The sequence below is a fragment of the Dipodomys merriami genome, unplaced genomic scaffold (assembly GCF_024711535.1).
Source record: "Dipodomys merriami isolate MVZ:Mamm:240054 unplaced genomic scaffold, mDipMer1.0.p SCAF_188, whole genome shotgun sequence".
Lineage (NCBI taxonomy): Eukaryota > Metazoa > Chordata > Mammalia > Rodentia > Heteromyidae > Dipodomys > Dipodomys merriami.
In genome coordinates this window covers 1,826-146,004 of record NW_027203248.1, presented here as the reverse complement: position 1 = coordinate 146,004, position 144,179 = coordinate 1,826, and the positions used below count along the sequence as shown (strand labels likewise).

At 37.0% G+C, this 144,179-nt stretch overlaps 1 long non-coding RNA gene across 3 annotated transcripts; it reads left to right on the top strand.

The window, feature by feature from the left end:
* Positions 1 to 54,341: 54,341 nt before the first annotated feature.
* LOC138830294 (uncharacterized) lies at positions 54,342 to 122,944 on the top strand. Of its 3 annotated transcripts, none has more exons than XR_011372979.1 (5): positions 54,342 to 54,680; positions 55,593 to 55,791; positions 85,221 to 85,340; positions 87,868 to 88,089; positions 122,714 to 122,944. It is a non-coding gene; the product is annotated as an uncharacterized lncRNA (long non-coding RNA). The 3 variants fall into 3 exon arrangements; XR_011372978.1 differs by lacking the exons at positions 85,221 to 85,340; positions 87,868 to 88,089; positions 122,714 to 122,944 and adding exons at positions 56,234 to 56,460; positions 57,450 to 57,570; positions 58,263 to 59,921; XR_011372980.1 differs by lacking the exons at positions 85,221 to 85,340; positions 87,868 to 88,089; positions 122,714 to 122,944 and adding exons at positions 57,450 to 57,570; positions 58,263 to 59,921.
* The last annotated feature ends 21,235 nt before the right edge of the window (positions 122,945 to 144,179 follow it).

Genomic DNA, 144,179 nt, shown 5'->3' with positions numbered 1-144,179 from the left:
TATGGGTATGCTTTCCCCTACAGGACTCATTTTTTCAAAGCTGTGACTACAAATTCAGTGTCTGTGGTACACAAATGCCTGTCTCAGCCTTTGTGGAATGTCTTGTTCAGTTTCTACAGAATGCTGATTTCCCGATTTTCCCAAGGGCCCACACCATGACAGATGTCAGATACAGGTGTGCTATACAGACTTAATTACTTCACACAATGTTCCAGATGTTACATTTCTTCTCAGGACAGAGCACAGAGTCAAGGCCATCCCAAGGCTCCATAAGGAAGAGAGTGGCTTTCATTGTTACTGGAGTGTCTTCCTGAGCTTTTCTCTGTTCAGGCTGGATTTCATCATGTTTCTTTTTATTCCTCCTTCTCCCCTCACCCCCAAATTAAAGATAGATATCATTTTGAAAAGACCCATTAAGATTGATTTCACTTTTGCGCAATTTACATGTTATTGTGATTCTTTCTGAGCATTGGGGTGGGATGGGGGGGTAAAATAGGGGATCAGCTGCATTGCTAGATGTTTCCAATGCGGGTAAGTTACCTTTTATGACATCTCAGTGTACAGCTCTTAGTAAGACTGGCTTTTCCATCATTCTTTCCTTCTTCCTTCAGAGGAGAACATTGTCAAAACTCAGGACTACTTGTAGGATTATGATAACAATGAACAGTGTGCTCTGTGTTTTTTGAAACGAAGAACTTAGTATATATGTGGTAAACATCCATGTGGTTTGTTACCTAGCTTCAAGAAATAGGTCAGTAACACTCTTTTTTTCTCTTTCCTTTTTACTCACTAGGGTACCCCCGCAGAATTACTTAGAAGAGAATCCTATACATCATATTGAGATAAAACAAATAATATTAGAATAGATTTTTCAAGCCAGGCTATGGGATTTTCCCCCTCTTGTATTCTGTATCTGCTATTAGATGAACTCACATGGCTGCTGAGATTTGAGCTGCTTCCACAGTTTAAGGAGCCAAGAGAATTATTATAGATAGGCAGGAATGGATTGGTTTATTTCTGATTTAGTTTTTCTATGAAAGGGCAAGTTATTAAATTAATGTTTTAACTATCAGGAAGCAGTTAACTAGAATGTACTACTTAAAAAAAAAACCCTAAACCAATTCCATACTCTGACACTACAAATGTCATTTGATTCTCTTACTTTTCTCCTCAGAGTTTCTAGGGATGGGTGCAGGAGGAGGGATAGAAAAGAGCCAACAGGACACAAGCCCAGTGTTAGCTAAAGTCTCCTGAAGCACGCATGTGCTAGGGATTCCTGTGAAAAGCCTAATGTGGGCATGATAGAAGACAACTTGTATTCCCACACCCTTCTCTTCCTCTGGTATAGAACATAATTCTATCTAAAAGTGCAAAGTGCTTCCAATGACACGTATAGTGTCATATGTGTCTCAGTGTTCTATTTTCTGAGAGCTTGAACTATTATGTTGATGTTAATAGCTCCCATACAGCCCTCTTTGCAGCTCAGATGTATTATGCAAATTGTAAGCTTTTATCCATGGGTTGGAAGCAGCTACCACAGTCCCAGCATGCAATAGTGACTCAGATACTGATCTTGGTAGATTACTTCCAAATTGATATCATATTAGAAGTGAGGATTCATTTGAGCATCAGAGGCATTATTTTTTTTCTTGGCTTCGTAGGTTGCTAGTAGTAATACTCCATTATGCTATTTGATTGAGTACTTGCTACCTAGGGATCCATCTCTGTCCTTCATTCAATACAGTCAGTTACCTACTGAAGCCTCTGTTTAGTTTTATTGCTTTTACTCCTTCTTAGGCAAGGGTAGGAGCTCTCTGTCTGGTCTCTGCACCAATTTTTCCTTGTACATACATTCCTGAAATGACCTCTCAAAAATCCAAAAATGATCATTATCTCCCTTTCACACTCTGACAAAGAGTGCCCTATGACTTCCCACAGCCTACAGAAGGAAGTCCAAGAGCTTTTGTTTGGCATTGAGTGTCTCCACTCAATGTACCATCTATCTACCAGGCTGTTTATTCCAATGAATCACTTTGGTATTACTTTATTGCTAGCAATAACCACTGGGCATAAGCCTCAGGAAACAGAGACATCTTTCTCAATGTCAACTGATGTGATCTCTCCACAGTTCCTAACACCATGTTTGAGATAGAGAAAGCATTGGATAAAAACTGATTGAATGTACATTATGTTTCTCTCTGTAACTTTATATTTGATCCATTACAATTATTTATGATTTTCTCAATTACAAAAATGATAGTTTTTACTTCTTCATTTTGAGTTCTACTCTTTTTCCTTCCTGGAATAGTCCCACTTTTGCTTGGCTTCTAACCCACCTGAAAAATCCACAGTCTATGTTCTTCCTTTCTTCATTCCCCCCTGCACATCTCAGGGCTTCACTTGGATTTTCTACATGCATTTATTCTTTCTGCTTTGTATCAATAGGTATTATCTTTCTATAGAAATTGTAAGTTCCTGAGATATGGGAAACATGTTTCCTATATGTTAGAAGCAAAATTCCTACATTTTCATATCTTTCCAAAATAAAGATGTGTGAATCATTCCACACTTGGTTTTCACTGGTAAATGCGAAGTTGAGATCTATAAATATTTTACCTTTTTCCTCTACACTTACTCTCTAAGTCCCAGGTATGTTCTTTATAATGTCAATCATTGGCTGGCCAGATAGTCTTCATCTATTTTCTGTACATGATATATTTATGATGGGGTGAAACTCATCACTGGCATTGGGATTCACTGACCCAACACAAGGTGTTTTTGACTCAAACTCCTATAATTGACTCTTGGGTTTCTGTTCACTCATTATTAATCGAGGTAGATACACTGAGCTGGGATACAGCTCGAGCACTGAGAAAAAGCACTGTATGGAACAGCTTCTGAATTTCATGTGCTTTTAATTTAAAATAGGATTAGTTTCTCTAACGTGTAAAACATGGGAATTAAGGGGCCAGTTCTGCTATGTGCTGGCATGGTAACCTTAGCCAAATTGCTTAAACTCTCTCTTACTCAGCTTCTCACCCATTAAGTGGGAGTAATAACAGGTTTGTTTGTGGATTAAATGTTTAATAAATCAATTGGGACCATGCCAGGCATACTAGAATCAAGAAGACAATAACTGTTCACTGCTATTATTGAGGGATAGACATTGGAAAGAAGGTTAGGGATTCATTCAGACCTGTATAATGACTATATTTCAGACTTCATTGTATCAGGCACCACCATAATCTCTGTGGTTGGAGTCTTTCTCACTTAAGTGTCCTTGAGGAGAGGGTTCATTTTTACCTTGGTCAATAAGACTCTTTTTGGTTTAGAATTTGTTTTATTCTTGGTTAGCATCTTCAATTTCTTCTTGAAATGCTATAGGTTTTCTCATGTTGAGGGTTTAATGTAAGGTATTCCCTCCTTGTACATTTCTCTACTTTATAATATGTTTCTCCAGGAACATCTTCTCAGATAATTACTCTCCTGTGTCTAACATTAGAAGTACTCCCTCTGATTGTTATAATAAACGATGGTATTAAAAGTATGTCCAGCATGTTCTTCTCAGGATGGCCTAAGTTTCCTTGAAAGTGGAGTTTGCACCAAGGACTTGGGGAAGCTAATTTCTGTGGGAACTGATCTCAGGAGAAAGAAGTGATGAAATAGGGAGAAAAGAGGAGGAAGAAGAAAATCCTATACAGAGCTTCTAGAATTCTACCTCACCTTAGAAATGATCAGAATTTCTCCTTAAAATATTTCTTTCTCAAGGAAAGAGATCGAAACGTTTATCCCTAAACTCCCAGGACCCTAAGATGAAAGTTTCTACTAGGCCTCCCATTGTGGTGCATGCCTGTAATTCTACCACTTGGAAGACTGAGGCAGGTGGACCTCAAGCTTGCGACTAAGCTGTACTACATACTAAGCAAACAATGAACCAACCAACCAACCACAAAAGCTTTTGCTGAAAGCATAACCCTTCCTGAATTTCTGGAGTGTGTGTGTGTGTGTGTGTGTATGTGTGTGTGTGTGTGTGTGTGTGTATGTGTGTGTGTGTGTGTGTGTGTGTGTGTGTGTGTGTGTGTGTGTACATGTGCGCAGAGGAGAATTAGAAGAATAAGAAAAGGTCCTGAGCAGAAAGCAGATAATAGATAGAAAGGCACAAATGATGATATTAAAAGTATGTCCAGCATGTTCTTCTCAAGATGGCCTTAGATTAAGTTTCCTTTTTTTGATCTTTTTTTTTATTGTGAAAATATTGTACAGAAGGGTTACAATTACATGAGCAAGGTAATGAGTACATTTCTTATCAAGCATTGTAGTCTCCTCCTTTGTTTCCCCTTCTCAGCCTCCCCCACCCCCACCTCATCTCCCCTCCCCCTAACCAAAGTTGTAAAGTTCATTTTTTGACATAACGACTTGTACATCTCATTGTTGAAATGGGTCCTTGAAAGTGGAGTTTGCACCAAGGACTTGGGCCACATCAGTGCACATGAGTTTGCATTTGCATACAACTGTCCAGTGAAGCTGCAGCTGAAAGCCATGATAGAAATTTGTCATGGTCGCCGGGCGCTGGTGGCTCACGCCTGTAATCCTAGCTACTCAGGAGGCTGAGATCTGAGGATCGCGGTTCAAAGCCAGCCCGGGCAGGAGAGACCGTGAGACTCCTATCTCCAATAAACCACCAGAAAACTGGAAGTGGCGCTGTAGCTCAAGTGGTAGAGCGCTCGCCTTGAGTGAAGAGCTGAGGGACAGCGCCCAGGCCCGGAGTTCAAGCCCCATGACCGACAAAAAAAAAAAAAAAAGAAATTTGTCATGGATAGGAGAAGTATCTCTTATATGACATTTAGGCAATAAGAACCCCACCTTATATACATAATATTTAAAAAATTACTAAGTTCCATGCTTTTCATATTCTTTTCTATCTCTTTCTCAATAACTTCTCTTCTACATACTCAAAAATTGTTGAGCACTTAATACACCCGAGACTTTGTCTGATGCTGCAACAATGCTGAGACCTGTTTCTACCCTTTATAGAGCTTTAGAACAATCAGGCCAGGACCCACACTGTATGAATGGTTTCAAAGCATTGGATATTACATTTCAAGCTTGAAATTTAGTTTAGTAGAACAAGTGACAGAGACCAAGAGTTTTTATTTGAACTCTTAGATCCTGATCTTTCTTACGTATTTTTTACTAATTAATTAATTAATTAATTATTATTTTTGTAAAGGTGATATACAGAGGGGTTATGGTTACATAAGTCAGGTATTTAAGTACATTTCTTTTTGAACAGTGTTGCCCCTTCTTTCACTTTTTCCCAGTTCTTTCTCTTCCAACCCTCATTTCCCCCAAGTTGTTTAGTTCATTTCTAACATAGTGTCTAGTTAATATCACTGCTGAATGAGTTCTAACTTTCTTACTTAATCTATACCTAGGCTTACTGTATCACATCCTGAATAGAAACCCTGTCACCTACATCTTTTGATTTTTGCCTTATGCTTGGAGTGAAAAGTCAGGCCATGCTGCTATGAACAGCATATTAAATAAGCTCAAGGTAGGACTGCCAACACATGCAAATGTGAATATGCAGATTAACAAGATGAACACAACTAAAATGTATTGTATGTAGTACCTGAAGTCACCTCTTCTTAGAACTAATTTTGAGACTTTGTAGGTAACATTTATAAAGTGCTTCTGAATCTCAAATGAAGAAACAAGGAAATCTAGCTCAGGATTCTTGTGAGGTAGACCAAGCTCCTAGCTCAGGGGGATTTGTCAGAAGAGAAGAGAGAGGGAGGAATGTTCATTGGAGCATCTTCTTGCATACTAACTCATGTTAAGCACTTCACATGAGTGATGGTGAGGAAGCACTCTATGGGAATGCATATTGTGTTCCCACAAAAAAAAAGATTAGGGCCTTTTTTCCTCTGTTCTTTCTCAGTCCTCAGGGCTCTCTTGCTCACTGAATGCCAGACTTCTCACCTCCTCACTTTTCTTTCCCACATCTTTGGCATTCCTTGTCTTAGTACCTAGGCTCACATATCAAAAAAAATCTATTATGAATTAATACAGATGCTGACATTATGAGGATACTTTATCTTAATTCAAGTATTAATTCTAAGACTGAGATTCTCAGGGAAGATCTCATTAAGTAGGAGAGAAGTAGGGGGAATAAGTGGATTTATTTGCCACTTCTCAAATGATAGCATTTGTGATAACTTTCTATAGCACAAGTCCGCTTATATGGTAATGTCAAGCAACCTGTGGCTCTCAGTGTCAGACTGCCATAGGATAATGACCTTTTCAGGTATTAAAATGGGACATTAGCAAAAGTAAGAAGAGTACCAGAGAGAAAAGGTCAGTCTAACCAACAACATTTTACTTATGATTTCCTTGGATAAGTGAAGGTAGTCTGAATAATAGTGACATTTTGTTCTTTTTCCTTTCTTCAACTCTACTGTTGTCTCTGTTTCAGCACATTAAGGCCTTTTCTGGTAAAAGGACAATAAATGACCTCAACTATTGGAGAGTTTTCTGAATCTTAATTTATTTATGTAGTTTATAATAATTTTTCTCTTTTTGAAATAGTTCTAAAGCTGAGTGACCCACTTCATCTATTGTGAAGCACATTAAAATGATAATTATTACTATTATTCATTATTTATGTATACATATAGTCTAAGTTTCCATTTTTCTTCATGTCCATTGTGAAGAGGTAGAGGAAACTATAAATTTATACTTCTTTTTTTTCCTATAGTAGAGCTTGATCTCAGGGCCTCTCATTCTCTCTTGGCTTTTTTTTTTTTTTTGGCTCAAAATTGGTTCTCTACTACTTGACCACATCTTCACTCCCAATCATTTGCTGGTTAAATAGAAGTAAGAGTCTCATGGACTTTTCTGCTTTGGCTGCTACTGCCTCATGATTCCGGGTCTCCTGAAGAGCTAGGATTTTATGTTTGAGCCTCCTATACCCATTTACTTCCTAATTTTTTAAAGTTCTAGAAAAATATGTTGCCATAAGGTTTTGCTTTTTACAACTGAAACTATATTCAAGAAGTTTGCCTTGGGTTTAAACATTAGTGCTATAGTACAAGTCAAGAATTTATTTCTTTTTGTTTTCTAGAACTCTTCCAATGGCTCTAAACCTTAATTTCCAAAATTAATTTTTTCCCAGGACCAGGACACATTTTTAAAACTATGCTTTCTGATTTTATAATTTAACATTTCTGATGAAGAACACAACCTTAGGCAAAAAACACCTTAGGCAAAGCATTAACAGCTCTTAAGAAACTTTTTGACTTTTATTTTACTGAACAGGTTTGGGAGAAGAAAGATACTATATAATCTCACATTACTAGGTAGGTAACCAGCAGCCATGGCTGACTGATTGATTGACGGATGTAAAAATGAGTAGAAAAAATTATATTCAGATCAGTTGAAATTTTCATGACTTCTCTGAGTTTGTCAGGATCTACGATGGGAAAACCTATCATGAAAATTTATTTAATTAAATCCTAGTATAAGCGTAATACACTTCCCTCCAGCTTTTACTTTGAACTTTGCAGGTATTTGTTTTTTTTATTTTTTAATTTTTTAAGTTTTATTTTATTTTATTTGTGAACATACTGTACAGAGGGGTTACAATTGCATGGGCAGGATAATGCATACATTTCTTACCAAGCACTGTAGCCTCCTCCTTTGTTTACCCTTCACATCACTTCCCAGCCTCCCCCCTCCCCCCCCAATCCCCATCCTTCTCCTTCCCCCCCCCCCCACCAACTTTGTAAAGCTCATTTTGGGCATGGCAACTTGTACTTCTCATTGTTGCAACAGGTCCTTATCCTTAAACAACTGTATCCTTAAACAACTGGTTTTTCCCCATCTCCTCCACAAGTTATACTGACATCAAATATAGTGAAAGCTGGGGTTATGGGGTTATACTGTGGGGGAGGGACATACAAAGCAACAAAGAGATAATCTTATAAATGCATTAGAAACACATTCATGAAAGAAAAAAACATTAAAATACACATCTAAGGGTTCATTTTCCTAACATCACATTATCTGACCTTTTCCGCTTGACTCATACATATACTAGATATTACAAATAAGGGAAACCATGGGACCTATGTTTCTTTGGGCCTGGCTTACTTCACTTAATATAATTTTTTCCAAGTTTTTCCATTTCCTAACAAATGGGGCAATGTCATTCTTTCTGATGGAGGCATAGAATTCCATTGTGTATATATACCACATTTTCTTGATCCATTCATCTCCTGAGGGGCATCTGGGTTGGTTCCATATCTTAGCTATGGTAAATAATGCTGCAATAAACATAGTTGTGCTGGTAGCTTTAGTGTGGTCTTGTTTGTAAACATTTGGGTAAATGCCCAAAAGTGGGATTGCTGGGTCATAAGGGAGTTCTATGTGAAGTCTTTTGAGGAACCTCCATACTACTTTCCAAAGTGGTTGAACAAGTTTACATTCCCACCAACAATGAAGTAAGGTTCCTTTCTGTCCACATCCCCTCCAGCATCTGTTGTTGTTAGAGTTCTTGATTTTTGTTGTTCTAACTGGAGTGAGGTGATATCTCAATGTTGTTTTGATTTGCATTTCTTTTATGGCTAGGGATGTTGAACATTTCTTCATGTGTCTATTGGCCATCCTTCTTTCTTCTTCAGAGAAGTTTCTCTTTAAGTCTTTCGCCCACTTATTTATTGGGCAGTTGTTTCTTTGAGGATTTGTTGTTGGGGGGTTTAATTTTTTGAGTTCCAAGTATATTTTAGATATGAGACCCTTGTCCATTGTTTGGCTAGTAAAGATCTTCTCCCAATCCGTGGGCTTTCTATTGATCTTGCTAGCTATGTCATTTGCCCCTTTGCAGGTATTTGTAAGGATAACCACCAGGAAGCCATCCTAGCCTCTTACTTGCTAAGCCCTACCACTAATTCCAAGTGTTTTCTCTTTTGACCTATGTTTACCATCTTAAAAGAAGCAGGGTTCAACCTTATTCTTTGATAAGTAATTCAGATGATTTTTCCTCTAATGGCAACTAAACTTGGAAAGGCAGTAAAACAGGTTTTGAAATTAAAGCAGCATTTTCTGATATGTTTTCTTAAACACTATATTCATTCTACTATTTGTAAATCAGCAAGTTTTGGCAGTGCTACTCTAAGTGTGCTGGTGAACTGATGCCAGTCCATGCTTGTTTTCTCTGGTGCAGTTACAGGAATTTTAGACCCCATGCTCAAACTCTAGTGATCCATATGTCAGGTCTGGTCACTATCCTCAGTGCCACCTAAAGAGGGAGATTCTGCAGGTTTTTTTAAATTGAATTGAAATCTTAGGATTTACTCAAATTACTAAGTGTTGCTTATCAATTTAATCAGTTATTTTTTCCTGGTATTAAGGTTTGAACCCAGGGCCTTATGCCCACTCACTAGGATGGCATATTCCCATTGGAGCTATACCTCCAGTTCTGCCCTTTTGCTAGTTATTTTGGGGGTGGAGTCTAGAGAACTTTTCTGCTTTGGTTGTCTTCAAACTGTGATCCTTCAGATCTTAGTCTCTTGCTTAGCTATGATTACAGGTATGAGCCACCTGAGCTGGGAAGTTTGATCAAATATTTGAAGTAATAAGATCAAGTTTAAAGGAAATCGTCCAATAAGGGCTGAATAATCCTGGAAAGAATAATCCTGGAAAGTTTTGGATTCTTTTCTAGCCAGTGTCTTGGTCCTTTTGGGTTTGTGAATTTATCTTCTATGAAGTTGGCTAAATTAGATGGGAAGCTGTGACTTGAACCTGTGGTAAGATTAACTTATTAATGATAGTTCTTACCCATGTAGGTCAATGGTCTAGCCAAACATTGCTGAGTAGCTACAACTAAATTTATATTTCATATGGATAAAGTGGAATAAGATGTTCTTTGACTGCTTTTGTCTTACTGTTAAAAAATTAACATCAACAATGAGCTAAAATTTAGCAACAAAACTTAGGTGATTTATTTGTGCATAGCTCTTGGTAGAACCAATTATTGGGGATGAGTATTTTTATTCTTTATTATCTTCATTTAACACAGCAGCTAGATTTTTTTGCATCGTTTATTTTCTCTGAATTTTAAGATTAGAATATATAAAAATAAACTTTTAATTAGCAACCTAGTGAAGAAAACAGACTCATTTTTAGATATTGTATTATGCATTTTTCTTTCATTCTAAAGCCTTTAAAAATAATTGCCATCATTTTGACTTACCAATGAACTTCCAGGATCATTCTCAAAATTAAGTTATAGTTTTCATTAAGTGCAGTCTAGACTATCTGTGCCTTTCCCCAATTTCAAAGCACAGTGATTGGATTTCCTGCATATCCAAAACTTCCTGCTAAAGACAAAAAAATGCAGGTTATGTACAATTGCTTTCAGGCTTTAGATGAGGTAAGTACAGTGTTCAATAACTTCATCAAATAAGGTCTAAGTTTTATGGTGCAAATACCAGGCTTCACAGGTCACTGAGCTTTTTCAAATGGTACACAAGCTGCCTATATCAAATTTGTACAAAGGAATTGATTTTGGTGGTTGGAATAAGGCCATTTTAGCCTTGCTGCAAGCTTTCCAGAAATAATAGTGCAATATTAGGAGATAAATTATATATAGATTACTGTTTTTAAGTATTATTCAGAATGTTAACAACTAATATAATGGGATTTCTATTGCAATCCTAAATAGCAAGTGTCAACCTGCTTTTTAAAGTTCTGTAGTGCCTCTCAGCAGTCATGTGGATTTGAGGGAAAACTGTGCTGTCTGGCCCACAGAAACATCATGTTTTATTCTTGTTCTTTGTTTTTTTTTTCTTTTTAGGTCTGCTGCACTTCTGTTATTGGCAGGGCCTTTGATACCTGGCAAGTTGTACCACTGTGAGGTAAAGGCATGTGTGTTTGTGAAATGGAGCCTTGGTGTGTATGATTAGTAGGTACATAATGCATTACACTTAACCTACTATAATGGGTCCTGTATCCCATGATCTTTTGCCTGTGAACCATTTATCACAGGGAAGCTGTTCCTAATTTTTAAGCCTAACCCTCTGAAGAGGTCGCAAGGGCTTTGTGTGACATACTTAGCCAACAAGTCTTTTAAGAGTCCCTTCCACATCTGTATAGCCACAGTGGTTAGGAATTGAACATATGAAATGTTCTGCATCCTTATAGGTTTATAACAGCTTTTCTACTCTCTTTAAGAAGACTAAATCCTATTTGCTTTGGGTCTCTTGTAGCCTCTTCTGTACTACTCTATTTTCTCTTATATTATCTTCTCTAAAAGACAGAAATCTCTACCATCTTTGTTTTTGTCCCAATGTCTAGTACAGTATCTGGCACCTTGTAGGTGGTTTTATGTATTTATATTTTTCAGTCGTGGGCCCTGAACTCTGGGCCTGGGCGCTGTACCTCAGCTCTTCAGCTCAAGGCTAGCGCGCTACCACTTGAGCCACAGCGCCACTTCCGGCTTTTTCTGCTTACGTGGTGCTGAGGAATGGAACCCAGGGCCTCATGCATGCAAGGCAAGCACGTACCACTGAGCCAACTTCCCAGCCCGTTAATCTGTTAAAATCTGACAAGATCTTAAATACAGAATATTTTCTAATGTGGGGCTGGGATGTAGCTCAGTGGCAAAGCGCTTGCCTAGCAAGTGCAATGTCCTGGGTTCGATCCCCAGTACAAAAAAGAAAAGACAAAAAAACAAGAATATTTTCTAATGTGGATTGGAAAATATTCCATTGATAGAGCACTTACCTGGCATGCACAAAGCCCGCCCTCAGCCACTCTTCTTCTTCAGGTCTCCCAGCAAAAAGGATTATTTGCTAAGGTGAATGTGCCTCTGAAAAAGACGGTGTGAGTACTTTAAAAATGATGTTTATTTTCTTAGAACAGTAAAGCAAAACATAGCTGGGAACTATAAGAGGAAAGAGACACCTGTTTTCACATTGCAAACAACCTCCACTGCTGACCTCTCATCTGGAAGGATGGCGGGTGCATGGATAGCCATGATTCTTGAAAGCAAAAAAGTTTTGACATCTTTTTGACCTTTTCTGCTTGTCCCAGACATATACTAGTTATGGCAAATAAGGGAAACCATAGGACCTATGTTTCTTTGGGCCTGGCTTACTTCATTTAATATAATTTTTTTCCAAAAGCTATGTAAACATGATGAGATAAGATAATATTAAGTGAAATTAACCCCAAGATAGGGACACAAGTGGTTTTTTCTTGCTTGCTATTGTTCCTAACGTATTATGATGTACCAGGTGATTTTTTTGTTTCTTTGTATGTTCCTCCCCCACGGTATAACCCCTGTTTTCACTGTATTTGATGTCAGTGCCTTGCATCTTGTATATATACTTCTGTAGCTTGGGGAGAGAAGGGAAAAAACAAAATGCTTAAATAGGGATACAGGTTGACTTTACAATTTAGGCAGGGAGGGGAGTGTAGTTGTGGAGGTGGGAGGGAAGGGAAGGTAGGGGAAAAACAAAGGAGGAGGTAACAATGCTTGATAGGAAATGTACTCATTACCTTGCTCATGTAACTATAGCCCCTCTGTACAGTATTTTTCAATATAAAATATTTAAAACATTTTGACATCTTTTACATGAAGAATGAATCATTTTTAAGTTTGCTTTCTTCTTTGTACTTTAAAGTTTTTATGTTCTCATTGCTTTCTCAGAATGCACAAAAGTTCAGATTTAACATAGAAGATCTCTCCTCGCCAGGGAACTTACAACAAACCAGGATGCTGCAAAAATAAGCACAAACAAACAACAAAATTAAACCCAAAACAAAACTCAGACTTCCAAATCTCCTTTTGTGGATTTTAGTGCCTGAATGATATTTGCAATAATCCATCAAATTATATATTTCATATACTTTAATATCTGATGACTTACTTTAAGTTGTAAATGAAGAAAGATAATTAATACAATCATCTCAAATGACCTTTCCTCCTACTGTAGAAATGACCTCTTTAGGTTTATTATTGCCCGTTTCATTGCTGAATAAAAACTCTGTCTTTCTTTTCTGAGCCCAACATGTATCCTAGGGAGTTGTCTTATGGAAGGCTAATCTGTTTAATAGTGCACTGTCAAGGGCAGTCTAACCAGTTGTGTTGGTTTCAATTTTGACCTACAGTCTAGTCTCAGTGGTTATTTTATCACTTAGAATAATAACAGTTCTCAGATATTTAATCTATTTCCCTGAGCCGAGGTGTTCAGGGTCACTTCAGACACAGCAGTCCCTTATGAAAAAAAGTGGGGCTCTGATTCTTTCTCCATACCAGTCCCACATAAAGGACCTCCTTTCCATTGCTTATGCTCTTAGGTTTGACTTCCTGGTCCTCTTCCCTGGGGTAGCAAGTGTTCCTCTTCATGTTCTTTCTCATGGAAACTCAGAGTGGAAAGTCACCTCATAGGTCATCAGAACATTTCCTAGATGAGAAGCTAAAGGGCTGAAGAGGTCATGTGACCTGCTTGAGGCCACACAGTTAATTAGGAGAGGGCTCCAGGTCTTTTGACCTTTGCTCCAGAAACTTTTCTGTCGCTATTGGAAAGAGGCACTGGCGCTATAGGCATCACAGATTGCATGTGGCATTGCAAAATAGTAAGACTTTCTTTCAATTTTTTTTCTTGTCTTACAAGGATTTTTTTCTCTCTAAATTTCCCAGTTCTCCCATTTACTTCTATGGAAGACTAATCTGACATCTTGTGCTGAGAATTGACTGTTTTTACACACAACAAAAACCAGAGTAGAAAGCAAGCAGCACAAGTATTTAGGGATATCAAAGGTCCTTACTCTCCAAGCTTCTGATAGCTCAATAAACATCCCTGCTCTGATTGTCTAGGGAGAAGAAGAGAACAGAAGAAGCTGCCTTTGGAGCACTGGGGACTACAGGAGGAGCAGTCTTGCGATGAGCAAGTGAGTGAGTAGCATTCTTGGCATTGCAATTATGCCATTTTCCCAGGAAGTACAAAAAAGCAGAATCACTATCCCTGAAGCTCAAAGAGCCTGGCAGCCAACAAGACTCATTTCTAAAGCTTCAAGTAAAATGCCCAGAGGCACTAAGTGTCACATCAAAGATCCCAGAAGACAAGCCATGCATCTCTTTATGTTCCACACAGGTCTACAGGGAATGCAACTTCAGTCTCATGGAAGGATGCTCTAGCTCTGCACAGTAATACCAATGAGTATGTGCCTGCGTGCATGAAAGGGGGCTGGTGACAGATTCTCGGGGAATAATAGCTAAGCTTCTAAATGCCTAGATGCTAGGGGACTGGTACAAGAACTTTAAAAAGACCAGAACAGACCTTTAGAAGGTCCCTAATTTGTCTTGCCTTTGACCTTGCCCACTACCGCTACCACTCTCTTTTGTTTATGTTACCTTCCTTGTTCACAAGCCCAAACAAACCTGCAAACTCGGAAGCTGACAAAAGTGTCCTTTGAGGGCACTGTTGTGATGGTTTGGGGGAATGGAATGGTACCAATGGCTGAACAATATTACAATTCAGAGTTTCAGAGCTGTTAAAAATGAAAGCTGCAACCTGAGTGGGACCACAAGGACATCTACCCCTCTCATCTTTTTACTCTATAAATCTCTTTAGCCCTGCTTCCCTTCCACTCAGAGAATTCTCTGGTCTACAGATGCTTTCTGGTGTGCACTGGCCAAAAGAAAGCCATTAATCTTTATCAGAGTCATTTAAACAATTTTTCTTTTTGGTCACAAGGAGTAGTGATCATAAATAAGAGGTTTTTATCTTTGACTTCTAGCATGAGTCTGGAAATGACACATCTCAGGACACTAAGTGGAGTGTTTTATGATGAGACTGGGCTGGGAAGTGAGGTGGATAAGAGACTTGATTCAGTGTCATTAGAAGAAGCACAAGGAAGTAGAATTGAACTGCTTTTAGAAATTCAGTTGTCCAGCTTCAAGGTAGGAGCAAGGCTCTCCTACTCATTAGGGGGCCCAAAACTTCTAACACCAGTTCAGACCTCATTCCAGAACAATTAGCTACAAATCTCCCCATTTTACTGGTTTGCTAGGGCAATTTAGACAACTCACAAATATGCTATATTTACCGTTGTGGTTTTGTTAGTATGAAAAGACACAAACAAGATCTAGGTAAAAGAGGAGAATCTGGGACTGGGCGGGTTCCAAACTTGATGATGTTTGAATGTGTTGGAACATGTTTGTGACGTGGCTTGTTATGTGCAACTATACACAGAGAGTATTGCCAACTCAGAAAGCTTATCTTACTTTCAGAGTACCAAGCTTTCATTCATTAAATCTTCACTTCATAGCTATGATTGATTGAATTGCTACTCTAAACTGAATCTTCAGTCCTTCTGGGTCAGATAGACTTCATGTGTCCCAAATCTTCAATTCTCTAATCACATGGTTGGTGCTGCTGGCATGGTCAGTACCCACTCTAAGCCTACCCATGTGGCCAGCCCCACACTTCATCGTCTCTTTAGCATAAACTATTGCTGTGGGAACATAGGACTGGACTGAATAATAGACGCTGTGATCTTTGGGAAATTCCAAAAGTTTAGAGTCCCTGAAAAAGTATGCAAAGGACATACCTCTGTTTTGAGGCAAAAATTAGTTCTCTACTAAGCAATCTGACAATATCAATTCCTATACGTATAAAGTAAGAGGCACAGAAAGAGGAACAGGGAGGATATTGCTGTTGATATCAACAGGCCATCGAAAGACATGCTTTTTACCATGGTCTAGCACTCTATGTCCTTTGGCTAGAGTCCTGGTTAAAGATGTCACTGGGAATTCAAGTGGGTTACTTGAAGTTACTTCTATCCACACACTACTGAAATGTATAGTAGTACTAAGAACAATAAATGTTACTGAAACCAATCCTTAAAATTCACAATCTTGTTCCAGTGTATTTTTTGTCTTTTAACCATCTAGTGTGTTTACTTGTAGATTTATAGGCACATTCTAGTTATCACAAATGAGGGAAACCATGCAACCCATGTTTCTCTGGGTCTGGCTTACTTTGCTTAATATGATTTTTTTCCCAAGTCTTTTCCATTTACATGTGAATGGTATAGTATCATTCTTTCTGATGGTGGAGTAAAATTCCATTGTGTGTGTGTATATATATATATATATATATATATATATATATATATATATATATATATATATATATACCATATTTTCTTGATCTATTCATCCACTGAGGTGTATCTGAGTTGATTCCATATCTTGGCTATGGTAAACAATGCTGCAGTGAACATGGTTGTTCATTAGTGTGGCCTTGTTTGTGGTCTATAGGATAAATGCCCAGGAGTGGAGTTGCTGGGTCATAGGGAAGCTCTATGTTTAGTCTTTTTAGGAACTTCCTTACAGCTTTCCAGAGTGATTGAACATTCCCACCAACACATGATAAATTATACAGGATTCTAGACATTCACACAGTGAGCCCAAAGGAGGATATTCTTAGGAGAGGATCACAAAGGCTCAATAGCTATTGAGCCTATATGTGATCATATAAAATAATATTTATCAAAATAAACTCCAGGAAATGGAAAAGAGAGTTTTTTTGGTTGCTGTTTTTGTTTTTCTTAACTTTTGTCATGTTTGTAAGTTTATCTGTCTTTGGGAGAGTAAGGAGACACCGAAATGGTGGGACAAAGAGTGAGCAAATGTTCTTTTTCAACATAGTGTCTTGTACATCTCATTGTTATAATAGGTCAACCTGTATCTTTATTTCAGCATTTTGTTATTTCCCTTCCCCTCTTGGGGGGGGGAGGAATTGGGGAAGTGGGGAGGGAAGTGATGGTAGGGGAAAAACAAAGGAGGGAGTAAAACAATAACAATGCTCAATAGGAAATGCATTCATTACCTTACATGTAACTGTAACCACTCTGTACAGTATTTTTAAAATAAAAAATATATAAAAAAGAATGAGCAACTGTAGCAGTAACTAGATACTATGTTGAATATGAACTATAGAACTTGTGGATGGGGACAAGACTGAGAGAGCTAGGGAAGGAGTGACACTGTTCAAAAAGAAATGTACTCATTACCTGACTTATGTAACTGTAACTCCTCTGTACATCACTTTTAAATAATAACTATATATATTTTAATAGGTTACCCAATCTTGTATAGAAATATAGAAAAAGTGTGTGTGTGTGTGTGTGTGTGTGTGTGTGTGTGAGTGAGAGAGAGAGTGAGAAAGAGAGAAAGAGAGATTGCAAAATCATTGGCAGTTTATCTCCAAATAATTAACATTATATTTAATGGTCTCTGAAGTTTGAATTTGCTAAGACAGCCTGAATTAGAAACCAGCTCATAATCTTGTTCTGAACTTCATAAAAAGCTGGAACAGCCTGTTTGTCTTTGAGGCTAATGCACAGCAAGAAACTAAGCTGATTTGTGCTTTCTCATATTCTCCAGGTGATGGGACTGGGTAGCTTATTGAACTTCAAAGGGCATCTCTTCATGAGGAGTAAGTGCAGGATGTTAAGATGTTACCCAGAATAAGAATAGAACAGGCAATGTTTTTCCCAGATCACCTGAAGCCAAGACAGGAAGCTGATGAGCAGCACTGAAGATAATGGGGTAAAAGTAGGAAAAAGATAAATTCTGGGCATTTTGTACTCCTCTGTTATTTCTTAAGAATGCATTATATGATAGATTATTAGTCTTTTGTGCTATAGGAAACCTATTTTCATTGGCATGGATTAGTGTAAACATTTTTGTGCATAGATTCAGAAGAGAGATACTTGCATGAGATTTCCTTACTTACTCACTGTGTTGTCCCCAGTCAGTCTTACTACCTCTGTTTTTATATCTGTAAAATGGGAATAAAAATATTGATCTTAAAGAATTAGTGAAATAATGCATATAAAAGCGTATGATACCTTGCTTTTAACATTCTGTTCAGTAAGCATGTTCTTTCCTTGCCTTTAGTGCTTCTTTTTCTGGTAGCACTATGTGATCTAAATCTTCTTGGTACTCAAAGACTTTGGCGTAGCCCTTTGACACAGAATTCTGTATTGTCTCTAAAAGACTCATTTACCCTGCAAACTGAAATTCTGCTTAATTGCTTCCTGCGTACCATTCCTCTTGGTAAGCTCTGGGTAACTCAGTTTGAAGTTTAACCCTATTTGCCCCTTGTCAAGGGGACTGTGCTTGGCGGGGGGAGGGGGGAAGCTCTTTCTGAAGAATTGTGCAATTTAAGAAAATTAAGTTTCAGGCCAGCCATGTGGCTCTGACAGCTTAGACTGCACAGTACTTAGCAATAATGGAGAAAATGCCAGTAAAAATGACAAAATGGCAGAGCCCTGACCCACCAGGTAATTGTATATTGAATATGTCTTAGCTCAAACCAGGGATGATTTTGCTTAAATGAACTAAGGGCAGAACTGCTTGTTGTAAGTCATATAAAACAAGACCAGTGCCCTGGGTAATTAAAGATGCAAACCAGCAGTACAGTTTAAAAGTGAAAAAGGACTTTTTCTAGCTTTTGAGAGATGGAGAAAGGAGAGAATGTCAAACCATTTGTGCTTAATGAATTGAGCTTAGGCATGTATATAGACACTGAAAAAAGAAAAAAAAAATAAAGGACAGATTGTCATTCAAACTCAGCTCTATTTTTTTCATATATTAGAAGAAAAGATTAAAGATATTGGTTGTCCAGAGCCCACTCTTATCTTCCTGCAGATGCATGGAGAGGGGCAAGGAAAGTAAAGAGTTTGAAGGAGATAAGTACAAAACCAGAGTGAATTTGTGCAGGAATGAGGATTAAAGCCGTTAAGTGCTTTAGTCACTTGATCCTGCTAATCTTTGTTCTCTAATGTGAAAAATTCATGGGCTTTAAGAAGAGACTATTGTAGGTGCTTATATGAAGCCAGGACTGACTGTCATTGTGTAATCCCCACATATTTGCACCCTATCTCTTCAGTAATCACAAATAGGCAGCTGGGGAAGGCAGGCAGAGAGATTAGCTCTCCATTTCCCAGCACATTGTGTTTTTGTGTTGTAGCATCTTTAATTACTGAAAAGTAATTCACTGAACGGCACCCTGGTGACTTTAAAGAGTTAATGCAGTTTCCAGAAGTGTCTAACCTTCTCCCAGGGAGTAGCTTAAGTACAGAGAAAATCTGGCTCAATAAATACTAAACAACAAGAATCAACTGATAAGGGTCAAACTCCACACAACAGAATTGCGCCAATGGTCCATTTAATCCAGTGCCTTTCTCAATAAATCCCTTTTCACCATACAACACCATTTACCTGGTAATTTCTATGAACGGATGGGCATTCTTCCTCAGTCCTTTGAGGTCAGGTCAATATCCACTTATATCCTACTCTTTTTCCCCACCATTCATCCATCCATTCATCCATCCATCTGTCTCATTGAGCTCCAACTGTGCAAGTTCTGTGATAAATGAGAAGCAGTCTTTTTCTTTGAAGAACTCACTGGAAGAGGAAAGTGGGATGAGAAGAAAAGACATAACTATCTTTTGGAGAGGCCTATAGAGAGAGTCTGTTCTACAATTCCACATAAGTCACACTGGTAAGTGCTCCCTTTATGAATTTTCACTTACCCCTGAATTTCTCTTGAAAGATTAAAAATTGACCATTACCATTACTAACTTGCTAACTGCTGATTCTGCTTCTGTAAACTTGCTTACGCTGACACTGACCCTTCCCTTCCCAAAAATGAGTTAAGAAGTTTCAGGGACCAGATGCTGGCCCCAGGACAAGGTCAGTGGTAGTAGATAAAGAACAGACAGTACGTGTTCCTCAGTTCCCATTTAGAAATTCCCCAGACAGGACCTTGAGATAACGACCACCTGACAAGACCACAAGCTAAGCCAAATGTCAACCAATCATAGGCCTGTAACCATGTAAACCCCCCCTTAAACCAACCATGGGCCAGTCATTTTACAAAGAGTGTTACAAAATTTCCTGCTTGGCAAAGTGATTGTTGGTGTATATGGTGACCTTTAAATGGACCAGTCATGGGATGCTTTGTGTTATGCGTTAATCTTGTGGGTTTTGCCTTTAAAAAGGGCTTGAAACCGCTGCTCGGGGCTCCCTGTCTGCTCAGGACAGAGAGTCCGTTTGCGCAAACGTCAAATAAACTCCTCTTGCTTATTGCATCTCCCGGCCTGGAGTCTGAGCTTTCTGGGGTGCCCTCCTGTTGACGAAAGTATCCTAGGGGGCTAGGGGGCTAGGGTCTTTCACTCTGATCATATTGATTTGGTAATTTCTTTAATTGTCACTCTTTCTGTGCTGTGGGCTCCCTGAGAGTAAGTTCTCTGAGTCACATTTTCTTTTCTTTTTTTCTTTTTTTTTTTTTTTTGCCCATCTTGGGGCTTGAACTCAGAGCCTGGGCACTGTCCCTGAGCTTTTTGCTCAAGACTAGGGCTCTACCACTTTGAGCCACAACACCACTTCTACTTTTCTAGAGGATTTTTGGAGAGAAGAGTCTCACAGACTTTCTTTTTTGAGGCTGCCTTAGAAGCTCTCAGCCACTTGATTAACTAGGTTATAGGCATGAGCCATGGGTTCCTGGTTTGTTTTCTTTTTGTTGTTATCTTTAGATAGTTGTACAAAGGAATCGGCATTTAACAAGGCAGTTTATGAATACAATATATCTTGATCAATGTCATCCCTTTCAATATTCTTACTCGTCTGTATGTTTATTGCAGTACTATTTACTGTAGCAAAGGTACAGAATCAGCCCAGATGCCCCTCAATGGAAGAATGGATTAAGAACCTTACTTATATAACTGTAAACTCCCCTGTTCATTACCTTTACAATAAATAATAATAATAACAGACAATATGGTATATGTACACAATGGAATTTTACTCATTCATGTTTTTATTCTTAGTTTCTAGACCTGCCACTGGCACTTAGGAAGTAATGATAAATGTTCATTGGTGAATGGGTGGAGATACATTACTTTGGCTGTAAACTTTGGTATATAATGCATAGTTTTGATCTATACTTATAATTACATATTGCTAGGGTATTTTTTTTTAAATCAGGGATAATCATGGACTTTCAAGGTGTCCTATTTATGACTCAGAAAAAGTTGAAATTTGTATGAATGGTACCTAGCTTTTTCTATAAATGTGTATGTATGTATATATTTACATGAAAATTTATAACTATACACACATATATGGAAATTTACATTTGTAATTCTTTCAGAGCATGTACATATAAATGTTAACATAATTACATACATTTATATTATGTGCACATACATACATCTATCTATCTATCTATCTACATCCTAACCCCCTTACTTTTTATGTTTTTTATTGTAAAAATAGTGTACAAAGGGGTTACAGTTACACGAGTAAGGTAATGAGTACATTTCCTATTGAGCATTGTTACCTTCTCCTTTGTTTTTCCCCTACCATTCCTTCCTTCCCCATCTCCCCAACTCCCTTCCCCACCCGATTTGTAAAGTTAGTTTTCTACATAGTGTCTTGTACATCTCATTGTTACAAGGGGTCAACCTGTATCCTTGTTTCAGCATTTTGCTATTTCCCTTCCCCTCCCTAAATTAGAAAAATGTATATACAAGATGCAGGGCACCAACATCAAATACAGTGAAAACAGGGCTAACGCCCTTTCTTTACCTTCCATACTGTGTACATTCATCTGTATGTTCTGCTTATTTTACCACTATCATCTTACAAATATGTGCACTTTTCCTCAACTTCAGTGTTACTGAATAAAGTCATTCCTCACTTAGTTACAGAAAGTGGACTAGTGGACTAGTCTTGCTAGGTTCCAGTATTATTCATTCTTTTCCCAAATAAATTCTTGATATTCAAGTCTAAACATATGTCTCAGAATACATCTGATGATATCTCTCCATGTTTCCCTCCTATCCTTAGAATAAAATCTTAACTCACTAGCATGCGGTATAAATCTGTCATAGTCAATTCTTCCATATCATTTCCTAATGATTCTCCATTAACCTTCCTGCCTCCGAACCCACCGTGCTCTCTTTTTCCTCTTAGGCTTTGTGGCTCCCATTCTTTGGTTGGGAACACTTTGTTCCAGCCAAGTCCAAGCTGCATTCTCTTTCTGTATTTATACTTACCTAAGTAACATCACTGAAACATGTCCTCATTCAAGCTTCTTTCTTAAAATGCTTCTCTGTTCTTCCCCCTCCTCATACACATATGGGCTATAAGTAATTTCTTTGTTCTTTGTAATAGCCTCGGTCTTTTTCATACTAAAATATGGATGCTACTTTATTTATCTTACTAGTTGTTTGATGTAAATTCTAAGTCTTAGAGCAAAGCATGGTAGTAATTACATACTTGTAGTCCCAGCCATTTAGGAAGTAGACGTAGTAACACTGTAGTTTCTGGCCAGCCTGGGAAAAGTTTGTGGGAGACCTTACCTGCAACACTAAAAACAAGAGCTAGTGTCATGGCCCAAACGATAAACTGGTTTGCCTAGAAAGTGCAAAGACCTGAGCTCATTCTTCATATTATCAAAATAAGATGACACATATAAAAGCAGAAAGCTATGAAAAATTATAGCTGTGTATTATTGGTTATTTAGCATAATGCACTTAAATAAATGATTGAAAGCTTCAACAATGGGTGAATTCAATTTTCATACTTCAGTACTTAGGTTCTGTACTTAATACTTACTGGCCTCATTTTATGTCCTTGGCCAGTTTTTATTGCTGTGAAATTAGACTGGGTGAATTAAGTTCTTGCTTCTGAGGATAACATACTAAAAATTTAACAATGAGGATGACCAACTGTCTTAGTTTGGTTGGGTCTGTTCTGGTTTCTCAATTCTACTCCACAGAAAAACTGGGTTTTATCCCTGAAGGTCTCACATGTTGGGTCTTCTGCCATGGAGGTTGTCTGCTTGAGACTTCTATACTGCTTAGTGACAAAACCTTAGCATCTCCAGGAAAGCGCGAGCTGAGGTTCTTGAGAGATGAGTAGCTAGAGGAATTCCTATTGCCCTTGTCATCACATTCTGAGAAAGTTCATAGAGCTGAGAGTCAAGTCCATAATGACAAGTCTACCTGTACTCTTGAAAGTTCTGAGCATGGCAGGAATCTGGATTGGGAATTGAAAACCTTTGGAAATATAGCTAGAGATTGTCCACAGCTAGTTATTGATCCTCTTGGACCCTCAGTATCTTCATCTGTAAGTGAAGTAGTGCTTTCTTACATGCACTACAGGATCACTGAAATTTCAGAAGACACTTGAGAGCTACAAGTGCTCTGCAAATGCCAGGGCTCACATTATCCAGTAGCAATGTTGTATGAACATGGCTGAGTATTTTTTCCCCCACAGAAAGCTATAGTCAGTATGATTCTTGAAGTGTCTGCTCTCAGGCATATAAAATGGCCCATGTAGAAGAAGCATGAAGCATATCTGTAAGCACAGAAATAGTTAGATCAATATAAACAGTGGAGGCTTTTGGTTGTGATATAGAACAAGCTAGCCAGGTAAAACAGTGTCTTGGTAAGGTATCCAGAGTACATGACAGCGATCTGATAATGTGAGCATTATTTTTAGTGATACTTGCCACATTGATGTTGTACCCCAATATCTAGGTTGAGTTGAATTTTGAAATCTGTATTAAAATTTATCTTCCACAACTCGATTAATTCTTATTTCTTTTTTTCCCAAAGCACAATGTTGCATTTTACTTCCTTTTTGCAGGGTAATAGGAAACCTATGCCTTTCTCCTCTTGTAGTATTTTTTTTCAAATATAAGAACATAACATATTTTCTTGCTAAGACATAATACAGTAGCTCTTGCAGAAAATCTATGTCATCGCTCCCCTCCACCCCCATCGACTCACTCCCACAATGTATACTCAGTTACACGGTAATGGGTTTGCGCCAAAGAAAATTACTGACCTCATGATCTGAACAGCAAAATGTTCTCAAAATATATTGCCTCATCTGTTAGGTTTGATTAAACCATTTATCAGTGAAAAATAAAAATTGCTTTCCTTTGCTTAGTATGTCTGGAGATTTGGGCATATTTTCTGGAGCTATTGTTATATCAGCATTTGGGTTGAACTGTGTATTATTCCTGGTTTATAAGAGTATGGACATGAGTTGAAATTGGGACGAGGATTGTCTTATTTCTCCAACGAACACTTGTCACATTGAGGATGGATTCTGATTCCATTTAATGGCCAGATTAGACTATCTAGAAGTATTTATTTGTAGTGTGTGTGTGTGGTGAGTGTGTGTGTTGTGTGTGTGAGTGCGTGTGTATACTTTCACTTTGTAGTCATATCATCACTCCTCTATCCATGATATATATGCATTGAATTTTTTCCACTCAGGGAGATGGACTTATGCTGTATGATTTCTCATGTTAGTACCATATCTGGCTGAAATTAGTAATGTGGTCAGACATTGAACAGTGGAGTTTTTCTTGTGTGATGCTCATTGGTACCTGAGGCCATTGAAATTTTATCTTTGTCCATACTTCCACTTCCTACTCAGTGGAGTCAGTGACTCCAATGCATATGAATTAGACAGTTGCATAGTTTGCTCCTTTATGACTCAGAAGGGCTAGGTGATGTCATAGACATGGTCAATTTTGATATGTGTCTAGATGAAGCTAGATTTGGTATGGGATGATTTGAGTCAATTGTTATTCAGCTCTCATTATGTGACCAAATAAAAAAATATGAGACTAGTACCATATTTATGTAGCCATAAAACTGAGCAGGAGTTGACTCTTTTTGAAGTTCCTGGAGTTTTATAAAAGACATTGATAATGTTTATTCCTTCTTCTAATATAGATTGAGAAGCTATGATGCCCTGAGCACTGTGTATATCTTAGAGAGGAAATCAACAGCCTAGTCTGTTTTAAAGGAATTTAACATAAGAAAGGCTGCCAGATTTTCAGAAAGCACTTACAAATGATAATACCGATGAGTATTTCTAGGTAGAATATGGAGTTTTACAGTTTGCCTGTAGGATAGAAGGGAAGTTTCCTTGATGGGAAGAGAATTTGAACTGAGACTTCCATAAATAAATTAAAAAAAGAGGTATCACAAGGAAAAAGAGCACTTCAGAAGGGGAAAAATAGTCCCAAGGTCTGGAGGTGAAAGACAGCCCAATTTTTCAGGACTGCTGGGGTTGAAGTATCTCTGTATGTGAGGTCAGTCAAGGGTACTGTGAGTTGGATGGGTCAGGCAGACAGGGTTGGCTAGATTATGGAAGGCCTTGGATGACAGGCAAAGGGGCTTAGCTTTTTATGTTCTACAGGAAACTTTTTTTTTTTTTAAAAAAAATCAAGGTAGCGGTTGTAACAAATGGCAGTTGGAAAGTAGCAATTACACATCTCCAACAGCCTGGCAGTACCTCCCCTGAGCAAGTATAAAAGCTCCATGTGCCCTTGAAAACACAGCAAATGTAAGTGGAAAAGAGCTAAGATTACTGCCTAGGTAATGTGAACTGTTGAACACATCTGAAGAGGAAATACTGGATCAGATTTACATGCTCATTTTACTAATGAGGGTAAAGGCCCAGAAAGGTTAAGTGATTTCCCCTCCCAGGTTAAATATCTAGTGATGCTTGAGGTTGACTAAATGTATGAGAGTGCTTTTCATCTCACTGGGAGTCTTGTGGAGGAGACTAAAAGGGTCAAGACAGGTAAGGAGTGATGACATAGATTGAGTAGCGACACACTGATTGCTGGGTGTTTGTACAGGGACCCAGTTGGGCAGATCCTGAGGGAGAAACGTCAACTCTCAGAGTATTTGAGAAGACATCAGGAAGCTGATAGGAATGCTAAGATTTCTGGTTAAAGGGGTAATCTGAGGAGAAGTTTTTGGAGAGTTGTCATAGAGTTCAAAGGAAATGGTAGTTGGATACTGATGCTAAACATCAGTGACTTTGATAACTCTGTTTTCCATCATCTATTGTTATAATTTTGATCCCAATAATCTATTTGAACAACTGATTTAATTCCCATAGTATATCACCTATGTATTGTGAAGCAGCAATACCTACCCCTGGAATAAGGGATAACTGATAGATATTGCTGCTGGATAGCTGAGAGATATAGCCATCAGGAGGAGGCATTTCACAGACCCATTTGGGCTCCTTCATCTGCTCTTATTCAGAAGTCCAGTGGTTTGATAGTATGGACCTGTTTTGATAATGCTCAAGTCTCAACATGACTTACTTTATATCCTGGCCTTACACTTCAGTCTTACATGTTCTGGAAACTTCTTCCTTTTTGTTCCTTGATACTCTGGAAGCCTCCATTAACCAAGAACTTGTGCATTGGAGATACAGTATATCATTTTCTATGACAAATATAAGGGAACACTTTCTTCCAAAGTTTCTGAGTCTTCTTCAGTGTTTTCCATATCAAAAGTATGGTTCTTAAAGTGGGGCTTTGTTTTGATATTTGCATGAATACTTTCCTTGAACATGGTACCCGATTTAGACATTATGAGAACAGTCTGATATGATAGGAGATTACACATATGTGGCCCAGTACAACTGATGTAGAAGCACCTGGTTCAGTGCCTGTGAAAAAGGAGTAACTAATGTACCAGGCCAGTTTCTTCATCATGAAATGAAACAGAATATCCCATTACCCCATAACTTCCCTGGCCCATTCATCCTTGTTCACATCTTAATTTTTGAATGTTGGAAATAACACTTGGTTACATTTTTCATTCTAAAAAGAATTCTCTCTCTCTCTGTTTACTTTCTGAAAACAATCTGGCACTTGAGTTCTGATTACAGGCAAGACACTCTTCAATATGCAGGAATGATATATTAGAAAAAAAGATAATGCTTGAATCCACACCTTTAACATTCAATTTCAGTGCTGTCCAGAGCAACCATAAAGCTGGGGAAAGGTGAGTAATAGATCTGACAGCTATGCTCTAGAATGGACCTTATTAGTGAAATATAAATTATAACCAGACACTTCCCATCAGCACCCGTGCAGTTAATGATAAGCAGTCAATGAGATTTATATACACTTAGCATTTTTATAATGAGTCTGTTGCTTTGATGACAGTTTACTGTCAAACATTATGCTTAGAAATTTATAGCATTTGATTCAAATGAATAGACAGTTTAGCTTCATTGCAATCTGTTCTGATTTTCTCTTTTCATGAGGCTCACATTTTCACTCCTTCTATCTCTTTCCTTTTTTTCCCTAAAATTTCCTAGACTAAATACTTCAAATCCTGTACCAGAAATGAAGTTTCAAAGTGGGTGCACACTGACCAACAGAAATCATGTGACAACTGGAAGGGAAAGAATGAATTCCAAGATCCACTATGAGAAGTGTAAAGCAGAGGTGTGTTCCACTAAAGTGTTAAACATGTACAGCTGCCAAGAAGGTAAGAAAATTGAGAGGAGGGGATGGATTGGGAGGGATGGGGGAGAATGATGAAAGGGATGGCACAGATCAAGATGCCTTGTACCATAAGCACTGGTTTGTTGAATGGAAACTGCTTTGTACAGCTACTTTAAGAAAATGAACATTAATTTTAAAAGTGTACACATGCATGGGATGGAGGTTGTAGGAAGTAATGAGGTATAATTGCAGAGATAGGGTAGGGAGAGATGCCGTTAGCGGTGTGAGGACATCCTTACACAATGCGTATTGGAGATAACATCTCATTCTTTCCTGGAAAGAGTCCCTTATGGGTTCCCACAACTCATTGGCCTTGAGGATAAGCTTCTCAACAGACAAGTACCCAATAAATATTGATGACAGATTGACTGTGGCTGGAGAGGATACACTGAGGGGTTCTAAGGGACACTTGACAGGCCCTGCTGCCCCCACAGGGTTGTTTTGTCACACAGGATAAACAGTGTGCGTATGCAGGTGCTGGATCTGATGGCTGTTTGTGTCAGGCACAAGTGTGATTTCTTTGTTAAATTTTTTTTTGTAAAGGTGATATGCAGAGGGGTTACGGTTTCATACTTCAGGTTATGAGTACATTTTTTTGAACAGTATCACCCCTTCCCTCATTTTCTCTCTCCAGTTTTTTCTCTCCTGATCCTCCTTCCTCCCCAAGTTGTATAGTTCATTTCCAACATAGTATGTAGTGATATCGCTGCTGAGTTAGTTCACCTTTGTTCCACTGTTTCCATGTTTCCCCTTCCCCTCCCCAAATCAGATAAACTTACATACAAGATAAAGGGTACAGAAATCAAAACCAGTGACAAAATGGGGAAAAACAGAAAAAAGGACCACAATCAGTACAATTTAAAAAAACCCTCTTTTATCCATTTCTTGGAGTTTATGTTGGTAAGCATCATTTTATCTGATCATATGCACACAGCCCCTGTGATCCTTTCCTAAGAATATCCTCCTTTGATTTCACTGTGTAAATACAGTCCTGTTAAATTTATCATGTCCAAGTATAATTGTTTTTTGTCTTTTACTATCCATTGGGTTTACTTGTAGATTTATAGGTACATTCTACATACAAATGAGGGAAAACATGCAACCTATGTTTCTTTGGGTGTGGCTTACTTAATATGATTTTTTCCCAAGTTTTTCCATTTCTTTATGACTGGGGCAATGTCATTCTTTTCGATGGAAGCATAGAATTCTGTTGTGTATATACCACATTTGATTTCTGATAGCAGGTGCTTAATTTTGAAAGCAGGTCTTTTCTAAAGTGGGAGTAGTATTAGACTGGTATTTATGCAACCATTTGAAAAATATTTTAAATGAACTGAAAGCATTTGAATCTCTCATATCTGCTCTTCTATGTCTAGTTTCTGACACTTTACACCTGCCCTGAATGCTCCAGCAATTGTCCACTGACTTAGATGGGAGAGCTGGAAATGAATACTTATATTTCAGGTCTAGGATGGCTTCCTCCTGCTCCCCACCTGTTATTATTCTGACTTTTTACTTCTAGCCCACTCTGACATCTGGGATGTTTGGATTCAATATGGACTATTTTGTATGTTTTTTTCTCCCTTTTTTGTCAGTCATGTAGCTGGGAACTCAGGGCCTGGGAGCTATCCTTGAGATTTTTCTTTCAAGGCTAGGGCTGTACCACTTTGTGCCACAGTGCCACTTCCAGTTTTCTGGTAGTTAATTGAACATAAGAGCCTCATGGATTTTTCTGCCCAGGCTTGCTTTGAACTGTGAGCCTCAGATCTCAGCCTCCTGAACAGGTAGGGTTACAGGAGTGAGCCACCAATGCCTGGTTCTTCATATGTTCTGAGTTTTGGAGTTTCCTGAAGAACACAGAGTTGCCCTTTTGCCCATGCTGCTTGTAACCAGAATCCCTCTTAGATTAGGACTTCAAAGCTTATCTATGACTGTTACACTGGTAGGAGCTACAGTGTCCCAGCAGGAAACTTAATGGATATTTGGACACATGTGTTTTTAACGAATATTTCAATTATGATGATAACATCACTATCACCTTAGGCCCAACTAGGTGTCAGGCTTTGTGTAGATATCTTATAGATAACTTTCTAGTGCTTACTAATGCTTTGTGAGGTAATATTACTATCTATATTTTATTTGTTCATGTGTGTCACAGTATGGATTTAATCCAATGCTCACGATGCTTTCAGGAACTAGTTGAATCATAAGTGAGAGGTAAAGTAATTCTGCAAAAGAAGGAACTCTGATTTTTCCTGCCTCCATCCATCTCACTGTCTTGTTTGGAGGTCTCGGCTGGCAAATTTATCTTTCTTTTTCATGAGGATACTATTTCATGTAATCATTCTTGCCTCCAAGCTGATTGATGACAAGTGTTAAATTTAAATTAGGCCACATTTAGGATAGAGGTGGGAAGAAAAAATGCTTTGGAAATCTCTAAAGCTTAGTCAGGCATGGCAGCAGATTAGGCACTAGACCTGAGAAGATTGTCCTTAAGGAATTTTGGTGTAGTCATAGGAAAATAGTCCAGTGTTGCTTCCAGTAGGGGAAAAAAGGATAAAAAAAACCCCAACACACTGACAGTGGAAGTCTCCTGAATGCATTTGAATTATAGACGATGGTGAAAGCAGGCATCGAGGGGAAGTGGTTGTCAGGGAGAATTATGAAAGCAAGTGAGTGCCATGGTGACAACTCTGGTAGACATTAAACGGTTGTAAGAGGGTCATGGACAGGAGGCAACATTTCTTCAGTGTGTCCAGAGGTCATCTAGCTGAAGGCATGCAACCTCGGTATCTGTGCAGGATGCCAAGCAAAAGGGCTCAGAGACAGCAACTGAGAGATACATGCTGGGCCAGGAGCTTAGATGCAGGAGTGATGTGTGATCAAGTGGTTATTGCTCAGACTGGGCTAGAAAATCCTTTCTAGCCAACGACCAATATTCCTTTAAGATAGCACAATGTGTGCTTGAGACTTCCTGTCAGTCTTTGGGGCTTTTGAAACACAATATTACCAAAGTCACCGACATTCTATTCATGGAAGATGAAAAAAAATAATGCATTGGTTATCAAATGCTTTTTTATAAACATCATATTCCTGTATTTCATATAGCTTCCTTCTAAACTTTGAGAAAAGCAATTCGTCCTTAGAAACCATAGGAAGACACGTGGAATGGTTCTAAATGAAGATATTAATATTCACATTATAGCTAAACCTTGCTAATTTGCACTAATGACTGGGAAACCTATTGCAAATTATCAAATTAGCAAGTAAGCTAGCAACCAGGATTTCAAAAAACCCAAAGACTGCACCAGAAAATGAACCTTTTCCTATAATTTCATCAATGCAATTGAATTTTAACTACTGAGAGTAATTTGTAGTCTATATTTTTGTCTATTTTGCAAATTTATGTGCATTTTATAGACTCACAGTGAGACTATTAAAATAAAATTCATATTTTTGTACATGGCTGCGATTAAGAAGAGTATGTAAAACAAAAGAAAACCTTGGAAAAAGATGCTGAAGATTTGTCCAAAGGACTTTTATTTTTATTATATTTTTATTGTTATGTCAGACATAACTCTGCTCATTTCCTCTTCTAGTTATCAGCCAGCCTATGCAAAGGCTTAATGAAATATTGCACAAAAGAGGCATAAGCATCAGTGAAATCTCTCAACTAACCAGGCTCCTTATTAGTGAGAGAGGTAATTTTCTGAAGCACAATTACATGAAAATGGAAATTGACAGTGTGGGAGTAAGGGCAGGAATCACAGTTCTGCTAGCAGTGGCAGCCAGGATCTATATGCAGTGACACAGGAAAAGGCCTGGTGTGTAGTATTTAGGACTTGGCATCACCTGCCACTGAGGAATTTTGTTTTCTCATTCTTAACAAACTATCATTTTATACCTCAATGTGTACCTGCAGATTTATGTTCTTTTCCTTAATTGTATAATATATTTCTGCCCTTACAGAACCTGACTTTTTTCTGATTGTTGGGATCGGATAGTTGAGTAAGAGAATGGACTGGGGGTAGACTCTAAAAAAATGGTGGCTATTTAGAGGAAGAATGCTCTTCAAATGGAACAGGAATGAGCTCAGGGCTCAGGGAAATCTAAAGTTGCAGAGATCCATCCTCTTTCTTTATACTTCTTTCCCAGGTAGTGTTCTCTCCCTATATCCTGGAGGAGGTATCACAGAAGATTAGGATTTAAAGTGTCTAGATGGATGATACAGTGGCCAGGTAAAGCATTATTATTATAACTATTCTGGAATAAATACTTCAAAACCTTGGGGTTTTCAAATCACGTGGGGTTTTGAAAATTACCCCTTACCTTCTTCCTCTGCTCTTGGACCTCTGCTAATGATGGGGGATTAAAAATAATCTTACAAGGAAAGATAAATTATGAAGTACAAACTGAGTACAATTGGGCAATTGACTAGATCTAAAATTGTTTCACCTTGGCCAACTCTCTTGAGCTCTGATGGTAACACTTCAGTTGCAGGAAAAGACAAGCATTGGAGAAGGTTCACACTACTATACACCTCATTCATCTTGACTACCATAGTATGGATTTAAGGAGCTCCCATTTTCCTCCCTGAACAGACTATAATGTTGGTGACACTCTCTCTCAGACTGAGTTATATTGAACACTAAAAAGTCTAGAAAAAAATCTACCAGTCAAAACTACCCTTTAAGTCTTTGATAGCTGATCACTTACAATGAGACCTTATGGATTTTAAAGACAATCCAGGTGAGAAGCAAACATGTAAATTTCAGCTGTAGATACTCCATCATAGTCAACATATTTTATGAAATATCATGCTTAGGTATGATTTACCTACCTCATACTTCCGGAAGTTAAGTTAGAAAGAAGGAAAGACACATGTAATAATAATAATAATAATAATAATAATAATAATAATAATAATAGTAATTATTACTTCTTAAAACTTATAATGAATTGAGGAAGGAATTAGCTGTGTCCATGACTAATTTTAACTTTTCCTAAACTTTAAACTGGATGGCACTTGACAATCTTGTTCTCTGAAGAAGCAAGGCATATGAATAATATTTTTTCAAGGGAAATGCGCTGCTCTTGGTGTTAAAACTTTGAAGCAACTATAAACAACAAAAAACCCACAAGACACAAAGCTCCCCCCATCATGACTGTTTAAGTGGAATGATATGAGTTATTTATTGTGTTAAAGCTTCAAGTGTTCAGGAGTGTTGAGCTTGTTGGCAGTACCTTATGTTTTTCTCCTCTTCTTTCACAGCTTTGATAACTTCCTTGAGTTGTTTCCCAGGAGACGTGATAGTAATGGTCATAACAGGTACACTTAGTCTCCATCATTCTCTTACAAGGAAGCAGTTGATGTGACTGGGTAAAAATTCCTCGTAATGAAATCCCATTCCAATTACTACACTGTAGAACTTAAAGTATCAGCAGAATACACTGGGAACACTTCAGCATCTTTTCGTTTTCTTCTATTTTTTTTCTCTCTGCTCAGATATTATTACTTCTTAAACTTTTGTCTGCAGGAATCCATCAATGTCCCTTTTTCAACTCACTAAAACATCCTCCTCCAGAGAGGATTCACAGATAAACAATTTTCTCTTATCTGAGTTTTGGTGGGATTTTAGTTCAAATTTTATTGTATTTTTAAGAGCTCTCTAGATGCCCATAAAAGATAGTCAAGTTGAGTTAAAAATACACATGATACAATGCATTCATAATCATAAAAATATTCTTTAAGAAGAACAATCAGAGTAATCGCTGCTTTATTGAGAAAGAGTCTGCCCAAGCTCTTTTGAACACTATCAAAAGGTTTGAAAAACCAATTCTCTTAGCTGGTTATAGAGGGAGTCTCAGAAGATATGGAAAGTGTTTATCATATGCACTAACAAATAGTTACCCCTGATGGAATTGAGGCTAGAAGGTCAGTTTTGCAAGTCCTCTGGATGGTAACAGTTTGATTCCATTAATGCCCTAATTCTGTTAAGATGGTATGAGGAAGGTTTTCTTTCTTATTGTTGGATTGACATCCTGCTATGAAGCAACACTGGCAAAATAAAATATCCAAAGAAAGAAGTGGCTAATAAGTATTCCCTGAAACATTTGTTGAGATTAACCAGTAGACTTAGTTGTTTCACTTTATTTCAGATTTAGGAAAGTCTGATGTGTCTTCTTCATCTTTTTATACCCATTCATAGATGATTTTTCTATATGAGGGCCATAGTTATTTCCCTGTGGATATCTTTCACTGAAAGACTCCTTGGGTTTAGTATCTGTCCTCAGCTTCTCTTCCTTAAGCATTCCTAAGAATAGTCAGAGGAAAATGAAATCATAGATAACATTTTGTATCTTAGGAATCAAATTTCAAAACACAGAATACTGACCCTAATGTAGATCAGTTTTATCAAAGCCAATGAAGACTTCCATATTTTGTCATTCTCACTACTGACTCAGTAAGATGATTTCTAAGGGCCAGGCATAGTGAGTCATGCTTTTGATACTAGCTCTTCAGAAGATGTAGATAGGACCATTGAGATTTGGGGCTGGCCTAGAGCAAGAGTATGATCTTATTTGAAAAACAAAGCAAAAAGCTCTTCTGGCATGTCCCAAGTGATAGACTGCCTGCTCAGTTCAGAGAAACAGAGGGGGGGATTCTATTATTCAGTGATATTATGACTGATGTGAAATTGTGGCATATATGTTAGAGTAAGGAGAAATTCACTTAGTTGCTTACATGAATACCATCTGCTTATAGGCTAATTTGCCCACATAAAGTCTGGAGAAACATTTAAAGCCACTTAAATTCAATCTATTCACAAATCAAAATGTATGGCTGGATTACCTACTATAAAGAATATATGTTGCTATTACTTTTAAAGACACAAATGAATTTTATATAGTGCCCTGTTTTCAAGAAATTTATAGCTGACGTAATTACTAAAGACTCATAGTCACATGAGGTAGGAAGAGATGTCATGACCGACAGAACAGCCTTCCAGAGGATCAAGAGCTCACTGTGGGCTGCTGCAGTCAGAGAAAGCTTCCTGGGTTTTGTTGGGTACGTCAGATATGAATAAGCTATGGTCACTGTGACCTAGAAGTTTGTATAGGTTCTTCAGAGGTAATAATAGAGAGATAGGAGAGGGTGTTGCAAGTAGAACTGGCACAATTAAAACTTCACCAACAGTACACTGTGAAATGTTGGATTTGGGTGAGATGGGCAATTAATAGATCAGTCAGTCTGGAGTAGGAGGAAATAACTGGAGAGAGGAGACAGCATTAATGTGCTCAACGAAGTGATTTAAACATTATTCACACTAGAATTTTGAGCTGTGATTTCAACAACTCAGAAATAAATAAATTCCTGTGAAGTGGGAATTAACTTTGTTCACTTAATAATTGATTCAAATTTTAGTATCAAAGACTGGATGATTAAACAGTACTGGCTAATGTCTTTTATTTTGTTCACTGTGCTTGAGGTAAGGGCAATAAACATGTATTTGTTGTTGTTCAAAGTGTATTTATTTAGAGTGTAAGATCAGCCATTGCTAATGGTTCTTAGTGGGATCTCTTTGGTGTGGTGTGGTATGTGTGTGTATGCGTATGTGTGTGTGTGTGTATACATAAAGACATATCTGAGCCCATAGATATACATGTATGTACACACATCTGTTTGCATACACATACATATGTATTTTTGAAAGGAGAGTTTATACAGGTATTGCTAAACAGCCTGATAGTATTCACCATACCAGGGGAATGTTAAAAAAATACAGACACACACACACACACACACACACACACACACACACACACACACACACACACACATATATATGTATATATATCTACATTTCTTTCTGTTAATTTAACAGATATTTTTGATGATGAAAATGCATAAGACAACCATTCCACAGACTGTTCAGTTTTCACAGATACTTGTGGTCTATAATTAAACAATATTCAGAGGTTGCTTGGGATAACCGACAAGACTTTTCTTTTTGTTTTTGTTTTTGTGGATAAATTTTGTGGATGTGTGTCAGGAAATATACTCTCATTTCTCTAAGGCAAGTCAGCATCACATATTCAAATAGCACTGGAGTCATTGTTGCCAAAGGATTCTTAATTTGTAGGTAGAGCAACTACATCCATTCTTGCCTTTTACAGTGTATTACTGCACACAATTATTTAAAGTCATTTGTCTGGTGATTTACTGAACATTTCATAACAAATCATCTTTTCTAAGGAATAACTCACTGTGAGACATATTGATGACAGGTTTGGATTTTAGAAAACGGTAATTTATAGTATCATCTCAGTTGTCCGAATGACCTTCACTACACTGTACTAGTATTTTACGTATTCTTTCCTTTTCTTTGCCTTCCAACATACCCGAGAATAATTCATATCCTTGCTAACCTTTGCAAATGATTTCCCCAATGGTTTTCCTTCATCAATATCAGTGAAAACTAACCCATTGTCATCATCTTTTAAAAAGTAATTAGCTGTGAGTAATTGCTCCACCCTGCCATCTTCCTAACTGAATTGATTTTCTTTTTCTTTCATTTGAAGGTAGATCTATTAATTGTAGCCATGTTAGAAGGCAACCACCCTCTTATTTCCTCATTTTTTACTCTCTGCTTTTTGTGAAGGCTCTGGATAACACTAGACTGGTAATGTTTAATGCCACGTGAACATTTCCCTAGTTTTATTATACATTCTATTCCAAAGTACAAGAATGGATTTTTACATCAGCTTTATTAGATTCGATTTTGGAATATTTCACTTAATGGGTTATTTTCATGGCACTCCCTACACCGCATTTATATGGGAAATATAATACTTGATTAATAACATCCCCATGAGACATTTTCTTCTTTAGAATTTTTCTTGACATTACAATTTTCCGGATAAAAGTAAAAAAATGTAAAACTTAAAATTATTTTTTAACTGGGTGTGAAATGTTTACCCTATAATGTACTTGACACACTTGGAATAAAATGATTGGAGCAAGACCATGAAAGAGGACAAAAGAAATAAACAGACCTTGCCTTTATCGCTTCTATTTCCAATGCCCAGATGGGATTTTGTTTGGGTGCTCTATTGAGGAGCTACCCTGGATGTTATTCAAAAGCTTTGGCAGCTACAGGCTCCAAGAGGTTGGTTATGCCTCTGCTTGCTAGTCTCTATTAGTCTCTGATTTGCTTCTGCACACAATTTGAGGGATTAGCTTTTATCTACAAATCCCTGTGAGGTTGGGTCCTGGTTATCTTGGCAGTAGCGTTTCTACACACTCTAAAAGGCAACTAAGATTCACAAGAGAAACTCCTTGATAGAATTATATATGATGAGAAGCCAATGCTCTGTGTTTAAATAGGTAACCTTAATGTTGTGTGACTAGAATTTGGCAGTAAACAGGTATTTTATGTTCTGCCAAGATTTTACTATCAGATACACTCTCCTGTTAGCTATTTAATGAGACAGGTCTTTTTTTCCCTCCCTTTTGCTATATTGCAGCATTGCTTAGATTTATGTCTGATTCAAAAGCAGCTGTTCCCAGTTGCTTCCTGGTACTTAAAGTCTGAACTATGTCTAGTGTTAGCAATTTGAAAAGCCTTTATAGCTTAGATACAGATGCCATTGGCTTGGTAGACTCACATAAGTAAACAGAAATGATAATAGTACAGTGTTCATTAGAAGACTGTTGAAGGTCTAGAATACTATGAATTTGAAACTAACTCACCCATAAAACCACACCACTTTTTTCTTTTGGAAAAGGTAATCTCTCTGCTTCCACTTTCTAATTTAGAATCTGAGGATTATACAGTTTCCTAACCTTTGGCTTTTAGGGAGATTGATAAAGACTTAACATTGGAAGTAAGATTACAAATGGAAATTGCTGCAGAGATGAAGGAAAATAATACTAATTAAAACTATCTTTATTATCTCTCTCATCTACTTGCATACATAGATATATGTATATATAATATAGAAGAAGTTCTAACCTTTAGTATGTGGAAAAAATTCTCAATAAGTATAATGCAGCTCAAATTTCTTCTTTTGGTCACCTGGTTAACTGTGGTGATCTTTTGTCATGCTGGTAAATTTTGATAAATTACAACCATATATGGATAGAACAAAATGCCAACACAGGAATAAAGACAATTAAGCAAGCTAGTTTGCACATTGTTGAGCCACTTGTAAGCCAATAACTCTGAACTCAATACCTTGTTGGAAAAATTTCAGGGATATAATGAAGGAAGAAATTAGAACTAATAAATATGGCATATTACATCTGTAACTAAAATATTATTTTCCATCAAACCTGGTCCTTGGAGCACTCACCACCACCTAGGCTTTGGTACTGCCTGAAATTGGAAATAAACTACTGCGTTTATTGTGATACTATGCTAGATTAATAAGGCAGATGAAGCTCTTGTTCTTCTGGATGTTGAATTCCTCAGAGAAAACAAAAGATCATACATGCAAAATGGATAATTAAGACAAGCTCTGAGGCCTGGGAAAGGGGCAAGAGAGGTGCTCAGGTGGGTAGTAGTGAGTATACTAACTAACTAAATGGTGAAGGCACATTGGGGACTGATAAGGTCTGATTTACTGAGCAAATTTTTCTGCATTGTCCTGAGGGCTCTGGTTCTGATAGAGCTCTTAAATGTACTCATTTTTTCCCCCTCACTGCCACTTCTGGGCCCTTGCCACTGTCCCTCTCACCTCCCTGATTTTGATGGCATAGTGAATGCTGTTTTCATACCTATCCTTTTTTGTTGTAATCCATTCTCCTCCACACAGATGTAATAATTTTGGCACAATGCAAGAACTTGGCTGTGGCTTCCAATCTCTGCATTATGACCAGAGTACTTGTCATAAACAACACAAAGGAAGAAGTATTTAATATGTTCATAGACTTTGGGGATCTAGTTCATTGTAGCTGGGGACAGAACAGAGTACTTCAGACAGTGGTGGGCAGGAAACAGAGAAAGAGAATGTAAGAAGGGGTCACAGCAAGATCCCCCCCAAAGACTCACCTCCAGTGATCTATTTTCTCCAGCTAAGTTTCACCTCTGACTTCTAATTACCTCCAAATAATGCCATCCTGTTCTGAATCTCTCAAGGCATTAAAGCAGTCATTAGATCAGAGCCCTCATGATCTAATCTTCTCTGCAGACACCCTCATAGACACACCCAGAGGTGTGCTTTACTAAACTTCTAGGCTCCTCTTAATTTAATCACACTGACACTCATGATCAACCATCACAGCCTTCTTTGTTGCCTGAAGCCAGCATTGGCTTGACCTCTGTCTGCCTCCCAGCCTCAAGTAAGCTGGGTGTTCCCACATCTCCTCATGGAAAGGTTATTTCCTGGTGTTCCTTGTCTCAATGTCTCTGCACATTCTTTTTTCCTTCACCCTAATCAGCCATCTCCATAGTTCTCCCCTGATCTTTCCAGATCTCTTTCCTTTGTGGTTCTCAAGTTTAATGTGTGCCAGAGTCAGTTTTTTTTCATTTCAAAAATGATATAATAATACATATCTAGAGTATGAGGTGGGTTAACTCCTGACTAGGAATAAAAAAAATGTTTCTTGAAGTCTATTTTCTGCCTTCTGGCCCTATCAAGAAGTCTAGAATCTGTATTTTGTGGGAAGACAGTGGTAGAATTCAACATATGATCATGGACAACTCAGTGGAGAGCAGAGAAATAACCATGCTCTGAGGAGTTGGTCCTTAAGACTAATGATGTCTCTTACTAGTGCCATTTCTGCATGCTTCTGAGACCTGGGTTATTCAACATGCCTACATTTACAAGGCTGTCATCTGAAAAATCTTCACACAGTGCCTAACACTTAGGAAACTTCAACTATTTTTTTTTAAATTATTGTATTTTTCTACTCCTGATAGGCTACTCATTTAAAATGATGAAATGGCAGGCTTAATATTAACTTAATCAGTGGGTATAGAACATGGAAAGATTGAAGATTCTCTATGACAACAATAAAAAACAAACAAACAAACAACAACAATAATAAAAATACACTGGTGGATTAGCTGATTGAGATCAGGTTGAAGTATCTGGCCTGTGTGTCATTTATCTAGCTCACAATCCCAGGCCAGATTCAGGGACTTGGGCTCTAGCTGGTTCTTCCTGGCTTTGGGAGGCCCTCTTATCATGGGAGTGGTTAAATATTGCTTCATATACTCTTTGTTTTAGTGACTATGCACATGCTGTCACTTGGGCATGGAATAGCTTGTCACATTCCTGCTTTGATATTTCCTATTTTTTTCATGAAGGCTCAGTTGTAATCAATTCTAGAGGTCCCATCACAGTCTGGGTGACTGATGACCCTGTATTTCCCATTGAAACTTGAGCTTCCTTCTACTAAAAGACTGGTTGTTACAGATTGTACCTGTAGGGTATAGGTGTTGTTTATATTCCTGTTGCATTTATTACGATTGTTGAATGTGCAACTTTATTAGAGTAGCTAGTTGGCTATGTTGACCTAAGGAATTAGAGCATCAGAAAGCCTTAATTATTTTCCTGGTGTGAAGGTAATCCTTACAATTAGAAACTGAAAGCAAGAGATGTTAGGGGAGGAAGACATCATTAAAGATAAAACAGAAACCTACTTTAAAATTATGCTTAAATTTGGGATGGTTAGAACAATTTTATTTATTAGTTAACCCAAGAATGCATTCCCATGATAAAAATGGTGGACTTAAATGGTACTCTGAGTTCTTAACAGAAATGATTATGTAGTCTTAGCTTAGAAGTTCATTTATGAAATGCTAGTCAGAAAATCAACTTATAGGGCCCCTAGACAATTCTGCCCAAACTGTCTGTCTGTCTGTCTGTCTGTCTGTCTGTTTGTCTGCCTGCCTGCCTGCCTGCCTATCATCTATCTAGTCAACATATACTAGCTATATATAGAAAATATAGCATATATTACTTATATAAATATATACGTATAGACAGCTATACCAACTATAAATAATATTAATATATTAACAAATATTAATATATGTTGTGTGTATATTTGAGATGACACCATTAGAGAAAAACGCCACACCTGGCAATGCTAACTGAAGCTTTGACTTCAAGTTATCTTCCCAGTATAGTAGAATAGTTTCAGCCTAGGAATGGAGAAAGAAGCCTGTCCTACAAAATAGGTGACCTGTCCTCTTACTGGCCAGTACATTGAAGCAAGTACTTAGACTGCTTACCATTCATACTCTATTAGAAGAAGCACACATGGCTCACTCTGAATTTAGGAAATACAATGCAGATGCTGTATAGAATAAAGGCGTAACTTTTCTCCTGGCCCATCAAGGTATAAGTTAACAGGTCTTAGAGGCAGAGTTAGCTCCAAACCACTTACTCTTACAGTCATAGGAAGCCATTCTCTCTCTGGCCAGACCAGACTAATTGGCACTTCCACATATCCACACGTTGCTTGCTGAATGGTTTTATTTTTTGTTTTTGTTTTCTTGTCAGTCTTGGGGCTTGAACTCAGGGCCTGGGCACTGTCACTCAGCTCTTTTCCTCAAGGCTAGCGCTCTAACACTTTGAATCACAGCTCCATTCCTGGTTTTTGAGTAGTTAATTGGAGATAAGAGTCTCATTGGGACTCTTCTGGCCAGGCTGGCTTTGAACTGTGATCATCAGATTTCAGCCTCCTGAGTAGCTAGGATTATAGGTGTGAGCCACTGGCACCAGGCAATGCAGAATGTTTTGCATATTAATCTGGTACTAGAAAATGTACTAAAATTGTACTAGAAAATGAATCTTGTTTAAACTATTTCTAAATGGTCAACCTCACATTTATATTTGGGACTTATGGTAGGAACTTTTATTTTTTTGAGGAATTAGGGATTGAACACATGATCTTATACATGCTAGGCAAGTGTGCTATCATTTGAACTTTGCCCCTCTTTTCAATGCCCAAGTTGGCATTGAACTCAGTTCTCTTGCTTTTACCATTTGGGATTACAGGCAGACAATGTTATGCCTGGCTGAGGAATAGGCTTTGTCCAACATGACTAGCTTTTGCCAAAGCTTGTGAGCAGTGAGCAAAAGTAATGATTTTTGTAATTCTTTCTGCTTTGGATGCATGTATTGATACGTTCACATGGATTTCTGGTTGAGTATATTGGGGAAGGGCTTCACTGCTACCTTACATTGGGTGTTAACCATGGAATAATCAATGTTGCGTTAAGCCACTGAGATTTGGTGACACAGTCCATTCTGACATGTATACTAGAAAAGAGCAAGTCATGCAGTCTATTAACACATATGTAATTCTGCATAGATTAATATTTTATCTTCATCTCTTGTACTATCAAGTAGGTGCTCACTTTTTGTAATAAAATATGAGAAAAATAAAGAGAGGGGAAAGGGAAGAGGCAAGAGAACAGAAGGTGAGGAGAAGAGAACAAAAAGAGAGAAGAAGGGAACAGAAGACAGATAAAAAAGAGAGCTTTTTTTGAAATTTTAGTTTTTAGTTTTGGTAAATTATTACTTCATTAAATATTTTATAAAACTGTTAAGTACTAATTATTTGTTAGAATAAAGTCTTCAAATTATAATTAGGACAATAACTATGACTATCTCACTAATAAGTAATGGGGTAGCATTTCTCCTGGCTCAACTGGTAAACTTTGTGAACAAGTGACAAAGGATATTTAAAATGAAAACTAAGGCTACTGCACCAGAGTGTGATTTGTTATCTTGTTTTGACAAGCACAGTTTAGCTTTAATTATATGCGATAACAATCTGTAAGGGGAGTGGAAATGTACTGGGATTCATTTTGCAAAGGTGATCCAAAACACCTCAAAGACTGCACACTGTTCTTAAGTCTGCTGAGAAATGAGGTGTGACATTGCCAAGTTTCCATGTGAAAATGATTATGTTTGTAGATTGAGAGAGAATGAACCTAAATTATTCCATTGTATATTCTGGTTGACTGACACATATATTTGCCTAATCAAGGATGTGTGCTGCCAATAATTGACTGTCTTCTATTTTTCAATTTTTAGAAAATGACTTGATAATTCAAGGGTTTTTTCCCCCAGCAAGAATCATTCACATGCCCTGAGTTCATTTATATTCTTCTGTTATAGTTTGGTTGTAATCCAGGGTTTTCTGACTGATTAGCTATGCGCGGCTTGTTTCAAACCAGTGCAAACTCTAGCATTCTCTTGGTCTTGTTTCTTTCTCATTTGCAATATTATGAGGCTTTCTGACTTCTACTAGAAATGTGGTTATTATAGCATAAAAAAGTTTAGTTGAGTCTTAAAAAATGAAATTATTACCCCAAGTCTACCTTTGGATGCCAAAAAAATTATCTGTTTTTTTCATCCAGTTCAGAAAGAAAAAAAAAACTTTAAAAGTGAAAATTTAATTCTTCATTAACTATTTGATATCAAAACCATCTTAAATGTGTCTGGTGGTGTTACTTAATCTCAGATTAATTAATTTATTTTTATTTCTTCAAATCCAATCTCATTTAAAAACATATTATGAATATATACTATACATATATGTCATATATATTCCAATTAAAGTGAGATTAATTTCATAATACCAAAATTTGCATATAAATTATATATTAGAAAGGCTATCCCCGGAAAACAATGGTACAGAGTTTTCTACTTTCCACTCTATTCTTTACTTGAAATTCAGGTGATACAATCTCTCTTTAAAGTTCTCCAGGATGACTTTGTATTACTCCTTATTTGTTTGTTGGAAAGCTTCTGCAGATGAAAGGTTATTTACTATAGCCCTTGCACTTGCAAAAACTTAATGGGAAAAATACTTGTAAGCAATGCAGTGGTATCTGTCAGGAAGGCAATAATTTGGTTTCAAAAAGCTGTCTGATCCTTTTATTCCCTTAGAATCTGCCACCTGAAAGGAAATTGCATATTGGTTACTTAAATAGACTAAAAAGTGAGTCCCTATAAGAGCCTCTAACTGAGAAGATTTTTCCCATCTGTTTTCCTTGGGAATACCTCTAAAGGTAGGGAGCCATATACCACTAGTGGGTTTCTGGGGCAGATTGAATTTTTAGAAATTCTAGAAAGGATTCCAGAACAGCTCCTTAGGGCCTTTAAACACAAACATCTCAATGTATGAAGAAGCTGTGGCTTTGTCTCTCTTAGACAATCATGGTGCTCATTTAGGCAGAGGAAACATTCAATGGTGAATGTCAGAGAGAATTAGACAGGTTCTTTTTAACTATAAGTATTTTTGGAGGAGTTTAAAAGTTACTGAGTTTAAGTAGCTTATATTTGGCAGCCATCTTTATTGTCAAAAATATGAACTAAGATTCTAGATCACACTAAGATGATCAGGAAGAGACTCTTTGGCTCTATTGAGCTTATTTATTTACTTATTTATTTAATTTTTTATACAGTAGTCACAGTGAATTAGCCACAGTCAAAGCCCTCAGGTTGTCTACAATTTCAATATTTGTAGTAAGCCTAGAGTTTCTTTTTTGTGCTGATATGAGGATTATTAAAAATTTTTTTCTTGTCAAGGTGATGTACAGAGGAGTTACAGTTACATAAGTAGTGAGTGCATTTCTTGTCAAATTTGTTACCCCTCCCTCATTTTTCTACCACTTTCCCTCCACCAAAACCCAAGTTTGCACAGATCATTTCCAACATATTATTTTGTGTATATCATTGTTGAATTGGTTCCCCCTTTGTCCTTTGTCTCACCATTTTGTTGTTCCTCTTCCCTTTCCTAAGTCAGATAAATGGTACAAAGGAACCAAAATCAAATACAGTGGCAACAGGGGATAAACCACAGAGGAAAAAACACAAAAGAAATCAAATAGTACATCAAAGACAACAATATCAAAGAAAAACCTCTTCTGTCTATGTCTTGGAGTTCCTTTTGTTTAGCATTATCTTATATGGTCATGTATCTGCTCATTTTCTAGGATTATCCTAGACATATACTAATTTTCAAACGAAGGAAAACTATGTTTCTTTGGATCTTGCTTTCTTCACTTAATATGATTTTTTCTATTGATTTTTTAAAGGTAGCCCCCATCTACCTGTCCTGAAGAGCTGAATTAATAGAAAACGGGTACTCACAAGGCACTTGGAAGAGTTCTAACAAGGCTTGAGTAGTTTTCAATGGCTTATAGAAACTTTCTATATTTGGTTTCTGTAACTTTTGAATTGCTAACTTGTATCTTTTAGTTTCTAGGCTTCATAAGGTGGTAAAAAAGTTTGCTCATGAGATTTCTCTAGGTTTTCTTAATTTTTGAATTTTTTGTGACTTCTTGTCTACTATCTGTTCCCTCCACTGTGTCCATAGCATCCATGATATTCAATATTACAGATCCTCAATGTACAGCTAAGACCTTATCAGCCTGATGTCTCATAGCTTCCTGACAAGCAAACTACTTAATGTTCACCAAGGGTTTACTGAGGTTTGCTCCTTTTCTTTTTTTTTTTTTTTTTTTTGTCGGTCGTGGGGCTTGAACTCTGGGCCTGGGCGCTGTCCCTCAGCTCTTCAGCTCAAGGCGAGCGCTCTACCACTTGAGCTACAGCGCCACTTCCAGTTTTCTGGTGGTTTATTGGAGATAGGAGTCTCATGGTCTTTCTTGCCCGGGCTGGCTTTGAACCGTGATCCTCAGATCTCAGCCTCCTGAGTAGCTAGGATTACAGGCGTGAGCCACCAGCGCCTGGCTTGCTCCTTTTCTTATATCCAGCCTTTGTTATATTCCTCTTTTGTTTGGAATGTACTTCTAGCTTCCACATTTCAACATAGTGTCTTGTACATCTCATTGTTACAATGAGTCAACCTTTATCCTTGTTTAAACATTTTGTTATTTCCCTTCTCCTCCCCAAATTAGAAAAAAAATATATATAGAAGATGCAGGGATTTTATGTTTATCATTTCACTTGTGTAGAATCTACCTAGCTCCAAATCTCTGTTTTCTAAAATTAAAGAATAAGGTCCAATGTCATCTCTAAAAAGAATATTTCATCTGTCCTCATGTATAAAACTTTGAAACTGTTGGTTGTGGGGCTTAAACTTGGGGCTTAGAGCTATCCTTGAGCTTTTTTGCTCAAGGCTAGCAGTCTACCACTTTGAGCCATAGCACCACTTCTGTTTTCTAGGGGTTAACTGCAGATAAGAGTTTCATGGACTTTCCTGCCCAAGCTGTCTTTGAACCATATTCCTTAGATTTCAAGCCTCCTGAGTAGCTAGAATTATAGGTATGAGCTACATCTCCAGGGCAGAAATTCTTTTTTCTTCTTTATTTTTTGTTTTATTCTAAAAATGATCTTTAGTTATACAAAGGAGTTGTCACTTAGTAAATCAGTTTATGAATACAATGCAACTTGTTCAATGCCATTCTCAACTCAATGTTATTCTCACCTATCCCTCCCAACGCACCCCTTCCCTCACTTTTCTTAATTTTATAGGATATACATTGAATTTTTTGACTTCACTCTCCTTCTCGTGTTTGTTCCATTCATCTATCCCTCTCCCTTTAATTCTACCTATCCATTTCAAGTACCTGTTTTCTGATATTTATTTTGTTGAACTTTGCCTTTACCTTTATACACAACTATGCTATTTGAACTCTTCCTTAAATTTACCACATTTCAGCGAATACATTTGTATATACTTGTATAATAACCAATGTATTTATTCCTACTTACTCATCATTTATTAATTGTCTTGCCTCTTCTTAGCTCAAATCAGCTGGTAAGTGATAATTGACTGAGAGGGATCCAAAATATTCTTTCATGAGTTCTCATAGCTTTAATTCCTCTTATGGTACTGATATTTTGTTTATGTCATTTCTTCCCTCGATGAAGCTTTTCAAGGGTATTTTCTATGTACAACATCTTATCACCCAGAACTGTGTGAAGAAAATACTGAGGAAATACTTGCTGGATTAATTTATATCCTTTCTGTTAAAACAATTAACACATTTAAATCGTGTTCTGGTATTGGAGAGAGTTAGAGACAATTAGCATCATCCTCCACCCATGATGATGCAGTAGTCACATGCAGGTATTAATGCTCAGATGTACTTTAATTCAGGACTTCTTTATAAAACTGACTCTATAGAAAACTCTACAGAAGTTGATTGATTCAAAAGGAAATGAAGTAGAACTGGTAAAAAGATGAGCACAAGAAAAATGTCATGTTTGCAAAGGCTCACTTAGTGTTTACTATGTGTCATGAATTTCTAGAAATGGTTTGGAGGTAAGAGGCATAATGAAAGAAGACTGAGGTGGAGAATTCAACCTTCCAGTCAGAGTAAGGAGGAATTACAGGGGACTTTATGAATCTCTGTCTTGGTATTGGTTACAGTGCTCTCTAAGGCAGATAAAGAAAAGACACTCTCACCCCCCTGTAATGTGTAAATTGCTTTTAGTCACTCTCTCCAGGAAGCTAGCTGGTGTCATCTTGGAAGCTGTTAGGCTGCCAATCCCACTGTCAGACAACCAGGACATTTGAATTCAGATGTGCTGAAATTCCATTTGTGGGTTTTCCGCTACAGATCCCAAACATATAGAGAGACCTCCGGCTAGAAAACCAGTGAGCTTCACACATCAAATCTCTTTTCAAATTATATATTTTAAACAGTTCTGCTGAAAGAATCCAGGAAATAAGTTACAAATTGAGGTGTTCAACAGTCTGAGCATAGGTGGTGAGGTAGAACAGGTAGTTATTTCAGGAAGAGCAACAGCTATCCAGTTCATGATGGACTTGTTCTTTCATTTTATCCATCTGACAAAAAAACATTGATTACAAGGCAGAGTATCACCTTGCTACAGAATTTCTGCTTGGAGCCAAGGGCTTGGTTCAAATTCTGGTTCAGACACGTAAGACGGGTTAGTATTATATGTTATTGTGTTTAAGCACATTATTCAGTTTAATGGTGTAGGAATTGTGAAGGCCTTTGGTAGATATGGTTAAAATGATGGCCAGTTGATTTTAGCCAAAGGAGATTATTCTCAGTAATTTGGATAGGCTTCATCGAATCATTTGGAAAAGTGAAAAGGGCAAACTCAGGTATCTCTGAGGAAGAAAACTAAGATTCCTCTTGGGGACTGAAGCTGCTGGTCTCCCCTACACATTTCAAGCCACCTAGCCAAGATAATCATATCACCAATCCAACCCCTCTCCCAATTTCTGTTTTTGTCCCCTCACCCTCATTCAGTTTTACTTCACAGACAGAACTAGTGACTGAGCTGATCTTATCTGTTCTATTAACTAAGTTTCTTCACCTATAAAATAAGAATATGAATAGTACCCAACAATATCATCTCATGAGCTGAGCTGAGGATTGAGTCAATAGATGTGTGGAAGGCTCTTAGAATGGGGACTGGCTCATAGCAATTATTCTTCTTACTTATTAAGTACCTACTGTTTACTTCTTGTATATACTGAGGTGGGGTGGAGAAATAAGAATGAACATGAGGTGTTTGACATTATGAAGCTAGCCATTGTTCAGAGGGCTGTAAGGAAGAACAACAGTGAGTAAACTTTGAAATTGACCCTACTTCATGATCATAATTTGGGAAGCATTAATTTATAAATCTAATAAAGGGATAATATTTCTGTACTATGTGCTAAGCAAAGTGTAGATATTCTCTGTTTGATTTCCTTTTGCAATTATCCTGTATTTATGTGATACTTAACAAATACTTGTTGGGTAGCTATTACATTTTAATCCCAATTGTATTTAATCCCAATTGTATATGCTGAGTATATAATAGAATTTTAGCAAGAGGAGTTCTCTGTCATCTGGTAAAATGTATTTTAGTTGGGCCTACGAACTGCATAGATAAAAAAAACCCAGTGTAGCAGTTCATGTTCTATGTTCTATGTTCTATGAAGAAAGTGAAAGAACTCAAAGATAGACAATGACACTAAAGCCAAGCCCAAATCGTGAAAAGCATAGTTTTGCAAATACTTTGGGGAGATTTCAGGTAGCTAGAACAGCAAGAGTCAGAGCCCTAGATTAAGTGTGATGTATTGGAAATGGGAAAAAAGGCCACTAAGGGCTGCAGCACAGTGAACTTGGGGAACAGAAATCAGAAAAGAAGTTGAAAGAGAATGGAAGCAGAGGATGGGCCTTAGAGGACCCTTTAGGAATGATGAGAATGCAGCCATCCTTTGGTGCTTGTAGCTGATTCGTTTCTGTGTTTCCCTTCCAGACACCAGTCTGAGCACTTTCACACAGCTTTTGCATAGAACAGATTTGCCTCCTTCCAAATACTTTAAAACATCTCTTCAGTACTTTTAGTTCCTACTACAATGTAAATAGTTGTTATTTTATATTGTTTAGGAAATAAGATTGACAAAAATATGTACATATCTAGGATAGACACAGTTTATTTCAGAAGGTTTTCTATCTACAGTTGGTTGAGTCTGTGGATGCGGAACTTTGGAGGGCTGACTGGAGACTGATGCATTCTGAGTAGGAAATGCAGATGTTTATTGTAGAGTCTAAACGATACTCTGTGGATGGGGAATGGAGAGGAGAGAGAGAGCAGGCAAACTGAACAGGAAGCTGTTGGGGTAGAATAGGTGAGGAAGGTGCTAGCTGGAATTCAGGTGGTAGGGCGAACAGGTGGGAAGGAAGAGAAGTAGATGAAGTATAGAGTGAGATAGGACTTTAGAACTTTGGAGGAAGGCCTAAAATTAAGCTAGGACTGGTAGCTCAGATCTCATAGGCTAAGATTTGAAGATCAAGGTTCAACTCCAGTCTAGGCAGAAAAGTCTAAGAAATTCTACTGTCCACAATTAACTAGCAAAAATCTGGCAGAGTACCAGGCAAGGGATGAGTTCATACCTCAGTACCAACATACATACAGAAAGATGGAGGGAGAGAAGAGAGGGAGAGAGAGAGATAGAGAGAGAGAGAGAGAGAGAGAGAGAGAGAGAGAGAGAGAGAGAGAGACAGAGAGAGAGAGACAGAGACAGAGAGAGAGAGACAGAGACAGAGACAGAGACAGAGACAGAGAGACAGAGACAGAGAGAGAGAGAGAGAGAGAGAGAGAGAGAGAGAGAGAGAGAGAGAGAGAGAGAGAGAGAGAGAGAGAGAGAGAGAGAGAATATCTTGATCTCTTTGATCAGGGCTCCATGGCCTAACTATGAGCTCCTCTGCTATTGCCAGATATCCCTCTTACCACCAGTAATGGCTCCACATTTGGCCTATCCTTGTATGATTTGGATCATCTACACTCTACCATGTGCTTAAGCCAACTGGTTCCATTTCCTTTCTAGCCTGTGACATTATTCAACTAAGTCAGATCTATCCTTCCACTGGAACCAAGCATGATTGTACCCTCTTGTTAGACCTGGTCTCTGACAGCCTTTGTTTGAAACTTGTTTCCTCAGTTCCAGAGTGTAGCTCCATGTAGGACTGCCTGGCACACATAGTTCTTCTACCCTGGGCTGTAAAAACATGTAACTAATAAACTTCTGTCAGCTTCCAGTGCTTGAGTGGTGTGTTTGCTATAGTGTGCTTTTTTGAGGCAAGAGATCCCTCCTTCACCAGTGGAGGGTGTGATGGGAGGTGACCAGGACAATTGATGTCCCAAATGATATGGCCCAACCACAAGCAAAGGCATCCAGTCTATTTTAGTTTACTCTTCTTCCACTAACTACTTTCTGATAGGGCCAGAAGGTCTATACTATGACTGATTGGATAGAAACAGAAACTGAAAGCTGAGACTTTATGCAGTCAGAACCCAAATATGCAGAAAGAATTTGTGAAAAGAGGAAAGACTAAAACAAAAACCAACGACTCCTCTACCTCACAAATAAAACCAAACCAATAAGGGAAAGGAAAAGAAAGGAAAGACTGTAGCCAATGAGTGTTTCCCCTCATCAGCCTCTGGGCTGGGAGCCCATTGCTCTTCTTCTGTTAACACTTGGCTGACTACCGTTCAATCACAACAAAGAGACCCAGAGTTAGAAAAAGCTCCAAACAACAGAACACCCATAGCACATTGTTGGCACAGCAAAGGATTAATTCAACCTGACTTAAACCCTGGGCCCTTAAACCATATAAACCACATAACTTACTGCAATGGAGAGTGTTAGGTCTGAATTCACCAGAGCCGAGTGGTAAGCAAGAGAGAAAAGGTTGATTCGCTTTCCAAGAGAGGAAAGGAGCAAGACCAGAAGCAACATCAGCCATGATTGGTTTTAGGGCTCGAGTTTCTAAGCATTTCAGATATAAAAAGAATAGATGACGTACAGCTGATGGTTTGCTTTGTAGTTTTAATTTGAATAAGGTGTTCCAGGAAGCCACTGGAGCAGTCAGTTCCTCTGTGTTTTGCCAAGGTGGTGGTTTGTTTGCTTGTACAATGCTGTCCAAAAATATGTTGTTACAGGGAGGGTTCTACTTGAATTCAGAGGAACAATGCTTTCACAAAATACAGTAAAGCAGCCTTCTTGCCAGTCATTGTGGAGTCTTTTACAAAAGGGAGTAGGTTAAGCTACTTTGTGTTGAGGGATCTTTCCCTATTGGCAATGCTGATTTGAGACAAAGGGTTGAGAATGTTATTTATCCCCTAGAAAACAGACTTAATGCTAGTGTCATTCATTGAAAATGGGGAAAGTCAAGCAGGAAGAGAGAATTTATAGAGGTAAAAGACTACAGTGATATAGATTTCTTCCTTTCCCACTTTTTAACAATATTCTTATTGTAAAGGTGATGCACAGAGGGGTTACAGTTACCTAAGTCAGGTAATGAGTACATTTCTTTTTGAACAGATTACCCCTTCCCTCTCTTTCTCCCAGTTTTTCCTTCCCAATCCCCACCACAAATTATAGTTCATTTTCAACACAGTGTCGAGTATCACTACTGCATTTGTTCACTCTTAGCCCCACAATTTCCTGCTCCCTTTTCACCTTCCCCAAAACAGATAAACTTACATACAAGACAAAAGGTACAGAAAATAAAAATAGCGATAAAGGAGAAAAACAACAACGACAAAAACAAAATAACAAAAAACCTCTTGCTTCCATGTCTTGCAGTTCCTTTTGATGAACATCATTTTATAAGAATATGCACATAGCTATTGAGCCTTTGTGATCTTCTCCTAAGAATATCCTCCTTTGGTCTCACTGTGTGAATGTCTAGAGTCCTTTGTAATTTATCATGCTCAAGTTTGAATTTTTGTCTTTTATCATCCAGTGTGTTTACTGGTAGAGTTATAGGCACATTCTAGTTACAACAAATGAGAGAAACCATGCAACCTATGTTTCTTTGGGTTTAGCTTACTTTGTTTAATATAATTTTTTTCCAAGTCTTTCCATTTCTTTAGAATGATGCAATATCATTCTGATGGAAGCACAGCATTCCATTGTGTATATATACACCACATTTTCTTGATCCCTTTGTTCGTTGAAGGGCATCTGGGTTAATTCCATATCTTCACTGTACAATACTGCAATGAACATAGTTGTGCTGGTAGCTTTAGTGTGGCCTTGCTTGTGGATGAATGCCCAGGAGAGGGATTGTGGGGTCATAGGGAAGCTCTATGTTTAATCTTTTGAGGAATCTCTATCCTGCTTTTGAGTGGTTGAACAAGTTTCCATTCCCACAAAAAGTGTAATAACATTCCCCTTTGACCACATTCCCACCTGCATCTGTTATTGTTAGCTTTCTTGATAATGATCATTCTAACTGGGGTCAAGTGGAATTCATCATTGTTTTGATTTGTGGTTTTTATGGCCAGAAATGTCCAACATTTCAAGTGTCTTTTGGACATTCTTACTTCTTCTTCTGAGAAGTCTCTCTTTAAGTCACTAGCCAATTTATTAATTGGGTAGTTGTTTATTTAAGCATTTATTTTTGGGGGGTTCATTTTTTGAGCACTGTGAATTTTAGATGTGAGGCCTTTGTCTGATGCATAGCTGGTAAGACTCTTCGTCCATTCTGTGGGATTTCTATTTATCTTGTTAGCAATATTCTTTGCCACACAGAAACTCTTCAGTTTGATGCAATCCCATTTATCCAAAGACTACATTGTTGAATAAAAGTGAAATGGATTAGGCCATCTTGAGAAATGGCAAGGGAGAAATAGCTTCTAATTGGTAGACTAAAGGCTTGTATGAAGAGTCATGTGAACTAAGCCACAAAAGGCTAAAGAGGCTTTCTTAGCTAGTAGTGTTGGAATTATGTAAGCTAACTGAAGAAAATTGTAAAACAAAGCAGAGGTAGGTAGAGAAACATAGAATGACAAGTGATCTGGTATGACTGATTAGGAATAGGAAGTAAGGCTGTAAACATTTCCCTCATGAAAGACCATGTTGCAAGTTTAGACTTTACCAGGAAGGCATTAGAATGTGTTGCAGTCTACAAGAAGCAATTAGTGTTGTGTATTCCAAAGACTCGTCTCCCAAGCTATGCGACCTTGGAAAAGAATCTGATGGAAGTTGTGAGAATAGTTAGCATTTGTTACAACTGTTTGAGATCAGAAATGATGAGGGTCTTCTTTGGATGAAACATAGGCATGGATGCAAGAGCCATTGCAGAAGAGAATAAAAAATAAAAGCTACTTGAATGAGTCTTGATGAGAAAAGGAGGTAGAGAAGTTGCCAGTGATCCAAGGTGCTTTTCTCTTTCTTAAATTAGCAGCCAATACAAAGATCCCATATATGAGGATGATGTTGTCTTCAGCATGTTGGGTTTGAGATGCTATTGGGACTTTTATAATAAGGGGGCATGAAAACAGAGACTACTTGTTCATGAGAGATGAGGGTTTCAAGTATGTGCTTACAGAGGATCTTCAGGAGTGGTTGAGGTGACCCTGGAAGAGCAGGTTGAGTGCCCTCCTGGCATCACCTCTCTTCACGAATACTACTTCACACTCCCTTGCTCCCTGCCATTCCAGGAAGTCATCTCGTGCTTGTTCTTCCTACTACCTAACTCTTCCTTCTCCCAGACTCTGCATCACTCCTTCCCCCTCTTCCTTATTATAGATATTATTCAGTTCTTTCACTCAAGAAGTTTCCTCTGATCTCATCTTTGGATCAAATAGCACTCCTGCCTTCTTATTCTTATGTTCTAATACTACTTTACTCTTCTTTAGAGCACCTATGGATAGTGTCTGTCACCTCCTCCACTAGGAGGTAAGCCCTATGAAAGTGAGGTGTGACTTACTGTTCCATCCATAAGTCTGGCAAAGAATGTATTTTTGTTATAGTGCAGCAGAGGGTGATACATTGTTCTTGTACTGTAGTGTGGATGCTTAGCTCTTTGCTCCTTTTTTGCTGGCTGCACCGTGAGTTTCATGAGGGTAACTATCAGCACTTGGTTTAGGTGGCCATGAGTCTACTTCCGTCAGTGCATGGTGCATGATTCAGATATGGTTATCTAAAACATTGAGTTCAGGAAGTTTGGTGCAGGGAGACACAGCTGATCCATTTTCTCCACAGACATCAGGATTCCTGAATGCCACCACTACCACCAACTAGATGAGTGAGTGACTTCAGCAAGTTGTCTCATTCTTCTATGTTTCAATATAATACAGGATAGTTGTGAAGATTGAATGAACTAATATAGTCAATGCTCTTGGAGCATTCCTGTCACTGAGTAAGAACTATTGTCAGTTATCAGCTGGTTTGGAAAAGAAAAATGCTCTCCACAGTTGAATTTGTAGTCATGGAGCTGCTTGGGGCCACAATGCTATGTGTGCAACTTGAGGAGAGCTGGCCTGAAAGATGAGAAAGCACTGATTCTTTATGACACTTGATTTGCTTAGTGAATTTTTGTGGATTTCTCAGTCAACTGTAATGAAAGATTCATAATCAGTACAACTTGTAAAAGTATTCTCTTCTAATTTGATGTGTGCCTTGCTTTCTTATTCTAGGTGGTTCTATGACTTTAATTTTCTCTTTGTCAGTATCTAACAATTTTTGAAAGCAACAACCAATCAACTTGGCTCCTTTGCTTTTAATTGAGCAATTGTTTTCCTTGTTCCCTAGACTCCTATTTGCTCGCTACTGGAGTTCTTGGCAGAGGAGATGTAAGGCTTCAGCTTGCACTCATTTTCAGAGCCCAAAGCAAGGTCATCCTTGTGCCTTTGCCTTTGGCCCATTCTTGCCTTTTCTGCTTTGTTACTTTTCATGCAAAACACACATCTCTTTTCATTTTATTTTCAAAATTCACGGTCCACTGCCAAATGCTGCTTTAAACAGAGAAAGAATAAAGGTGGCAAAAGAAGAAACAGGTAAGTGCCAAACAAATCCCTGTCAGAGTCTTTGTCTTTAGAGCCAGGCTCACAATCTCTTCACCCACCCTTTCCTCCCAAAGGCCTTCCTCAACTAAGTTCGCTAACACTCCCAGGGTAAGAGTGGAGAGCTATCTTAGCTACAGTTATATCCATTACTTTATAGCAAACAGCTAGGTATTTATCACTAACTTCTCTTTTAGTGAAAAGCTAAAAGACTGCATCCAAGCCATGAGTTCAAGCCCTGGTACTGGTACAAAACAAAAAAAACCCAAATAGGATATGATTTTCTTATACATAACTTTATTTCTGAAAAAAGAAGCTGCATTACCAAGAAAATTACTTCTACTTTTGGCTTCACATTAGGAGCAGATGTGCAGCAACCTCTCCTGGGTCTGAATATACCTGGTTACCTAGAAGCAGCTGCTTCTACAACCCACTAACTATCTCCTGAGCTACCTGTTCTCAGCACTTCCTATTCTAACAGACTCTCCAGTTCTCTCTGTCACATCTGTAATAGTGCCTGGGAGCAAGGCAGGGCCAAACTGAAAGTCTATGTAAGTGGGAGAGACAGGGAGGAGAGGCCCTTCACTATGAAAAGTTGCACTGCACAGAAAACTATTTGTTTGTGCACAATAGCTTTCTTTCTCTTTTAGACACTTGGGGGTTTACTTTCATATCTATCTTGACCAAAAACTTACGAATGAATCAGAAGGAAAACAGAAGCGAGTGAGTAAAGATTTCTGAGTCTGACAGGTAGAAGCCATGTTAATGCAGTGACGCTGATCCTTGTTTACCTTTACTCCCAGTTGACACTGGAGGTACTCAAGTTATGAAATGTTTGGGCTAGTTCAAACTGAAGACTTTAAATACCTTTATACAAGTTTTTTTTGTTTTGATCTTGTCTTTCAGAAATAGGCTAAGGGAAATTTCTTCTTGGTGGCTGTGTGTATGACATCTAACTGATTTCATTCACTGATGTTTATGCACAAGACAGAAAGCACTGGAGAACTTTTGATGTTCTTTCTACAAGATAGAGAAGATTGCCTCACACGTCTGAAACTATCTGAACTCATGGCAAGTTATCCCTGGGTTGAAGGCCAAGAATATGGTAAGAACTGGACACAATCACTTGATGCTTTAAGACTAAGCAAGAATTAGGGGCAGGCAATTGGAAAGAGGTAAAGCAAGTGAATATAGTCATAAATTCAAATGCATATATGTGAAAGTGGAGCCTGGTAACTTGGAGGATAGGTGGGGTTGGGAGAGATGGAGGGAATGATGGAAGGGGTGACACTGATCTTGATTCATTGAACTTATAAATTGTAACACTAACTTAAAACCCCCTTGTACAATTACTTAAGGATACTACTACTACTACTACTAATAATAGAGTATGCAAGAATCACTCTATCTTCATCTTGTGTAATCAATTCTGCTTTTCAATGAAGCTTAGCTAGCTTTTTGATATGAGAAGTTATGAATCCAGAAGAATGAATCCCAAGAGATAAAAAGGGAGGGTGAGACTCTATATGTCTATGGATATTTTTCAGTACCTACCACATGTAGAGCATGACCGGTGGCCCCAGGAAGAAGGCAAAAACCTGCAAAATGTATTTCCCATGGTCTCGGATAGCTTCAGTCAGCACAGCACTGTGTGACTAGAATTCGAGGCAGGCTGCTGCCTTTACTGGCCTCTTCACAGTAAATCTCAGCCTACAGAAACCCAAACTCAGCAGAGAATTCTCAGTGGAAACCAGTTTTTAAAAAAACCCATCTGGTAAGCTTCTGTCTTTTATTGTCCAAAGGAAAGAAGGTTAACTGTTTTCATTCACTTAATCCCAAATGTTTCTTTATGACACTCAGGTTATCACAAAAAGAACTGTCTATAAGACTTTTTCCTCTAGGTAGTTTTACTAATCAAGCTATTTTAGAGTTAGGTGCCAGTGGCTCGTATCTATAATCCTAGTTACTCAGAGGCTGAGATGTGGAGGATTGTGGTTCAAGGCCAATTAGCAAAGAAACGTTAGAATTCCTGGCTGTTTTAATTGTTTTCTGTTACCCTAAGCTAATGATTAGAAATATCCCAAATAATTGGGCTAGTTTCTAGCACTTCTTCTCATTGGCCTATGTAGACTCTGCCTCTCAAACTCGTACAATAATAATTCCTCAATAGTCATTAGAGCTCAAGTTGTAAAATATCTGCCTAGGTAACACAAAGCTATGACTTCAAATCACTGTACCACAAAAGAAAAAAATCCATACCTATCAAAATGTTTCCAGAGTGTACATATTGAACAATGGTGAACATTAACAAAAATATCTCAGAGGTTTGGCCCCATTCCTTCTGAGGGACGGTGCGGGACACAGCATGTGTGCCCGCGGAGCATGTCTGATTTAGTAAGGCAGAATCATCACACCTGGGAATCAACCAGGAAAGGAAGGAGGCAAAACACTGATATTAGAGAAGTAATGAAGAGACAAACACTTAGGAAGTGTTTGCCTCAGTGCAAGGTCACTGTTCATTAATAATTGTACAGATAGCTTATTAACCACTCAAGAAAAAAAACTCACTTTGAATTTTCAAGCTACATAATGCTCAAAATCACTGCCAGAATATAGATTAGGAGCTGCAGCCTGGCTGCCCAGAGAGCTCAAACAATGTCAAAACTATAAACTTCATTGGTTTTGAAAGTGGAGATTATCCACATTCGACTTGTCCCACTCTACCCAACCTTAACCCATTGCATGTAATATTTCTCTTTGCAGTCTATTCATGGAAGCTTTCTAAGAAGGATTTAGCCCTCTGAAAATCAGCACTACATATCAGAAAGGCAGGTGGGATGATGAAGAAGAATGATATTTCACAGAGCGGAAACTCTTGTTTTAGGTACTCAATGAGCAGTGATGATTGTGGGTGGCCAGTCTGCCAGTCTCCTCCTTTGGGCATCTTTTAGTCCCCAAAGAGCCTCGTGGGGGTACCTCTGTGTCCACAGCAGCACCACAGTGATTGAATAAATGAAAAACCAGTCACTGTAAAGTTTTTACTGACTATAATTTCAATTTGTCAGATAAAAATATTAACTGTCTTAAGCCATACACCAGTAGCATATGTCTTCAATCCTAGCTATTTGGGAGACTAAGATTTGGTGGATTATAGTTATAGGGGAGCCTGGGCAGAAAAGTATGGGAGACTTCCCTTCCAAACAGAGAGCTGGAGTGGCATGTGCATGCTATCTTAGAAACCATCGGAAGTTTAACTTAGGTGGTATGCTTATGGGGTGATTCCAAGCAAGAAGCAAGACTCAATAGAAAACCAGCAAGAACAGAGCTGGGGACATGGCTCAGCAGTAAGAGCACTTATATAGGAAACATGAGGCCCTGAGTTCAAACCCCAAAGCTACCAAAAATATGAAAACAGTAACAGTTTTAGGTTAAAACTTTGCTTTGCCTGGGAATGTTCTTCCTAGTGATGGCCACAAGGTTGCCAGTCACCTGTAGATCAGGAGCTGTGATAAGCAATATGGTAGGCAAAAGTTTAATCCATTCAAAGTTTAATTTTGTCTGTTTCTCCCATCATAGACAACATCACCTGCTCTTAAAAGATATCACCTAATTAAAGGGACCCTTGAGTGTCTGCACAAGGTTGAGAGGGACCTTTGTTTTACTTCCTGCCTATGTGGATTTTGCCTGCATTCTTATCCAATCTGATCACTGCACAAGGAAGAAGCTGTCCACTCCCTGCAGTTACTAAGTGCTTTTGATGTCTGTTGGCAGTTACAATACAAGTTGGGGCATGATCATCTCCAGTCAAGACTAATTGCACTTAGTGACCATTGCCAGGCTCTCTAGTCTACATGTTGTCTCAGCCCTCTCACATTTCCTCCTGGAACAAGTCTCATTTCAAGATAGTGGAAAGTCACGGGTACTGTCTCCCTCCATCCACCTAGATAGCTCTTGGCCTAGTCTTCTCTATCCTCATCCCAGTTGGGACCACAATGCTCTAGCATCTTGGCCCATTCAAGGCTTCTCCAAGGGTCTTGCAAAGTTCCATCAAAGTGAGGAGAAACACCTGACAGAGGTGATTCAACTGGACTTATGCTGTGAGTTAAGTGTGAGAGAAAATCAAGACTGCTCATTTTTCTCTCCTTTCTTATTATTTTTTTCTTTTTCTCTTTTCTTCTTCTTGCCCAAACTCAGTTCATTGTCATGAAAGTGTTTCTGTGTTTTGTTTTGGTGGTAGTGAGATGTGAACTCAGGAGCTCATGCTTGCTGGGCAGGGGCTCTACCACTTGATCCACATCGCAATACTTTTTAAGTTATTTATTTAGTTATTACAGGAAGATAGGTCTCTCCTCACTGTAGCTAGAATTACAGATATGAGCCACTGTGACCTGAAAAAGAATTATGAAGTGGTGGGTGGCATTTCAAAATATTCTTGTTATGCCATCCGGTTTTGTGTGTACCAGTACAGAATAAAAATGGCATGAATGCTCTGTGGAAGATTGCCTTTGAAACTGTAAATGGAATTGGAAGTTTTCATCATTTTCTTTGGAAAGTCATTTCATTAGAGTTATTATTCTAATAACTCTTATTCTAATAACTTCATATGAAGTTTTAGACTAGGGTGAGAATGAAAGCGGCTGACTTGAGCTATAGGAGGTTCCTGGTGTGGGAAAAGAGGGTCAAGAGATGGAGCTGATGCTACATTTTCCCCAGGCAGTCCTTGGCATTATACGAAATCGTGCTGTATCTTGATAGAACCGAAAAGAGAGTATTTGAGTCAAAGAGTAGGCAGGAGTGCGAAGAGCTGATTGCAGAGATTTAGGTAAGTAATTTGGCTTGTGGGAGTCTGACGGTGATGGTAATGAGAATGGTTGCTCCATTTACTGAGCAATCATGTGCCAGACAATTCAAGTATTCATTCATTTTACAGTTTCTGCCCAGGCAGTGCATACCTTATAGTGGTTGGGGACATGGACTGTGGACACTGGAGCTAGTCCTGTCTGGCTTTAAATCCTAGTTCTAACATTTAGTCACTGGATTGTTTTAGACAGTTTATGCAATCTCTGTTTTTATTTCATGTGAAAATTGGAGTTGGTAATAACCATAAGTATTTCCTGAGATTACTTTAATAATTAGATAATTATATATACAATTATCAAATATGTATATTATCTACTTGTCATGACAATATGAAGTCTACTTCTATTATATTGGAGAACTGAAGCTACCATATATACTCTGCCCTGAATAAACTCATAATTAAAAAAGAAAGTAAATAACTGAACTCATATTTGTTATTAGCATGAGAAACATAATAGATTGGATGCTGTGGGATGTCATGTGGGCATTTACTTCACCTCATCCATGCTGTGGGCCTCAGGCTGGGTTTTCTGGAAGAGGTGGTATAGCATCTTCACTTCAAATGTTAAAAAGACTCCTCTAGGTTACAGTTTTCCAAATTTTATTAGCACACACCAGAATCACATGGAACCATATTTAAGTATACATTATTGAAATTCTGATTTTTCAGTGTGGAAAGGGGTAAGTCCATTTGTATTTTGAATATGATGTTCTTGGGGTTATTTTAGATTTAGATGAAATGTCATGGATTGGGTGAAGAAGAGAAGCAGATCAGGGGCATTCTGGGAAGGGACTGCATGCACAGACTGTAAGTGCCCCAATATTGCAAAAATATGTGATGCATGTCTGGTGAGGAGGGTTAGGGGTAAAGGGGAGAACAATCGGGGGCCTGACATGGAGGGCCTCCTTCTGTCTTAGGATCTTGGTCTTGGTGCTGGAGTAGGAAAGCATCATCAATGAAGTATAAAGATATATAGAAGAGAGATGAGATCAAGCTATCAATCTAGAAGTGATTCCCACCAATGATGGGGAGGGTGGATTTGAAAGGATAAATGAAAACATTAGAATGACTATCCATTCTTACTATTATTCAGTTAAGAAAGGATGAACACCGGAATTAGTCCATTCTCTGCTGCATAATAAAATACCCAACCTGGAACTTTTTAAAAGCAAAAATGTATGCTCAACTCCTATCTGTGGATAGGAGTTGAAAGCTTCAGATTAAGTTTTCCGCTGATCATTCTTTGGTGAGGACCCTTCCTGTCTATGATAGCATGGTGGAAAAGAAAGAAAAGGGAACCAGCTGCATTCAGAGGGGGCCAAGCACATGGGTAGCCTGGCTTTATATCCATTGAGAACTAACTCTGAGTGACCAGCACAAATCCCTTTCGTGCCCCATTGCCTAATTGCATTCTCCTCTCTCATAAGAGATCCATCCTCTCAGTGCCATCAGACTGAGGGCAGAGCTTCCAGCAACTGAAACGTCAAAGAACACATTTCAACCATTTCAAAAACAAAGCAAGACCTGCATTAGGATAAAAGGGAGCAGAGAGGGTTGGGGAATTATGGAGATATTTTGATGCTATGGGAAGGGATGGGAAGGGGAAACAAAGAAGGAGGCAACAATGCTTGATACGAAATGTACTCATTACCTTGCTCATGTAATTGTAACCCCTCTGTATGGTATTTTCACAATAAAAAATTAAAAATAAAAAAATAAAAAAATGAAAGCACAACTAGGTTTGAAAGCTGAGGGATAAGGAACACTCAGCAATTGTTACTATATTTTTGGTTTGGAATGGAGAAGAGATGGTATTGGAAGAAGACAAGTGGATAAGTTCACTTATAGGATGTCTTGGGTTTGGAATACTCAAAGTATGTTTAAGAAGAGATGCCACAAAGAATAATCCACTATCCACTAATAGTAGAATAAGGTATTTTGGCCTTCATTTTGTAGACAAGGAAGTGGAATTCACAGATGCTCAGTGTCTTACCTCTTATTCGCAGATGTTAAATGGTTCACTTTTTGGAGTTCAGATTCTTTAAGAATCATGTCCTTTAGTTACATGTGGATGGGTGGATGGATGGATAGATGGGTGGATGAATGGATGGATGGATGGATGTGTAGGTAAGCAGATGGATAATAGAAAAATGTTTAAATGCTGACAAATGATACAAACTTACATGAATCATTTGTAACTAACCATTTGTTAAATAAAATAGCTTCTGTCAAAATGAAAAAAAATATACATGATTCTAAATATAAGAATTCAGAAGAGTTCCAATCCATTTCTCAAATTCAAAGGTGAGACAGACCATATGCCACTGTCCTTCATTTGGGACATATATTCTCCACTTTGGTTCCAAATTTGGAAACTTCATACAGTACATCCTTAATATGAGACCCCAATGTGTTGGTATTTGAAATGACACTAATGTCTAGGATTATTTATTGGTCGTATGTTAGGACTTAACCATTTAGTACAGTCTTAAGAATAGTATAAATGCCATCAATATCTAGGTTGGAACTCAACAGAATCTTAGAAGGCTCTCTGTTTCAATAGTTAATAATATGTCCATACTTGCAAAATTTGTTTTAAAGTTATCATGGTTGATGTTGTTTTCTGCTTACAAATACAACATACATTGTATACTTCTTTTTTTCTTCTTTTTTATTGTGAAAATACCATACAGAGGGGTTAAAATTACATGGGCAAGGTAATGAGTGCAATTCTTATCAAGCATTGTTGCCTCCTCCTTTGTTTCCCCTTCCCATCCCTTCCCATCTCCCTGCTTTCCCCATCCCTCCCCCGTGCCAAAGTTGTAAAGTTCGTTTTTTGACATAACGTCTTGTACATCTCATTGTAGCAATGGATCCACCTGCATCCCTATTTAAACAATTTGTTTTTTCCCCTCCCCTCCACAAATTATACCAACATCAAATACACTTAAAACCAAAGAATGACAACTTAGGGTATTTAAGTTATAGAAGAGAAATATAGAGGTGAAACACAATCTCAAGATAATTCACAGATAAAATGGTAAAGACATTGTAATTTCAAATTTGGATATTTTAAGTTATAGAACGAAGAGTGAAGAGAAATCTGGTGACTTTGAACTCAAGTTATGGCAAAAAGGTAAAAAAAAATATGTACATATGACCAAATAAGGTGATCTTCAGCGAAATGAACCCCGAGATATGGACACAAGTGTTTTCTTTTCTTTCTTGCTTGTTCCTAACATATTTATAATGTACCATGTGATTTTTTTTGTTTCTTTGTATGTTTCTCCCCCACAGTATAACCCCTGTTTTCACTGTATTTGATGTCAGTGCCCTGCATCTTGTATATACACTTCCTTAGCTTGGGGAGGGGAAAGGAAAAAACAAAATGCTTAAATAGGGATACAGGTTGACCCATTGTAACAATGGGATGTACAAGATGCTATGTTGAAAAACAAACTTTACAACTTTGGAGTGGGGGAAGGCGGTAGGGGAGTGTAGTTGTGGAGATGAGAGGGCAGGGATGGTAGGGGAAAAACAAAGGAGGAGGTAACAATATTTAATAGGAAATGTGCTCATTACCTTGCTCATGTAACTGCAACCTCTCTGTACAGTATTTTTCAATAAAAAAGTATTTAAAAAAAATTTTGTGAGCCATTAGTTTCCAGTGAAAATTAATGCGTTAGCTATTTTTTTTTCAGTCATGGGCCTGAACTCTGGGCCTGGGTGTTGTCCCTGAGCTCTTCAGCTCAAGGCTAGCGCTCTACCACCTGAGCCACAGCGCCACTTCTGGATTTTTGTGCTTATGTGGTGCTGAGGAATCGAACCCAGGGCCTCATGAGGCAAGGCAAGCAATCTACCACTGAGCCACCTTCCCAGCCCAAGCTATTTTTTAATGTGTGTATAAATGTACTAAACTGGTAAGATACTGAGATTTAAGCAACAGGACAGTTATCCACAGTGTGTATGTAGAGGAGATGTCTATAAGTGAATGACTTGATAAATAGATTCTAAGGAAAGCTACTTAAAGTCCTTGCATGCTCATAAATGAAACACAAATTCATTACTCCCTAAGGATAATACAAAACACAGGTCTATTATCTTAACTATTGTTTGTTTGGCTAGAGCAGGAACTCAGAAGGAAATTGGCTCCAAGATCTAAATGTCTGTAACAAGAAACATGATTCACAGCAAATCAAAATTCACAATAGACTGTTATAATGTTTTCCAGTGGAGAAAGGCAGGCAGTAAAACATCTTTTCTGAAGACATAGATGCACATGAACGAAGGTAAAAGGCAGAAAAATGAAGAGCTGAAGTGCCATGCTATCTCTTTCCTTAAATGAGTAAAACCACAAATGGAAGTTATTTCATTCCAGGTTGTTAGTTAGTTTTCATTTTTTGAATAGTAGTTTCTATGATATAGATTTTAACTTTCGATTTTATACTATTATTTTGATTGTGTGAGGTGATTCTTGTTTTAAAGAACTTGAATTCTGTATTTATAAAAGCTAGTTCAAAATTCCAGCAATGACTATTTCTGTGATTTTAAACATATATTTTTCAATTAGTCCCCGAGCCTTGTGCATGCTGGACAAGTACTCTGCCTCTGAGCTCCATCCTTAGCCTTCTAAAGCATATTTTAATTTTTTTCCTAGGATCACAGTTTTTCAACTTATAAATGGAGATAATACCTATTTCAAAGTGATGTGATAATACATTACATGTTGTGAATGTTTAGCCTTAGATCATAACACTCAAAACAAGCATTTCCTATAATTCTTACCATTTAGTATAAAGAATAAATGAGAAAATTTCAGTTGACATGTCCTTCTGAGATATTTGGTTCCTTTGCCTTCTATTTATAGAGTCCTTGGTTGCTAGTGGGCTTTGGTTCAGCCAAGAGCCTCACTTCATGAGTACTCTTAGCCATCCAGATGATATCTTTAACACAGAGACCAGAGTATCTTAGGTATGGGTAGAGTCATAGGCTGGACAACTTATGGAGCTGTAATAAGAACTAAATCTATACTGAAGTCTCTTTCTTTCTCCATAATGTTTTTTTTGGTCAGCCTCTCATTTCTCTTTTTGCGCATTCCCCCAGTGCCTTTCTCATCTTTTATTTTGTTCTTATTTCTCTTCATATGTTTTTTTTTTCTAGTAAGCCAGCCAGAGTGACAATGAACTCAGTCCAACTGGACCTTGCAACATTGACTTTCTTTTGTCTAGCTTAACGTATCCTTAAGTGGGAGAAGTGTGGATAGAAGCCATGTGTGGCAGAGCTGTGCTTCATCTCATTCCTTCACACGTGTTTTCCTGGGCACACTTTGTTCATAGTCTCATTGTGATGTATTGTCTCTGTCCCTTCTCTTTGCACATCTTTGTGCATTGCTTTCTTTTCTATTCATTGGAGCAACTTTGTCTTGGTAAAAGAATTCACTATGTTTCTCTCATCTGTACTGCAGACACTGAAATCTTCATTAGCTGCTTTGACAGTTTTGATGCTTTTCCTTCATGTTTCCATTACTGTACCAATGTGGATAGGCTTGACCATATACCAAAAAATTAATAAATATTACATTCCCATTTTTCTTATAAAGATTTGGATAGCCCTAAGTTTTGCCAGATTCTCAATAGCTATCATATTTGATGATATATAGTAAACATATTTTTCTTAGAACCATGGTGAATTCCTTTACTGCTAATCATCATCATAGAAAAGTGGCTTCTAGAAAAATTTCTTCTTCCTAGGTATCGGCCTCAATAGATGAGTGTATTATATACCATCAACAGGAGTGACACATAAAAGTGTATACATCAAGTTGTTTATGGCTTAAAGGAATGGTTAGATGTTAATTAGATGGCCTTGGCTTTTTTACCTCTTTTGGAGCAGAATGATAATATGATGAATCTTGAAGCTTAGATAATATTGGGACATCTTTAAGAAAAATGATATAAATCATAAGTAGAAAAAAGTTATCAAAATAAAGAAACTAATGAAAAGGAACAATTTTTAAAAGCAGGCAAAATCACAACCATCAGACAACTTAGAAAAATACCAAATCTGTTGATTTATTCCTTGATTACATTTTTTATTGACATCCTTAGATACATGCTCCCTAACTGCTTCTTCAGAGAAAAAAGATTTTTAAAATTCTCTCTTAGAGAGAAAGAAAAGGCAATTCCATTCCATTATCACAATCAATAGAATTTTGTGTCTTTCTATTGACAGTTTAAGGAAGTTTCTTCTTGCCACACACTTTGTTACTGGTAGTGTCACACTAAGGTATATTAGAGTGTATAAATCATGGATTCACTGGTAGACATGTTTACTGCTTCTGGCACCATTATAGACTTGTTCCCTACAAATAGAGGGTTCCTGATAGATTCTATTTGGTATAATTCCCATCATGATAATGACATAGTATGCAGTAGAATATTCCCAAGAGGAGAGAACTTACATTGTGACTAAGTATTAAAACACATTTCCTGCTAACAATTTTACATATTTGATGCTTGAAAGAATTTCTCAGCAACTATCTCTGGCTCCATACATTTTAATCATTGTTTCTCACTACCAATGTGACACTGTAGGCCACATTCATAAGATGATGTCACTCCTAATAAATGTATCTGGTATTCTCATATAATGAGACTGGTAAGTTGGTACTTAGGGCCATAGGAATTTTCTTGAAAGTTATTTCTGCATTAGGATAACTAAAAATAATAACTATGCATGCAAATGATTGCACATTACATAAATATATTCTGCCAAGTCCAAACCAAATACATCTTAAACTTTGGTGGATTTAATGTTACCCATGATCACTTTTATGTCCCATGTACATAAGGGAATGCGTACAATGGGGAAATCAGAGTGCAAAGAGACATACTGCTTAACTAATTGAAAAATAGTGAACTGGGCATCAGTAGCTCACACCTGTAATTATAGCTAGTCAGGAAGCTGAGGTCTGAGGATTGTGGCTTAAGTGGTAGAGTTCCAGCCTTTAGTGAAAAAGCTAAGAGACAGTATCCAGGCCCTGAGTTCAAGCCCCAGCACACCCTCACAAAGCATCTTTTGAAAATTTCAAAAATTTCCAAAAAGGTATTGCCAGTGACTTATACTTTAGAGATGATATTTTTACATCTTTATAGGATACATTATAGTAATTTCACACATATGTATATATACACATTGAATCAGGATCACAAGTACTTCTGTTTCTTCAAATATTAAATCACTCTTTAACTCATTTGAAATGTATCATGTGTTGTTTTAACCAATAGTTACCGTAATGTACTCTACCAAGTCTTGAGAAATCCTGAGCAATTGTGGTGCCTGGAAGTTTAAATTTTGTTAATCTCTAGCAAATTCACCTCTGCTAGATATCTCTCTTCTTGCTTTTCACCATTGTTACTGCTCTTCCACACCTCTTTGATTTTTAATTCTTGTTTTCTTTTCCTCCATCAATCCCTCCTTCCTTTGCCGAATGACTTTGCAGAATGATTCATAGTGATTACTTGGATTGGTATTTTAGCTGTATCACTTGCCAGCTGTGTGTCTTAGAGTGAAGTACTTAAATTCTCTGAGCTTGAATTACTATATATATAATATATATATATATATATGATATTCCTTGTTTTATACTGTAGCTATAAGAATTCATTTATATAAATTACTTAAATGACACTTGTTGACTGCCCAATAAATGTTAACTGCAGTTCTGTATATTGTATTATGTAGGTACTAAAAGGAAAAGAGATGACAATCTTTAAAGATGTGAGACTAATGTCAATGAAAAACTATATCATGAATCTCCAAAATTGGTAAATGCTCCCAGAGCAGGTAGTGTCAGCAAGATAATGATGTGTTCTGGGTCCAATCAATAATTGAACTTTGGGTTAAATGGATGGAAGGCATTCATGGGAGAGTTTATAAGAGTTGGATCAAACCTTAAAAGTAAATATGATTTGGCAAAACAAAGAGAGGACCAAGGACATGTATTGGTTAGAGATTTTTTCAAAATGAAGGCATGAATGATGAAAGATATCAAAATATACTTCTTTAGAACATACATACATATACACACAAAAATGGACCATGGATTTAATCCATCAAAATTAACATATGTCAAATCAGAGGGTAAAATTTTTTCAGGTTAAGAGTTTTTATTTTGATCGACAATAATTTAAAGTCTGGGTCCTATTGCATTGTCAATGAAAGCAACCAAGGAATGCCTAGCAATGAATATTCAGCAGGAAATTTTGCAAGTAACTGTGTCAGACACCATTATTTAGCTGACACAATTGCCTTGATTTCTTTTTATTTGTTGTCACCCTCCATATCACAGACAATAAAAAGTTAAACGTGAACATGATGAACTTCCCTTTACAATGTCTTCTAAGTAGAATTGTATTGGAGATTTTCTGAGACAGCTGTGTCTCTTCTTTTGGGAAGCACAGGGCTATCCACATACTTTCTTCTCTTCATACTCTCTTGAATGCAGATATCTTGCCTAGAGGGAGAGCTGTGATCTTCAGACAAAGAGGGAAAGACCAGGAGAACTGTAGAGACATCAGGCATCTTCTAAGACATTGCCATCAGACAAGGGGTTAGAGCCCAAAGTCACCTCTCCTGTTCCTTCTGTCCAGTAGAAGTATAAAGTTTTGAAAGAGATAACTTTTTTATGCTACTTAAAGAGTTTTCATGTAGGTTCTGAATGGGAAGTCAGGGACTTTGAGTCTTTTATCCAAATTATCTCTGTGACCTTGGCTAAGTTACTTAACCTCCATTTTCTCATTTGAACAAAGTCCATTATGCCAACTTATCTTCTAGTGCCATCAGGAGTTCTAGTAAATAAGTCTAAAGTGCTTCATAAATGCTTAATGATGATAATGATCACGCAAGCAGAACCACTTTTGTAGGACATAGAAATGATCTCCCCTGAAGAATATATGCACAAAAACATAGACAGGAAATCATATGTCTTACAGTGAGGCACTACACCTATTCCTAAAGAAAGGTGATCATTTAAATTGCATATCTAATTGAAGACTAAATGGAGATGATGGCACCATGATTGGGTTTATTCAGAATATAATTGAAGAATCCTCTGTTGAGGATGAGCCTCATTTTATTCCCTCCACAAATTGTATAGCACAGAAAGTCATGACCGGGAGAATGCTAGCTTATTCATCTCTGTAAAATAGCTCACCTTTTAGCCTCTTTCTCCAGATTTTGCTTACACTTTTTCTATGATAGAGGAAAAAAGAATTGAGATGTAAGGAGCTAGATATTGGACATATGCATAAAAACCCTATAATTTCAGAAAGCATTAAAATTATCCTGTAAGTCAGCTTAAAAGTAAGAGTGCCTGGTGAGGGCTTGTTTTATTTTCAGTGTGAATTTTAGGTGTAGGGACTATGGATTATTCAGTAGGAGTTTTGCCATGTAAATTCTCCAGAAAATGGCCAAACTTATTTTCTTCCAATGATAAGACTTGGATTGATTCAGGTAAAAAAATGTCAAAATTTCTAATATCCTTTTGCCATGTCTGATTTTTCTTATTATTAATTGTTTATTTTTCTAATATTCTCTTTACTTATTTTTTAAATGAATATTGACGTAAATCCTTGGAATTGCTCTGTCTATACAACATGCATTTCTGTCTTTTTTGGGGCAATTCAACAGTTTATAAATAAAAATATTTTGATCAATGGAATTTTCATGCTCTTTTGGGTTGGATAGTCCAGTTGAATAGATATGTACCTAATGAAACTGAGTATATGATTTCGATTCCAGTTAATGAACTAGCTAGATTTTCATAGAGAAAAATGCTCCTCATTAGCCAAAAATTATGGCTTCAATTTGCTAATATGTTCTGTAGATTCCCAAGTATGAGGGAGTATGCTTCTATTGCTGAAGGGGAGAACTCGAGGCAGCACATTCTAGAAGGGGGAGGAAGGGAAGGATTAAACTCTACCACATCACAACTAATGGAAGAGTGGAACTGAAAAGTGAACAACATTCTAGTATATCTTAATAAGTCTTAGTAGCTTCAAAATAAACCTTTTTATTTTTCATTTTTAAATTGTTAGGTGAACTGGACCGATCTGGGTGAATAGTTCCCTGAGACTTAGCATATTCATATCTCTGAAGAGAACCCTACTTCAGCATGCCATGTAAACTTCTTATTCTTGTGCCTCCCTCCTATTGTTTTATTTTCTTTCCCTTCTTCCTCTCCTTCCATCCTTCCCTTTCTCCCTTCCTGTCTTCTTCCATCTTTCCCTCTCTTCCCTTTCCTTTCCTCCCCTTCCTTTCTCTTTCTCCCCTCTTCTGCCTCTCTCTCTCCCTTCCCTTCTCTTCCTTTCTCCTTTCTGAGGTAGTGTTTTAAAGGAGCTGATAGTCCAGTCCTTGCAACTCTATACATTTATTTCAGCTGATTATCCCTGCCTTTCCCCCTTTTCTAGTTCCCTTTTCTTTTCTGTTAATTATCAGTTGATAACTGTTCCTTTAGGAGGAACCAGTGGCACTCTGAGCTATCAGAGGAGACTGACATGGTTTCAGAGACTCTTCATGGTTTCAGACATTCTGTTATTAGATTTAGGTATGCCTATTACAGGCAATTGATTTCCAATAACAAATGGCAATGTTTCATCACTTCTAATTCCTAAATGCTAGCATGAAAAGAAATTTTATGTAAAATATTGATTTATCATTCACTTCTTTTCAATGGACAGCTATATGTTTAGGTACATGAAGTAGCTTGGGTATCCAGAATAGTTCCTTTTGTTTTTAAGCCACAAATGAACACTCACTCACTCACTCATTCACTCACTTGTTCATTATTTTCCTTACAACATAATAAATTTTCCTTACGGGTAATTTTCCTTACGGGTAATTTTCCTGTGTATCTGGGAGCCAGCATTTAACATTATTCAAGATATAATTTATTATATGACTGAAATAGTTTTCTTGTTTGTATGATTTCTTAATAAGACAAAGGCAAATCAGTTTATTACATTTCATTTAACAATTTAGTTCCTCATGAAATAATAGGGTGCACTTTTGTAAACTCTAAAGTTATCCTTTAATGAGTTTCTTATTCTAATGAATCTGATTCTTGTAACTCATTATGCAACTTGAATGGCATATTAATACTTATCCTTTAAAAAGTTATTGGCAAGAATAAGTGTAACTATTAAAGGTCTTCCCTCACCTATTAAAAAAATAAAAGGGTGAGAGAAGAGTTACATCAATTATCATGTAAAGAAGAGCCCATAATGTCCTTTTGTAAGAAACACTCTTAAAAGATAATGAACATGAAAAATTAATTAGATTTCAAGTTGGAAGTATCTTTCTCTGCTTGATGAATTTGATACTGCTGCTATTGCTACCTTAATGTATAAAAGGAAAAATGTCAAAATTAATAAGATAGTCAAGAATAAAGAGAATGGAATGGTTATCTTTGAGGGGGTTGAGTAGCACTAGGAATAATAGCTAATTGGTATAAAGCTAACTCAGGAAAAGAATCAAGCAACATGGTTTTAGACATCTTTGACTGACATGGTTTCTCAAAACATTGTAGTTTGCAGAGATTCAAATGTATTTTAATGGAAATTTCATATCTGTGAAAAATTAGTATTAGTTTCTGGCTACTCACTTATAAGCACATTGTGGAAAGATTTTTATTTTCTTGGGAGGATGAGAGCAAGACATTTGCGATCCTCAAGCCTTTTTTAATTCCAATTTGTTCTTTCAGAAAATTAAAAAAAAATATATCGAGTTCAAAAAAGATTTTTCTAGGGGCAAATGTGTGAAGGAAACTAAATGAGAGCTTATTTTAACCTCCCACGTTCCTCTCCTCAGTGATTATTTGAAAACCATTTATCTCAGTGGTGATAAATAAAATCTGAAAACCTGTCATCTTGCTGCTTAATTAAAAAGTTTAAGAAAAATATTTGATACCTTAACTCAGAAGAGGCTGGGCCAAATGGTCTCTTGAGGTCCCTTCCAGCTTTTAGATAATTTTTGCTTATAAATACTTAGCTTCAAGGCTTTGTATAAAATGATCCAAATGATTGCTCTGGCTTTCAATAGCCCTACACACTGATAGGGAGTTAGAATCTCTTATTACATGTCAAAAACACAATGGGTGGTGTATTGGCGTTGTTTCCTGGACTATGTTCTGGACAAAGGAGTTAAATTAATCTATGTAAAATGAGTCCTGTATAAAATTAATTTTCTGTAAGAGTGTTTAGAGAAGACAGCTTGGTCTAGAGCCATCTGGCTTCCTTAGAACCAAGTGCAATGTCTGATTGGATGACAAAGGTAAGTCATCAGAGACCACTATCCTGCGGAATTTGGAGGATGCAGATTGTTTTATAGAATGAGAAAGCAGCAGACTCCTTAAAAATTAATCAAACAAAACAAGCCTATTCACAAGGTCACTAAAGCAATGACTGCTGGCCCTCCTGGCCTGTGAACACCATCCCGTGGGGTAATACTTCAAGATGATGGCAGTTGTATTTGTTTTTATGCTATTGCTAATCAGTAACTGTGACTTAGGTGCTGGAGTTTCTCCTCGATTTCAATCATTTTTTCAGTTTGGTTTGTTTCTAGTTTTAGGTTATTGTCTTCCTACTTAGTTTTTTCCCTAATAAAATGGGGGTTGCTTGTATTTGTTATGTCAAAAGAATAGAATGCTTTAATTTACATTTTCACAAGAGCATAATAGGGTTCCTTTCTCCTCACACTCTTGCCAGCATTTGTTATCGTTCATAGTCTTTATGGAGGCCATTTTGACTAGGATGAGATGAAATCTGTGTTGCTTTACACTTCCTTGATGTCTGGGATGCTGTCTATTTCTTCATGTATTTATTAATCATATGTACTTCTTTCTGAGAAGTCTTTGTTTAGCTCCTTTGCTCATGTAGTAATTGGTTCTTGCTTCTGTGGGAGTTTTGTTTCCTAAGCTCCTAATATATTCTGGTTACTAGACCCTTGTCAAATAATGTGTAGCTGGCAGAGATCTTCTCTCATTCTGTAGGCTGTCATTTAGTTTCAAAACTCTGTTCTTCACTATACATGGAATTCGGAGCTTGGTGCAATGCCATTTGTCAGTTCTCTCTCGTATTTGCTGACCCCCTGAAATTTTGCTCAGGAAGTTTCTGCCTATGCCAATGAATTCTAGTGTTTCCTTCTATTCCTTCCTATAGTAGTTTCAATGTTTCAGCAGGTCTTACATTGAGATCCTTGATCCACTTTGAATTGATGTTAGTACAGTCTTTTGCATAAGGATATCCTTTTGATGAAGAGGAGGTCTCTTTTCTAGCATATGGTTTTGGCTTTTCTGTCAAGTATTAGATGGTTGTAAGTTTGTGGGCTCTTTTGTAGGTTTTCTAGCCTGTTCTATTGGTCCTTGGATCTGTTTTTGTGCCAGTGTGGGACTATTTAGTTACTATAGCTTTGTAATAAAGTTTGGAGTTTAGAAAAGTGATATTTCCAGCATTGCTTTTTTTTTCTTTTTTGGTTCAGGATTGTTTTTGCTCTTTGGTACCTTGGTGGTTCCATATGAATTTTTTTTATAGTTTTCTCTGTTTCATGAAGAATGACAATGAGATTTTGAGCGGTTTGGAAATCAATAGAGGAAATTCCTCAAAAACAAAAACTAAACATAGATCTACCCTATGATACAATTATAGCTGGACATTTATTGGAAAGATTGAATGGCAAGACAGGAGAGGCAACTTGCATGTTTATGTTCATTACAGCATAGTTCACAATATTCAAGTTTTGGAAACAACCCAGATGCCTTACAATGGATGAATGGATCCAAAATGTAGTGTATATACAATGGAATTCTCTTGCTCCATCAGGGAGAATGAAATTATGTTATTTGCCAGGAACTGACAGATCTGGAAAATAGCATACCGAGCAAAGTAATCCAGGCTTGGAATAACAAACAGTGCATGTTTTTGTTCACATATGGATCTTAAACTCAAAGTACAACCTGCTATGTAAATTCATAGAGGGACGTGTGCATATGTACATGATCACATATGCTCATGATCAAGTTGACTAAAGTATAATATATATAGGAGTGAAATTCCCTGGAGTAAACCTTGTGAGCAATCAACACATATTTTAACCAAATGAATATCAGGAAACTGAAAAAGTTTGAATGCAAAGAAGGTAATAGGAGAGGGACTGATGAATGAAAGAGGGAACAGGGTACAAACAGCAAGAATACTCAATGTACATACGTGATAAAAGAAGTAGGGAAATGAGATGAGTTTGTAGGGAATGGGGCTTGGGATTGGGGAAGAATGACTAATGGAAGGCTAATCAAGAAGCATTCCATACACAAGTGGACATGTTGAGTTGTAACACCTTTGAACAACTATTTGAATGTATACAAAAAGAAAAGAATTCTTTGTTAAGAAAGTCACAATAATATTTTTTATTGTGAAAATACAGTACAGAGGGGTTACAATTACATGGGCAAGATAATGAGTACATTTCTTATCAAGCATTGTAGCCTCCTCCTTTGTTTCCCCTTCCCATCCCTTCCCATCATACCCCTGCTCCCCCACCCAATCCTCCCCACTACACCCCCTCCCCCAACCCCGCACTAAAGTTGTAAAGTTCGTGTTTGGAAAGTCACAATAATATTGCACACAAAAATACGAAATAGGAAACATGAGGGAACGAGTAATAAATTCGACAAGAAATATACTTATTACCTTACTTATGTAACTGTAACTCCTCCGCACATCACCTTGGCAGTAAAAAAAAAATACAAACTTTGTTCTTTCCTTTATAGCACAACCACAGTGTTTGAGGCCAGTTGAGTGACACAGTCTTGCTGACTTGTAATCTAAAACCCTTGTCATCCATAATATAAGCTTTCTGCATTGGATCTGGTTACCAGACAGGAAAGAGAATGAAAGTTGTCAAGGATCAAACCAGATTGAGTTGAATATTATTCCTGCTTACCCTCTATTGAGGAGAATTTGGTTACTTTGTCTCATGTAGCTAGTAGATAGGTGGGGGAAAATGTTACATCATGAGTATGGCAGTTAGACACCCCATACATTGTCAAAAATTACAATTAAGTACAAAGCAGAGGGAAAGAAAATCTTAACTTCTGTCACTTGAAAATGACATAGTAAATATCACTTTGGACATAAATAGAACGAATGAATAAACATATAAATGGATGAATAAAAATGATATTGAAACAATGCAATAAAATTATTCCTAAAATTCTGTCTTTGATGTTAAGTATTTGAGATAAAGTAAGTTTAAAAGAGAAAGAAGCTTAAATGAAACTTAAGGAAATACTAAGGTTTCTTCATTCACAGGAAATAGTAAGTTCACCTCTTTCCCTTATATAGCTTAAAGACATTTCCAAGATTGAAGTCAAAATAATTTTAATTATGTATTTTGATTAAAAGAATTGAGTAGAGAATCTGCTTGAAAAACCAAAGATGACAGGACTTTTTTAAGTCTTTTATTTTCTTGTCTTCTCTTCCCTGTGTCTTTCTGTTTTGTTTTTTGCTTTTTGTTTCAAATCATTTTTTGTCAGCATTGTAGCATTTCATTTTCTCTGCAAACATAATTCCCTCTGTTGATCATTATGAGCTCTCTATTTAAATAGGAGCATTGCTCAGTGCTAGTTCTTTTACCATGACTTTTCCAATTCTGCACTTACTTTTTAATTTATCACTTGGTTGGTTGGATTTTATTGTCATATAGTTTGGAAATATTTCACTTTCTTTTTTTCTAAGTAAGGAGATTATACATTCTTCATTCTTGGTATTCCTTCATATTGGAGAATGCCAGACCGTTGCCTTTATACTTGCAACATTTGACTAGTGGTTACCCTTGCTGCCCTTGCTATGTGCTTATAGACAGTGTGTTCTGCTGTCTTCTGGAATGAAATATGGTCATGGGAAAGCACACAGCTGAGCTTTATTTTTCCCCAATGGATAAATTTTCAGCTTAGATATTTGAATTACTTTTCTTTCCACCTTAGTAATTTGATAATTCATCTTACATGTGTATTGTTATTGATCATATGAATTGCCAACAAGTATGCCGAGGTCGATTCTAAGTAATTTTAAACTCTAACTCCACTCTAGTGAGACTTGTCTTCCATATGCTAGCTAGAGCAATACCATTTTGAAGCAAGCTACCATTTAGGTATTCTACATGCAGACTGCTTACAAACAAAGCTGTCATTCCCATGGTCAGACATAGTTTGCTGAGACCAGCAGACTCCCTGATAATAGCAATGACAGAATGCACATAAACATAACTTAACCAGACTCTGGCTTTGTCTGGTCTTGTGGTATCTGCACTTGAGGTTGCTTCTGCTGCTTTAATACTTGGTAGTGCTCTAAATCCCATTTCGTATCAATTCTCTTGTGGACTTACATAAATATAAAATAGGAGCTTTGTAAGTGAGGTGTTGGCAACTTTGGTAACTTCAGGTAAATGCAGCTGCCTGTAGTTGCTCATCGCTGCACATAACCCCTAATAAACTCATTTACTCATTAAGATATATATGAGCCATTCTTTGTGGTACCAGTGCTGTTCCACTTTGAATCCTTTTGGTTTCCCTGGGAAAATTATGTTTCATTGAGGTAGCAAGATATTAATTGTATTCATCTAGGAATAGAATGATTCACCTAGATGTGAAGGCTCTGGATTGTAAATTGTAGGGCTAGCATTTAAACCCAAGTCACAGGATTCCAAATTTTGAAGGGGTCACCACTTTCTCCTATATTCGTTAAACTGTGCTCTACCACACACCATACTGATGTTCTGTGTAATGTATTCAGATCATTTAGTAGTGTCTAGCACTCTATTTGCTCCTTGAAATTCAGTTCTTTATATATGCTCATAAAATTTTATGTCTAAATCATTTCTCTATCTCATTTATGTTTGGTTCTCTCTACTATGGATTGGCAAACTCCAGGTCATGGGCTAGATCCAGCTTGTCACCAGTTTCTGTAAATAAAGTTTTATTGGAGATTTAATTTATCTACATAATTTTTCTGAGTACTTTCTCCTACATGAACTGAGATGAAAAGCTGTGATAGAGGCATGCAAGGTTTAAAATAGCTACTATCCTGTCCATTCAAGAGTTAATCATGTTTCCTTTCCTTTCCTCTTTGGAGTTTATTTATTATATTCCCTTTATCAAATTTTGTTGTTGTAGTTTATCAGTGTAGGTGAGTATTTATTTTATAAAATATGTTTTCAAATTTTTGAAAGTTTTTTTTTTTGGTAGGTCATGGGGCTTGAACTCAGCTTGGGCTGTCCCTGTGCTCTTCAGCTCAAGTCAAGCGGTCTACTGCTTGAGCTATTTCCGATTTTCTAATGGTTTATTGGATTTAAGAGTCTCACTTTCTTGCCTGGGCTGGCTTTGAACCACAATCATCAGATCTCTGACTCCTGAGTAGCTAGGATTACAGGTGAGCCACTGGCGCCTGGTGATTTTGAGAGTTTTAAATACCCTTCCTTCCTTGCTTCCTTGCTTCCTTGCTTGCTTGCTTGCTTGCTTGCTTGCTTCCTTCCTTCCTCCCTCCCTCCCTCCCTCCCTCCTTTCTTTCTTTGCTTCTTTCTTTCTTTGCTTCTTTCTTCTTTCTTTCTTTCTTTCTTTCTTTCTTTCTTTCTTTCTTTCTCTTCTTTCTTTCTTTCTTTCTTTCTTCTTTCTTTCTTTCTTTCTTTCTCTTTCTTTCTTTCTTTCTTTCTTTCTTTCTTTCTTTCTTTCTTCTTCTTTCTTTCTTTCTTTCTCTTTCTTTCTTTCTTTCTTTCTTCTCTCTCCCTCTCTCTTTCTTTCTTCTCTCTCTTTCTTTCTTTCTCTCTCTTTCTCTCTCTTTCTCTCTCTTTCTCTCTTTCTTTCTCTCTTTCTTTCACTCTTTCTCTCTTTCTCTCTCTCTTTCTCTCTCTCTTTCTTTCTCTCTTTCTCTTTCTCTCTTTCTTTCTCTCTTTCTTTCTCTCTTTCTTTCTCTCTTTCTTTCTCTCTTTCTTTCTCTCTTTCTTTCTTTCTTTTGCCAGTACTGTAGATTTAATTCAGGGCTTTGCATTCCTACTTGACCTTTTCACTTACAGCTGGTGATCTACCACTTGAATGACACCTCCACTCTGGCTTACTTGCTTCAAACTTTATTTCTCAGATTTTAGCTTCCTATGTAGGATTATAGACAGGAGACATAGTGTGTTTTTGTTTTAAGTAACTTTTTACTTTTATCCTGCCAGTTTGGATTCTTGGTTTGTCTTTGCTCACTAGAGTCCAAGTTTTCTCTTTCCTTTTTATTATTGCATGTTTGCACAGCCCCCATGCTATTCTTTTCTATCCCACTTGTTTTTAACCGCAATGACTCTACCTCTTCTATTTATCTATTATCTCTTTCTAGAATCACTTCTTCTTCCTTCTCAGCTACAACTTGATGACTAAGTGTCGCTTTCCACTTATTCCTTGAAGTTTGAGAATATGGAAATGGAATGAATAATTTTTTTAAGGATTAAACCCATCCTTTGGTAGGCTCTGCAGTTTTTTTAAATGAGATTTCATGAAATATTTCATGTAAAGTCCCTCTGTGTCCCAAGCAGGACATATGTATCTCTGTGGGCTTTCTTAATGTTTCTCCATATTTGGGACATCTTCCCTGGGATTAAACTCTGCTTAGCATGGCTGATTCTTGTTGGGGGATGTGGCAGCTTCTAGTGAAACCTGCTCTCCATCAGAATGCTTTGCAACGACTTGGAGGACATTAGTGGGACTCTTCCAGATGTTCCTGATTTACCTTTCTTCAAAACTGTTTGGAGAGGTGAGTCCGATTAGGAGCCCATTATCTAATTTCTAAGGGATGGCACCACAAACAATGCTTTAATGATCAAGCAGTACTCTGAAATCTAACCATGAATTTTCATTATAACTGCAAGCAAATGGCTCTGACCTGTAATTTTGAATTTTCTCTTTGGTTTGCAAACAATTTCCTCTGGAGTGTATTGCTTTCTACTTCACAGAGATCTTGGATACAAGCGTGCCACTCAGAAAGATGAAGCAAAACAAAAGATCCTCTTTGAAATGTATATCTCATGTAGCCTTTAAGATGACTGCCGCCCCTAGTCCAACCTTGTGGTTCCTGGAGGGACTGGAGGAATGGCTGTCTATCAAAATATATCAAAACTTAACAAACACTGAAAAGTTTTGACAAGTTGACTATGTTGATTGTAATGATCATAGCTTCATTTAAAAAATTGCTATTAAGTAGTAATTATGAAGTTCTTGGTCTAGGAGGAGTTACACACTTTATGTGGCTCCCTTTTCTCTTTCTCGGCTCCCTCCCAGGGAATATTTATGTTAATGCATTCCATCATCATCTCTCCTACTTGGGAACTAATGACAGTCCTAGCTGTTATTGACGGTAAGAAAGTTGGAATGAAATATGATGAGTGAAGCAATTAACTTGCTTATCCCCAAACTCCTTTCAGTTAGCCATTTCCCAAGAGGAGCTGGGGTACTGGGAGTGCTGCTGCAAGCAAAATCAGCTTCCAATACCTATTGCAGAGGAATAATTTTGTCTTCTCCATTTGATATTTGATCAACACATGGCACCCAGGCTATCATTATGTCCTCTTATGTACCATCACTTACCAAGCTTGGAGTCCAATTGCTACAGCAAACGTTGGAATAATTTCCCAGCAGATTTCTAGTTAGGTATTTTAGGGCCTTGGTGTATATGTCAGGCTTACCATAACTTGACATCTCCTGCCTTGGCTTCCACTGTATAGCAGCTAATCGGCCATCTTTGAAAAGGACCAGTGGCTATTTTTAAAAATTAGACTAAGATGAAAGAAAACATTGAAGTCTCTTTTCCTCTTGTAGTTCTTAAAATATTTTAGAATCTTGGAATATCAGATGTTCATCTAGAGAACAAATTTTGAGCTTTCCAGAGAAACATAAGAGTAGGTAATGATAACCCTTTTGTAAAATTACTTAAAGATAACAAAAACAATAAGGAAGTGTAGTGGAAAATATTGTTATACATTTATACATTCCTTTAACTGCGAAGTGCTGAGCAGTTTGATTTCTCCTAGAATGGGTAAATCTCCATGAACTTTCTCAATCCAGTGGGAGAGATAGATACGCATATGAGACTGTTCTTAAGACTCCATGAAAGCATGGAGAATAAAATTGGGAAGCCATCCATGGAGTCTAGATATAGAGGAGCCGGGGGCTTTCCTGAATTCCCCATTTCCTTGGGTGTGGGGGTAGCTCTGAAGCAGATGTAAGTATTACCATTGGAATAGTGGCTTAAAAGTAACTCTAAAATTTATTATCTTCTCCTTTTAATCTTACTACTTAAAACTCATCATGAAAAGTAATAGCAAGAAATCAGTTAAACATAACTGTCTTTGGAGGCTTCCTTCATCTACAGAACCCCACTCAGAATCCTCCAGAGAACCTGCTTTGCTTACTTGCAACGGCTTTCCTCCCCCAGCAAAGCAAAAACACACATGCTGCTCTTTCAAATTCTGTCTATGGATTTCTCAATTCATTTTCTTGTGGTTGTCCAGTGACAGCAAAGAGAAGCTTCATCAGATTAGCCCAAGAGGTTTTCAAAGAAGTTTGATCATCATATATATTAAAAAACACATGTTTTAGCCAGGTGCTGGTGGCTCACAGCTGTAATCCTAGCTACTCAGTAGGCTGAGATCTGAGAATCGTGGTTCAAAGCCAGCCCAGGCAGGAAAGTCTATGAGACTCTTATTTCCAATTAACCACGAGAAAACTGGTAGTGGTGCTGTGGCTCAAGTGGTAGAATGCTTACCTTGAGGTGAAGAGCTCAGGGACAGTGCCCAGGCCCAGAGTTCAAGCCCCATGACTGACAAAAAAAAGTTACTGATCATTGATGGCTCATGACTGTAATCTTAGCTACTCAGGAGGCTAAGATCTGACAATCACAGTTGGAAGTCACTTCAGTCATTTCCAATTAACTAGCAAAAATCTGGAAGAAGAGGTGCAGCTCAAGTGGTACAGCAACTGTCTTGAGCAAGGTAGAGTACTCAGGCCCTGAGTTCAAACCCCAGTTACTGGCACAGAAAAATGAAATAAAACACTTTATCTCTCTCTCTCTCTCTCTCTCTCTCTCTCTCTCTCTCTTTCTCTCTTTCTCACACACACACACACACATATGTAAATATGTAGAAATTCATATAATATCTTTGTGATTCATTTTAATTTTTTAAGAAAGTTGTTGGGTATAACACAAATATTGATTGTATACCATTTTGTTGAATATGAAATTTGGATAACATTTGTCTCAAGGTACATGTTCACAAATAAAACCATTCTTATTCATCAATTTTTAATTCTTTTTTGTTCTTAATATCTACTTTTATTGTAACGATACTGTACAGAGGGGATACAGTTACATGAGAATTTTTAATTCTTGAAAATCAAGATTATGTATGAAAGTAAATGCAGTACAAGATACAAAGTAGCTTTCTAAACCACACAGAATTAATTAGGTAATTATCTGTCTGCATACAAAGATTTTGGGGGGCTTTTCCTGAACAGAAGCATGCAGAATTTGGTCACGTCTCTCTCTTTTGAAGTACTACAAAGCTCAGTTTCAAATTTGGACTTTAAAACACACATTTTGTACTAATTTCATCTCTGACTTCATTTTGTTTTTCTTATTTTATTGGAGTTCAGAAGTTGCTTAAAAATACTATTGTATTATTTGTATACTGTCAGGTGCAGTTACAGGTTTGGTTCAAGATACAAATAAATAAATAAAATTGATATTACTGTAGCTGTTAGTGCAGACAAGTGAGCACTGAAAAAAAATCTCTGAATTCTGTATTGTGCTCTGAATTGCTTTGTCTGAATTACCCAGCACATGCTTTGCTTTTAATGTGCTTGTGCTATCATTCTATTGCAACTAGTTTGAGGCTCGTGCTCTTGAAATTCTTTAGTTACAGTGTGAACAGAAACTCACGAAAACGGCATTAGAGAACTTGGAAATCACTCGCACCTGTCTCCCTCGCTAATGTTGTAGAGAGAAAGCTCCATCTTTCAACACGTTCCTATGGAACGTTGTGTTCCAATTACCTCCTATTGTAATTCACAGGTTGTTAGAGCAGAGTTTCCCAAGAACAAAAAAGTCTCTGGTGAGAATTTGATGCTTTTATATATTAAAAAGAAAATCCACACATGCTAATTACTTCACCGATGGCATGTCAAGTCTATCCCTGCAAAGGGAGTTTTGTGTTTTGGAACACGGGAGATGCTGTGAATAACCAATGGGAGTCCAGACAGTTGACTACACGTAATTACCTGTGGTAATTGTGTCCCAAGTGAAAACAGGTTTTATGAAGCCTACTGGAATAATTACCCAAGTCAGAGAAAGCATGTTAACATCAAGATACTGACTCGGAATAACTCACAGACGGAATAGACACCAGCCTGTCTGGGAATCTATAGGGCTTTTGTATTTCATCCATGTAGGTTGTCAAACATGTCACAGATGCTTTTCCAAATGAGCAGGTGTCTAATACCAAAACATTATATAGACTGTGTTCGAGTTTACATCTCATGATTCTCATCCTGTGTGTGTGTACATCTATAGTCTTCTTGCTTTCTCACCCCTCCCCCATTTTTCATTTTTCAAGCTGATTTTCTAGATTTTTAAGCTTGACTATGGTCAATGATTTGACGCTAGACATGGTATTGATTGATAACTTAAGAAATTAAAAGAAATAGCTAAGTGATTCAATGATTTCCTAAAATAAGCAGATCTGATGCTTTGTTAAAGATCAAAAGGAAACCTGGCAAAGGTGTCTGTGCATTATCTCACGACATTGTTTACTATTACTGGCATATGTCATTATTAAGAGTTTTCCTTGCCAAAAACGTGGAGTTTAAAGTCTAAGCAGCAGAAAAGAGAGATAAGGGTTAGTTTCTTTCCTTCTCCCCTATTAAAAACCTCCAAAGTACTACCACTGTGCTAGCCTCTGGGCTCCTTTTATGTTTGTACCAGTACTGGTCTTGAACTCAAGGCCAGGTGCTGTTCCTAAGTACTTGTGCTCAAGGCTAGCTCTCTCCCACTTTTGGCTTTTTGCTAGTTAATTGGAGATATAAGGTTTCATGGACTTCCCTGCCCAGGCTGGCTTTGAACCAGCTTGTGCTAACTCTTGACCTGGGGCAATGAATGGCCCACATCTGTCATGTCCTTCATAGAAATTTAGGGTCTAAGAAAGATGGTCATTGAACAGGAAGTTGCAAAGGAAATTTATGCATCAAGACTTTTTTCATCTAGACTTTATTCTCCTCAAGACACTGAAATGAACAGTTGTGTTTTATAAGTCAGTACATTCTCGTGGCTTGATTCCTGATGAGTGGCATTTCAATTTCAAGTCTAAAGAAATGTTTTAAACCAATGTTCCAACGGTCTCTTGAAGAATCTTTAGGGAGTCCTCTCTAATATATGCCACACATAAATTCATACTTTTCCTTTCAATTCCTTAGAAACTTTACTCAGATTGTTCTTTTCTCTTTTTCAATATCTGCAAAAAAATGAGGGCTGGTTAATTAGAATTCCACAAAAAACCTCCAGAGACCATGATGACAGTATTGTCTGCCTTTTGTTTGTGCCCAGTAGCTGATGGTCAAATAAAGTTTCATCTACAAAGTTTCTCATATGTCCTGAATAGTTGGACACCTTGACATTATTTTTCATATAGAATATGACACTGCAGGAATAGAATTAGACATTAAAATACCTGAGCAGTGTCTTGCTGGATTATTCCATATAAAAGGGAATAAAGGCGAGTACATGTTTTTACAAAAGAGTCATTTTCCTTTTAGCTAAGGATACACAATGAGCTGATTTAATTTTAATGAGTTTTAATCTGTCATTGTCCGTTCTTGCACTTATATTTCCCAAATCAGCACTCTATTGTCTGGGTGTGAGCCTGGAATGCTTTTCACATACTTTTAGTGAATTATTTTTCCGAGACTTCTTTTGTTTTGGTAACACCCTTTTGTCTTCCTTCACATAAGTAGTTACTTTTTAGGAGACTAGAAGCAGCCACAGCTTTAACACCTAGTTTTCAATCAGAACACTTAGGGGTTTGACATAATGTTTTCTTATTAGGCTGGGATTGTGCTGTAGTTTTATGAATTATAGTACATTTGGAATATTAAAAGCAGTTTCTATATATGAAGGTATTTAAAAACATACAATAATATATAGCAATTGGTAGAATTTATTTTGTGTTATTCTGAGTGCAGAAATTGAAGAAATCAATAGTAAAATAATGTCTTTCTTTTTATACATATATTAGCCACTGAGTTAATAAAAGATGTATCTATATATCTACATATACCTCTTAATATACACACATATTTATATGAAATTCACTCTTTTATTATGTATATTAATAATAATTTGTAACATTATATCAACAAAGTAGTTCAATCATATGAAATCACAGATCTAAAGAAAATAGATTTTATTTTATATCACCAATATTTTGGATCATTTTGAATAAGGAAGGAAGGACAAAATGTCAATATTTGTTCTGAAGAAGGGTAACATTTGACTGAAAGGCAGATGATAACAAAACTTTGTTACAGAATTAAAAATGACTCCAAATAAAGCTATTAGTTTATCGATAATAATAATAATCACAAAAGAATGGAATAAATATTTATGTGAACCAGATCAAAGTCCTGCCTATTGACTGTCACTAGGTTTTTGATTGGATTTTGTCACAGATTTACTTAAAAGGGAGTATAGAATGAGGAACTAGAAATGTAGCCTATAAATTCTATTCTTAACTCTCTTTACAATAATTTTATGAAAAGAAATCCCGTGGCCTTTCTACTTGTAACTTAGGAACTAAGAAGCCCAGGGCAGCTCTCTTCAGGTTATTTAACATACAATTCCCTCACCTTGGTTCCTTCTGGCTAGAATTTCCTTTGTAATGGAGCCCTGGAGGGCCACTGACTGTAGCTGAGTGGAGATAAGCATGTTTTTATATCCTGGACTCGTAAGTCCACCAAGATTTGGTCTGTGTGCTTCTGGTCTTGAAAAGTAAAGTTTATTTTGTCCACAAAGAAAATAGATGCAAACTATTTTTCTAAGGTGTGTATTGACATTTGAGTCTACCATAGGCACTTTTCAAGTAAAGTTAGATATTATTGAGTGTAGTTCTTTCTCTACCAGTCTTCTTTTTCTGGACCACAGAAGAAATATTGAAGATCCTTAGACCTTACATACAGTCTAGGGTCCAGGTTGTCTTTGGCTTAAAAATACAAGGTTGGCCCAAGAAATCTACATAGAGATGGACCTGGTTTCTTAATCAAGCCTTGGGAAATTGTGTGTGTGTTTGTGTATTTGTGTGTGTGTGTGTGTGTGTGTGTGTGCATTGTGGATGAATATTCCTCATTTGTAAGAACTAAAAAAAATGTATATGATATTTTTAACAGGGCCTCTCAATTACCCAAGTGCTTAGTACATAGGACTACATTTAATGAAAACAAGAGGTTCTCATTAGACTTTGTATAGAGTTCATTCTTTTTTCTCTATTGTTTTTGTCTTTCTTCATTTCTCTTAATTTTTTGTGCTGCATGTTTTGCATAATAGACAATGCAATATTTCAATGGGAAAGGGAATCACAGAAGCAGCAGAACAACGGATGAACCACAGTAACATTGATGCTTACTTGACACTACGTTGGATGTGAACATTACAACTTGGAGGGAGGTAAGGAGGGATAATTGGGAGATAATGAGGGATGGGGTAATGATGATTAAAAATAAATGTACTTATTGCCTTGCTCCATGCTCATCACCCTTTCAATAACATTTAAAAAAAATTAAAGATTTGTTGATTTTAGTTCCATTTGAGAGAGAAATTCTAATCTACTTTTGAAAGTTATAATGTAAAGAGTGACTACGAGTACCAAATAGACATGAGTAAAAGTGAGACAGAAGAGATGCACAATGAAGAAATGGGTGGATAAGGGAATAAAAAATAAAGGAATGAAAAAAATATGTCTCCCAACTTCACCTTGTATAAAAACTAACACTGAATAAATATTTCTGAGATTGTTCATATCATTCAAATGCCTTTGAAATCAAAGATTATGTTAAATAAATGCTGAAAAGTGACTTTAAAGCAAAATTATTGCCAGAACTTAAATAAATCAAAACATAGTGACCTCTTAAGGTAAAATTTATTGTCTGCTAGCTACTAGCCTTATTTAGAAAACTGATTTTTTTTGGTTCACAGAAAAATGAGAATTAAACAATAAAAAAGCTCTACACTCTCCTTTGTATTAGTGAGCAGACTCCTCATCAGGACAGGATGTAGCTCCCCAAAGAGAACACGGACCAGAACATGCTTGCTGAATTTATTGTATGCAGATTAGAATGTAGTCACTCTAGGTATGTGCATAATATCAGCCAAGTCCAAATTTGCTCCTGTTTGTTCTGTTCTGCACCTGCTCCTCCCTGAGCAGGGACTCAGGGCCACAAGAGGAATTCTTCTGGGAACTGAAGCAGAGTGAGAGTTTGATGCTTGGAAAAGATCAAATTCTTAATGAGCCTTATCAAACTTATTTACAAGAAACCTGAGCTGTGGATCTTGGGGACTTGGTGAAGAACTCCAAGTTGGCTCAAGGATGTATTTCTTCAGAGAGTTAACTCAGGTGTCAGAGTAGATTTTATTTCAAGGCAATGTAGTTGGGGATGGTTAATGACCACATACATGGATGGAGGATACTAATGTCAGAATTCCCAGGAGGTGAATAAGTACTTTTTTCTTGTATTCTTAAACTGTTTAGCTTGAAAGTTGTTTTCATTCTTTGCTCAGATTCTTAGCCTTGATTGTAAATATTTCTTTCAGTTTTAGTCATCTCTATCATGCTGATTACCCTATCAAATCAGAATAGATGCTTTGAGAATCAAGCTTCAACGTTTTCATGTTTATCAAGCACCTTAGAACCAGTGTAGGCCAAAATGAACAGCATGTATGAAGCAATGTTTTGGAAAATACAGTCTGCTTTGTTTAGTATAACACCTATAGTTTTCTTTTGATGCGGTTTTAAATTGCCCTGGACCATTCAAGTAAGTTATTTAATCTTTTGTTTTTCTCTTAAAAATTTAGAAACTGCAACAAAGGAGAAAGAATGATCACATTTTTTTGCTTTTGCTTAATTGCTAACACGAATCAAATTCAGCATACTCTTGCTTACTGATATACAGCCACACATAAGTACTTTATTTTCCTCTCTCAGAATCATGGTTTAAACTCTGTGTTTACTGAATATTCACTACTGCAGGATATACACCCAGCTCTTTATGCTTTAGGTAATATGGCCTCACGTTTATCCCTGGGCTGGCCTGGACTACAATTCTCCTGTTTGGAATGGGATAGAACCACAGTCAACATTTTGATTAAGATGATGATTTCATGCTCAGGGTGGTCTCTACAATCTTCTCAAAGGCTAGAATTGCAGGTATAAACCACTGTGGCTAGTTACCACATATTTTTGACAATTCACTGGAAACAAATTGCAGATATTAAGAATTTTCACTCAGCCAGGCACTGGTGGCTCATGCCTGTAATCCTAGCTACTCAAGTGGCTGAGATCTGAGCACTGTGGTTCAAAGCCAGACCAGGCAGGAAAGTCCATGAGACTCTTAGCTCCAATTAACCACCAGAAAATCAGAAGTGGAGCTGTGGCTCAATGGGGCAAGACACCAGCCTTGAGCCAAATAGCTCAGGGACAGCTCCCAGGTGCTGAGTTCAAGCCACATGAGCATTGATTTTCTAAGAATGTTTTGCTAAGAATGATTTTCTAAGAATGCTTCTAGGATGTTTTACTTTTAATTACTATTAATACAAACCACATGTTTATTATTTAACTACCTATTTTTTCCCAGTTGCCTTAAAATGTTACAGATAATTTCTTTTATGAATCACAAGACATGATAAAGCTTCAGGTTTTATATTTATTTTTATAAGGTACAAGATTCCTCCTGTTTTTCACTAAGTTGTTTTTCTATGTTGCACAGCTTGCTTGAGAATCCCAACTAGTTCACTTGAATGATATTGTTTATTTTGAATTTGTCTAAAGGTTTATCATGATCAGTGTCAAGTCTGGCTTTATTTGGTAGGAATATTCCAAAGATGGCTGCTATATAACTTATTGTCTTCCTAATTTTCTTTATTCTTCTCTCTTTTTCTTCCCCAATATTCCTTAGATGAACACTTTTTTTTTCTCCAGGTCTTGAACTTTCCTGATATTTTGCTGAGGCCACTTGGACATTCACAGATATATCAGGAGCTATTGGACTTGTCCCCTTATAACACCTGGGAAATAAATTCCAGAATCTCAGCAAATCGAGTGATTGATGGATCCACTCTGAATTAAAACCACAGCTTGCCACCCAAGCCTTGTCTAGGTCAGCAGAAACCTTTAGCCAAGCTGCAAATGTGGAAGCAAAAAGTAAGTGTTCTTCTGTTGTATGCTGAGATTTTATCTTACAATGTTCGATAGAAAGTGGTAAATAGGGCTGCAATCTTATCGCCTATTCTTTTACTATGGTAAAACACCTGTAACATGAGCACTACCTACCTTTACAAAATTTTAAATGTGCTGTGCAATATTGCTTACTCTGTTACAAAGCAAGTTTCTTTTCATCTGTATATCTCACACTCTATACTCATTGAATGGAAATTTCCAATGTATCGTTCCTCCATGGATAATCCAAACATGATAAAGCTTCAAGTTTTATATTTATTTTTATAAGATACAAGATTCCTTCTGTTTTTCACTAAGTTGTTTTTCTATGTTGCACAGCTTGCTCAAGAATCCAGACTAGTTACTTGAATGATACTGTTTATATTGGATTTGTCTAATATTTACCCTCCTGGGATGGGCTTGTCTAACTTAGCATAATGCCCTTAAGGATAATCATGTTGTAGCATATGACAAGATTTCCTTCTTTATTGAAGACAGGAATAATATTATATAATATGTACATCCCACATTTTCTTTGTTTAGGTTTTGACATTTTGGTTAGACATTTAGGTTGTGTTCACTCCTTGGCTATTATGAATAATACAGTACTACAATGATCAAAGGAAATCAGGACGTGGCTTGAATTTTTTGGACAAATATTCAGAGTTGAGATTGTTGGGTCATTTGGCAATTCTATTCTTCACATTTTGAGGATCCTCAATACTGTCTTCTAAACGACCATGCTAATTTACATTTCAGCATTATGTGAAGGTCCCTTTTTCCCTCTGCATCTTCATCATTACTTCCGATCTTTTATCTTTATGATAATTGACACTCATACAAGAGTGAGGTGATGCTTTGTTTAATTTGGTTTGCATTTCACTTGTGATTAGTAATGAGTATTTTTGTAAGCTTCTTAGTGATTTACATTTATTCTTTAAGAGGAACACCTATTCAACTTTTTCACTTGATTTAAAATAAACATTAAATTTCTTTCATTGTTTACTGATTTTCTTGGTGGGTGTATATGCACTTCTCTTTTATTCCTAAGTAGTTTTTCTTTTTGTTAGTATTATAAATGGGATTGCTTTCATTATTTCAGTTTTGGATTGCTTTTTGTGAATAGAAATGTAGCTGGTTTCTATATGTTGGTTTGCATCTTGCAGGAATTTTTTAGTTTATTCTCTTTTTAAATTTTTATTGTTATTATAAATGTGATGTAAAGAGGGGTTATAGTTACATATGTCAGGTAATGAGTACATTTCTTTTTGGACAAACTCATCCTTTCCTATACTGTTTCCTAATCCCCCTTGACCCAAGTTATATAGTTCATTTTCAATGTAATGTCTAGTGAGTACCACTGCTGCATTCACCTTTGTCTTTTTTTTTTCTCAGTCATGGGGCTTGAATTCTGATCCTGGGTACTGTCCCTCAGCTCTACCACTTGAGCCATAGTGCCACTTCCAGTTTTCTGGTAGTTAATTGGAGATAAGAGTATCACGACTTTTCTACCTGGGCTGGCTTTGAACAGCTATCCTCAGATCTCAGCTTCCTGAGTGGCTCAGGTGTGAGCCACTGGCTTGTTTCAGTTTTAGTTTTAGTTTTTGTCAGTCGTGCGGCTTGAACTCAGGGCCTAAACACTGTCCTGAACTTCTTTTTGCTGAAGGCTACCACTCTACCACTTGAGCCACAGCACTACTTCCAGCTTTGTCTGTTTATGTGACACTGAGGAATCAAACCCAGGGCTTTGTGCATGCTAGGTAAGCACTATACCACTAAGCCACATTCCAAGCTCCAGACAAAAATTTTTAAATGGAGTCTTTAGGATTGTTTTTTACATATAATGAATGTATATACAGAAATATATTTCTTTCTTCCTTTCTAGTTTGGATGCCATGTTATTTCTGTTTTTTTTTTTTGTTTTTTTTTTTTGTGGTTGTTAGATTGTTCTAGCTGAACATTCAGTCTGAAATAGGAATGGTGGAAGTGGGCATCTTTGCCTTGTTTCTGATTTTTGATGATAAGCTTTTATTTTTCCATCATTGAGTATGATGTGAACTGTGAGATTTACTTTTAGGTTGGATGCATGTTCCAATTTTTTGCATGCCCAAGAAGAAGACATGGACATTTGTTTCCTCTATTATTCGTCAGCATACTCTATTATTCTTCAGCATACGCTATTGTTCTTCAGCATACTCTATTATTCTTCAGCATAGGATGAGGAAAAGCTCTGTGGAACTCCTATAAAACTTTCACAATGAGAAGCCAGGTGCCAGTGAGACTCTTATCTCCAGTAAACCACCAGAAAACGGGAAGTGGCCCTGTGGCTCAAGTGGTAGAGGGCTAGTCTTGAGCTGAAGAGCTCAGGGACAGCATCCAGGCCCAGAGTTCAAGTCCTACAAACTACAAACAAACAAACAAACAAAAACTTTCAAAATGAGTGCCTTTAAATTTTTTTTTATTTAGAAAAGTCTTTATTGAAATATAGGCTAGTTCCAAGATACTAAACACCTGTGCTTCTCTCTTTGTTCATTATATAGTCTCTAAAATCATGCTACCATAGATAGCTTATCAGTATTTAGTTATTCAATATTGGCAATAAAATTAGAAACTATGAGGTTTTTTTAAGTAAGTCTAATCACAACATATTTTGATTTCATGGATATTCAGATTTTTTTCATTATTTGCTGCTATCTTCCATTCATGTTAATTCATTTTTGTTGTTGTTTTCTTTTTTCTGCCTGCCTTCCTTCCCTTCCTTGCTTTTTAAAAAATGTTTTTTATTGTGAAAATACTGTACAGAGGGGTTACAGTTACATGAGCAAGGTAATGAGTACATTTCTTATCAAGCATTGTTGCCTCCTCCTTGTTTTTCCCCTTCCATCCCTTCTCTCCCACCTCCACAACTACAGTCTGTGCCCCCCCCACCTCAATTGTAAAGTTCCTTTTTCAATATATTGTCTTGTACATCTCAGTGTTGCAATCTAGCCTTGAACTAGAATCATATTTTAGTAAAATGAGCAGTTACTGTCTAAAATACAAATTAAGAAGTTTAAAAATTGAGTATTGATTAAGTTATGGTATATTTATAGATAAGAAGATTATGCGTTGATTAAAAGGAATGTTGTAGAGTAACTTAAGATGTGGGAAGATGCTTGGATTAAGCAAATTAAATTAACAAGTTACTTTATATATTGTGTAGTATTTCTGAGTGTGCATGATGAAATTATATTAGAAAAAATCATCATCTGTTAATCAAGACATCATGTATAGTCAAAATTAGGGTTAGAAGTACTTAAATTCTTTCATAATCATACAAGTTATGTGTATATGTAAACTACTCAGCAATTCTTTTGCATTCTGAAATTTGTGAACTATTGAATTAAAGGAAAGGACCAAAGGATGTGTGGGAATGAAGACCTTTCTGTCCTTAAAATAATGATCAGATACCTAGCAACTGGTGGAAGATAGTTGGAACAAGACTTATTTCTGCTTATATACAAGCACTGTTTCCCCTTTAAGTTGTTGACCCTATAAACATGGATTCAAATACTTTAAACAGTTGGCTGTTAAGTTAATGAGGTAGGGAGATTTTTCTTGGGGAAGTCTCAATGAGGTCCTAAAAAGTCTATGTATAAGTTAAATGTTTAAATTTGTGAATGATTCACTTGATAGCACAGTGGTATGGGTGTGTGTGTGTGTGTGTGTGTGTGTGTGTGTGTGTGTGTGTGTGTATGTATCAATGTGTTTGTGATGTACCTATGTATGTACACTAAGCTTTATAAAGAAATGTGTCCTAATTACTAACAGCAATTATAGTTATTATAGAGTACTATATTTTGAGCCATTTTATATGTCATAGATATTTAGAGTAATAGTAATTATTTCCTACATTGAATGCTCATGGCTGTGTTAATTATGTTGTTATATGTAGAGTATATATCATATATCATATATATATATATATATATACATTCAAATGATTTTTTAATTGTAAAGATACTGTACAGAGGGGTTACAGTTACATGAGTATGGTAAGGACTACATTTCCTATCAAATGATGTTTTTAAGCCAAAACTTAATCCTAAATGAATCAATGCAGTAAACAGGCCTTTGGATAAATTTTTTTTTCTGTTAGGTTCCCCAATGTGGATTCATGAATCAAGAGTTGGGCATTGGCAGGCAGACTGTCTTAGTTAAAGGGCACAACTGTAGCAGTAGCTCCCCTGTGGGAGTGACAGCTCTCTTCATTTAGGGAAGTCTGGCTTGAGGTTAGACTATAAAGAAAGGGAAAAAGGAATAAAACAGTCCAAATTAATTTACCCCAATATCTATACATGATCATATAAATAATTCCAAAGATGGAGATGATTTTTCTCCCCACAGCAAATATAAATTAACACCTTCAGTATTGTAGAATTAAAGAGTTCTGAGCTCAAATCAGAGCTCCCCTAGGAGTGTCAAATGAAATAGAATTTATCTGGATTTCTAAAATTAGCTTTAACTAGTCATTGTTAAAAGAAAGATCTCCTTCCCCTCACTTCCTGGTCCAACTAGTGGGTTGTCTTTTTGTTTCAAAAAGCATTCCTCTTTCTACGACTGATTTTATTATTAAAATTATTTTAACATATATTTAAAGACTACATCTGTTGGATATAGACTTCAGTAAAATATAACTAATATGATAGATGAATAAAGCTATACTTTAGAAGACAGTATGGAGGATTCTGGCTGTAGACAGTAAATAAGCTAATAATTTAAACTCAATTAGGACATGATTTTGAAATATTAAACCAATGGAAACATTTGTTAGATAATGTTATATATTTGTCATTAATTTGGATATCTCACTGATCCTGTGCAGTGGATAACATTTTTCTATCCTCTTTGTGTGAATATGTGTGTGTGTGTGTGTGTGTGTGTGTGTGTGTGTGTGTGTGTGTGTGTGTGTGTGTGTGTGTGTGTGTGTGTGTGTGTGTGTGTGTATGTGTCCTGCGGCTTAAACTCAGGGCATGCATGCTGTCCCTGAGCTCTTTTTGTTCAAGAATGGTGCTCTACAACTTGAGCCACAGCTTCACTTCTGGCTTTTTGGTGATTAATTGGAGAATAGAGTCTCATGGACTTTCCAGCCTGAGTTGGCTTGGGACCATGATCTTCAGATCTCAGCTCCTAAGTAGCTAGGATTACAGGCATGAGCCACCAGAGCCTGGCTCCTATCCTTTTTTATGAATGAGGAAGTTGAGGTTTAGACTGGCTTATTTTTTCCTGCTATAACAAGCACCTGAGAGTGGATAATTTATAAAGATGCAGAAAAGTTATTGCTCACAGTTCTGAAGGCTAAGAAGTGCACAGTCAAGAGACAGGTACATTTCCCATCTATCAAAGGCCTATTTTATTTTGAAGATAGGTCTTCTCATTTAGTCTCTAAGTGACAGAAAGGGAAAACAGCTCTTTCAACTCTTTTACATTAGTATTTATTCCATTTAAATGAACCTTTATGGTTCTATTACTGCCTATCCCCTTCCTCCCATTCTCATTAATATGATCACATTAGGAGTGAAGTTCTAGACTGTGAATTTTTGGCAGATCCCATTGAAAAGACTTACCAAAATCATTGAATGCATAAATAGTAGGGCCTAGATTCTAGAATACATCTTCTCTCCTGAGACTAAAATTGTCTAGATATTGGTACTTGGGAAGTATTTTAATGAAGTCAGCTGAAAGAAAAGCTACTTGGAGATATTAAATACACAATCAAGAAGATGCCAAGATGGCTTCAGCAGAGGAAGGGCTTGAAGATGAGGTCAGGGAAAGAGCAGGATAAACCAGACTGCAGCAAGCCAGTGGGATAGGGCAGGTCAGAGTGTGAAGGAGAGGTTAAAAATGTTTGTGAAATGAGAACTCAGGCCAGCCAGAGTGTTACTTAAAGAAATTAGTGATGGAGAGCAGGAAGATGCTATATAAAACCTACAGTGGTGATTAGGAGGGAATTTATTGATAGAAGTAAAAGCTGAGATCACACGTTTAGTGTCAATCCTGTCCTGTTTTCAGTTTTAGGTAGTATAAACTAAGGGTGAGACATTCAGAACAGATGGCAAGACCAAGTTTTATAGACAGCAAATCACATATGTCTGTGCATGGACATCTTGCAGGAACAGGACTCCCACCCAGAGGGCTCCATGACCTTCAGCAGTGATTGATGGGTGACAGTCACAGGCAGCAAGCACCAGCCAACTCTACGTCTTCCAGTCTCCAGCAAGGAGAGTCAGTTTACTCATCTGGCTTGATTCGCTGATTACAATTTAGGAAGAAGCACAATGATGTCCTCACAGGAACTTTGTGGCAGTGATTAAAAACAAACCAAAATACCCAAAACAGATGTACTATGAGAATCTAATGGCAAATCTCTTTCTTCAATTTTCCTTTCCAAATGTCTATTTCTCCTTTGGAAAACCATGTGGAAATGTCTGGGCAAAAACTAGCATGCATGCAGCGTTGGGTACCCACTGTTTGATTGAGATAGGAATTAGAGGGAATAGGTTTTGGAAGTTTTCTCCTCCTTTCCCTACTCTCATCAACATGTTAAGGTAATTATTCCCTCTGTAAGATTTAAAGATTGGATATGGGTCAGAGCACAGCACCACTGTACTTGGATAGATGAGAGGCAGACTCTTCACTAGTTACAGTTCCAAAGGAGAGAGACCTGCCAGGCAGGGCCACACAGGGAAGATTGTACCTGGGGTTGGGGTAACAGTGAGTTGGAAAGTATGAGGTGCTTTGTGTATGGCAAGTGAGGCTGAAGTGTCTATGCTTCATTGGATTCCTGCAAATTGGCTCACCTGAACACCTGGTTGCAGTATCTAGTGCACAGATGCTGTTCCTAGCTGTTTGGTATCTAGCCCCAGGGGTGGTAGAGATGTGGCCTTACAACCTTGGAGAATGGAAGTCTGACATGGATTGGGATTGGAGCTTTCAAATGATTTGCAAGGTGTGTGTGTGTGTGTGTGTGTGTGTGTGTGTGTGTGTGTGTGTGTGTGTGTGTGTGTGTGTGTGTGTGTGTGTGTGTGTGTGTGTGTGTAGGGGTGTAGGGGGTAGTGGTGGGCTCTGAGGATTTTGAGCCATGCCTACAGCACTAAGAGTCAAGGCAGCTCTTTTGAAAAAGTATACTACATTGTCACAACTGCCAAACACGAGAACTGAAACCTCCCAGAGTGTCTGTTCTTCTTCAGTTATTTCTGCCTTTTAATTCTACATTTGTGTGGAGGCACCTTTTGTGATAAGGAATGCCCTTATTTATATGCCTTTCTGCATGGGAATTCCAAACTTTCTGCAGATGATCGAATTTTGTTTTATTTATTTATTTATTTTTGGTCCAGTTGTGGGGCCTGAACTCTGGGCCTGGGCGCTGTCCCTCAGCTCTTCAGCTCAAGGCTACCGCTCTACCACTTGAGCCACAGCGCCACTTCCGGCTTTTTTCTTTTTGCTTACATGGTGCTGAGGAATCGTACCCAGGGCCTCAGGCATGCAAGGCAAGCGCTCTACCACTGAGCCACCTTCCCAGCCCCTTATTTATTTATTTTTATCAGGTACAATTCATTCTTTCATGATCAACTTTGATTGCTCTCTCATTCCTCTTTCTGTAATTTTATTTTGCACTTCTATTCCCACAGCTGCCATCTTAGTTAGCTAAGGCCTGTTGTATCTCATAAATTAATAGTTCTTTAAGCTACATTTCCTTCTAGTCTAAGGGTCAGTGAGTTATGGTGATTGCTTATTTTTATAAAGACAATTTTCATTGAAAAGTGATCACACTTTTTAAATGTTTTGTCTATGATATTTTCACGTTATAAGGGCAAAATGGAGTAGTTATCATAATGTTGAAAAACCTAAAGTATTTACTATCTAACTTTACAGAAATAGTTTGTCATTCAATATAAGATGTCTATTAGCTATTCAGAATTCTGATTCAAGCTGGGCTGCTGTGGTTCACATTTATAATCCTGGCTATTAAGGAGGCTAAAATCTGAGGATTACTACTTGAAGCTAACTGGGGCAGAATAGTCTGAGACTGATAACTCCAATTAACTAGCAAAAATCCAGAAATAGAGGTATAGCTCAAGGGGTAAAGCATCAACCTTAGGCAAAAAAAAAAAGCAAGAACATGAGGATCCAATTTTAGCCTCAGTAATCTCCCATCTGGTATTTTAACATGAAAACTGGAGGTAAGTCTTCTGTACTTCTAAGCCCTGTAGACTTATGGGATGATCTTAGTGCTTCTTGGGCACACTGAGCAGCAAGGATATATTGACACTTTTGCCTCATCCAGATTCATATCTCAATCACTTCTTCACAGCAGCCCTGCCTTTTTTGTTGTTGATGTTATTTTCCAGTCCCACAAGTTTAGGTAGTAGGTCTATCTTCATTTTGGCCAGAGTGGAGTCATTTCTCCACATTAATTGATTTGTTTTGCCATCACTCTTCTCCACTGACTAGTCTAGAGCTTTCCTTCTAACCAAGATCTAAAGCTACCGGTGTATGAAAAAGAAAAGTTTGCCCCCTCTAAGTACACATTCTTCTAGACTGATGGAAACTCAGTGATATTTACGTTCCGGAAACTCAACTCCCAAACTGACTCCTGTTTACTCTCCTGTCTCATGGACACCTATCTGAACAGAGTTTACAGTGGCATAGAGAAATCATGGCTGAATAACCTTGTAAGAATAGCCTCCCCTGTGAATATATACCATAGCTTCACGAATCAGTCATCTACTGAGGAGCATCTGGGTTGGTTCCATATCTTAGCTATGGTAAATAATACTGCAATGAACATAGTTGTCCTGGTAGTTTTAGTATGGACTTCTTTGTGGTCATTTGGATAAATGCTCAGGAGTGGAATTGATGGGTCATAGGGGAGCTCTATATTTAGTCTTTTAAGGAACCTCCTAATAGCTTTCCAGAGTGGTTGAACAAGTGTACATAACCACCAACAGTGTACTGGTGTTCCCTTTTGACCACATCCCCATCAGTATCTATTGTTATTAGATTTCTTGATAATGGCTGTTCTAATAGGGGTGAGGTGGAATCTCAATGTAGTTTTCTTTTGCATTTCTTTTCATTGCTCCATTTATAAGAATATGGAAAGACCTGGAAAATAATGTATGAAGCAAAGTAAGTTGCATGGTTACCCTCCTTTGTAAGAACTAAAATATGTCCATGATTTTCTTAATAGGGGATCTCAAAAACCAAATTGCTAAGTGAATAGGACCATGTATAATGAAGCATATCAACATGAATTCCAATAATTAGAAACAAGAGGTTCTCAATATGTCCTGGATATAGCTCTCTCTCTCTCTCTCTCTCTCTCTCTCTCTCTCTCTCTCTCTCTCTCTCTCTCTTCTTCCTTCCTTCCTTCCTTCCTTCCTTCCTACCTTCCTACCTTCCCTCCTTCCTTCCTTCCTTCCTTCCTTCCTTCCTTCCTTCCTTCCTTCCTTCCTTCCTTCCTTCCTCCTTCTTTCTTTCTCTCTTTCTTTCTTTCTTTCTTTCTTTCTTCTCTGTTTTACTTTTCTGTACCCTTTGTCTTATATATAAGTTTGTTTGATCTGATCTGCAGAAGGGAAAGAGAGTCACAGAAACAAATTGGGGAGAGAGGAGTAGGGAGGGGTAAGCGAGAGAAAATGAGGGATGGGGTACAACAGTGTTTAAAAACAAATGTACTCATTACCTTACTTATACAACTGTAACTCCCACTCCTTTCCCCACCCATCATCTCTTCAATAAAGATAAAATGAAAAATAATTAATAAAAAAGGTAAAATAAAGACATTCTCAGATTAAGAAAAAAACTGATGAAATTACAGTGATTTCAAAGATTAAAAACAAAAAAGAGTAGGTTCCAAGATGCCCCTTACTGTAGCACAGATAGGTAAAGATTTCTGCTTCCATTAGGTGGATGAGGGAACAGATCCAGCTGAGTTAAGAGGTAGAGTAAAAATGTGAATTCAGATCTAATGAGTCTCCTCTTTACTTCATTGTAATCTGAATTTTACACTAAAATATGGCTCTCATGTCTTCACTCTATCCTTCAATTGTAACATATACTTCTGTAGGTTACCATGTTCATACTCCTTTGGATCGTAATGGCTTTATAGCTTATAGGACTCTATGATTATGAAATCACACGTCAAAAATCTAGATTAGGGCTGAGAATTTGGCTTAGTGGTAGAGTGCTTGCTTTAGCATGTACGATGCCTTGGATTTGATTCCTCATTATCACATAAGCAGAAAAAGCTGGAAGTAGTGCTGTGGCTCAAGTGGTAGAGTGCTAGTCCTGAGCAAAAGAAGCTCAGGGACAGTGGCCAGGCCCTGAGTTAAAGCCTCAGGACTGGCAAAAAAAATCTAAATTAAACACACTTTTGTGTGTACATTTAATCAGAGAGTAAACATCCATGGATCGACTGGGTGTAAAACTGTGTTAAGCATTGTGACTTTGGATCATGGATCCTAACCAGAGAAAGTATATGCTATGAAGAGGCAAGGACATTCAAATAACTTTAATCATTTACCTTGCTAAGATTCATTATTAATAAATTTAAATCAAGGGCCCAAACCTGCTATGGTTCCAGAAAACATTTAATTTGAAAGGAGGAATTTGAGAAGGCTTCACAAAAGAAGCAACATATGAACCTGATATCTGTATATATAAATATATATATGTTAGTATGTGTGTGTACAAGTATATAAAAGTTATATATAAACTACATATAAACATATATACAAATTTTTATATATGTAAATATATAAATTATAAACTTAAATATATATAAATCATATTATATATAAATTAAAATGTATTGTCTGTCTGTCTGTCTGTATGTATGTCCATCTCAATCTGAAAATAAAGAACATCTAGTGCTTTTTCTAAGGAGTATGAAGATTTTTTTCATAGGCTCAAGGAAACCACTAATGATTTCTAAAGAGTGAAATGTCATTTTCCAATCTAAAATAACACAGTTGCAAAATTTGGGCATCTTCTTTGTAAAGAGAAGAAAGTGTAAGTTTGGTTAAAATTCACAATTTCATGTATGTACTCAACCTATTGTGTTTGATCTGAGTTCTCATTTAACATGGGCAATATTTACTTGCTGGTGAGATGGTGATAGAGCACATTATGACTTTGGCTATGTTTGGATGTCCCCTGTGCATGATTTGCTTTTTGGTCCAGGGGTAATAGCTCTTCAGTTTCTGTTGTGGTTTATTATTTTGTCAATGGATACTAATGAGTATGTCAGAATAGATATGTCACTACTATCTGAAAAATGCTTATTCACTGTAGATGGTGGTAACATTATTTTGAGATGATACATAACATTTCCTATACTTGTTACTAAGGTATATCCTGAGTGCATGTTTTCTCTTTCAGGTAAAGGAGGAAATTTGTTTTTTAGATATTTGTTTTTCAAAACCTTCTTTCACATCAAGTATCCAGTTTAGGAAGGAGTATTTCTGCTGACGTGCAGTTAGCAAACAATCAACCTGTTTTCATTGTAGAAGCAATAGACAAAAAGGAAGAGAAGATTAAAGGAAAGAATGATCAATTTCTATCTCTAACTCCATCATTTGAAACAGAAGATTGTATTTCCTTACTCTTGAATTGTGTAAAACATTTGGAGTTATTTAATCATTTATTTGATTGTATTATAAGAAGGCATTGGTCACATGCCACAGGCTAAATGTTTGGTTGGAAGGTAGGGTTTTATAACAAGGAATAAATCACTTAAATTTGAAATCAAATTTGAATTGTGTTTTGCCAATATATGGAATCTGAAAAAAGTACTTTTCCATCTAATTTGTGTAAAGATTTTATAAAATGCTACAAAAGGGACATTTTTGAAATAGGCATATATGATTAATTAAAACTGTACAGCTTTGATCACATGCATTAAGCTGATTATATGCATGTATGAAAATATCATGATTAAGCCCATTAAAATGTACAACAATTTAAAAAGTTAAGAAAGGAGAAAAGAATACGCTTACGTTTGTTAATCACATAAGTAGAAACTGAGAGTAGGCTTATTATCTTATTTAATAAATTAGAAGTGGAGCTTTCTATTTTCTAGGGACTCAATTGATCAAGGAAGGCTTTGATTAGAATCAACCTCCCCTTCTGTAACATTAACAACTTCATTACTATATCTGATCAGCCACACACAGTTTCAGTCCATTTATAGGACACTAGTTGAACAGTGGTCTAACATGTTTAAAAGAAAAGGTTAGAAAAGGGAAGTAGAGGTGTGAGTCTAGTGTTAGAGCACTAGCTTTGAGTGAAAAAGTCAAGCAAGAATGTGAAGTCCTAAGCTCTAGCTCCAGGACTGGAATAAAAAAAAGATGTGAGACAAAAATAAATCTGTATTGCATTATATCTGGTTAGTTATGAAATGAAACTAATTTTCTGTATGTTCTTTTAGAGATGAGAGAATTAGTTATGGGTGAGCTTAGTTCTTTAATTATTTCATGTACTTGAAGACCTCCAGGGAATGTCATGGTTTTTCAACCTGGCATCAGAGTGTTAAGTTTTCCCTGTGGTTCTTAACATTTGCTGACGATGAGGAAAATTGGGAGATTCCCTGTTGACTATGTGTCTGGGTATTATTTCTCTAGAGAGGAAAAATTCTATAACATCTTGCTGTTAGTCAAATTATGTCTCTTTTCCTTCAGAGATTTTCTCATACAAGTGGATAAGATAAACTGTAGGAGTTCATAGTGGCAGACTTCTGGGAATACATAAATATCCCAATATTGCTTTAAACGAATACTTAATTATTATTGAATTATTATTTTAATTATGCAGTTTTCAAATGCACCATCTGTTTGCCATCACTGAGGCTTCTTTTGCACGTGTGCAAGGTTCTTTGGGAGAGAAAGAATTATTATGGGAGCAGGAAACAAACTTCTTTATGCCATCATAAATTTCAGAAACTCCCATTATAAGCCAGAGCATGTATTCTTGTCAATGGGAATGTGATAGTTACATGTGAACCTGACTTGAGTCACAGGATTCCCATCCATTTGTAGGTCTATGAGAGCGACAATGGAAGATATCTGTACTTGTATTGGAAAACTAATCAAATCAAATAACTCTCCTCAGTATACCTCATCCAAGCCTGAGTGGAGAAAGGGAGAATTTGCTGGCTCTTTGCTGATAGCTTCTGCAGAGGAAGGTCTTTTTTCTTTATTGCCCTCATTGCTTTTGATTCCCAGGTCTTTAGACTGAGACTGGAATCTATACTATGGGCTCTCCACCTTCCAGATTTCCAGACTCTACCAGTCTTCTTCCTCTGTGTTCAGCTTGCACATGGTAGCTCAAAGGCCTTTATAATTTCTCTTTCCTAAAATTCATATTCTTTGGGTACCCATGTTTCTTTGGGTACCCATGAGTATTCTCTTGAGTTAGGTGACTTGTGGACCCAGTTATCTTCTAGCAGTGTCCTCATTTTTGCTCGGCATTTCACGGTCTCCCCTAGAGAGGGATAGACAAACACATAAAAAAATAAAATCAACCTTATTTTTAAAAGAAGACCCTGATAGTTTATGGGGTTTGTTCAGCTATTTGAGTCTGGGGTAAAAATGGAAAGATCTGGGTGAGGTATCCTAGAGCCGACTTCCTCTCTACTGTCGGTAGTGCTATTGATAGTGCTTTAGTAAAGAGTGCTAATGTTGTTTGGGGTGAATTGATGGATTCAGTCTCACTCTAGATTATTAAGCTTTATCAATGAGAGATAAAATGGTGTAAAAAATTGTCAGAAACAAAAAAGTCATAGAAAGGAGAGTGGGTATTATTGGAAGCAGTTCTCACTGAATTTCTGGTAGTTTGTGTAACTTGTAAGGAGAGACACTGAATACTTTTGCTCTGGACTATCGCAGCCATTCCTCTTTTTGGATGACCTTTCTGGCATAAAGAGCAGTTATGCTTAGTGTCCACCATAAAAAAAAGTTAGATTCCCCCAAACTCAGAGCTCCTCTTCTATACAACTCAATCTGCTGTGTATTCAGATGTCATTTGTCTTCTTCAGGTATTTCTGGAGAAACTGGCACCTGGGGAACTTGCACAGAAAATGTTGATACTCTAGCTACAGTTATTACTGTGGATAATCAAAAAAGACCTTTGCCTCTGACAGGGGAGTTTTATGTCTTCTATCAGCATTCATGATTCATTACCAAGCCAGCATGATAACAAGCAGGCTACCTTGTTAGCTTTCAAATGAGTAAAAAGTGACATCTATGTTCTTGCCAGTGAAAAAAGAAAGATGACATAACTTGGATGAGTTTGGACAAATCAGGTCATCATTTTGTTACTGGAGATATTTTACAGGGACATGGATCTGGGCATGACATAGTTACTATTAAGGCTTCTTAGAATATAAAGGTTCTCTGGGGCTTTTATATTCTCAGTCCCTTTATATTCTCATCCTGAAGGGATTCTTAGTCCCTTGTTCATGTCACTGTCATGGCTGGTCATCTCATACTTGTTTGTGCTGGTTAGCATCTTTGGCTACTTCTCAGCACTTCAGGCTTTATATCTCTCTTAGGACTTATCATTTCATTTCTAAGGCAAGTTCTAGGGAAAATTCCTCAGATGAAGTGTACACAATGGTCATTTTTCAAGAAAAGATGGTTTCATATTGTAATGCATAATTGAAGGCATACAAGATGCTTTACATACAGACCCTAACTTAGATTGAGATTTAAAGAAAGCCCATGTGGTGTGGCCTGTATTTCAGCAGACAGCAAGTCTTGACACTTCAGCAAATTGAACTTGTCTGAGGGTCATCAGGACAGTATGAATCTGCATTTTCTGGCTTATCAAAGACATAGGGGGAATGAGAATCTAAGCAAAAGGGCACTGACTTGAGGCCCTTCACTTTAGGTCTGCTTGTTTGTGTTGAATATCAAATCAGTTGTCTCTTTTGTGGAGGTGCAGATGTTACTCTGACAAACATGGTTGTTAACCATACTTTTCCACATGGGACTCTGTAAGACTTGACTGGAGAGCAAAGGGCAGAGAGTTCCAAGCAGACAGAAAGTCAGGAGAGAAGTGTTTTATTTTCAGAGTCTGGAGGCACAGTTGTGACTGAGGCATGTGCTCTTTGCTCCTTACATAGTTCTTTAACTCAAATACCATTCTTCATATGCAGGACAGGCAGTGAAAGGCCAAACCTTGGAAGGGTTTGATTGACAAGACAGAAGCCCAAGCCTAGAGGGAAGAAAGAGGTAAAGAGAATCATGGAAGTCACACAGAGTCTTGTAGAGTAGCCCAGAGCCAAGGAAGCTTTTCTCCAGCTGACTTTCCCTAATCTCTACTTGCAAACCAAGTGCAGGGCCCTTGAGTCCATACATTGCTCATTTATTTTTCCTTTCTGGGAACACTGAACAGGATGGGCTTAAATCGGTGAACAGATATGTTTTCTGCCTCTAAAGTAAATGGAAGAAAGGAATCCTGTCTTTCCTGGATACTGAGATAAGAGAGTTTTTATAAGGATATGTCCTCCTGTTTGCTTGCATGTGTATTTTTTACCATGTGAAGAAGCTGCACAATCTATAAATTTGGGAAGGCTTTTGAGTACTCTTGATCTACTGCTGCAACCTCTTCACACAATATTCTCTCTTCCATAAGTAGTACATCTCCTTTTTGTATTTTTCTGGCCTATAATTCTCTAACTTAAAAAAAAAGTAAGTTCAGCTATCAAGGGAACTTGCTTTTTTTTCTCATTAAGACCATGAACCACAGGAGTGTCTGATTAAATTAACCACAAGTTCCAGAGCACAAGCAGTGCTCTGTTTAATCTTCAATTTTCTTATCCATACGGGAGTGATGGAAACATTCTTCTTTCCTATTACACAGAGTTCCCTTGACACAGGGACATTTTCTTCTTGCTGGTGCTGAAAGACAAGTGCCTCATAAACAGTAGGCAGAGTAGATCAGTGCTGTGTATCTTTGAAGACATTTGTTACTGATAAGGTAAAACATGAAAAGGAGGAACAATATATCCTGAATAGGGGAAATATTTCATATTTTCACAATCACATTTGTTTTTCAGAAAGAGTATATCCAAGTAGCCAATGTAAGAAAAGTGAACATTTAATCTGCTTTTGTTTCGTCTTCTCTCCCCACCTGGCTGTGTTTCTTCTTACCAGTTTTATCGTTTCATTTTAGTTCTATCCTTTACCTGGTCCTCTTCTCTTATCCACTTCCTGTGAATTTATTAACCACCTCATCCATCTTCACTGTGTAGGCTGTGCCCACAACACAAATCCTGTGGCTTCTCTCAATGACTCTGAAGTCAGCCTTTTTCAGAAGTCTCAGAATGGTGACTGGCTGTATAAAGTAGATTATGCCTGTCCAGAGTTCCCTGAAAATTGTTGTATTCCACTTATTACCTGTCTTTGGAATGAAAATATCAAGATAGTTTATCTTTGAAATGCTTGTCTCCAGACTAGGAGGTAGAAAACTTAACAGCATCATGAATTCAGTTTAAAACAACAATCTCCTCATTCTAAGTACTCTGTCTTTACTACTATACCTCAGAAATGCTTTCAATGAAGCTTTACCTTTTTTTTAAAATTTAATTTAATTTTATTTGTGAACATACTGTTATAATTACGTGGGCAGGATAATGCATACATTTCTTACCAAGCATTGCAGCCTCCTCCTTTGTTTACCCTCACATCCCTTCCCAGCCTCCCCCCTCCCCCCAATCCCAATCCTTCTCCTTCCCCCCCTTCCCCCCCCACCCCCGCACTGACGTTGTAAAGCTAGTTTTGGACATGACAACTTGTACTTCTCATTGTTGCAACAGGTCCACCTGTATCCTTAAGCAACTGGTTTTTCCCCATCTCCTCCACAAGTTATACTGACATCAAATATAGTGAAAGCAGGGGTTATACTGTGGGGGAGGGACATACAAAGCAACAAAAAGATAATCTTATAAATGCGTTAGAAACACATGCATGAAAGAAAAAAAACATTAAAATATACATCTAAGGGTTCATTTTCCTGACATCACATTATCTGACCTTTTCCGCTTGACTCATACATCTACTAGATATTACAAATAAGGGAAAGCATGGGACTGAAGCTTTACCTTTAAGTATTGTTTCAGTACACTAATTTATATAGGTCAAAATTAACTTCCTGAGACCAAAGCATACTTAATGAAAGGAGGGACAAGAAAACAAAAAGGAATGGTGGAGAAGAGACAAAAGGGGAGGGAGGGAAAGAGGGAAGGACAGAGAACTAATTCGTTTTTAATGAAGTTATAATCTAAAAGTCTGCTTGAGGACAAAAGTATTTCAGCGATGTGATCTCCTCTTTTATATCTGTCATTGTCCTTTTCATATGCCATTTGAGTGATGAGGTCATACATTTCCTGGATGATTTACTTAATACCCTTTAACACTAAGAATTAAAGATATATTTGAAGCTGCTCACTTATTTCTGGCATTTCAGATGACTTTATGATTGCAAGAAATAGTTGCGTCTATTTCTGAGTGGTGTTCCTGTAATTGGAGGAGGAGTTCACAACTAGGGACACGTCATCTTCATTCCCTACAAGGGACATTTGGCAATGAATGATTGGAGACATCTTTGGTTGTCACAATTGTATGCAGGAGAAGAGAATGGAGATGCCACCAAATACCTCACTATGCCCAGGATAGTACCTACAACAAGGGATTTCATTATCCTAAAGTCATTAGTGTTAAAGAAACCCTCTTGTATGCCAACCACATTGAGTAGCTAATGGAAAAGGCAGTGGCAGTAGGAGAGAAGGGAAGAAAGTAGAAATAAAATGGGAAATCATTGCAGACCTGATAAATATTTTCATCTATATAATTTCTTTCACTGAATACTCATCACTAAACTGCTTTTAAATAAACATGATTGTTCAAATTTTAAATTTTCATCTAGTTAGACAAAGGAAGAATCAAAGATGCAGAGTTAAGTGAGATCTCTCTCTCCCTTCCCTCCCCCTTCTCTTGCTTTCTCTCCCTCTACATATATATGTATATACATCTATATTACCTATATATACATATGCATGTTTGTGTATATATATATATATATATATATATATATATATAGTTTTAAATAATTTCACTCTGGTGAGAGTAATTTTAAAGCCCATAATTTTCTTAATTCCCCTCCATAGGGTAGGAAGATACCATTCGATTAGAGTCTCAGAGGAGGAAGAGTAGAGGCTGGAATGCTGTTTTGTTAATTGGTTTATACAAAGGTTATATGATCATATTATGTCATATAATTAAGTGACCAAATATTTCTAGGTTGTTTAACTTTACATTTTGAAGACTTTTGTTTCCTGTGAAAAAAATGGCCCTTTAAAAAAATCTATCTTTAAAAAGAATTATATTTAAGAAACTTCACCAATCACCTAGACCTTGGGCTGTGGTGTGTGATATATTACATTAGGTATTTAGACAGAGGTCACTGTGCCATTGGTTATGAATTAAGAATGTATTGGTGACAGATTCTTCAGATAGAAGACTTGAGCTAGAGAAGATTAAGCTCCTGTACTGAAAATTATTGAGCATAAGAATGTCTTATCAAAAGAACTGGCTCATCTTTTTTTTTCCTCAGGCTGTCCCGAAGACTAAAATAGACTTTCATTCACTGGAATAATTTAGAGGATGGACTTTCTTCCTTGAAGTTCCCTATAATGAATCATGTTTGTGTTTTTATTCTGTTTACAGTTACAATTTTTGGCCAACTAGAAAAAAGTAGAGTGAATAATTGTCATCAAAATTCAGCCAATTTGGGCATTCTTAAGAAAAAATGGAAAGTGACAGAAAAAATAATCACTTCTTTGAGTTGGCATCTGAAATTCTAGAATTAGAATCCTCAAGAGTGAGGTCTGGGAGCTTGTATTTTCTCAGAGTTCAACAAGAATGTGTATTTTTTAAAAATTTTATTTGCATTTCTTTAAAAAATTTTACTGTTAAGGTAATATACAGAGAGAACATATATTTTGAGAAGCATAATACTTGGAAGTTAGCACTGACCAGCAATTACTGGTTGTTTATGATAGTTACCTTGGTGATTGCTTAACCCTCTGGCACTAAGGTCAACCTGGATCCCAACTTACATCTATGTTTGCTAGAAATTTAATAAGTTTTTTTTCCAATTGCTGAAAGTAGATAGTTTAGATATGGCTACGAATGATCTTTAAAAGTATAACACTGTTGATTCAGAAAAGTAGTACAAGTCTACATAGTAGAGTCTTTAAACTTTGGGAATTCAACTTCTCTGAGTCTTGAGTAATTGATAAATTGCATTGATAGCAAAATCCTTATTTTGTTTTTATGAATTAAAGGACAAAATGCAGTAACACATAAGAATAGTTAGTAAATTGAAAAAATATTGTTATGTTTTATTATTTGACATTTCATCATTGTTATTGACACTCTGAGCTTTACAGTTCAACCTTTTTGAGTACCAGTCAATCTCTAATTCTGTAGACCAACTCCATCTGATAAATGAATCCTCCAACATGAGACATGAAGTTCTGAGTTCCTATGACTTATCAGATTGACGGATGTTTTCACACTCAGGAAAAAAATAATAGTTGCTGGTACTTAAAATTTAAGTGATTTCAATGCTTGAGAAGAAATGTACTCATTATCTTGCCCATGTAATTGTAACCCCTCTGTACAGTATTTTCACAATTAAAAAAATGAAAAAAATAAAATAAAATTTAAGTGATTTTGCATAAAACTTTGGAATTCTGATTTGTTAGCCTGCATATTCATCAGATTCAGTTGAGGAATCCTATCTAGATTAAAATAGCCCTTTGAATGTGTCATCACACTCTATAACCAAGATTCTCAAAGTGCCATCTAATACCAACAAATTAGCATTGCCTGGGAATTTGTTAGAAGTATAAATTCTAGGTCATCTCTCCAGACCATTGAATCTGATACTTTGAATCTACAACTTAGCCAACTGTTTCCTTAAGTTTTTCAATGATTCAGGTTCATACTACATTTTGAGATCAATTGCCATACAATATCCCAGGCAAATTCTCTCCTGTTCTCTTTTAGAGCTTTCTATGTTCAGGAAATGTAATTTTGTGTCTAATTGTTACAGAGTTTACCCTTTGATTGAACTATGTTGTATTTTCCTTTCTACTTACTATTGCTGGATTTTCTTTCTTTGATCTTTTTGGATCTGAGATAACTAGGAAAAACAATAGTCATACAATAAAGCCACAAGCACAACCATGACTATTTCAGCACTGTCTACCGTAGCCAAAATATGGAATCAGCCCAGATGTCCCTCAATGGACGATGGATCGGAGAACATGGTATATACACAATGAAATTTTACTCATCCATTAGAAAGAATACATTGTAGCATTCATAAGGAAAAGGAAGACTTGAAAAAAATGATATTAATATTCTTAAGAAAAAGGAAGACTTGGAAAAAATGGTATTAACTTAAGTAATTCAGACCCAGAGCCACAAAGGTTGCATGGTTTTTTAATTTATGGTAGCTACAATCAGCTTCTAAATCTATAAGTAAACATATTAGGTAGTATGCAAGTCATTATAAATGTATTCACTGAATTATGGTAGATTCTAAGGGCAACTTAAATAGTGTAATTCCTTAGAAAGATAAAGTCAAAGCCCAATGGTTCTTTCCCCTATGGTATATCCCCTGTTGTCGCTGTACTTGATTTTGGTACCCTGCATCTTGTATATACATTTGTCTAGTCTGGGGAGGGGAAAGAGAATAACAAAACAGTCAAACAAGGACACAGGATGACCCATTGCTACAATGATACCCACAGGACAGTATATTGGAAACAAATTTTATAACTTTGGGTGGGGAGTAGGGAAGGGGGGGAAGGAGTGTGGGAGGTGTGGGGGGGAAGGGATAGTGGGACAAGAACAAGGGAAGGGGTAACAATGATCAACAAGTAATGTACTCATTGCCTTACTCATGAAACTGTAACCTCTCTGTACAGCCACTTTACAATAAAATTTTTAAAATGGGGGAGGGAAGAGATAGTAGGAGAAAAACAAAGGAGGGGGTAACAATGTTTGACAAGAAATGCACTCATTTAACTGAAACCCCTCTGTATAGCATCTTTACAATAAAATAAACTTTTCAAAAAACAACAAAATAAGTACCAGGAAATGGGGGTTTTTGCAAAATGGGGTAGGGCCAAGTAGAGAGGGATAGACAAATGAAAAGGAGGAGAATGAAGTCAAGAATTCATTGCATATACTACAAAATTAAGAAAAGTAAGAGAAGGAGTTGGTCAGAAGTGGGGTGAGAATGTTGAAAAAGATGACATTCATCAAGATGCACTATATCCATAAACTGCTTTGTGAAATGGAAACTCCTCTATACAACTATTTAAAGACAATAATAATAACAATAAATACTTATAAATCTTCAGTTTTGCTCAGCAACAGTAGTTTCTAAAAAGCAGACTTCCTGCCTCTAAGTTGTAGACCTCTTGCCATACTTTGAACTCATCATAATCTTATTTCTTTTTATTGAGTATATCCTTGAAAAATACTCAATTTCTCTTTCAATAAGCTATTCTAAGAAGCCTTGGAATGAATGCAAATTTGTGCTTTTATTTTGACATTTCTTCCAACATTGATTAGATAATTTCTGATCTGTTTATTGTTTTGTATGAGAGTGTGAAAATTTCTAGAGATTACCCTTCATTGATATTTCCTTGTTGGGGGATAATTCATAGGATAAGAACTTACTGTTATACTATGAACACCAAGATTCTTGTGAGATTTGTAAATTAAATTTTCTTTCCAACTTTTGTTTAATATATTCAGTGTCACCTTGTAAGGAAACTGAGATAATTTTGTGTATCCTATCAATTTGTTTCTTGTTTGACATCTGTGTTTGTTTATATTGCTTTCAGAAGTGGAGAATCTGTCACCAATTAATGTTGATGTTTTTGAGTTAGAGAGATGGGAGTATGCGTACAAATGAAAGTTTTTTTGCTCCTAAATTGTATTTTATTGTAGCTGAATATTTTCCAAGTAAATATTCACTAGCTTTTATTAAATGCTTCAATTGGGTAATGGAAACACTGACTTTCAGAGAAGTGAAACCAGTATAAAATTTTATTTGTAAATTGTTTAAATAGGGATACATGTGGACCCATTGCAAAAATGATGTTATGTCGAAAAAAGAACTTTACAACTTGGAGGGGGGGAGCGCGAGGCAGGGATGGGAGGGCAGGGATGGTAAGGGGAAACAAAGGAGGAGGAAACAATGCTTGATAAGAAATGTACTCATTACCTTGCTCATGTAATTGTAACCCCTCTGTACAGTATTTTCACAATATAAAACCTTATTAATAATAAAAAATAAAAATAAAATAAAGAAATTCCTCTGATATTGAATATTGGGATACATAAAATTATATTAAAAGAATATTTTCAAGTAACTGACCAAGTGTGTTTCCTATGAATGTTAATGGCTGAGTTAAGCTAACTGCTCAAGCAATTCTAATATGGGCATTTAAAAAAATATTTAGCTGATCAAGTTAATTAATTTTTATTGTTATAAGGTATAACATTGTTTACCCTTATACCTAGCTCCACGGAAGGAGTATACTTCCAGGCTCCATGATTCTAGAAATGGGTAGATGACTTGCTCTGGATAATGCAAAACAGGAAGATGCAATAATGTTTATTTCCAATCATAAACAAAGGAGGCTTCAAACATTTTCTGCTTAACCCATTTAGGAACTTATAATTCAAATTGTGTGACAAATATTTCCTTGCCATTTTTTAAAGATGGTGTCATCAAAATGGCAGTTCTTGGTTTCTGTACTTCTAGGTTGGTTGATAAAGCACATAAGGACCAGTTTCAAAATAACACACCAGTAACTTTGTGGTTTACTGAGCAGTGTCAGAGGTTATCCTTTTCCAGAGGAACTTCTACAATTTGATCATGAGGACTTTACACATTTATAAGTACTTGTTCTTCCCTGTGTTGTTTGACTATTAGTAAGCTCAGAGCCAATATTAAGTTTCCATAGCTTTCATTTAAGATTGAATTTACTATTTTTTCATGTGTTCTTAATGCTATTTTAAGTAATTTTGAAGCTATAATAAATCATTTTTGCTATAGAGAATAATATAAATAAATATAATACTTTTACCAGAGACCAGTCATGCAGACCATTAAAAGGACTACTTTTAGAGTGTTACTTAGTACACCCAAGTTAACTGCTGTTGTAATTAATATTCTGACTTACTGTAATTAAGCAAAGAAAACCAAACATATGGAGTTGTGGTATTTATGGTTTTACAGTGCACATTATAGTTTAAAGACTCTTGCAAAGATCTTTAATAGAGACAGTTGAAAATCTTTAACCTAACCTTTCCCCAAATTTCAAAAATAACCTCTCTCTTTCTTTCTCTCTCCAAAGAACATGTTAACATTTCCAGTACTATATTTTATTTGGGAAATATTTGTTACATTTACAAGTATTGAACAGCAATACAAGTGAAAGGAAGAAAGCTGTGTGGTCGATGTACAGAAATAGTTGGGCCTAGTGGATAGAGATAACCTGAGTATAGTGAGTAAACCTCCAGAAAAGCTTTCCTGCCAATTGGCAATTTTGAGGAAGCAATGCAAAAAGGTGGAGCAAGAAATTATGACATATTTTTATTCTTGCATTTGCAGAAGGGAAGCCATCAAAAAGTCCAATCAAATGAAGCTGAAATCCTGATTGGTTTTGCTATGGATCCATTTCTGTGTGGTCATGGAAATCTCAGAAGATGTGTGAATGAAGAAAAAAACTAGTTTCCTCCTCCATCCTCAATAGTTTATGGATAAATATGGGTGGAATTATGTATTAGATGTTAAATCATTGTGAGGATGAATTTGGTTTAAGAATATATGAACCAAGAATGGTGCTGTAGTTTTGCAGTCACAACAGCTCTGGGGGTTGGGGATTAAGGATTATGAATTAACAAATTTAATTCTAGTCTGTGCATCATAGTGAGGGCCCTTGCTTAAAAAAAGCAGAAATAGTATGAAAGGATTAAACATTTTGGCTTGAAAGCACAAGATCTCCATAGTACTGTAGATATATTGTAATTTCTAACATGATAACCACATGAAGCATGAAAACTACAGTAGGGATAAGGCTTATTTCCTGTAATTCATGTGATGTCACTTTATTATTCACTGATCTCAGTTTCTTCTCCTATCAGCTGTTAGTTCTTTCATCCTCAGCTATGGGTAACTTTATTTTCTAGTATGGATTGTACTAGTCTCTACCATGCCTCTGGTGAGCTGAGTGTTTGTTGTCTGATAAATTCCTTGACCTCTCAGGACTTGATTTTATCAACTATAAAATAAGGACTTGGATTAGAAAATCTTTAAGAGAACTGCCAAATGAAACATGATACAACTTTCTGAGAAGGCAAAATAAATCCTTCTGTTTGATTATCTTGCACTATCCAGTCAGGTAACATAGGCCATATGAGGCTGAGGAGACATAATCTGGCAATGGAGAGATAAGCAGTTGTGGGACACTGTGCTGAGCTGGAGCAGATATTAAGGATAAATGACTGAGGAAGAATTTAGGCTCTAACCCAAGAAAACAGAGGCGGGTAAAAAGTAGTGGAAAAATGATCAAATATGGATCTTTTCATTATATTTTTAAATTTTGATCATTCATTGAGTCTTAGGTAAATCTCTCTCTCTCTCACACACACACAAACATGCACACATACACACACACACACAATCTCCAAAGAAAGACTTGAAATCATTAACTTCAAAACTGAAGTACTTTTTTTTTGAAAGATGTGAGTGAAATATATCTAGGGATTATATTTTATGTTTTATCGTTTGCACACTATGGTCATGATTATTACAAATGTCTTGCATCAAGTAGCAAAGTAACTGTATGGGACTTTTTTCAAAACTGAAGTAACTTTCTATCCATCGAATTAGAAAACTACAGAAATAAGTGATAACAGTGGCTTTGTGAGTTGTGTTTACAGACTCCAGACCATTCTCATTTTAAATTGCACTTGAAAAGCTACACATACACTCCTTAAAGGCTGGCTTCTGAAAATAAACACATTGGTTCTCACACTCGGGTATATGGATTAGGAGAAAAAAGGAAAGGTCAGAGCAAATGCATGGGCCTGGTGTGCCACAGTTGGGGCAAAGCTCTTTAGACAAAATAGATTATTCAGAAGGGAAATAGAGTGGAAAATGGCCTGTAGACCCTGCAAAATGACCACCAACACAAGCAAATGAATGTTTCCATTTTTAGTGTTTCCAGTTGTATGCTGGTTTCCCTCCTCTGTCTCCCATGCAAAAGAATTATATGAATAAGTCACCACATACAGAGAGAATGTGCCTAAAAGTAAACCACAGAAAATAAACATGATGTATGGAGTACCAAATGTGTTTTGGTAGTTTGAGAACCTAGTACAAGACCCTTTCTAAGAGCTTAAACTGTTCTGTACTTCTGAAATTTTCCATTGTTTATTCAGTTATTTTCCTGGTTTGATAAGGCTAGAGGGAGCTGAATTATTTTCATTTGCATGGAAAAAATGGCTGACTTGTTCACAAACTGAAGAGCCATTCTGATGGGAAACAGCTTGAACAAAGCATGTAGAGAGAAACATCTGACTTTATTTAAACTGGAGTGTGAATTAAGTGGAAAGATGAGTGGTAGGTGTAGAGTGATGACTTTGAATTTCCTAAGGACTGGATTTTATTTTATAGAAAATGAGGAATAGTGGCAAGTGTTTTAGTGGGCTAGTGAAATGTATGTACTGTGCTTTCTGAAGTTTCTTAGCACAGAACATAGGTGGATTTGGAAAGGGGAGATCGAGAAGTTAGTCACAAGATAGAAAACACACTCATCCATAACTGACCACTTTGGTAGTGAATGCAAAGTCAGATTCTATATGTGCTACAGTAGACAGGAAGGGAAAGTAAGGAGAGGGTCTCAGATGTTAAGGATTTACTGTCTAGTGAAATGGTAAGCCTTCCCTCAGGGGTTAAAAAAGGCTGATGGATAAAGGATTTCTACCACCAGAGTTTTAGATAGAGGAAGCAAAACTATCTTACTGATATCCTAAGTCATTTAATATTGAAAGTATCCTAGAAAGCATATTCCTAATCAGCCCTAATATACAAAACTCCAATGACTAATCTGTGTGTGGAATGTCTAGTGCCTATGGCAGATGATTTCTTCTTATTAGGCTGGTAATTTAATTGTGAAAGAATTTCTGACTCTTCCTGTGAGTGGGTCAGTGGTATACAACTTCAGGGAAAATGTTGACTGCCTACAGAGGGTTCAAGTTCTAGTGAAGGCTAGTGGGTTATCATTCTAACCATCAAAGAGAATGTAGTAAGCTTTTTGCCTTTCTTTTTCCTTCCTCCAGGTTTTATTTGTTCTTTCTTCATGATGCCTGTCTATTCCCTTTGTCCATACACATTATATTGCTTTCTTGCTTCTTCAAGTGTTCTATCCCTATTCCTATCCCTTCTAATTCTGTTTAGTAACACTAAACTAAATTTGACTAAATTTTCCTTTATTGCCTTCATTAACATCTACTTTTTTGTTAAAATCACTTTTCTTTCTATTCCTCTGTAGCACTCTTTCTTCTTCACTTGTAAGTCTGCACCAAAGGGACTGATTTCAACTTAGTATCAAGATCAAATCACTCATATATATATATATGGATACACACACACACACACACACACACACACACACACACACACACACACACACACACACACACACACACACACACACACACACACATATATAGCTAGTCCATAGTACCTGATTATTTCATAAGGCACTAATTTGCATGTTGTGTGAGATATTTTTGTATCAAGAAGATTATCATAGATAATGTGAGAAGGCCTTATTAAATTATTTGAAATTCTTAAGAGCAAAAACTTCAATTTCCTGGAAGAGGAAGAAAAATTCTGCCCAAAGACTCCAACATTAGCTCCTACTGTATATAGTGTCCAGCCTGTCAGAAAGTTAATAGGTTTTTAACCTATCAGCCCTCACATGTGTGTGGGATCTCCCATTCCCTCTTTCTTTTCTTCCTTCATTTTCCCCTTCTTCTATTTCTTTCCTTCCTTCCTTCCTTCCTTCCTTCCTTCCTTCCTTCCTTCCTTCCTTCCTTCCTTCCTTCCTTCCTTCTCCTTCTTTCCTTTCTTCCTGACTCCTTATTTTATTTTCGTTCCGGCTTCTGTCATGTATCTATATCAATCTTTTACCTATCAGTTTATCATGTATCTACACCTATTTACATGTCATCTTTTTCTATAATGTATCTCTATCATCTATTTACCTATCTACTATCTACTATCTTTATCTAGCAAGCTAGCTAGAATCTATATTTATATCTGTTGAATCTATTATCATGGTTATGGTCATCATCATCATCATTATCACACTGTTGCCTTCCGGCTATGTTTCTAGAGAACTCTGATTGACACTACTTCTTTAATATTATTTGTACCATGAAGGTATTGTCTGACAGGTTGTAGTGTCCTTGCCTCTTGTATAGTGAATTTAAGGGAAACTTAAGTTTGCCTTGATGATGTAGCTCAAAGGGCTTCCTAGCACCATGTGTTCAAACTAGTGCTCATAATTTGAAGCAAGAGTATCTACTGATGGAGTAACAATTGTAGATATGTTGAAGAGCTCAAAATGTCGGAAACTATTAAATATGGGAAGCTTTTCTGTGGAAACTGGGGATTGGAATGAGAGCTCAACCACCGCTTAGCTCAGCTTCTTTATCTCAAAGATAATGAAATAGAGGTCCAACAGAAGTTAACTGTGCTGCACTCAGCCACATTCATTGGTATAATAACATATCATTTTGAATTTTTTCACTTGAAGACATTTTAATATATTTCTCTATTGCTAAATATTTTGCTAGAGAATGTTGTTTGTTTTGACCTGCACAGTATTCCGTCTTTTGAATGTGACAAAATTATTTGACTGAAATACCTATTTAGTGCATTTAAGATACATTCATGCTTTTAATATCTCTCCCTTCAACAGGAACTGTAATAACTATCTTGATACAAAAGTCTTTGTATATGTTTATCATTCTTGGGGACTTATTTGAAGAGAGGGGCTTTTTTTTTTTATCAAAACAAACATGCACAATTATCTTCTGGAAGGAAGTATATCTCACCAGTTCTCATTGCTTACTACAAGATGAGGACATCTGTTCCCTCCACCCTCACCTATACTGGATATTTTTATTAACAGATGCTATTAAAAGCAACCTTGCTTACTTCACTTAATATAATTTTTCCAAGTCTTTCCATTTCTTAACAAATGGGGCAATGTTATTCTTTCTAATGAAGGCATAGAATTCCATTGTGTATATATATCACATTTTCTTGCTCCATTCATCTACTGAGGAGGAGGATGGGAGGAGGGCAGGGGCAGGGAGAGATGGGAAGGGGAAACAAAGGAGGAGGCAACAATGCTTGATAAGAAATGTACTCTGTTGGGTCTTCGTAGGTCTTTGGACTGACGGGGTCCGAGGAGAGGTAAGTGCGAAGTGAAGTGCGGCTGCTTGGCTTGCCTGTTCCCCAGCCTCCCTTGGCCCAGGAGACAATCAGATGCAGCAGGGAGTCAAACCAAGCAGGAACTCGTTTATTAACAGGGAGCATCCCCCTTTTTAAAGCAAAAGACTGTGTGGGAGAGGAAATGGGATCAACCAATCACTGAAAGGCCACACCTTAACATGCACCTAGGCTTCCATGAGTTGTTTACACACTGAACCTAAACAAATCCGGCTCTGCCCACTCAACTTCCTCTCAGGGCCATCTTTGCTGCCTGTGTTCCCCACAGATTTCCCCACAGTACTCATTACCTTGCTCATGTAATTGTAACCCTTCTATACGATATTTTCATAATAAAAAACAAAAGAATAAATGCAACTTGTATTAATTCATATTACTGTATGAGAAAATTTCAACTTTATCTCCCCCTTTCCCATTTTATTGCTAGTTGTTTATTTCTTGATGCCATTTTTAATCTATTCCCCCAAATTTCCATTTATATTTTACTGAGTCACAGACATTACTTTACAAGATGTGATAGAACACATAAAACAATCCCTAAGCATGTGGTGAGTGGTCTCATGATTCTTGATGCTGTTGTTTGTGTGGCTGTGATTGCTGATGTTATGGTGTCTGCTTCTAGGTGCTGTTTCTTATTTAGGAAGAAACTACCAAGTCACCACTGCCTGAGGTCCAATAGCTTCTGCTAGAGCTCATCAGTAGATAAAATGTATCTGTATTTCTCCAGGAAAAACACACCAAAGCATATCCCAATTATGCTGTTGATTTTTTAATCTTTCATCTGCATCCTTTTTTCCAGGCCCTATTCTCTCTGGAATAAAATCAAATGTGGTTTGTGCTTCAGGCAAATACTTAATGGCATGCAAACCATTCCAACTCTTTAGTTTTCTCTCTAACTAGGCACTGGGATTCATCCTTTTCTTGGAAATTATGGGAATTGACCTCAGAGAATACATAAATTACAAAGTGCTTTCTTTTTTATGTAACATTTTACATTATTCCTTTTTTTATTCCCACTAGAAAGTGTGAAATTACATATCTTAAAATGGAATCTGTGTAGCAGTTTTTTATCTTTTTAAATATTTAGCAGTATACAGTGTTTACTTTTTATGTTTCATTCTTGAATATTGTGTTTTATAGAAGACTCTCAGGGAGGTTTCTTTTTCATTTTTATAGTGAACTTCAAACTCTGGTGTTTGTTTCATTCATTTAGCAGCTGTGGTGGACTCTCCCCCCTAGGACAAATAAAGCACTTATGATTGTTCAACATGTTGTCTGGCTTTTAGTGAGGAAGGATGGAGAAGTTACAAATATTCGGAATATTCTACTTAGAAGGATAACTGGAAACTATATAGTAGAACCTATTGTATGTTTTGTTATGGAAAATGTTATATCTTGCTTAGCATGGTTTGTGACACATGGTAGACACCTAATATAGATAGCTGCCTCCTGTATCAATTAGGATTTTCATGAGACTAGAACCAACAGTATCTTAACATGAATGTATATGCACAAGCAATTTAAGGAATTGAGAACTGGATCAAGTAATAGTGGAGAAGCATGTTTAACATTTTCATGGTAGGCTAGCATACTAGAAGTGCGGATAAGAGCTTATATGGAAGACTTGAATCTGAGATCTGTAGAGCAAACTTCAGTCTGGATATTCAGGTAGAGTTCTAATCTATGTTCTAGTCTTTGGTCAGATTTCTCTTACCTTAGGAAATCTCAGAGTTTTTATTTTTTTTCTTAATCGCAATGCCTTCAACTGATTACACAAGGCTCATTTAATTTCACATAAGGTTGGTACCTTTATACAAAGTCAACTGATTGTAGATTCCAATCATATCTTTAAAATACCTTCACCGCAACATCCAGGCAAGTATTGTACTACCCAATTGAACACCATAGCACACAAACTGACCTACGAGCCATTAGGTTTTCCACTTCCACTCCTTTCCTATGTGGAAAAAGGAACAGAGTTCTTCAGGAAACCAGAAATCATCTTCTATATCAGAGTCAAGATCTTAGTTTTACAAACTCATAAAAATAAACAGATATCTAAAAGCTTCAAGAAAGTGATTTAGAAGGTGATGACGGCAGAGAAGGAAACAAGGTCACCTTCCTGTTTTGGCTTAGCTCTGCCAAACTCTCTCTGTTATCACCACAGTTAGCACAGTGGTAGGAAGGAAAAGACCCAAGAATGAATGGCCCCTTTTGTGCGCTTCCCTAATACAAAATGGAGGTATGAGTAAAGCTAGGCCTGTTGTGTTTTCTGGGAGCATCTTCAGTGGGCTCTAAGACATGTCCAGATCCTTCCTGATATCTGTATCTAGTATAGCACTGTGAACTTAGACCCAAGGTCCTCACTGCATGTAGACTGAGAATGAGTGACAGAGAAACAGTCTCCTCAGTATTAGGAGAAGGGCTTGAATGAAACAGAAGGGTTTCTCAGGTCTTGGTGGTGAAGTTGCTTAACCTTTTAGCTGTACCAGGTATTTAGACATGTGGGAGGATAATAACATCAACCCCCCAGCCTATTAAATAGGGCAAATGAGTTTAAACGATGATAAGATTTTAAATCCATGTCAATCAGCAAATTTCAAGTACAGCACTATAATTAGAAACTCATGATTACCTGTAGAATATCCTTGTGGGCAAAATTAATGCATATTGAAAAATTTTAGCACTTATTTTAATCTCAGTTATAGCCTGGTTCAAATGAATTGATTTCTCCATTCAGAGGCTGATGAGTTACTTATGTATAAGGTAGATTCCCTTAGAGATGGATTTTTAAAAATATTTTCCAAACTTGGTGTCTATTTTTCTTAGGTCGGGGTCAACCATTTAAATTAGAAAACTTAAATTAGTGACTGTGGAGGTCTCCAAGGTGTAATTTGTAATTGGAGAACACAAATAACTGTCCTTCCAGGGAGCTGAGATGGCTTTCAGCTTTATTAGATCATGTCACTCTGCTATATATTTTTGTTAAGCCCTGTTTATGGGTTATAAGTTTATTTCTCATGCCAGTAAGCTAACACTTTTCAGTTAGATAAGTAGAAACATATCCCATAGCTGATTTCCCACGAGGATTCTCCTAGGACCTGCATTTGGATAGGCAATGTATTTGTTAATGTACTTAATTCACTACTTCCTTTTGAAATATTTCTTTTTACTGCTTATTCATGTTGAACAGCTGAAAGAAAATATACACTCATCCCTTTCTTTGGATGGAAGTTTCCCTTTTTCCAGCCAAGAATCCTAAGCTTCTCCATGGGCATCCTGAGTTAGTACTTATAAACCATGATGGGACTTAATGGTGCCCAGATTATTTACATAAGAGGCAGATGATATAGGATGGTATATTAGAACTAGTAGGAGATGGAAGGTAGAACCTTAGCTACATGAGTCATTTACAAAAGACTGAGCCCTGTAACTTTGCATTGTTAGGCTGGCATTTGTTAAATGTTAGCAACGTTTCCCCGTAAGCATCCCCATGACATACAGAGGCAGTTTAGAAGATGCAACTGGCAGTGCTGGAAATGGTGCAGGCTATGCCTTTGGCAGCAATCCATTTTTTCTCCAATCTTTATTCCCTAGAGAGTAAAAGTAATATTTCATAAAACAAGACAAATGTCCAGTTATTTTTGAAGTAGGACCCTATTAACTTTACCACTGACACCAGTTCATTCTACAACATGAAAATCTTTCCAGCCTTGTGGCAGGAGGATGTTACATACCTAAGTTCAGTATTCCAAGAACAATTATTTCAAAAAAGTAAAATATTCATTTCCTTGAGAGACACAATTGAAAAAAAACTGATTCTTAGAATGATGTCCTAATGAATCACTGGATTCAGAACAGCACTTGTCTTTGAAACCTTCTGCTTCAGTCAAAACCACTAGCCCAGGATATGAAGAAGTGAGTCTTGATATTAAGGAAAATAATGATTCACTGTTGGATTATTGAACCACAGAGTCATGTCCCATTGTGATATCACTGAATTAAAGTTTAATTTATTTGGAAAGTCTGGATAGATACCTCCAACTTTCATCTTTATATAGTCATCATGTAGGATAGCTCTTTAGGCCTCATAGAGAGTTATAGGTCCCTGTTTGCTGGGCAAATAAGAAGATCGCTCCTGTTTACAAAGTCTGACTGAGAAAATGAGCTGGCTCTCAAAGAAGAGAAGCAAAGATCATTTAGACTTTGCTTCATTCTGCTTTGATGATATACTCTTAGCAGTTTGATAATGTTTTTAGTTTTATTTTTCAATCCGTTACCAAAATCAGCAGCAATGAAAGAACAGATAGATGAAACATCAACAAGATTTTTAGGGTTTTTGTGTCATAAGAAATACACCAAGAAAATGAAAAAATGGCCCCAATAAAATAGAAGAAAATTTTTACAAATTACATAGCTGATAAGGTACTTATATCTACAACTCTGTAATAGAAAAATAACCCAATAAAATGGGTAGAATATCAGAGTAGCCATAAAAAGATGTACAAATGGCCAATAAGCACATGAGATGTTCAGTACTTGAGTAATTAGGGAAAAGCAAATCAAGACCCATAAGAAATGAATTCACATTCCTAAAGATGACCATAACTAAAAATAAAGTGACAGGTGTTAGTAAAGAAATTGGAAGTCTTCAACACTGCAGGCCAAAATGGAAACTGGAGCCAATGATTCAGAAAACAGTTGGACAATTACTCAAATGGTTAAACACAGAGTTTTCACAAGAGTCAGCAACTTCTCTGTCAATACCAGAGAAATAGAAGCAGGAGGACTTTACCTGAATTTTCATGGCAGAATTATTCCTAGTAGCCAAAAAGTTCAACCAACCCAGCCACCCATCAGCTGCTTAGTGGGAAAACAAAAATGTGCTACACACATAAGAAGAAATATTTGGCAATAAAATAAAGTGAGGCACTGATATATGGAACAACATGGAACATAATGTTGTCTGCAAATAAAGGAAACTAGAGAAGACTACAAATATGATTGTACCTATCTGAAATATCCAGAAATGAACGCATCTGTAAGAGACAGAAAGCTCCATCTGGGCTTAAGGAAAAGGATTGGGGGGGGGGAGATGATTAAAAGGTACCAGGTTACTTTTAAGGGTAAAGAAATAGTAAAATATTGATTGTGGTGATGAATGTATTACTAGGCATAGCTAAAAGTCATTGAACTGTACAAAATTGTATGGTGTATGAAAGCTATCTCAGTAAAATTATTTTTGAAAAATGAAAGATGTAGTTCAGAACTATCGTCAGATTTAAGGATGGAGACAGTCACATATTGAATTTCTAATAATCAAATCCTCCATTTAAATTGTTCTATCACTGGGCTTCTTATGTTTAGTCAACTTGGATCTTAGATGTATATAGCCATATTGGAACTAAAATCTTGGTTAAGGTATAGAGATAGAATTTGGTTAGGCTGTCACAATATCTGAACAGATTTATTTCCAAAATAGACCCCAAGACTAAGATTTAGATGAAAATGGGTTAATGAGAGAAGAGATAAAAGTCAATAAACATTTATTAGAGTAAGTTAACCACTTGGGCAAATAATACTCAGTCTCTTGAGGGCACTTTAAGAGGAATTGTCATAGAATTTTCTTCTAGAAGGGTGAAACTGTTCTCATTTGTAGAAGATTACCCCCAGGAGTGGTAGCTGCTCTAGAGTACTGAATGATAAATATGTCTATTAAGCAAGTTTCTATAGAGCTAGAGAAATGCCTTATATTCCAGGGAATACATAAGGGTGTTTAATAGCAGGATTTTAATGGGTTTCCTTGAATGTACCTAGGTGACCAGGATCGTTATCCCTAGGTATAGATAGGTATCTACTTTGAATCTCAGGTAATAGAAAACAAGATTTATCTTTCATTATTGGTGAAAATCTCTGTTACAGAATTAATTTTGCTTTCTTTTTTCCCCAGAAGGAAAACAAAGCACTCAAATACAGCTAAGAGGGAACCAGGTGTGGAATTGTGTACTGAAGAGTGGCCACAACTTGGCAATGAACGGATGCCCTGGCAACATTAGTGCACTCAAGAATTACATTATGAGTCATAGAAAAGACCAATATGCAAAGCTCACTCTCCAAATCCAGGAAATTTCTTTCAAAACTGACTATGCTTTTAGGAAGAAAATCAGTAGTTTCAAACAAAGAAATCAGAGCCAATTGAGGACAGTAGAATTTTAATCATTCTGCTTGATAGGTTCAAGTCTGTGATAAATATTCATTAACAATTGATCAATAAGCTATTTTTCCTATCTCTTAAGCTAGAGTTGAAACATAAAATTAAATATTTTTCTCTTAGAAGAATAAAGAATAAAAAACCTGTTCAACCACATTTCAGCTCATTTCAGAAGAAAATTTCCATAGATACTTTAACAATTCCATGTAGGCCCCTCAATTCCATGACCAATATTTGTAGTTCATAATGGCCAGCTGGAAGACTTAAGACAATTATACAAAAACAAGACAAAACAAAACCAAAAAAATCCTTTCATTTCTTAAAATTTGATTATGTAAAGCAGAATTAATTTCCAGTATTGCTGTGACCTTATACAGGGCACTGACTACTTCTGTCGCTATAGAGTTGGCTCTGAATCCTCCTAAAGAAAATAATGCCTGCACATAGGATCTTAAATGCATTGTGTGTCAAACTTAGTTTCCAGATAGTCATTCAATTCATTCTTTTGATATCATGCAAATAGAATGTGATGATGTAGTTTAGTTATTTTGTAATTTGCTAATTGTAAATAGGTGATATGAATAATCGTTAAGTACATGTAGAAGTCAGATGAGTACAAGGTATCTTTACCAATGTCACCTTCCATGGTTCTTCCCCATCTTTCCTAATCCCACCCATACCATCAAGTTATAAGGACATTGAACATAATGACTCTATTTCTCATCCTTCCCCTCTCCATTTCTCTATCCCTCTCTTGGTGTACCCCCAACAAATCATGTTTCAGCTTAATAGAAATAACCTTGATGCAAATAAAATTTAGGGTGCTTTTAAGTTTATAATGGAATTATTTTGTTGGGTGGTAAACATAGATATGTTAAAGTAGATAGTTCACCAGCTTTGTTAGAAATAAGAGCTAACTTAGATATTCCAACAGATATTTTTCTTTATTGCTTTTATTCTTTATTAATCTATTTTATTTTTTGCTTTACTTCTTTTGTCTAGGCAACTTAAAGTGGCATATATTTATAGATACATATATAGATGCATATATCTGCATATTTTATATATGCATATATATACAATACATATGAATACACATATATACACACATACATATACATATATACACACATACATATATATATATACACATACATATATGTCAGTGTAAAAATGTTCCCAGAATGTTATTCAAGATCATGTGTTTAACAAACTCTCACATTATAAAATATCTCAGCTGTCTATTTCTTTGAGGTTCCTTAATGAGTATATATTAACTGTTTCCTTTAAAATATGCTTTTTAAAGACTATTTGGTGTTTGTGTGTGTGTGTGTGTGTGTGTGTGTGTGTATCTTGGGGCTTGAACTCAGGCCCTGGGAACTGTCCCTGATTATTTTTGTGCAAGGCTACTACCATACCACTTGAGCCACAGCTCTGTTTCCAGATTTTTGGTAATTAATTGGAAGATAAGTCTCATGAATTTTTCTGTTTTGTCTAGCTTTGAACTATGATCCTCAAATTCCAACATCATGAGTTGCTAGGAATACAGACATGAACCACTAGTTTCACCACTGATAGCAATAGATCAATTTTGGTTTTGTTTTTCCATCATTTTGCTTCTTTATACAAGATTAACATGATCTACCCACTTTATTGCTACATGCACACAATCTTTGCCTTCAATTAGTGAAAATGAAAATAGTGCATTCCTTGACAGCCATGTGACCACAATAGTCCCCATTAAACTGTGTTTCTACTTGTTCTCAATATTAGGACTGCTATCCACAGTCCACAGGATTCGTAAATTTTGAGATTTATAATTTAAGTTAACTGCATTTACTCATGACACATTTCTATGTCCTTTGCACTACTGATTTTGGAAGCAGAGAGAAAAAGTACCCTTCAAAGTAAGGTGTTATGTATGCTGTCTCTCAGACTTTCCTAATGAGTTTTGGCAGAATGGTTTGAAAGCCAGTGGAAAGATTAAAGTGGCTTTTACTTGTGTGGTCTTGGGAGAAGAGCCTTCCAAACACAAATTACCTTCCTCTCTCTTTCTGAATGAGGATTCAATGCTGAAGAAAGGGTCCTTGAAGAATGTTATTTTGAAAGTACATGGCATAAGGATTAGAAAAAAAATCTGCCTCTTACCTTGTAATATATCTTTTATTTAGAAGATTCCCACTTGGTAGACAAAAGGAGCAGTTTCCTGTGAGTGACCAGAAAGTCTTGAAATCCTCAGCAACTGTTCTGACAAAACATGTACAATGCTTGAAATGCCAGTAGAAAGCAACATCTTCCTGAACTCCAGGAGCTAGACAACCCCCGAATTTTCTTATATATGTGAATAAATGAGCTTCCTACTAAATATATGCTAACCATATGAGATATGTTGGTATATAAATTATATATTTATAATTTAACTATATAAGAATATATATATATATATATATAGTTAATTAAAAAAATCTTGGATGAGCCAGTAGCCAAACACTCCTGAGAAGAACTTTGACTTAAAGCATACACAAGTTTGAAATATATCTGAAAACCAGGATGACATTAGTTTAGAAAGAAGATGAAAAACAGTGAAGAGTTCTTATCTTCCCACTTTGAAAGTGCTTGTAGGTATAAGTTTATCTGAGAATCAGAGAATCTGAGATCTGAGAATGTGAATTGATATCCCTATCATCCCATAGATCCTTTTATTTCTGTCTGGATATCCTTTGTCTTGGGTACTGCCAATGGAACTTAGGTTCCCAAGTTATTCATTGTGTTCTCCTGTCGAGATTTGTATAAGTAATTACTTGTTTCTATAAACAAAGGGCTATTTGAGTCACAGCAGAGGCCTTATAAAATCCCTATGAAATATATTATTTCATTCTGTGTCTGATTGAGTCTGTAGCTGTATCTGTTGGTAAGGTATGCATGTCAATTTGAAGGGAGGTGTAAACCACTGCAGGGAATAAGAGATACCAGAGGTTTTTGTTGGACCATATGCATACAGTATAAACAATGATTTCCTTCCTAAACTGATTTCTCATTGAAAGAGCTACACTAAGATTCACATTTGCCAAAATGTTGTGGAAAATTCTACTATTAGACAAAACTAGTACAACTGGCCTACAAATATTTTGCTAAATGGTTAAAAATACACACATGCTTGGTGAAAAACCTGATTTGTCACTGCCCTGCTGGGTATCTTAGACAGCTCATTTAAGCTCTTAGAGATGTCTCTAAGTACTGACCTAGAAAACGAAGGTCCTAATAAACTCTCCTTCACAAGCTGACTGTAAAAGTTTAAATGGGTTAATACATGCACTTATGTTTTGTGAATGACTCTCAGAATAAATACGAGGAGGAACTGCATAAAATGTTAGCTCTTACTAACTCAGTAGCCCCACTATGTCTGATTGACATTAGGTGGAAATATTCTTCATCTTCACTTACTATCTGGGCCCAGATTCAGTGAGAAAAGGCTACATCAACAAGAAAACTTTGTAGCCATTCATATAACACCATGAGCTGTCCCCATGCTATTTGCTCTCAAATGTGTACAACTCAGCAAAACTCTCATTTGGTGCAGGACAAAATACAACTCTCTTGACAGAGATTTCTGTTGACTTACACCCAGTGGGATGCTTGTGAATGAAACAATACCTATTATCTCTTCATCAAACCAACATATTTTATGATATTATAACCTAGCTGTAGAGAAACCTTTTTTTTTAATCTGTGGGGAAGTAAAGCTCAGAGATACAAGTGAACTAATGACAGACCTGAGAAAGGAACTTTGACTCAGCAGTGAGACATCTCTGCTATCTGGTGATCTTTAAGGAAAAGCTGGCTTTGCCCCTTATCTCTTCTACTACTTTTGGTGTTTTTCCATCCAATCAAGTCCAACATCTTTTAGATGATTTAGGAATGTTTCCAGGAAACAAATCAAGTTATCAACTGTTTTCTCTCTAAATTGTTGCTCCATATTTTGGAAGAAGGTAATAAGGGGAAGATGTATTGCTTTTATATAACAGATTTAAGTTATGAAGGAAAAAAGGAAACATTAAGAAATTCAGAAGCTGCTTCCCTGTTTTGACTATTTTCAGTCAGAGTAGGTAGAAATTGTTATCTACTATGGATCTCAACATTTGTGCTCTTGTTTGTACCTCCTTAACATTAATGTTTTTAAATTTTGATTTATTCTTTTGACATAAAGCAATGCTGTCAATAAGGGGAAACGGTGAAAAGGCTAACATTAAGGTAGACATAGTATGCATGCTCAGAGTTTTATAGAGTTAAATTGAGTATTACCATCTATTTCTTATTTTATATTACTTTCTATTTAGGTAAATAGAAGTTGTTTCTTTTTTCCTTCCTGAGTGTTTTTTTTCCAGTAGAAGAAGGTTTGTTCTTGACAATAGATCTGTAAGTCCTCCCATGGTTATGACCTGAAGCTACCACAAGAAAGCCCGTGTTGCTGGCTGTGGTAGTTCACAACTATAATCCTAGTTACTCAGGAGGCTTAGATCTGAGAAACATGGTTTGAAGCCAGGCTGGGCAGGAAAGTCCATGAGATTTTTGTCTTCAATTAAGCATCAAAAAGTGAGTAGTATAACTGTGGCTCAAGTGGTAGAGCACTATTCTTGAGCAAAAACGATCAGGGATAACACCTACTACCTGAACTACAACAACAAAAAAGCCCATGTTGCAATCAATGTGTAGCAAGTTCAACCAAATCAGACAGCAGCATAGGGTATTATTGGGTTAGTTGGCTGGTTTTCAGTTGTTGACTCAGAACGATCCCTGCTCTTCTGTGCCTTCCTCTGCATGGCAGAGGTTCAAAGCCTGTGAAATCTATGTATATATTTCATATATATGTATATATATATAATCCCATATCAATAATGTGTTCTAGAATAATTTTGCCAATGAAAAGCAGGAGTGCAAAATTTCAGTTAATAAGGGAGCATCCATACTGCTTTCCAAAGTGGTTGAACAAGTTTACACTCCCACCAACAATGCAGTAAGGTTTCAATTTGACCACATCCCCTCCAGCATCTGTTGTTATTATTTCTTGATTATTCTACTCTTCAGAGTAGTTTCTCTTTAAGTCTTTAGCCCACTTATTAATTGAGAATTTGTTTTTGGGGGATTTAATTTTTTTTATTGTGAAAATACTGTACAGAGGGATTACAATTACATGGGCAAGATAATGAGTACATTTCTTATCAAGCATTGTAGCCTCCTCCTTTGTTTCCCCTTCCCATCCCTTCCCATCCTGGCATTTAATTTTTTGAGAGCTCCCCTATGACCCCTATGACCCAGCAATCCCACTTTTGGGCATTTACCCAAAGGATCACAAACAAGGTCACACTAAAGCTACCAGTACAACTATGTTTATCACAGCATTATTCACCATAGCTAACATGGAACCAACCCTGATGGCCCTCAGTAGATGAATTGATCCAAAAAATGTGATACACACACACACACACACACACACACACACACACACACACACACACACACACACACACAATAGAATTCTCTGCCTTCATCAGAGAGAATTACACCGTCCCATTTGTTAGGAAATGGAAAGACTTGGAAAAAAATCATATTAAGTGAAATAAGCAGGCCCTAGGAAACATAGGTTCCATGGTTTCCCTTATTTTCAATAACTAGTGTATGTCTAGGACAAGCAGAGAAGGTCAAAAGCTATGTACATATGACCATATAAGAGGATGCTAAGCAAAATGAATCCCAAGATAGGGACACAAGAGCCTTTATCTTTGTTGCTGTTGTTTTTAATGTACTTATAATATACTATATGATTTTTTTGTTTCTCTTGTATGTTCTTCCCCAACAGTACAACCCCTGTTTTCACTGCATTTGATCCCTGTGCCCTGCATCTTGTATATACATGTTTCTACTTTGGGGAGGGGAAAGGAAATAACAAAAAGCTAAAATAAGGATACAGGTTGACCTACTGTAACAATGAGAAGTACAAGACACTATGTTGAAAACAACCTTTACAGCTTTGGTGGGCAGGGGGAAGGGAGGAGTTGGAGAGGTGGGGAGGGAAGGGATAGTAGAGGAAAAACAAAGGAGGGGTAACAATGCTTGATAGGAAATGTACTCAATACTTTACTCATGTGTCACCCCTTTGTACAGTATCTTTACAATAAAAATATATATTAAAAATCATCTACCATGACTAAGTTGTCTTCTTTCCAGAGACACAGGATGGTTCAACATATGCAAATAAATTTAAAAAATAAATTTCAGTTAATAATATGCTGAAAATATCCTATTACTTCTCATGCAGTAGAAGACTAGTGGGTAGAATTGAGGAAATGCCTTTGGGCATTTCTCTGTGTATTCCTCACCTTGCTGCAGGTGGCTGCTCTCCCTCTTAGCAGTTTTTCACTGTTCCAGGAAGTTTTCCAACTCCAAGGTGTAGTAGTACATCTGAGAAGTGGAAGCAGCTTTTCCGAACTTCGTTCTGCATCCTTTTCACTGTTCACTTCCCTGTATTAAATCTCTGCTTTCTTCCAAAGCTTAAAATACTTCTGACTTTGCTGACCAAACTCCCGTAGCTGACATTAATCAAGATTAATTAACAATGAACTTTTTCAAGATTCCTCAAACATCGTGGCTTCTCATTTTTAAAAAGAAAAGATGGGTTCACATAACCCACTTTTTCTAGAAAGGCATTTCCTCAGAAGTAAAAGAGGACAGAATAATTTGCACCAGCACCTGTTGACTTCTCAGATATCATTACTTAGGAATATTATTTAACCTAGTCAGTCTGAATATAGAAAATATTAGTGCCATATTGATTTTTTGCTGGGTACTGATGGTTCATGCCTGCAATCCTAGCTACCCCACAAGCTGATATGTGAGGATTGGGTTTTTGAAGCCAGTCTGATCAGAAAAACCCTTCATACTCTTATTGCCAATTAACAGGGAAAAGACAGGAAGTACAAACATGACTCAAGTGGCGAAGTACAAACATGACTCAAGTGGCTGAGCACCAACTTGAAGAGAAAAAAGTCAAGTGAGAGTGTAAATTCAAGCCAGAAAACTGGCACATAGACACACACTTAGATGCAGACAGACAGACAGACACACACACACTCCAGAATCGACACACACATAGCACACACAAACACAGATGAACAGACACACAAATGCACAAATAGTTGACTTTATAAAAGAAGTTGCAGTTTTGGACTATCTTTAAAAATCAGAAGATCTGGGCTGGGTACAATGGCACATTTTCAAAGTCTAGATGTTTGAGTGGTGGAGGTGGGAGGATATCCAGTCTGGGCAAAAGCACTAGACCCTATCCAAATATGAACTAAAAAGTCAAAAGACTGGGGGTATGGCTCAAGTGACTGAGTTCAAATCCTGGCACCATAAAAAAATCAATGGTGCCTATATTCCTCCATCCTAGCAGTTGGCTAGAGGCGGGGCTAACTTACTCCATCTTTACCTTATCCTGCTCCCTTTTGTACTTATGTCAATGATCATGCACCAGTACAAAGGTATATATTTCCCCTTACAGTAAAAGGTTATTTTTTGAATGTATGCCTCTACCAAAGTGTTAAAATTGCAAAGGAAAAGAGGCAGTAGGTTTCAGAAAATAAGGAAGAACACTGCTTTTGTGCAAAATACTTTCACAAAATTACCTGGCAGTTCCTCACCCTATTCATTCTTCACTGATTTATTTGCTTGTGTCTTACAAGCACCTCAGTTTATGAGAACTGGTCTAGTTTCCAGTGCTGGCATTTCATCTTATTTGGGTCACAGAGCCTTTGAAGAGTATCATAAAAATGTCTGGACACTGCCTTGGAAAAGATGATGAACACAAACATATAGTATTCTGATCACAGTTTCTTTGAAGTCTTGTATGTAACTAACTTTAATAAAACCCTTTGCTCTGCAAGAAGTTGTACTTCTTGCTCTAGAGGCAGGTTCAGAAGCAGTGAGTTGGTGATGTGGCCAGACACTCTGAAGATCCGATAGGTTCTCAGGTGATGTCACTATGGTTGGTCTGAGCAACAAGGTTTTGGTGTGCTTAGCTTTTCTTGGAACATATAAATCTCCTGGCCACATCTTGAAAGGAAAAAATGGTTAATGCTCAGACTCCATCTGAGGGATATGGGACCATCTGCTCTTCCTCAGTGGTCATCTACTGAAATAGGCAGAGACAGGCGGGGAGGGCTTTGAAAAGGACCTGGGCCTCAGGTGCAAGTTGAAATGGAGAACGGTTGTGCCAACTAAGGACAGGTTTGCCAATGACTAACAATTCTATTTTTCCAGGACTTACCAGTTCTGTGTATCAGAAGCATAAAAAATAGTAGAAACTTAATGCCCCAATGAAATTTTTCGATGAGTTGTTGTCCTTGAAATCACACGGATTGCTTAGCAGAAGTTACCAATCTTAGGCTTATCAGCTGGATGGTTTCACAAGCTGACCATGAGTTGGGGGAAAAAAGGAGATTTGGTAGAAATGAGTATCTTTAGTCACTCTATCTCGTTTCCTAAGCAGTATGAATCCCCCTTATGTATGTAGCCATGTCCCCAGGTACTAAGAAACCATAGGAGTTGCCATGGTAGAATTTATCCCAAATGAAAAATTAGTTTGAAACATTGCCTGCTGCCAATATAGATGTTTTCTTTCATTGGTAGTCCATTATGAGTTAGGAAAAAACAAAACACAACACATGACTGCAATACAAAAGACATGTGTCCATGCTAATGCTTGATCTGGGCTTCAAAGACAGAATTGAAAGCTGAACTTCAATTGGTGTCAGATCAGTGGAAAGAAGTTCTCACAAATGTTATCACAGCCAGGGTCATTAATGTTTCTTTGGCTTTACCTTACATGGCAACTTCCACGTGTATGCCCCTAATTAGTGCAGCGAGAACAGAGGACACCGCTGAGGCCAAATGTGTGGAAATTTTCCAAAGAATCATTTCCATTTTAAAGAGATCTTAAAACATTACCTGTATTAGCTCCTTTAAAAACTCTATTCCTGCAGGGAAAAAGGTAATTATAATGCATTTTGATATGGTTGGCTTTTGTTAAAATAAAAAAGTTCCTTAGTTGACACTGCCTAATCACAAGGAATTATTTCATAATTGTGAAATAATAATAGCCCTAAAACTGAAAGTTTCAAAGAAACCCTTCAGTAAAAATTAGTTCTTGCTGCTTATACATACTTACTAAATGGTCTTAAAATAAAATTTGTAATGTTTTTCTGTTAATTTCACAATTAAACTTCTTTATCATGCACCATCTAGTCATTAGTCAGCCCTCATCTTTTGATCTTTGGCTGGTGACAATCTGACAGAATTAAGTAAAAATGGACATGACATTTCAAACACATCTCAAAAACTTTTGGAATATCACTCTCTGGCTGACTCACTAGATACACGGAGGCAGGAGATGGGATTCTTCTGAATAATAACAATTGGACTGCTGGGTGACAAGTGACAATGCCTTGAGGAACTAGCAGATGCTAGCCACCCCTTCCCCTGGGAGGTCATTGTCTTTAAAGCCCACTGTGTTCCTCACTAATAGAATTACCCCTGTCATTCCATTGGGAATGACAAGGAAAAATATTTTTCTGTTTCCAGCTACTTGGGTTCTTGTGATACAGACTCCCCCCTGCCCCACCTCCCCCTCCCCCTCCCCCTGCCGCACCTTTAATCCTGGCCCAAAGAACAGATGTTTTGCATCCACTAAAGGTTGGTTTTACATTGTTTTGGCTTTCAAGGAGTGTTTTAAACATTCCTGCTGATGATTTAGCATAAATTGTTCTTGTAATTAGTGTGGTTAATGAACTCCCCACCTATGTTTTAGTAGGCAATTATGAAGCTGGTATATATTATTAGCAGGTACTGTATAATGATGAGAAGAGGGCTGGTGATTAAAGATTCTGTCCTCATGCCTCTAAGACCAAATCCCAAATGGTTTAATCATCATCAATGTCAACCTTTGCCATATCTTCATTCTACATGCCATATATTATAATGCTACATTTACATTTCATCTTGACTTTGATATTTGCTCCTTCAGAATAGAGGTGCCCTGATTAGACAAGGCGACTGGCAGTTGAAAGAAGTGTTTTTAAAATATGCATGTACCATCAGCAATTTCCCACTAGCAGTTCTTTCTTCATTTTACTGAGTTCACCAAAGGCATTTTTGTTTTGTTTTGTTTTGTTGGAAATAGGATAGACAAGACTGTGTCTATGATAAAAAAAAATGACAATTATCAAGAACTGTTTGTCAGAGGTTTATTCTTCTGAGCAGGGGCAAGGAGACAAGAAAATGGAGGAGATCTATCATGCAGATTGTGAAGTTATAGAGCACCAAAAATGCACAAATACACTGCATGTGTTTTTATATTTCATAAAATCCTATTATTAGATTTCTATATCCAATCTATAATAATTGCGGTCCTTTCTCAACATACTTCTCCCTGGTCATTTCATGCCAACTATTGCTTAAATAATATTTGGCAGTCATAGATGTTAACAATCTTTTTCTAAAGCAACCGTTGATTTAAAATATTTACTTGTCATCTCTGTGTAAGTCATTGTAATAACAGATTGGAAAATAAAGGGGAGCTATAAGATATAGAAATAAAGAGAATAGTTCATGAGCCTCAAATTAGAACATTTTTACATAAGATGTGCAAAATAGTAGGTACCTTTTATAAGAAAAGGCACTTGATCTCCACAGTGTGACTGGTAGACAATACAAAATATTCTGCACCCAATCTCTACCTCCTAGTTTACCATAGGAAAACTAGTTGAGAGTCTACAAGGAAGACTTAACAAGCAGATTTGAGAATATATTAAATATATAAACACTAATGTAAGCATAGTTTAAAACAGTAACTATTCACCAGTAATGCTACATATTTAATGCTGTGCATTCTGGAGAGGAAATACAGGATTCTGCAGACTACTTGGGCAATGTTAGTAGAAAACAAAACAAAACACAAAAAACAACATAACCCTGATCCTAGCCCTTATAACTGTAAATAAACTCTATACTATGCCAGGACAAAGGAGTAAAAATTAATGTGCACTCACTCCAGGTTAGCCTTGTGGATCTAACAAGATCTTAGATTTTTCAATAAAAGATTCATTAAGTATTTAGAATTTTCTCAACTATCAAATTTAATTATTAGCAGCAGCTGAGCGTGTTGAGAAAACCACACTTATTAACATGAGGGAATTTGATGTGGCATATGAAGTTCTTGATTACAAATAAGACAATCTAAGCTTAGACTAACAGCAAAGAAGAAATGTGAAAGAGGCATTTGTATTTCTGCTAGATACCTATAACTGCTATGCAGAGCATTTGATTGCTCCATCTCTGCTCTGAAGAGTAGGTCAGGCTCTCTGCATTGTATTCACTCCTCAAGTTTCTGACATTGAGTTTCTGTTTGGCTTTTCCTGTTTTATATACCAGTTGGGAGAGAGATATTAAACACCCTTTTCCTTGACATCTATGACTACCAACATTTATTTAATAAATGGTGGTTAAGCCTTGAAAGAGAAAGAGGTAGCTCAGGAGGATAGGAATAAAGAGAGATATTGGATCACTAGAATCCTTATTTAGGGTGCATTCGTACATAGAAGATGCTTTATATTTATAAACTGTTTTGTTAAGTGGCAGTCCCTTGGTACAACTACTTAAAGATAACTTAAAAAGATAGGGCAGGAATAAAAAGAAGATGCTTACTGACTCTTATTTCCTGTCCCAAAATTGGGGAATTGGGGTCATTTACCAAGGGACACACAAAGCACGTTTTCCTAGTTAGAGATGGCTTGGAATGAGAAAAATAAAATATAAATCCATTGGTATGTGTGTTTGAATGCCTCTTGTTGCTCAGCTGTGTAGAACCATATGTTTTTTTTCTGAATTTCATTGTCCTTTTCTCCTTTCTCCCTTTCTTTTTTCTGTTTTTCTTTCTTCTTTCCCTCCCCTCTAATCTCTTCACCTCCTCTCTCCTCTGTTCCCATTTCCTCCCCTTTTCCCCCTTTTCCCTCCCCTCCCCTTCCCTCCTTTCCTCTCCCCTCCCCTCCCTTCCCGTCCCCTCTCCTCCCTTCCCCTCCTTTGGGTGCCAATCCTGGGGTTTGAATTTGGGGGGCTTGAATTTTGGTCTGGGCTCTGTCCCTGAGCTTCTTTTGCTCAAGCTAGCATTGTATCACTGGAGCCACAGTTACACTTCCTCCTTTTTTATATGGATAATTGGAGATCCAAATATCATTGTTTTTTCTGGTGGGGCTGGCTTTGAGCTGCGATCTTCAGAATAGCTAGGATTATAGATGTGAGCCACTGGTGCCTGTTCATATTAGGCAAAGGGATAAGTGTAAAGACTCTTTGGAAGCTGAAAATGCTACAAACACATAGGAATAACAATTAACTAAGAAATACTTCTTCAATCTCTGAGGATTCCATAAACTTAATTTCAAATGTTTCCAACGGGCCATTTCAGAATTTTATTGTGCCCTCTCGGATGTCTCTAAATAGAAGATAGTAGTACAAATCTCACGATTTGGTGAGATCTAAAAACTGATTTGGTATAGTCACTGATGGAATGATTTTTTTCCCCTTTACCAGTGATTTCATGGAAGGGACATGAATTAGTGTTACCCAATTCTTCAATGAAGCCACTGGAGTGAAGTACTTGGAACTGAATTCAGAATGGTAATACAATGAAGTGTTTCAGGGCATGCTGACCTATGAAGCCACTGGAGAATGCAAGTCTCTACAGAGGCATCCTTAGACCACTTTTGTCATGTGATTCACCTAACACTATTAACATGATATCCATGGAAATCTTTCACTGGTTCCTGTCTTCAGAATTTTACTTGGCATGTATATGGGAAGAAAGCAGCAAGGCACTATATCTCCATTTGTATTTGTTCCTCAGAATGACATGACTCTTTTCACATGCAATAGGTTTATATTTTCTATTAGAGGGGTCTTTCTGTGTAGTGAACACCTCGTACAATGTTCTGCCAGAGCAGATGTGCCTTAAATGACAGCTTCAAATGGCCTTTCCTATATCAGACAACTCTGCACAAAGCAGCCTGTCAAGTGCCACAGTCATATCCATCAGCTTTCTGAGGATAGATGAGTGGCCTTCGCTTCACTAATGCCTGATTAATTTTTTTAATAGTTTATCCTTACAGTGGCTAGATGATTGGTGTCTTTGAAGGGGCTCTACATATCATGAAATATAACCCATTACTGTCTACCCAAGGCTGGAAATGAGTTTTCCAGTGAGTTTTGTCCCTAATAGAAAGGTGAAGAGAGAGTGAACTCCCACTTTGTAGAGACCTGAAAAGCTCTGAGAACTGGCAGGTTCCCAATTTTGATTTTTGTTCTAATTACATAGTGAAAACAATTCATAGAATTTAGTGTCTAATTTGAGATATTTTAATCTTAGTTTCATCCATTAATTTGTCAAGACCATGTTGAGAGAGACATTTGAAAGTAAGTTCTCCCTGTCAAGAAAACCCTTTCAAAGCCTCAAAGAAAAATCTATCTTAATCACATCTTCACTTTCCCCAAGCACCTGAAGAAAGAGACCTATAGCACATGCAGAAGTTTGAATAGTAATTCTTAGTTCAGAGAGCGACATGCCCAGCTGGATGCAATTTAAATCCTTGTATATAGTGAATTATTTCTGTATTCTATAATTGTTTGTACAGTGTTCAGAAACTCAAGCCATGTTGATCTCAGTTTGCTTAGCTATAAAATAATAATTTGATCTTTAACCTTCCTTCATTTCCCTTCCCTTCTCTTCCTTTTTCTTCTCTCACCCTCTTCTTCCCTTCCTTTGTTGCTCCCCTTCTTTGGCCTCTCTATCTTCCTGTCTCCTCTTTCTCTGTTCTCTCTGTGTGTTCTCTCTGTGTGTTCTCTCTGTGTGTTCTCTCTCTCTCTCTCTCTCTCTCTCTCTCTCTCTCTCTCTCTCTCTCTCTCTCTCTCTCTCTCTCTCTCTCTCTCTCTCTCTCTCTCTCTCTCTCTCTCTCTCTCTCCTCCTCTCCTTCTCCCTCTCTCCCTCCCTCCTCTTGGAGTACTGGGGTTTTGAACTTAGGACCTCATGCTTATTAAGCAGGCTTTCTACAACTTAAGTCAAACTCATTTGCCCTTCTATACTGTTTAGACAGGCTCTTGTGCCTTTTTTCTGGAGCTGATTCAGATCACAATTCTACCTATACCTCCTACTTCAATTGTCCCTGGTATCCTCAATCCTTGATCATCCTATCTCCGATTTCCAAGTACATAGGATTACAGGTTTGAACCACTATGCCCTATTCCTTTACTTTTAAAAATATTTCACAAAGCTTGATATTGGATAATGGAACAATATAATCATAATCATTAAGTCAATCTGATTTTTCCTGACATTAATATCTTTAATATTTTTGTATAAAGTTCCTTACTTTCAGACATTATTTTTGAACATATAAACTTTAATTCACATATAGAACAATGTGAATTTCTGCATGAAACAATGTGAATTAACAATGGGGAAGAACCCAGACTTTGATTTTGTCTTTCAGAATTTGAATGCCTCATTAGTATTTCCTTGTCTTCTTCCAAACCACGCATGTATATGTTTCTGTGAATAATGCCAAGAAAGTTGGTGAAGTAAATGGAAAATATTCAGCATGATATTTTGTACTTCTACACTGAAAGATAAAAGGCATAAAATCATATTAAACAATACTAAACATTGTAAAATATTGTGTTCAATGGAGACCAAACTCCAATACTGAAAAGCTGTTGATAAGGAACTAGATTTTCCCTGTGTTTGAGAATAGAATATTTAAAGTCCTACTTGAGGAATGATATGGCCATATAGGTCAACTGTTGTCCAATCTAATAATTGTCATTAAAGAGATGAGGAGATTAAGATACCAAATAAGGCATGACCAGCTGAAGGCACAGACAGCAGGTAGCCATCAACAAGCCAGATCAACAAGAGAGATCATACTGAAGAAGCCAAGCCAAACATCCTGACAACTTGATCTTAGAGTCCAAACCTAGAATCTCTATTGTTAACCCACCTGTCCATTTTGTTCTAACAGTCCTAGAACTCTAATACATTCCCAATTTAACATATAGATTCACTACAATTTCAAACCAAATCCAAAAAAGAAAAGAAAAGAAAAATAAATCCTCAGGCAAATACTTGTGTGTATATAGTAGACATAGGCAGTGAATTAGATGATGAATGAATATTCAAACCACATATTTCCATGTTAGCAGATGGTCTTTGATGGAGTCAAATAAGCGCCAAGAGAGCAATGCAGACCTTGTGATGGCAAAGCATTATCAGCTATCTCCTGCCCTTTTGATCCATGGATTAAAATATATGCTAACATGACAGGAAAATTTCTGTCTGCCATTACTGTGGGGTCTGTACACACCCCACCAATGTGTCTATCTTTATATGGAGCAGGGATGTACAAGATTGCTATCTGCCTCTTTGTAACATCCAGCCCCTCTCCTACCACTGTCAAAACCTACAAAGGCTCTGTGCAGCTTGTGCTATGATGTGGCAGCTGAAGTGTGAGCAACGGTCTGTCTTGATTCCTACATATTCATTCTTACACAGAAACAGGTCATGTATTAGCAGGGAATGCTTCTTGCTGTGGGAGCCAAGCAGAGCTAGAGGGCAGAGGACAATGTCAAGACAGAATCCTTTCATTGTTTCTCTTTTCCTTCTGTCATTTCAGGAAATTTCTTTTTTTAAAAAATCACTTTGATCATACTACTTTGGGCAAGTTGTTTGGGCAAATCTCTACTGTTAGGCCCACTAACTTCTACCTAATAGGGTCATATTCACGTGACAAGAAGGGATGAGATGGACTTCATTCCCCAGGAAGTAACTCTTGGCTAGTTCTGACAGGGACATTATAAGCTCACAGGCGTTATCAAATCTGTGAAACCAAGTGTGATTTACAGCTCGAGTTGGGGCAAAGAAACATATAGCAGTTGGTTTCTAAAATCAGAAGCTTCTTCCCGGATGAAGTAGAGAGAATTTGAGTCAGAAGCCAACAAATAAGACTGATTTCAGCTTATCTCGAAAATTTCTAGACTTATTCATAAATTTGACAGAGGTGCTATCAGGAAGAAACACTTTGAAGTGATAAAAAAAAAGTAAACACTCGACATGAGACCTAGAGATGTGAATCTTTCAGATGGCTGAGCTGAGAGCAGAGAAACACAGTTGCAAGACAGTACGACCCTGCTTTCTCTTGCTTTCATGTCCCTTTAAACTGCCTCTGGAAATGGGGATGGAGTGGGAATTATTTACTCAACTATGTACTTTGAACTTTTAAAAATTGAAACAGGGGGGAGGGAAGAGGGAGCCTGGATTAGGAAGTAATGAGGATCTTTCTTTCTATACAGGAAAATGTCAGCAGAACAAAATTGACATAAGTTCTGTTTTGATAATTTCCTGAACAGTAAATGATAGGACATGGGAGGGATTTCTTGATTTTTTTTTTTTTGGCGGCTGATGATAAGGTGGTGTCATCTACTCTAATAGCAAAATTAAGTAGCGATGGGTGAAAGACAAGCACATTTTTCATGAATATCATATTTGATGGTTTGACAGGAGTAGGAAGAAATTCTTTAAATCACTTTGGGACAGAATTTTTAAATCTCCAGAGAAAGTGATATATTGTCTTTTTTTTTAATCGCTGGGAAATTTTATTACTTTCTACTTTCTGGAAGGGGTATTGTTTAAGAAAGCATATACCCCAAAGAAAGTGCATTACGTAATAACTCATCCTCTTGTATCAGTATGTGAACTATATTTATATATTTGAATATTGAAATATTTCAAATACTTCACTACGTACATATTTGTGGACAAGAGCTTCTTTCCAGCTTGTAACAAGATAATCATTGTGGCCAACTGAATTTAATTAATTAATTAATTAAAGTAATTAAAACAATCCCAGGCTAATGGAAATACATTGAGATCTGCTAATGTATGCAGCTTTATCAAAAGTAATGTTCATGTGGGTATGCATTTGTGTGCATGGCATGTGCATTTGAATGCAAGCCCAATGCCAAATAGACTAGGAAAAATCTCTTAACCACTTTGAAGCATGTCTATGTGGCTTTAAATCCATATGACTAAGCATTCATTACTCACTGTAGGAATAGGTAGTCTTAACCAAAGATTAAAAAAAATATTGCATGGATAAGTGTGATATTAAGCATTTTTACAGAGGGCTGGTGTGCCAAATCTCTCTCTCTCTCTCTCTCTCTCTCTCTCTCTCTCTCTCTCTCTCTCTCTCTCTCTCTCTCTCTCTCTCTCTCTCTCTCTCTGTCTCTCTCTCTCTCTCTCTCTCTCTCTCTCTCTCTGGTGGGGCTTAAACTCAGTGCCTGAGTATTCTCCCTGAGCTCTATTTCCTCAAGGCTAGAGCTCTAACACTTGAGGCACAGCACCACTTCTGGTTTTGTCTGAGTAGTTTATTTCCAGTCTTGGCTGGCTTCAGACTCCATCCTCAGATCACAGCTTCCTGAGTAGCTAGGATTGCAGGCCTGCACCACTAGTACCTAGATGTTGTTGTTTTTGTTGTTTAATAATATATAATCTCTGATATGAAGGAGGAGGGGCAATGACCAATGTAATGTCCCAGCAGGGATCCATAGACAAAAATCAGAAAATGCATTAGAATGAAATGGCTACTTTTATAGAGAACAACCCAAAAAGTTGCTCTTCACTTGAGAATCTTTGATCTGTTACTGGTTCTGCAAACTGAAAAAGGAGAGGGAAGCTCTTTGCTCAGTTATATCCATGAAGCACGTGTCTCCTGAATGACCAGTGTGTATGTATTTGTATGACTCATGTGTGTGTGTGTGTGTGTGTGTGTGTGTGTGTGTGCGTGTGTGTGTGTATGTGTGTGAGTGTTGGAGTGAAGTAGGAGCTACGAGAGGCACCAATCAGACTTTGTTGCCACAATTAGCCTGGCAGCCAACAGATCTCCCAAACTAACTTTCATCCCTCAGTACAGCTTGGAGGGTAAGATGGCAAAGCTTTTTTAATTCTTGACATTTTTATTTTCACTTCTCCCAAGGAACCCTGCCATATTTTTAAGTAGGTGCAACACATAGTACTTAATTTATGCATTTAAGTAAGCAGATCTGACAAAACAATAAAAGCTACATAAGGTTTATGTGGGCAAATTGCCACTTCTTGAACTTTGGAATTTGCATGCACAGTAAGTTGGGAGTTTGCTAATTAACTCTATGCACATGCCCAGAAATAGACTCACAAATATTGTTTCTTGTCACTGAGAATGTGTTTACAATACATGCAAGCCAGATGCACCTATAGATGATATATCCAGGTCAAAAAATATTGTGTATCATAATATTTTTAGCTTCTTTTTCTCACTTTTTTTCATTATTTGGCCCAATTGTCCTGAGAACATTTTCTGTTGGTGTTGACAGTGTACATGATAAAATAGAATACTTACTTTAACCCATGCAATCACCTTTGGGAGAAACTGGCCAACAGTAAATTCCTTGCCAAGGAAACATTTGATGTTTGGCTTATTGGTTATATATGGAATCATAGAACCTTGGAATAGAAACTATAATATTTAGACATAAGCTACTGAGACAAAAATGCCCAAATATTTGGTCAAGGGAGAAGATTAATTCTTTCTCAAATAGCACTCCATAGATGAGCACTTCTGGATGGGAGGGAAGACATGCAGGTGTTTGGGGATACACATTCTTTGTGGCCTATGATTCCATTTTCCTCCAAGGGGTCAGCCATATCAACCTGTTTAGTTGAAACTGGGTGATTGCTAAGTCTGGATGCTGTCCAGTAGGAAGGGAAAAGAGGGGAAGGCAGTCAGTTTCCTTTTTATGATGATGTAAAGGACTTGGCTGTAACAATATGCTCATATTCTCATGGCTCAAGCTCTGTCACAAGGGTAGAGAGGGGTTGTATATGGCAGGTAGCAAAGAATACCAGACATCCCAAGATATGATTCTACTTCTTATCCTGACTGGTTGGCAAACCTACAAAAATAGGTAAAACATGCTAGGTCTCATGGGACACAGATGAAAGCTCCTTGAGAATTCATTTTTATGGATTTAATAAAGGACTGAGACAATATTTAAACGTTAGGCCATTTTAGAAACTAAAAACAATTATCTTTTGAACTGTGAATTGTGTGAATCAATGTGACATTCACATCACTTGGTTATAGGTCATAGATTCTTTTTTACTGTTCATTTATTTAAAAAAAGATAAAAGAGATCCATTATAAAATTTGTCCTTGTAACTAATGAAACTGAATTGTCTTAATGACTGTAAAAGTGGATGCATTGATTAGTTCAGTGAATGCTATATTGTACACCTCCTGTGAGTTTTTCATTGTTATAAGCCCAGGGGATGATACAAAGCTGAGTGCTCACATAGCTCTTAAAGGTGAATGTTGGCAGGCTTCCTGGCTCCAGATGTTCAGCAAATTACAAAATTTGGATATGAAGGACTTCGTATTCTGATTCCCCCTTTCAATTACCACCAGATGTGGCATTCCTAAATCCTCAGATGGGGGGGGGGGGCGGGTCAACAGGTAGGAAATGTGAAAGTTTTAATTCGCTGATTTTTTTTTTTTTTTTTTTTTTTTTTTTTTGCCAGCAGTAGGGCTTGAATCTCCAGGAACTGTCTACTAGCTTTTTCACTCAAGGGTGGAACTTTACCACTTAAGCCACAGGTCCACATCTAGCTTTTTGATTGTTTGTTGGAGGTTAAGAGTCTCATAGAATTTCTTGCCCAGGCTGGCTTTGAACTTTGATCCTCAAATCTCAGCCTCTTGAGTAGCTAGAATACAAGTACAAGCCACTAGGACATCTGGCTTGAATGAATGTTTTGTGATTGATCACCCATTATGTATGTTTAGGGCCTGATTTAAAAAAACAAACCCCCCCAAAAAACTATCATGAGAAGACTTCCGTTCTTTGTGATGTTTATGTTCTATGTCAATGTTTCCCCATCACTGAGCTAAACGTAACTTGAAGACTTGGTAATTGACCATCAGCTTCTTTTCTTCCTTCCTTCCTCCTTCCATCCCTTTCTTCCTTCCTGCCTTCTTTCCTTCCTACCCTTTATTTTCTTAACAGTTTCTGAGGTTTTTGAGTTTAGGGCCTCAAGTTTTCTATGCTGAACCAATACTGCTGAGTTGTACATATAACCCTGTTGTTTACTAATTACTTTTAAGACAGAGTCTTATTTCCTACCTGAGCATGTGCCAGAGTGATTTGTGTATTTTAGACATCCAGTAATTACTGGTCACTGGGATACCTAGTCACTGCATCCATCATCCCTTTGTGGAGATAGTCTGGTGGACTTTTCTGCCTGGGCTGACCTGGAACCATGTCTTCCAATATCAATCTGTCACACAGTTTAGGATAACAGGCATAGACCCCTACACTTAGCTATGGCGTCTCCAACTTTACTGCCCCCAGCTGAACTCAGTCTTATAATCAATCTTCTCAATTAGCAAGGATTACAAGTTCAAGACAATGGTGCCCAGCTTATTTCTTGGTGTTGAATTAATATTTAAGGCACTTTTAATTTCTTACTGTATGTCATGCAGAGTATTCTATACATGAATTTAGATATATTCTTTTAAAAAAGTGATTCAGATTGATCTCATCACTATAGTTCAACATATATCACTAAGAAAAAGCAACATGCATTCATCAATCACCTCAAGCCTTCTTCCAGGTGAATAGCTGATCAATTTAAGGGCTTGTTTCTGTGAGTATGGAGAGTATGAACTTTTCATTGCATTTTAATTCATGTTTTTTCCCCTTTTATTGTCACATTACCTGTCAGAGATGCACTTTGTATCCAAAGGTTCTTTTGCCCTATAAAGCAATGTGAATGTTTTGCTAGCTATTTTTCTTTCTTACATTCTTTCCCTTACCAGAAAATTGTATAAAAATGGCATTTTGAATTCCTTTGTTTATTTTATAACACATACAGTATTAAACTCGGATAAAGGAAGAATCTTCTTCCTGGAGCCTATTTAGGGCCCAGTGAAAATATATAGAATCTATTTGCTTAGCTTTAAAACACTCAAATTTGAACATCAGTCTGAGGTTAAAGCTGTCCCTGAGGACTGATGACATT